Source organism: Coturnix japonica, chromosome 3 (genome assembly GCF_054131305.1).
Source record: "Coturnix japonica strain WE chromosome 3, WE-NBRP24, whole genome shotgun sequence".
NCBI classification, from domain to species: Eukaryota; Metazoa; Chordata; class Aves; order Galliformes; family Phasianidae; genus Coturnix; species Coturnix japonica.
Genome location: NC_140665.1, coordinates 64,189,831 through 64,299,556, shown reverse-complemented (window position 1 = coordinate 64,299,556; position 109,726 = coordinate 64,189,831). Strand labels below are relative to the sequence as shown.

Genomic DNA, 109,726 nt, shown 5'->3' with positions numbered 1-109,726 from the left:
TTTTGTTTGCTCTGTTTTTAAATCAGGGCCAATGGGGCAGCGCTCACAGATCCCAAGAATCAAGTGGAATGAAGCTGGAAGCCTATACAAATCTCAGTTGTACATCCGCCGACAGGATAAATGGGGAAAAGAGTGATTAAATACAATCAAGACAAGACCTTCCAGCAGCCTGTCTGCTCTGTTGGGCTGTTTAAAACATTGAGTGTGACTCTTTGCCATCCCCATCGCTTCCCATGTGGTTGCAGCTCATCACACCCGTTGCTGGCACATGTTACAAACACAACATCAAAAACACAAACTCTGTCTCCCTTCTTTGCTGTGTCCTACATCCCCTCACACTCTGTTTGTTTTGGGGCAGAGCCTGGAGGTGGATGGAGCTTTCAGGGTGCCCTGTGAGGGGCAAGGGCAGACAGGAGCTGCTGGGTCAGTAGTCTCACACCAAACCTCCATACCAGGCAGCAAAAGCGCCACTGACACTGATATTCTCCCACAGAACACCATTTCACTTTGTGAATCACCCTGTAATTTATATGATTTGATTGTTTAAACGATTACATTCAATTACTTGCAGATTTCTACAAAAGCATTCGGGATAAGAGAGAAAGGAAATTAAATGTCTCCAACCAGCCCATGCACAAGCATCCCACCAGGCACATGGGCACAAGACCAACAGGGCAGGGCCTGGGGTGTAGGAGCTGCTACCGGAGGGCAGGTTTTGTAATTTGCTTGGTTCTTTATTACACTTATTGATTCAAAAATATTTTAGCATCTCGTTTATTGCTGTGTTAAAGAGCTCAGAAAGGCAATAAAGTAACGCGGCATCCTTAGTGATAAAAGCAATAATCCCTCAGAGCTGCAGAAATCGCATCTCCCTCCTCTTCTGAGCTTATTATAGGCAAACCCCAAGACTGGCAGCACCCAAGAAGCAGAGTGCTTGGACCCCCACACCTGAAGCAGGCAAGTGAAATAAGGTACAATAACCACGGCCAGAACTGCAGAACCAGCACAGCTAGCTACAGCTAAGGAGCAGAGTCCCCTTCACACCTCTTGGCTAAGATGCCTGACTCAAATGGTCACTTTCCATGTGTTTATACAGCATGGACTTCCCATAGACCGTGTCTGTCAGCCCAGTACTAGCAGTGATGCTCAAACCCTGATGCACCTCCAGGAGCAGCACAAGGTCATGCGTCTATCTGCTGCCTTGCTGATGCTACCCACGTGCTGAGGTTTCCAAATCTTTACCCACTGGAATGGATGTATGTTGCCCAGCACTGAGCCCAGAAGATGCTGGTCAGAGCATCTTGCTCCAGAAACACCAAGGTGATGGCACAATTGCTGCATTGCGCTCTGTGTGGAGATCAAGAAAGAGACAGGATTATTTTTTTGCATGACTTTCCATTGCTAATTACATTAGCTGTGCCTGACAAGGATAAGGCAGTGAAAGGCTGAATTACAAACTCTTCGCCGCTTATGCACCAGAATTGTTGTCTGTGAGGCAATGCACCAAAACATCAGCTTCTTATTGTGAGAGCTGCAGTAATGGGACCACTCATGGCTGCAGCAGGCCGCAGGCAGAGGGCCGAGGCCGCCATCTTGTGAAGAACTTGTGGCCTACCAGCACTGAACAGCTTCTTATCAGTACATCTAAGGCCAGCAGGATGGATTTTTCACCTTGGCCATAAAAGCAGTAAAGACACATGCCTTCATATATGTTTGCATACTCACTTTCCTTAATTCAATGGGAAAAAAGATCAGTAACTATCCAAATTCACTGAAATTATCTCTTTTTTTTTCTCTTGGCAAGTTCTATTTTCAGTCTATGTTGCATGCGTAGTTATCCTATAGTCTAGCTATTTTTTAAATTACATATGGCAGCTTAGTTTATAGATTTTAATTAGCCAGGGAGTTGGACAGCCACCATCAGCCGGGAGCTGCGTGGTGTTTGCACACAAACTCAGCTGAGGAACTCCCCACGCAGCATCTGCTGGTGCTTCCAGGGACCGGGGGAGCTCCAGTCCCAGCTTCTGTGCTTTGGGAAGTATAGAAGAGAAGGAAGCATAGTTTAGACCCAAGCATCTCGAATCTGCCATACAGGCTCCGCTGTCCTTCTCCCATGTGCAGCTCTGCAGAGAGCTGTCAGATCCAGTCACAGGGAAGCAATTACGTGACCTAGCAAAGAAGGTTCAGGCTTTGCAAGCGGCCTCTGCTCGGTGCCAGAGATGGGATGAATTTTCTTTCCAGCTGTGGAATAGCTGCTAACAGAAAAAGAATTAAAAAGAAAAGCAGAATCAAAGCACCTTTCACAGAAGTTATCTGAGCCAGTCAATTAATTGCTCCAAGTTGAATTTGAGAAATCACACTGTGGCTGTAATAAAACTAATCTAATTTCAGTGATGATGTTTCTGAAATAAAAGGTTTGATTTTAGGGTTTTCCTTCTATTCCCCCTCCTCCGCTGTTTTGACACTTCCATCCTTTTCAGGCTGGCACGATGTGCATACCAACAAGCTCTGCCTGCATCTAACAAGCGGAATTATTTTATCATTGCCTAGCCTACAACCTCACATCTACAGAGACCCGCAGCACAAAGGCTGGTGTCAACCTCCATGTCGGTGCTGTTGTAATATTTAACACTCAGCACTTACATGGAGACTCAAAGCAAGGCGATGATTAATTGCTGTCATTCCTGCAGGTCTCCCAGGCTCACATTTGACCAAGGGGGGCACGCTTCCCTTTCAAGAGATGCTGGGGTTGGAACAACACAGCTCTATTTTTAAGCTTTAATTGGCTTTTAGCAGGGCTTGCTGCACTGGGCAGGTCTCTCTGGGCAGTGCAGGCAGCTCACCTGACTCTTTGCTGCCCTGGTGCCATCTCACAGACGTTGCTGAAGGCATCTCCTGAGGTCTTGCTGCAGGAAGGCAGGGGGGCCCCAGGCCTCTGCAGCCTGTACATTGTGTACAGGACCAAGAGAACAGCCAGCTGTCATGAGCTAGAATTTGTTTGGAAGGCCCTGCACAGCTGGGTGTGTCAAACAGACCAAAACCCTGTGCCAGGCAAAGGCAGCACTACCACATTTCATCACTTCATTTCAAAAGGACACAACTGATTGTCACCTGGGCCTCTGAATCTCACCACTCTGTCATGGACAGCGCCTATTTTACAGCCATTACAGTCTAATCTCATCTAATGTGATTTACGCATGGTAATTAATGGAGCTTCAGCTGTAAAGAAATCGGTCATTCAATTTGAGCTTAATTTACTGCACATGCATACATTAGACAGCACAAATTCCATAGCTGTGATCAAGGCATGGAGAAATGATTGCATGCTGTGAAAGAAAAAATAGAACAGTCAATAAACAACATGCTGTTGGCCTTCCACACCTCTTACTGTCGGGAGAATGGCATCTCAGCACAGATCACAGAATGGCCAGGGTCTGGAGGGGTCCTAAAGACCATGGGCAGGAAAGCTCTCACACCTTTGTGCCATTAAATTTGACATCAGCAATGGAACTTCCCTGTTTAATTATCAGAGCATAGGCGTGGAAGGGTTGTACTCAGGAGCTGAAAGTGCTTCTTGATTCAGTACACATGTGAAATTAAATTCTAAGTAGAGTGTGAGTAACTTGGCTTAAAAAGATTATAATTAGCCTTACAATCTATTATGCTAATTAGATTTATGATGATTTTCATTGCTGTTAACTGTTCCACTTGTTAACTAAGTGACAAAGATGAATGATATCTGCAGGAAATTATTTCTTCCACCTAAATAATGGTTAGATATCCAATGGGAGCAATTTTGATATCACATCTGGATTCAATTCCTAGCTGAAATCACCCAAAGCCATCCCATACACCTTTCTTTGTGCTTGTTCCCCGACTTCCTAAGGCCCCAGTATGAAACAGTAGGTAATACTTAAGCCTCAAGATGGGTCTGTTAATACACTAATTCCTGATACTTAAAGGAAACTGCCTTTCCCATCCCATGGGCTCCATCTTTAAATAACTTTATAGGTATTCCTATCTTAGAATGGATTTTCCTCACTAGTTTTTAAATAATACAGATAAACAGACATAAAAAATACATATAGAGAGGGGAAAACAGGAGTCTTAAACAAGCAACAGTGAAAAACAAAACAAGTAGATTAAATAAACCTTCATCTACGCCTTTCACCTCCAGATAAAAGGGGGGGGGGGGGGGAGAGAAACAAAACCAAAGCCACGAATAAAAACCAGCAAGGCATCCAATGGAACAGTTCCAGTGGTTCCTGAAGAAATTCGTACCCCTGGTTCCCCCTGCTGGAGGAAAAGCTGCAATTACTGAAATTAAGCGATTTTAAATAGAAGTATTGTTTTTTTCTGTACAAATCAGAGTTTCTTCCCTCACAAATATGTTCTGAAAGGGTCTATCACGATTTCACACGACTGTAGCTTTATAGTCATCGTGCAGCAGACCAGAAAGAGGTGCTGTGACATTTCGTTTAGTGTTAATTGACCACTGACAACGTTTGGGGGGCAGGAGGCTTATGTCATTTTATGCAAACAAAAGTCACTTTTATAACTTGTCCCTTTTACTCACATGTATCTACTTCAAACAGAGCCCACCTTTCACCAAGCAGAGTTCATCCACCCTACATCTACTTCCTCGTACTTACATCTGCCAGCTGCAAGTCACCGCTTCCCACACTGATATTTAAGCTGGGCCAGAAGCAAGCGAGGCCAGAGATGCTGCACCACTCACCTGCCTCTTCCAGACCAAGCAGGTGTCCATGGAATTGGCTTCTATAAGCCCTGGAGGCATCAACAGCTCCTCTGCTTGAGTGGCAGGACCTGCTCTGATCTCCAACAGAAGGGAGAGAGTCTACTTACGCTGAAGCGATAGTAGATGCTTCAAAGTTATGCCTAGGAAACTACTGCACTCAACATCTCATAGTAAAATACAGAAACCGGCAGTTGAGAGTGCGCCCCCCTCTTCCCATGCTCTTATTATCATTATTCTCTCCTCTTTCCAACTCTTCACAACAGCACACATACTATGCATTGCTCTGGTAGAACAATGCAAGTTTGGCATTCATTTTGCCTGCTCAATGGTAGCACCCCACACCTATTCTTCATGCATGTCACTCACCAGAGCAATTTCTGGCTTGAAAGACTAGAATGCAACCGGTGCTTTTTATTGTAAATTCTTTACTGTATTTTGCAAATGAAACACAGAGTTAAAAGATGACAAGTGTACGAGTCACTTAAAGTAGACCTAGACTTCACACTTGAGCTTGAACACCTGACACTGACAAAGCCGTACAAGCTTTTCCTGTATGATATTGCACTTCAGAAGTACTTGGAAAGATACCATAACCTCATTTAGAACATTTTCAAATTTTATTTGCAACTATTGCAATTACAAAGAATATATCAATGTAAATTTGCATTTAAAGTGACATCCCTTTTTAATAAACAAGGTCACAAATTAGTGCACAGCTGACCTGGCCTTGGGTGATTTTCATAGGATGGAGTTTTCTCTGCGTGACAACTTATCCCATGTCTCACACCATCACACTGTCATAGTTGAGAAGAGGAAGGATCTGTCTGTTGCTTTCGACAAGTCACTCAATAAACCAACGGTCCCGAATCTCTCTTCCCTGAACTCAATATCTAATCTTCTTTCTAAATGGGTTGGGAAGAATCACTGTCTTATTTACAGACCTGAATGAGACTGAAAACAAAATACCTCCAATTTTATTAGATGCACATTATTACAATTGAAAACAGGCATCCATTTTTCCAGTCTGTTGGATGAGAACTCTAAACTGATACACAACGTGCACTCTTTCCGCATGTTGTACTTTTGGCTTTCCAGCATTTACCTTTCACAAAGGCATTAAATAAAAGCCACCAACTTATGTAGCACATGGTCGCAAAGATGCCTTCAGGCATTTCATTTATCAAAAGATTCAGAGCTTCTGCTGGACTGGTGAAATAAAGGCTTAAAAATGTTTTAAGCCAGAGTCAAAAAAGTTTGATTTCCATGATTATCTTGGGCATAAAAAGACAAGAGTCCTAAAAAAGCAGCCCTCTGGTATATGTGGAATGCGGCAATAGGTATGATGTTAATTTATACTCATCGAGTTAAGTAAAACAGATTTTTTAAAGCAATGAATGATGTGAGCAGGATCACAGCAAAATATTGAAAGAATACCACAAAACCGAGTTTGAAAGTTGAGCAGATGTTGTTTCACTCAACAGAGATGTGAAATGTCAACTATACCAAAATGTCTTCTAAAATAAACTTCTAATGCAGAAAATTGGATTTTCAGTTTCCTCCTAGCTAGTAGTACCTCTTATTTAAATTGGACCCTAAACTCATCAGACAATACATAGCCCACACTTCCAGATATTTATAATAAAAAAGCTTTTATTTTGAATTGAAACAAATGCACCATCCTGCACTTGAAGGCTATAATGAGCCGTAAGCATATTCCAAGGTTGTATCAATGGCAACAGATTTGTTTCACCTCCACTGAGAAGTTACATAATGCACTCTTAATTGGTACAGAAAAATTAAACTCAGCCTTCTCAAAGCTTCTGCACTGTGTTTCTTGTTCACTGTACAGTTCCACAGTCAGACCAAGAGTTTGCAGTGTGTGCAGATATCGTAGTTAATTAATGGTACTGTTTTAATCATCATCTTCCTCCTCTTCCTCTTCTTCCTCAAAGCTGTCTTCAAAGCCCTCGCTGTCTTCCTGGTCCTCATCACCTTCTATTGCTGTATCCCATTGTGGATGATTTTCTGGCACTGGTTTTGCTTCATGAACTTCCAGCTGTAATTGAATTAAGAAAAAGAAAGAAAGAAAAGAGGGGGAAAAAACAGTTATGGAAAATACAAACCATTTTGATAGAATAAAAGCAAAAGTAAGAAGGACATGCTGCATAAAACTGACAGTTAAAAAGATTCTGTTTCTGGTAAAAAGGCATGCTAAATTTTCTCATTAACTGGATGTATGTAAGCAGAGAGAAATTGCATGGCAGAGCTCGAGACACAAGGCCAGAGCAAATTATATTGCAGAAATTCTGCAATGTGAAAGAAAAAAAGTGTTAAAATGCACACACTGGGAAGCATTACAAACCTTAGTTCTATTTAACCCAACATAGTGTTTCCACCACTGGGATCAGGCAGATTAAATAAGACATATTAAAATTAGAACATATTGAATTCCTAAAGATAATGGGGCTTTCTGTTTGGTTTTGGTTGTTTCTTTTTAACAGCCAACACACAATACAATTAAACATCACCTTCAATGGTTTAATCTGGTCCAACCCCATATACGAATCTGATCTTAAATAAACTGTGTACTGATAGTTTCCAGGCTTGCCTGGCGCTGGGAATTTCAGCTCTACCTGCAAAACAGAAATCGCTCCATGAGTTATTACTGCTTTGTAGTGGCACATAAAACAAATAACCAAGTACTGTAATGAACAATATGTACTACTACCGAAAAATACATATATCTTTTAAAAGTTTCTTATGAGCGACACATATCTGAGAATCTCTACACAATAAAATGCCTGCAGAACAGAAACACAATACCCAAGAACAGTAACTCCCATTAAAGACAGATAATGAGTCATTTCCCCCCCCCCCCCAATTTAGACCAAAGTAGCTCTACACTGTTCAGTACATGACATCACTCTGTTGTATGTTTCATAAATCTTCAAAATCCAAAGAGGTTTAAGAATCGGTCTGCTGGAAGCATCAGCTTTAACTCTCCTGTTATTTGAATTGGAACACAAAATCCATTTTGAAAGTACAAAATACACCAAATCTCCAGTTTCAAGAATAAAACCAGAGCACAGCACAAAGTTATGGTCTCAGAAAGGCTCATACGAGCTGCAGCTAATTAATTTGTCACAGCTTCTGTTTTACACAAAAAGGTACTTGGTATTTCTCACACATTCAAATAACTTTCTCTAAAGATGATCGTTTTGTATGAATATTTGTTTTCATCAGCTTTTGATATCACAAAAAGAAATAACGATCTGGAAACAAAGTTAAAAGGCCTCTTAAATTATTTTTTCATTTTTTTCCATTAGCAATTTTCACACTTAAAAGGCTCCTGTCTGCTTCTATCAGAACAGTGACATTTGTTTCCTGGTATGAAGTATGACAATTAAAATTTAAATCAATTAAGTGTATTTGCACACCGTGAGACGCTCCAGTGTGGTTCTGTAGTATTCAAAAAGTAAATTCTTCCAGTACTTACCTCTTCTTTATCTTTTAGTGTACAAACATGATATGGCATACATATTAGCATCTGCTCCTTCCGATCGGCAATATACAGCCACCACCACTCTTGTTTTTCCTTTCACAAAGGAAAGAAAACAGAATAGTAAAAAAGGCAAGTCACAAAAAGACGCTTCTACACTTTACAACTTGTAGTTACGACTCACTGGGTCTCACAATACAAAGGTTTATGTGCATTGGGTGGAGCTGAAAGGAGGGGTTAAAAACTTTTGTATTAAAAAAATTAACAGTATATGCTACATACTAAAAGCAACCAGGTTATCACAAGTAGTTGTTTGACTCTGAAAGCTTCATTCCATATAGTCAGCCTAAGATACTGTGTCAGTCACAGAACCATTCTGAAGAATGGTGTCTTTACTAGGAGAGTGGTGAGGTCCTGGAACAGGCTGCCCAGGGAGGTTGTGGATGCCCCATCCCTGGAGGTGTTCAAGGCCAGGTTGGATGGGGCCCTGGGCAACCTGATCTAGTAAACATGTAAGTCTGGCAGCCCTGCCAGGCAGGGGGGTTGGAGCTTCATGATCCTTGAGGTCCCTTCCAACCCAGGTCATTCTGTGATTCATTCTGTGAACTGTGCCCACAGAGGATTACTGAGCAAATTTCATACTGCAGCAACACCATCCATTCCATATAATAGTACCTTGGGTCTTCTGACAGAAACCCAGCGTGGATGAAAAGCATGCACAGCAAAGCATGCAACATGACAGTTTAATGTACTCTTCCCAGTAAAGAATCATTTTCAGGAAAGCACGTGTTGCCTCAGTTTGTTCCTCCCCCTCCAAAAGATGGGAATCTGCTGAAAGCTGGAATTTGGACAGGGCAGTGTTCCACTTCAAGGAACTGTAGGCAATATTGATATTGGTAAAAGACACTGGACTGTTGTTTATCATACACAGCTTTTCAAAGAACTACAGGTTTCAAGGTACTAAAGCAGAATCCCTAAACAAATTAAAATGAAATGCGTGCCACCCCTCATAAAAGACAGCAAGTTGCCATGAAGAAATAATAGTTTATCCCTCAATTGGAGTCCGATTCTTAAGACTGTGGTGCAGTTCAGCAGCAACCACTCTCAAATGGGAAATGACTGTACAGCTCCTTACCATCACTCCTTTAAGCACCACTCCTTTTTGGCTAACCCTCTAATATCATGTTTTAGAGCAACAAAATCATCGATGTTGATTTAATAAAATAATAAAAGCTTTCTATTGGAAGGCTAGTTTAGTATCACAATGCAAGTTTCAATTATCCCGTTAAATCTTCTCTTCAATAAATAAATAAATAAATAAAAAGAGTAAAGTAAATAGTACAGAGACAGACAGACAAAAATAAAACAGTGAGGATAAGGAGCAGAAGGAGAGAAGTAGCTCGGCAATAGTCACAACAGCATAAACTTACCCTTAAGGAGAAAATGGGGACAAAACACCCTATGCCCTTTAGATGATCCAAATGTTACACTGCTGTGTTATGAGACAATTTCAACACACTCTTGACAGTCTGGTAACTGGGTAGGTATGTAACAGAGTGAAGCCCTAAAGAGGATGTCTTATGATAGCTGTGTAAGTTGAGCTCCAAAGCAGAATTTTTGTGTATTTACAACACCAACCACAGCGTAGGATGTTTCAGTGCTGCAAGAATGCTGCTCTTTTGTTATTTATTTAAATCTAACAATATTGGAAGGACTAACTGGAAGGGTGCGGAGGGCTTTGACAACACTGCTGAGCCTTGTCCAAATTCCACAGGTGGAAACCAAATGCTGCTAACATGTAGAATTAGATGATGATCTTTTTCCCCCCCCTATATAGTCCAAAATTCTGTGGTATTTTTTCCCTTTTCGAACACTTTAGAACCTGGTCTGAAATCTAAATGATAACGGTAGAAAATAATTTATAAAAACCTTGAATAATTTAATTTTTTTCTTTAAAATTAGCTAGTGGCTAATTTCTATGCAAGAAAGGATTACCATCATCTCACTGAAATATTCAACTAGCAAACTATAGATTTATAACAGCACAACATGCACCATCAACCAAAAGCCCCTGATTGGCACCGCTCCATCCCAGAGCAAAGGAATATAAAATTAACTCAATATGTTAATGTCCATTCTACAATGTATAAAAGTAAAAGCAACTGTATCTCAGCAAAGCAACTTCGTTACTTAGTGTGTTTACAACAGCAGGCCCAGAACAGGATACAAAACTATTTGGTCACTACTGGGGACCAGAATTAGTTACAAGCAGCTTTTGTTTCAACTATTCTCAGCGATTTTACTTGTAACTGTCCCATATGATTACAAGTCATAAATTATTTTAACCGTAAATTTCAGCAATAAATACATTGTCCATTTCCTTAGCAGTCCTAGTGAAGAAGTAGAGATGTTTACTTCCTAGCCAAGAAGGCTCTAAGAACAGAAAGCCAACCAGTGTAAGTTGTGTATATGTAAGTTAAATAAGTGATGCACAGTGCAACTGCTCACCACACACTGATGCCTACAAGTACCCCCACAAGTTAACTCCCCCCACTTTTATTGTTCAGCATAATGTCACATGGTATGGGATTATCCCCCTGGCCACTCTGGGTTTGCTGTTCTGCTTCTGACCCCTCCCAGCTACTTTTCGGCAGGGCAACACGAGAGGCTGAAACGTCCTTGACTCTGTGTCATCATTGCTCAGTAAAAGCTAAAACACTGGTGGTGTTATCAGCATTATTAGCATCCTAAACCCAAAACACAGCAACATACCAGCTACTAGGAAGAAACTATCCCTGCTGACATCAGGTTATAGATCAAAAAGACATTAATTAATGTAACATGCAAAGGATTCTACGGAGTAAACTCTTTGGAAGTAGAGCTCTTGAACACAAAGTAATTTTTTACAGAAAGGACAACTGTGCAAGAGTGTCATTTTCTGCTCTCTCATTGGGTAGAATTTCAAGTTTATGCCTGTGAAAATCTGGCAAGCTAACAGGCAAATGGGCAAAATGCCCTTTAACAGATGGGTGCAAGGTTTGGCATGCTAGTGAACCAATATGTTCATGAAATTGGAATACTAGGACCAGTTTCTACCTAAAAATGTCAAAACTACAATCTGTGCACTTTCTGGATTTATGGATGTGGAAGCAGAAGATAATTATTTAGGAACCTGCATAGATTAAAGATTCATCACTGGCAAAGTAATCAACTGCCTAAAAACTTAGATGATGGTGTTAGGAATGCCACCTGAGGACCATTGTATGAGGCTCAGCTACACTCAGACATCCATAAACCTTGGAAATACAGGGACTGATACAACACTTCATCCTTAACACCTCTGAACTGGCAGTGACCACTATATAAGTAACAGTATAAATCACAGAGGGGGAAAAAGAATTACCCAAAGTGTTTTGTTCTTCAGATTTTACAAGTTTGAATATGCTCCAATTACAGTACTAAGTACAGCTGCACTTAACTTTCAGGAAATCAGTGAAGACTGGAAAACTTCTAACTGCGATACCATGGGATAACACATGTATCTTTCAAGTTCAAACATTCAGTTCAGTCCTATATATATATATTTTTTTTAGCCACAGTACTGCGTTTTGTTTTTAATCACAAAATCCATCAGCAGCTGTGTGTAACACAGCTGAGGTTTAGGCAGCTTATTACTTAAGAGCAAGTAAAAGCAAAGTCTCTGATTGAAGCCTGGAAACCTTGATGCAATAAAAGAGAGAAATACTAATTGTCAGCACCCCTCTGGCCCTGGGCTTAGCACTTACTCACTGAGCATTAAGATTAGCTGTTACAAAATTGGACATCATGAGGCAGCACAACTCTCACCTAAGGTCTTTAAGATGACAGTTTCTTTGGTATAGTTGTACATATTGCCTGGCTCCTTAGAAACAATTAAGAAGCAATCACATAAGAAAATAAAGGCTAATTGGTCAAATCCCTGATCTTACAATTACACCCCTCACCTCTGCTGAGGTCCAGAAGACTCATTTTTCCCACACTTTGCTTCCTAACATTTGCAGATCTGGTGAAAAGCAACAGGAATAATAGGAACTCAAGCACAGGGACAAAAAGGTGTGTGCTGCACATGCAACAGGCATGTGCTAAGAGTCTTGGGGAGTGAAGAAGAAAAATAAATATACAACACTCTTCACCCATGTTTTCCTGTTCTTCCTCATCCCAGTCAACTCCTTTAAACCAGAAAAGGAAGCACAAGCTTTTCATACCCTCCAGTTACCAAAGCCAGCACAATGCAGAAGAAATCCTAGGTTAGCTCCCTAAGTCAATCAACAGGGAAGCAAAGGGAACCATTTGAACTACTGGCCCAGAGAAAAAGCAAGCCCAAACACTCCAGTCCTGAAAGCACTATTCTTAAATACATCTCCATCTCCTTTCTCTGACACCTCCTTAAACCTGCCCTTGTGTTTTTAAGCTCAACAGACAAGACTGATCTGTGACTGGCTTGACCCAATTCCAGAATACACCCTTGTACAGGGGCAGCTTTGCTAACCCTCTCCAACTTCCATGACTTCCTCTCCAGCTTCACCCTTGTGTTGCTACCACGCTGTTGCAATAAGACTAGAAGTCAAGCAGCAAGCCAGAACTACCAGTGCTCTAATCAACTTCTGCTGTCACTACTGTTCACAGGACAGGTCAGGAACTCCCCTCTCTCAGATCCTACCACTTTGCTATAGAGCAAGTATTGTTATACCTTAATTCTGTATTAGAGCTGCTGCTGTGCTTTCATGCTCCATAGCACAAAAGGAAGAAAAGTACTATAAATTAGAACCCTGTAGGAGAAAAAATTAATTCTGATTTTATCCTTATGCAATAAATCAGCAGAAAAAAAACCTTAGCTTTGTTGCTGTCAGAAAGAACTTTTAATTATATACAACTTTGCAAGTCTCTGGGGAGAAAGAATAACGCATCAGTAGATTTTATGAAAGTATCTGAGGGAAGTTAAGAGGATTTTAGAAATTAAGACTTTTTAAATTGAAGGTTAGCAACTTTTTCAAGTATTAAAAAAGACTCTTTAAAAAGCCTCGAATTTTCTGAACAAATATATGGAGAACAATTAATTATATAAATTCTCATGACTCACAACCATAAAAGTTTTCTATTACTGACCTCAGGAAAAAAGAGACTGTAAACAGGATGTGTTATCTTTGACTTGGTTTCAAGAAGGGCTCGTTCTTTTCTCTGTATACTTTGCTGTAATTCTTGCCATTCCTGTCAAACAGAAATTTAAAGAGTTACTATGCACTAGCCATCTCGTGGCAATAATACATAAAACAATATATAAAAATATGTTTATCCATGAAAAAGCTGTCACTGACAAGTTCTTACACTATGCTACATTATATATATTATGAAAGGGAGTAGCATAAAGATTAAGTTATAAAGTACAGTTTAAAAAAAAAAAAAACAAAAAACCAACAAGCAATGGAGAAACAGTAAAACTTTAGATCACTCATAAGTATTTAAAAAAAAAAAACACCACAAAAACAAATCCCAGATCTGCAGGGCTTGGGCGCAGTCTTTAGAATCCTCCTCTGCATCACTACCTATAAGCACTTGACTATCTAAGCTGTAAGTGTCCTGATGATTTTATTTTTTCAAATCAGGAGCTTGTTTTTATCCTCTATGAGGCCTCCAGCTGCCTATCGAGTCTTCTACTGCAAGACCTGCAGTGCAGAAGCCATCTACACCCATAATGCCTCATTCTCAATTGTAAGCTCTTCAGCCACAGTTTCAAATGACTAAGCCAATAATTAACAGTAAAGTTTTCATATCAAGCATGTGCAACTTCCTTCAACTACTGGATACTTGCAACAGTATGCAACAATAACTGTATATAAAAAATGAAGTTCAAAGGAGAGGTTTTATTTCACAATCTGTAGCAGTTAATAATCAAATTAAGCTGAAAGAAAGATTGTTATGTTTCTTATTGTTGTGAAGTTATTTTCTCATGTCATTTTTAAGCTTTCTGTCCATGCTTCAAAGACATTTCACTGCTCTCTCTAAAACAGACAAAGCTTTTCTGCCAGAATGAGGACTGAAAACCTCTAGAGTACCAACATTATTCCTTCATTCTAGTGTTGCCTAGCCTGAGGGGATGCTAGAGGATTAAAAAGCATTTTCTCTGAGCCCCAGTGGCAACATTACCCCTTAAAAGAAAAGAAAAAGAAAAAAAGAAAAAAAAGACTTACAGCTTCATCGTCTTTGTTTTGTTTCTCATCTTGTTCTCTGTCAGATTCCCTGTCACTTCCATCATCTTTCTCACTTTGAGAGTCCCTGTTTGTTTCTTCTTCTTCAGACTCACTTCCTTTATCAGAGATCTCTTCTTCTTCTTCTTTTGCAACTACTTCCTAGTGGGGAAAATAACAACAAAAAAACAACTCTTAGTTTGTCTGTATTATCTTAGTATGTGGCATTAACAGCACTTGTTCCAAGGTCATGGCCATCACTTCCTACTTGGACACTCCTCCTATGTCACAGAGAATGTGTACAGTGAAGATTATTTTTTGTCCACAAGTCTTAGGGGCAACAGGGAAGCAGTGTTTCTTCTCTGTGTGATATCCACAACATAAATAGAAGAAAACTGAGTTTGATTCTGAGGTGGCACTTCAAAGAAATTATATAAAAACCAGAGTGAATGCAAGAAAAATACATACAGCACAACCTGAGAGATGAAGAAAACACCATGCAGAGCAAATATAAAGGTACTAAATCTATTTAATTTACTGGAGGAAAGCCCCATCCTCCTTTTTGTCCAAAAATGAAAAGCAAAAGGTATAGAACTGTTCATCTCCCAGATGGCAGCATAAGAAAACTAATAAAAAGCAAAGAAGAAGACAACCTTCTAAACTAGATAGGCACAACTTCCAGTGGGCCACAAGAAATACTACTAGGGTTATTACCTAAAATTTTACCACTAATTTTTAAATTTCAGAAAAGAAAGTATTTCAGACAACATACTTTAGAGAAGAATAGAATTAAGAGACAAAGAAACTGTCAGTTTAGGAACGATAAACTGAACATAAAATTAAAATATCAATGAATTTATGAGCTACCCCATTAGCTTGCTTTTGCTTCTGCTGTTTTGGTGGCTGCAACGAAGGTGGCACAGGTTTCTTTTTCACTGGCTTCTTTTTCTTTGATTTTGCAGCTTTCTTGGTTCCTTTATTCTTTTGTTGCCATCCTTTGCTCTTAATTTTGTTGCTGTCTCCTTGCTGCAAGAAAGCAGTATTTAAAGTATTTTTTTCTGTTCATCAACATTTCAGGCATTCACTATACTTCAAGCATTTTAGCTGAGAACCAAAGTTAGAAAGCAGAGTTCAAGAGACACCTAGTAGGCGTCTCTGAAAAAGATACTTGAGAAATGCAAGATGAGCAACTCAAGAGAGTTTCTTTAAGTTAGGCAAGAGGAACATTTGTTCTTAACTTACTCCATCTTCTGCTGGTTGCTCTTCTGCCGAACATATAGACTGCTCCTTTTCAAACACTTCCTGACAGAGAGATGTGAAAAGCGTTAGTGGAACTCTGTACCAAAAGAGTGAATAACGAAAGAGCTGAACACATAGTTGAACTTAAGCTAAATACAGTGAAATCAGGTCTGAAGAGGACAACACTGCAGGGGATTAACACACCAAAATTAAACACTATTTCAAACATTTGGTCTGGGATTTTTCCATCACTAACATTAAAAAGAAATTTAGCAAAAAAAAAAAAAAAAAAAGAAAGAAAAAAGTGTCATCTTGTTCCAGAGAACTTGATTGTCTTATAAAACAGAAATTCTGCATCACAAAATCAAGCAGTAATAAAATGCAAATTCTGCTCCAATTGCCAGAGCATTAAAAACTAACAGCTGCACTGCTACTCAGGGACACAGGACAACAATTAAACTAGAAATATGAAACATTAAGACAAAACACAATTGGTATTACTATGCTGCAGACTGGCATATCGCTATATAAAAAGAACATTTTCATGTACATCTTACTTCAAAACATAAAAACATTAAAAAAAAAATCCAAAAATTTAAGGATGCGTCTCATAGAATGATGGCGAATATGAGACACCACTCAAGTTCTTGTGCACGTTCATGTGGAACTTCCTATGCTCCAGTTTCTGGCTGTTTCCCCTTATCCTGTCTCCACACACTGCTGAAAAGAGCGTGGCCTTGCCACTTTACCCTCCACACCTCAGATATTTATAGACCTGGATCAGGTCCCCTCTCAGCCTTCTTTTCTCAAGGCTAAACAGACCCAGTTCACTTAGCCTCTCTTCACATGACCCTTCGCCATCTTTGTGGCCCTCCCTGGGACTCTTTCCAAGAGATCCCTGTCTTTTTTCTACTGGGGAGCCCACAACTGGACACAGTACTCCAGATGAGGCTTTACCAGGGCAGAGTAGAGAGGGAGGATCACCTCCCTCGACCTCCTGGCCGTGCTCTTTTTAATGAACCCCAGAATGCCGTTGGCCTTTTAGGCCACAAGGCCAAAATTATGTACTCACAATGTTCAGCTTTCTTCAGCAGAGTGACATGGTGCATCAACTTTCTACTTACAGTATCTTCAGTTATATCTAAATGCTACATTCTGAAATTCCACAAAATGAACACAGTGTTGTAGCATATATAGACTACTTTCTGTTAAGCTTCAATGTGCAGCCTAGTCCCCAGCAGTTATGCTCATGCTTTTATGCCCTATCTTACAGGCTTAACACAGACTTTCCACTTACTAAAACAATTATCTGAATATTGCGGATGTAAAAATTTATACTATAGGCTATGTTGAGTAAAAATTGGTCATTTCTAAGTTCTTTGTTCAAAGAACATCATTACTACATTTTAAGATAAGTAAGCACAAGTTTAATTATTAGGATGAATTATCATTTCGGTCAAATCACATTTCTGTTTCCTAATTTCTTCATATGACAGAAGCATATCTGCTTTATATTGTTGTATATATGCCACCCTTCACTGGACTGAGTTTCATAAATGTCCAAAAATCAATGGATTTCTAGCATTATGAATCCACATAAAGGAAAATCAATCTCAAACGTTTTCCTAAGTATTAGAGCAAGCACTTCTATGCTAGCTCAGGAACTGAGTTTCTGGATGTTTTTTTTTCCTGCTGTTTAAAAATCACAGGGTCGTATTATCTGCCATATTCTTTTACTGTTTCCTAGTCAGCTGCAATGGGTCTGGCTGGACTTTAACCCCAGGACAGCTGTCTCATTCAGAAGCAGAAATATAAGTGAGGGTTAAGAGCACAAGTCCTCAGATTCAAATTGTAATTTCACAGTGACATTTGCAAAACAACATATTAGTTCCCCAATAAATAATAAAAAAAAAAAAGCTTGTGTATTAGCACAAGTTGCAGTTAGCTTATCAAACAAGTAATCTTAATACTTACTGCCATGGTCTGCCTCGTTAGTGTGACCAGAACAGTGACAAGAGAACCTACTGTTATATTGTTGCTGTCTTCATCATCCAAAACTAGCATGAAAAGAAAAGCAAGAAAACTATTAAACTTATTAAATACTATTTTCTGTCTGAAAAAAAAAAAACCCACGACTTTGTTATGTCTAAATGTAAGCATAAAATCTCAGAATATTTTTAATAAGTATCTTACAACATCAAATGCACTATCAGGATGAGGGCTAATAATCCAGCAAACTATAAAACAGCAACATTGAGTCTGAAATTTTAATTGCAGACAAGTTAGAAAATAAATCAAAGTTAAGACTGTTGTGGGAACCATAATTCAATTATATTGTGCGTTATATATATTAAAGCGTAACATTTCAGGAACATGAAATACCACACGCGACCAAAAGGACCTTGTTATATTAGTTCCGGGAATTGTAACTTTGATTTTCCTAACTTGCAAATGATTAACAACTCAATTTCAATGCCACATTAACAATCATGCATTTAATTCTTTTTTAAGTAGAAGGCAAAGGAAAGTAAAAGAACAGCAGTGATTATTTTAACTAAAATATCAAACACAAAACCCACAGGAAAGCCTCTGAGAACTTTATCTCTGCAGTCTATGAACTTGAGAATGCCTCAGGGAAGAATATAATTATAACCTAGGGTAGAAATTTTATTTACTTTCCTCCCCAGGAAAGTGTCTTTATTAGTTTTTCATCTATGTATTTTATAAAATATTAATACAGAACTAAACAGAAAAGTACGTGCATTATTCACTCCTCTTTAACGCACTGAGTAACAAACCATAGACAGAAAACGTTTGTTTGTCAAAATACAGGAAATAAATATTCCACACTGGAATTTTAAGCATTATTAAGAGCATTATATACTCTTTGAAACGTAGCTAAGCACAGCATGGAAAAGTTCCACCATATACAAAAGCCATGCAAAGATGATCACAAAGAAACTCATGTCGTCAAAGTCTCTAATTCAAAGATCTCTTAACTGACTCTCCATACAGGAATAAACTGAACATAAATTCTGGAATAAGGATAATTTTTAAAGATAGCTAATAAAAGTGCAATTTCAACCAGAATTCCACATTGCTCATGAAATATTAAATGAATAGATGAAACATCAGATAAGCTCCTGCAGGAGAAACTATAGGTAGCTTGGGAATCTGTTAAATGTTGTAACGTATTTTTATCTTGTTAGACTATAAATCTCATGTACAAGAGCCTGTCACTCATGAAAGTATGCCATTTTCAAGGCACATAAATAACTATGAGTTGTGTCTCAGAAGCCTCCAGAAGATTACTGCCAATAGACTACCAAAATGTCAGAAGGGTGATGAATACAGGAAAGACCTGCTACTCACCCTGTGGTTTTATATCCATAGTGACATATGGAAAGCTACCAAGGACAGCCATAACTTCATCATATTTCTTATCCTCCAGGAAATGCAGCAAGTTGCGACGATCAGAACCCTTCAAACTCACTAAATCCTGAATGCTTTTGATTTTATACTGCATTAAGAGAAGGAAAAAAAGAAATCACATAATAGTAGAGAACACAAAAAACTCATAATGACATGATGTGATTCAAGTAATTCATGTCCCCACACAGCTAATACATACACACCTAGTATGTTCTTGTTGAGGAAATTGCTATTTAGAAAACCAGTAAGTCTGTTTTGAGAAGTAATGAAGCAAAGAGTTTCTATTCAAACCTAATAAACAGAACTGCTTTAAATATTGGCAAGTTCTATAGGATGCCATCCCTAAGAAAATGGAATAAATTTATTACAAAACCATTACTTCAGCCAGCTTTTTCAGAAAGCTGAGCCAAGAAACCTCACTAATTGAGTTCTTTATTTAACTAGAATATCTTAGTACTTTGTGGTTTACATTTGTAGGAACAACTAAGTTCAAGTTACTTAGCTTTTTACATTGAATTGCAGATAAATTCTAATTTTATTTTTATTTTTTAAGATCTGCAGAGCAGAGTAGCAAAGACAAAATAAACAGAAAATTGTTTGAAAACTTGGTTACTTTGGAAAAGTATGTATTTTGTTAAATACAAGCTCATGCTTCCAGGCAGGCTTATCATGCCTGCATCCAGGGAGCTATGATGTTTAAAAAAATGAATTGCATGGGAAAAAAACCCTAATATATTGCTATTGTGTTTCTTCTGTTTTTGAGGTCAACATACCTCTTTCAGACTTAGATCTTCAGTCTTAATTCCTACCTCCTAACAGAGATGGACATCAAAAGAATAACAAACACACAGATCTAGGAGGCACTGGGCTCAATTCCTGAGAACACACACAGATACACGCACACCTAGATATAAATGAATGCAAGTATTTTCTTTTTCCTTAGTTAATTTATGACCTTGCTTCCTTATAGAGAAATAGGCTGAAGAAGAAAACACTTCAATACATTAACAAGCATCATTCATAGTTTTATACCTTTTTATGATTAGAGACCCGTCTAAGATTGTCCTCTTCAATGTGAGGCAGTTGCAAAAGGGGAGATTTGAACTGCTGAAGTCCTTGGACAGTCATCTGGGAAAGCTTCATGCAATTTTCCAAAGATCCCAAAGATGGAGCACGGAACTCCCTTTCTTGGGGAGAAAGGAAAACAATACATCATTTTTTCCCCCCTCTTAACACATTCACAATGTATACTTGAGTTATTGACTGCAGACCATCTTGTTTTTAATAAACCAAGCAGAAGACAGACTTATTTTTCCATGTCCAGCATGATTAATCAGGCAGCATTCTTACTCTCATTACTGTCACATAGTTCAGCAACCATTTCCTTCCCTTACACTGTCATAGCTGAACACTACGAAACTGTGTGTCTCAGCTACCAATTACAGAAAAAAAAATCTACCACTTGAAATTTCCAGGAAAAAAAAAAAAAAAAGCAGCAAGAAAAGCTTGTTTTACATTCATATAATATATGTGTACATATTTAACACATTCATCAGTACTTTGTATCATAAAATATGGTCTATCATTAATATTTTCCAAGATTATTTTCAAGATTTAAAAAGGTTCCAAGACCATGTTGAGAGATGAAAATGAAAGTAGGAGCCAATCCAAGGAAAAAAAAAGTATATACAACTGAAGCTAAGCAGAGCATATTATGTAGGTATAATTCAAGATGCCTGTCAGTTTACCTATAAACCACTGTATGCATTTTTCTAAACTTTTCCCAGAAGACATCAACCATTAATTACCTTGGCTGTTACTGCTATATTCAGTATATGTAAGTATAAATACAAATATTTGTGTGCCCACATACACATGTACACATGTCTATACAAATATGAATGTTTGGCATAGGTGGATTTGACTATTACATCTTTGTTTGAGATACTACAACAGGCACACAGGCATCTTTCAATAAATAGATAGATGGCCAGATGGAATATATCCACCTTGCTAGGGCTGCGTGATCAAACAACACAGCATCAGAGCGATTTTAAGTGTGAATAAATGCATTTTTACTTGCATCTGACAAATAGGCCATAACCTGCACATTCCCCCCTTCCCCAAAAGAAAAAATAGAGCAAAAACTTCTTCAGCATGTTTTCTCCTTCATTTATACCACTACCTTGCTGCACATTTATAAATTATATTTATATGCACCTACTATGGATTGTTAAATGCATGTGAAAGATCACTGCATCATCACCTCTGTTCCTGCCACCCTTCTCCTCTCACATGGCCCATTTCCTCACGAATTACACCAAGCTATAATCAGCTGTCAGACCAAATTACACAACAGGACTTTTTATTTTAAACACAAGGTATAATCTTCACGGTGTTTATTAATATGCAAAGCAGACAGAAAAATAACACCAGATGATTATGAAGGGAACCATATGGCTAGAAAGTCTATCAAACAAAGATAGAACTCGTACCTTCAAAAAAAAAAAACAGTATTGGATAGACTGACATACCAACTAAACAGCACAAAATGTACCTTTCATCTTACCTATCTACCACATTCCCTAATAATTCTTTTTATTTTTTTGGTATGCTGCTAAGGAAAGTCATATTGCAAACTCAGTTAATAAAAGAGTCCAAAACATTCTCTATCGCGCTGGCTTTCACAGGGAATTTACCTACTTTGAGTCCACACAGCTGAAATTCATTTTCCTTCAAGCATTAATTCATCTGCATAACAGTAGAAAATACTTTAAAGTTGAAAAAAAATTTTTTTTAGTTCCCTAAAACTAATGCAGGAAGGTATATCCCTTTAGAGTGGGCAAGACAGTCAAGCTTTTAACAACACCCAACTGCCCTCACCGTAATAAGAATGCCATTACTGAACACTTTGACAGCCTCTGCTTGTCAAAAGCACGCAAAATAAGATGACCTTAAATCTATGAAGCACAAAGTCATTCAAAACATATGACAGGAAAGAAGTCAGTAGCTAGTTTTAATGGAAATAATAGCTACTTGTGAGAGAGTGGGTCAAACCACAACTTCCACATTCAGCTCCCAATCTGAATTATGAAATTTACCTTCTGCAGACAACTGAGATGATTTTCAGTCTCTCTACAGTTACCAGAGCACATCATATTTTTGATAACAAACACCTCGCTCCTCACTTGACAGGGCAACTTTCTACCTAAAGAATGATCTCAAGGAAGGCAACAAGATAGTTTAGGCCTCTATGATCTACCAGTTATCAACACAAAATAATACAAGCAAGGGATGCCACAGGGCATCCCCTTCAGGCAGTAGAATGTATAAAAAAGTCTCACAGGCTGTACAGAAATTCAGCAAGGATGTACAATTTATCAGAAGGTGGCTCACAACTGCCACATTTTCCACAAGGATGAAAAAGTCATAGCAGTAAATAAAACACTGACCAGACTGGAATGATTGCAGGTACATGTAAGTTGTCCTACAAGCAGAGTTGCTTGTACCTCCTTTAAGAACAGCTGACACAGGACCAATAGTTAAATGCTATATGGACATTCTAAAAATTAACTAGGGAACCAAGCATCAAGATTGTGAAGCTTCATTGTGAAGGTGTTTCTCTTCAAAAGATTACTACAAAGAAGTATACATAAATGCTTACAGATACTTCCAAATGCATAGATTTTACTACTGCTAATATCACTTAATATTTTCAAGACAAACTAATGCAGTAGATAATGAGACTTCTCATCCAACTATCAATTAAGCTTTCACAAGTTATGATTTATCCACAGAATATTTCTTCAGATAATATTAACTCATGCCTTCACCTTTGTATTTTTAAAGGCCAGTACTGCTGGACAGTTATTGCTAATTACAGCACATGATAATTAATTTGAAGTACCTTGTCACTGACTTGAAAATTAGAACTGAAATCAGGAACTTCTGCATTTTATATTTTATGATAATTAAAATCACATGAAGATAATGAAAAAATGGCCTTCAAAAATTACAATATGGAGCTTGGATATCATTCATATCTTAAGAAAATAAACAACTTTTCAATTTCCCATTTGTTCCCAATGAGAGAATCAGCAGGGAGTAAAACCCTCTCTGCATCTACTGTCATTAGAAATAGAGCCAACAGTTTAGATATACTAAGCAACAAATTAGCAAAGATGGTGGTTTTCCATTGGATCAAGACCCAACATTCTTAAGTGGTTCACTTTTAAGTCCTAAAATTCATCATCATTGGCCTGAACAACTACTCGGTACCACATTACCCAAAGGACATCAAGTTTAATATTTCGCAGTTAGAATATTCTCATGAAAGGTTTGGCAGATTCAATTTCTAAATATTTACACTTTAAAGCTGTGGAAATATTTTTGAGAAAAAAACACTAAAGTAATACTAAGCCCAACAGTGATATACTTCTACTTTGTTTTTCCATATCTATGGAAGCAACTTCTACCATATAGAATGACAGCTGTTTATTCTCATCCATCTTCACAGAACCGTTGGGGCTGGTAGGAACCTCTATAATCCTTAGATACATTATTAGTACAGGTTATTAATGACTGATTGATTAAAAGAGAAACCAACAACAACAGAACCCCAATCTATTTTTACTTCATTACCAAAAAAAACTTTCATTTCACATGAAAATTACTTTACACGATTGTCTTCCAAAATGCTGTTTGATTTTTATTTTTAAATGTAAGATATAAGATAAATTTTCTGGAACTTCTGAGCAGTTTATTAAATACACTGCATCTATAAATATTCATTACTTCACCAAATAAAAGAAGAACCTTTACGTAAACATAGATCTAAAGAAGAAGAATACTGCTACTTGGAGGTCAAATTGCAGAGTGTATCATGTACGGTGGTATCTTATCTCAGCTTTTACAAGAGATATAAGCATTCTTCATTTGTCAAAGACATTCAGTTGACTGCAGTAAAAAAAATACGTTTCTGGTAGTATTATTTTGCACAAGTGGAAAAAAAAATAGCTAGTTTACAAATATACATAAGACATCTTAAAAGACATTTCCAGAACTTTGATGGCTTATTTTTTGTGTAAAAATAAATGCTTGTATTTGGCATATACAAGAGATAAGGAAGGGGGGAAAAAAAAGATGTTTCCATACAAGTGCTTTTTATAATTCAAATACATAGACTCAGCTTGGCTGAGATAGCAAAACCTAAACAAACAAACAGAACAACACACACTTCCAAAACAGCTACTTTGCTGTTTATGAAATTATTTACTAAGCTATTAAACAAATAGTTTGAAAGCATTGGTTTCATATAACCACAGAATATCCCAAGTTGACTCACAGGGATTATCGACTCCAACCCCTTGGCTCCACAAAGGACTGTCCAAAATTCAAACCCTATGTCTGACAGCATTCTCCAAATGCTCCTTGAACTCCAGCACTTGGGGCTGTGTCCACTGCCCTGGGCAGTCTGTTCCATGCCCACTGCACGCTGGTGAAGAACCACTTCCTAACCCTCCCCTAACGCTGGCCCTGTCACTGTCACACAGAGCAGAACTCAGCACTGCCCCTCCACTCCCTGTGAGGAGCTGTAGCTGCCAGGAAGGCTTCTCGTAGTTCCTCTGCTTATGTTCAGCTTGCCATCAACCAGAACCCCCAAATCCCTTTCCACAGAGCACCTCTGCAGTCTCTCATCCCCTAGTCTGTACATATATCCAGGGTTACCTTGTCCCTTTGTTCTTCATGCAGTTGTTTTTCCAGTGTTAAACCCACACTGGAGGCACTAATGCAGAATTGTTATGGTGCTTGCCCAGAGAAGCTTCACAAAAAACATATCCACTATATATGAACATCTAATACTCATTAGTAAATAAAATGATACAATAAATTACACAATGAAAAATATAGCTACCATTTCTTTCTAGGTTTCAAGTTTGGTCTCCAGCAGTCTCAGAGACTGTTAATATAAATTCACTTATACTTCTTTTTTAATGTAGTAAAACAGCGATTCACTGTTCACATCCTCTCATTTTATTGGATTATGGAACACCATTTTCAGCAGTGCTTGCAACAGCGCTGGGGAAGATCTTCCCTCAAACCCTTCTTGTTAGGAGGCTGTTAACATTTGTTAAGTGAGATTTGGTCCAGAAAAGACCAGTTAATTAGTACTGTTTGATAGACACAACATAGCAGCCATGGATTCAGCATTAAAAATGCCCTGCTCACATTTGTTGAGCAACACAAAAACCAAGAAATGACAACTAACAAACGAGTCAAAAAACAACTGATGCACATTATAAGAGAGAAAGAACTATAAAGGAATGCAATTTAAAGATTGATTAATACAATACATTTTATACTAAGCGCTTTGATACTAAAAATGATACTAAAAGTGGACCTGATCTTCAAGAAAAGGGTTTTTTAAAGCATTCAAGGGGAAGCTTTTGCAAAAACTGTAAAAAAAACTAAAAGCAGAACTCAGATATCCAAGATTTCAGAGCAGGACTTGGCAGAAACAGAAGCATTTCAGCCTTCAAAGTAGAGAGCTCTTTCATTACAGTGGGGAAAAAAAGTGCATTTAGGCATTTCTAAATATCACAGATTAAGTTTTCCACAAAAACCACAGACTCTTTTTGAAGTTCCGCAATGAAGAATGATATTTACTGTTTTTAATTATACAGCTTCTTTCCCTACCTTCACGGCTTCGGGCCATTACTATTAGTTGGCAAATCACATTAATCATTTCTTGAAGTAGCGCAGGACTCTTTTTCAGGATAAACTGCTGATCTGCAAAACAAAACTTGCTGCAATTACATTGTACTTCTATTATGAAAAAAAGTGAATAGTTTACATGAAATGGGCATTCAATTGTGCAGCCTTCACATGCATTCATTCTTGTATTTCTGAAAAAATACCACTTTATTCTCACAGCTGTACCTATAACTTTCCTTAGCAAAACAGGAAAGAACAACTGCTAAGAAGGAACAAAAATTTTATAGACAAGGCAAACAGCTTCCACACAAAGTACTTATTAGATTAAAAAAAAAGCAACGGGATGTCACAGACAATTCATCCTTTAGGTAATCTTGTATTTTTAAATGCTGGATTTTTAAGTGAAGCACCAATTTGGGGATAAACCAGCATGATTTGTAAATTACTATCTGGTTGTAAATAAAGATCAGTGAGGTTTTAAGAACAACCAATAACTCAATAGCAAGGAGGGGAAGGCATTTTTTTTTTCCAAAAAAGCAAATGAACAAAAAAAACCCTTAATTGTTTGTTTTAATTTTGAATTAAAATATAGAATATTTCAAGTTTACTTGTCAGCCTTAGAAACCACTGGTGTCATGGCTGAAAGGAAAGAAATTCATTTAGAAATGTTTCAGTCTGAATATTTACAAGCATGAAGAACTGCAAAATACAAAACTGAAGCTCACATGTAATTGATATTTTAAAGTTTTACTTTCATCTCCTGTACTTTATATAGTGGGAGGGAGTTAAAAAAAAAAAACACACAAAAGACATGAATGGAAACGATAGAGAGCAATACTGAGCTGGTTCTTAATTTCTTTCCTCTGAGAAAGAAATATATTTTATATGTCAAATCTCTTTTTGTCTATTACAAAGAAAAATAACCATTTTTAATGAAGTCACTTTTGCAGCCAAGAAGCTTTATCGACCAGAATACTAGTATTACAGGACTATCAAGAGAATGATAAAATGCTAAGTAAATGTTTTAAAGGATAATTCAAATTGAAAAACAAAGTGTTCTATGTATAGATTATTGAGCGGAAATCCATGCAACTTTTAAATGGATAAAAACTACATTTATGAGCATTGTAGCAAGCAATTTGTTGTTCCAACAGTGTCTGATTAGAGAGGGACATCATTACCTTCTTCGAGGGTGTCAGGAACTTTCATCCTGGCAAGATGAGTCAACAATAGAACCCTGGCTTTCAGGCTGTAAGGGCAGGTAAGCGGAGGCTCATTCTTCTTTAAATTTATGCCACCAATTTCTCTGATTAGCTAAAATAAAATAATTAAACAAATGGCTATTTCAGTGCAAAAGAAAATGAAATGTGAGGAGGTTATTTTACAAGGAGAAAAAAATGTTACATTCACACATGCAAGCTTTTCAAGTAATTTTTCCCTGAAATGATCTGTATAGATGAACATTAGCCATTTTTATTTATAATACAGCTCCAAAAAGTCAAGTTATTTTTCATTGTCATGTTTCAGTTGTGAAGGGAGGTGGAGAAGAGATCTGCATGCAAAAAAACTTGCCTTCAGTGAGCACTGAGTAAATTTATATTGCTTTCTCAGTATTTTAAGAATCTGATATTATTGCCAAGAGTTACTAGACTTAGCCATATTGCTAGTTGTCTATACTACACTTGTTATGCACCAGTAACAGCGTCACCTTGAGACTCTTCACTCATCTAAGATTCAGCCAGATTCCTCAGAAATACTTTCAAGTATCACAGAAAGAAGGTTCATAAGCCTAAATTCTCTGAAGGCTGAAGATCAAGTACTTTAACTTAATTACAAACAGCACCAACTTGAAAAAGGCTTGGTGTTCTTTATTCAGGATGACCTAACTTGATCCTGACCAGCCCAAGATGCACAGTTCAAACAGGTCTCTCACCTGAGTTTGTTGAAGACCCTGGAGAGAGAGGCTGCAAAGCTGAGTAACTGAAGTTCATAGTTATAAGAATCAAGACAACCCAGAAGCTTCACTTTTTAGGTCAACAAGTCACCTGAGGAGAGATTGAGGTTCCAAAATCTCTGTCCACAAAGGGAAGTTAAGATATCAACAGGCAGGCTACACTGACTAGACTTTCCCTGCACTTGTAAAAAAGGATCTTTTAACAAGAAGTTCCTTATAAACACATTCTGGTGTAACACACCAGTCCAAGAGAGTAAAACTTTGATAAGAAATGTTTTACAAAAAGTGTCAATATTGGGTTTATGAAAAAAAGGTGAAATAAAAATGGGAACAATGACAGTGGCCCAAAAAGCAGGATGTACTATCAAAAATGATTAGCAGTATCTTTCTGCATTGATACTTCAGAGACTCGTATTGGCATATACTAAGAAATAAAGAACACAGATGACACTGATGACTGGAGCTTTAGAAACCAAACAAAATCCAGGAGTGTAAAACGTAAGGCTGACAACTGCACAGTAACAAGAATTAAGGCTTGAAGATTACTTTAATCCACCCATGTGAAACAGTTGCAGAGAACAGTATGCTTAAAGTTATTCCCCACAGAAATGCAGGGAATGCCAATAAGGCACTGCTGAAACTTAACATGGAGTACTGTGGGAAGTTCAGATCAGCCAAAGTGAAAAGTAATGTAAACTTTAAAAATACATCAGTGAACAGTACCCCATTCAGCACATAGCAGGATGAGGGAAACGAAGAGCCCTTTAGGAAAGAGTGTATTGAAAGACAGCAGCTGTCTTAGTACAACCAAAATGAAGGCAAAAAGAAAACAAATGGCTTATTGTTTCTGTCTATAAATGCATTTAGGATACACACAGCAAGAATAACTTAAACTCAAGAACAATGATGACAAAAACTACAGTTATAAATTGGTCACAAACTGGATTGCTAACCACTAGAACAGCAAGTTCGGGAACAGGAGGCTTGACTGTCTTTTAAATGAAAAATGACCAAATGTAAAGGGCTTGCACAGTGCCAGTGTTTGCAACAGTACAGGAGAAGACCTGATGATCAGGATGATCTTCCCAAGCCACATGATCTCAAGTAAAATGCTGGCTGAAAAAAACAAAAAAGAAAGCCACCTAATCGTAATTCCAGCTCCTTCTCACAGTCTACAAGAGAAGATGAAGAATTCGAAAGAGGTGAGGACAGTTAAGTAAGGAGATACCTTAGTGTATTTTATTTATCTATGATCTTCTATGATCTATGATTTGTGTTTAGAGCATGAAAACATGTTTACGACTTGAAAATCTCACTGTGTGCAAGCAAAGTTTAAATCAGCAGGACTACACTCCCTCATTTTGCAAACCCAAACTATTTTTAAGTGAAGCATTTTATGTACTGTGCTTTAAACCAAAGTGCCAATATTTCCTAATCTTTGCAAGCAATCATTATTTACCACAGTATGTATTACAGTAACTTTGCTGGGAAGACAGAATGGAAATGAAAAAAGGTGACCAGAAGGGAATTGATATTCATGGGTGAATCTTCATAATATTTCAAGATATTATTACCTCAGACAAGATCATAATTTTATTTCAATATTTCATATTTAACCAAATCTGTGCTACTGATTAAATTGGTTTTAGTTCTAAATACTAACTATAAAACAGCAGCCACGTCTTTATACGGATACACAACGTGTATGAGGACTTACACTTAAATTCATTATTTAGTCCACTGCTCCTCCAAAAAGCAGTCCAGTAGGTTGTATACTAAATCGATTCTACCAGTATTAAGCTTTACAATCAGTTAATGTTATTTTTTTTTTTTTCCTAATTCTAAATCCAGTCTAGCTTCTAATTCATATTTCTGAAAAGGTACAGTTGCAGTCTCAACAAAGGTAATGCCTTGAGAACTTGAATTCCGTCAGATGGTCAAACAAGTGAGCCATTTCTCTCCTCCTTAAAGGGGTCATTTAGTTATAAAACCTCTCAGTGTAACTAACCTGTGGTATCTGAACATTGTCTGCCGGTCTGCTCGTAGCATCTTTATTGTACTGAGGATCAAATTCGGATGCTCCTGCTAAAACCATGATGAGCCCTGCAAAGATAATGGAAGGTATGAAGAAAAAAAAAAAAAAAAGAAAATCAGCAATATCCTGAGTAATTTGTTCAGAAATCTCAGCCACAAAAGTTAATTCTACTCTTTCCCCAAAAACTATGAATATTCATGTTCTCTATTTAATGGATCCATTTATACTGTTACAGAGCAAAGCTGGCATGAGCAAATACCTGGCACAAAGTAACTGAGGTAACTCAAGACTCCATTTTGCATAGCATCAAACAATAAATGCCTTCAAAAAACCATAGCTAGGTTTCATTAGGACTGGCAGACATCACTGCACTGCAGTCTGATCATTAATACACGCTTTCAGAATCACTTGCCTCAGCAATATATATGTTTGAGGCTGTACCACAATGTAGATACTGGGAGCAAAATAAGAGGAAAAATGTTAACTCCCTTTTCTGTTCAAGTGACACTGAGAATTCACCATTCTTTGTCCTTTTAATGATTAGAGGAGCTGTTCAATAAATACCCCTGCAAGCAAATCCCATGAAGATAATGCATTGGTCATTTTCTCGCAGAAAATATGATTAGGAAAAATCCATAGTACCTCAAAATATCCTTCTTTATCTAATTAAGATTAAAAATCAGCCAAATTGGATATTTCAGACAGCTTTCTGCTCGTAATTGTATCAGATACCTCAGCCATAGCAAACAAGAGAAAATCCAAGTTGTCATTTGCTCCCATTACTGTAACTTTTTCAGCTACAGTTATTCAAGCCTCATTCTTAAATTCTGAGCAAGTTCTTTCCTGAGCAAGTCAAAGTTACTTTGCCAACTGCAGTGCTCAGTGAATTCCACCTACTAACAAGTAAAGAAGATCTCTGAGCATTAGCTGTCATTTTTGTTCCAAATGTTATTTACTTCCTGAGCAGAGTGTAACAAAAAGCTTTAGACAAATCTAAATGCTTCTCTACTATTTGAGCTCCATCATTGTAGATCTTTCAGAAAACAAGTCTTATAAACTCATTTGTCTTGAAACCTGAAAAAAATACCTAAAACAAACCAACTCATGCAGATTTGTCTCACTGCTTCCCTAGCCCAGTTTGATTGGTCCAGCTTAAGTCTTGAGTTTTGGCACTGATACCTCACCAGCATGAAGTTCATAACCAAGCAAAAGCAAAGCAAATTCACTATGTGATTTAAGTCATCTCTCTAAAAAATTTTCTTCACCTGCAAAAAACGAAGCTTTAAGAAACACTCTGAAAGAACCAGAAACAGCACTTTAATGTAACAAAAGCTTACAAAGCAAAAGGATTTTAACACCAACTGACATTTCCAGATGAACACACAAGGATGTCAAGATGCCTTTCACTTACGTTTCATATCCATGTTCCGTGTTTTATAGACAAAGTATGTATATATTTGAGTTGTCCGAATGAGAATCTGATCTCCACTATATCGTATTGATCGGTACCACCAGGAACCCTGAAACATTTTGCATGAATAACATGGCGTCAGCCACAATGGAGTATCAAAAGAGTTACACAAGATCATCTCATATGTGTTCACAGGTTCCCATACCTCACCAAAAAGAGAAAGACTAAGTCTACACAATTTTTCTTACATTAAGGTCAAATGAAGTTCAGAAAGAAGGAAGAAAAAATCCTCCCCGACACAAACTTTAAACATGCATCAATGTATTCATCTGAGAGATTCTAAAGTTAAAAATTCTGGGACAATTTTTAGCCTAGAGATTCCCCCTAGCACATGCATGTACACAAACATATACACGGTTTTGTTAACCTATGGTGTTATTTTAGTGAATCCACTGGATACCAGTTCCACAGAAAGTAGTATTGTGCAACAGCATTCAAATCAAACTCAATTTAGGCTGAAAACGGCCTAAACCAAAACCAAAAAGGGAACTTTCATTCTGATTTTATTATTATTATTATTTTTAATTTACTTGAAATGACCCAATTAGAATATTTTTCAGAAGGGGAATTCAGAATTATTTAAATTCCACCCTCCTTGGCATGGGCAGGCACATCTTCTGCTAGAGGAATTTGGAGGTAACCCAGCACCAGCCTAAGCTATACCCCCTTTGAGATGACCAAAGATTTTTCCCAAACACTCCAGTAAGTCCCTCATTATCAGTACACCAGTGACTTCAAATTATAAAATTCACTGAACAGTGTCTGTACTCCATAATTTGAAGAAAAGTGGCATGGAAGAGTATAAGATGCAAAGTGTTATTAAGATTCTCTCTGTAAACGAAGCTCACTAACATGAGAAAAACATCCAAGATAAATCTCCATCTGTTGTAAATTTTATTACAAGTGAAAAGCAGCAAGCAATGAAGTAGCAATCAATGGTTACTACTATTAATTTATTAGGCAATAGTGTTAACTCCCATAGCACAGTGAGGACTCTGCAATTTACTTAATCCTCCTCATAAAAAAATATGTATGTTTGCTGGTTTTGAATAAATGAACCTTCACACAGAAGAATACAGAACTTCTAAAAAGTTCTTCTACAGAATAATTTGTATTATCATCCCAAGAGTCTCCATGTCTTTTGTCAAATTAAGTACAGGTACAGGAAGCAAAACATTAAAAATAGACAATTAAAATCTACATGACTGAGATTGTCTTAAAAGTCCTATCTACATTTTGCAGAAGCGAATTATCTCACTTCACATATGGATGCAGGACGTTCTTTAAACACTTTGGTAAACATAAGTCTATAAAGAACTGCATATCTGTATTTTCCCTTTATACATCTGGATTTAAAGGGATGGAACTAGTCTTGTTTTATTTTAGATGCCTATCTCAGATATGAAATGACTACACTGTAGTTAACTTCGGCTTCTTTATTGATTCATAAAAGAGAAACAGCCCTATTAAAGGCATGAATCATCTTCTATGTCTACTTTAGAATTAAATGATAAAATAGCTTGCTCCATAAAAATGTCTGTTCCTCTTCACTGACTATAAAAGAAATTTACAACAACATGTTTGAATACAGAAGTCTACATCTGGTACAGAGACAAGAGGAGGTAGACTGGTTTTTGATCCTGCTCAGGGTATTTTTTTTCACAACAACAGAACGGATGTTTACTTTGACTTGAGCTACGATAAACCTGGTATAAATCATTAAAAGTACGAGTGTACAAAAAAGCATCAACGTGTGCCAAGTGAAACCTAAAAAGAAGAGAAAGATGCGTAGGCAGACTTCTTACACTGCATTTTATACTTCTTACTCAACTCCTCATCAAAAACAACGCATCTGAAATTTATTAGACTAGATCCTCAATGATGCAGAAACACTCCCTAAGACCAGGGAAAATGCCAGGCTGATGCCCTGTACACAAAGACACGAGCAGTTCTCAACAGACCAGAAGAATTTTTCAAATGAAAATCTTCTTCCAAAGAGCAAGAAGGTTTATGAATTTCTGTTTTCTGAGTCTAAGAGTCATTTTCTGAGGATAAGGGACAATGGTCAGAAGCAATACCAGAGCCCTGAATTACAACTCATCTTGCAATAGATTCCTCACACAAAGAAATCTCAAGAGCAAACACTTCAGAGTGTACAGAAGATAAACAACAATTAAAACTATGAAAATAAAGGCAGTCAGGAGAAACTGAAAAGACAACTTGTTCCACAAGTAGAACTCATTCCCATACCAAAAGCTAAAAACACCTTTGTTTTGGCTCTACTGTAGCACTACTGAATAAACTCTCCTGTTCATCAAATGGTATTAATTATCTTGCGACACATGACAGAAAGGACAAGACAAACTACCTAACCCAATCTCTAACTCTTGTAATTACCTACTGCTTTCCTAAGTCAGTCCTTTTCAATCACAGCATTGCATTATTATTTAAGTAAACTCTACATAATTTTTTTTTCCCATAAAAAAGAGAACACCCACTTTAAAAAACTGAAGTTCTCTGTCACCATGAAAAGAAAGAATGAGCAAGTCCACTAATGTCTGAGAAAGCTTTGTTTAAAGAAGGTAGAATATTAATCTGATAATAACGCTTACCACAACAACTGGAAGAATAACCATAAACGCTAGTCCGTATACAAGCAAAACCTAGGAAGAAATCACATTAGGAACTTCAGTTTCTTAATACCACTCTTGTTTATTTCAAAATAAGATCAAGCAGCATTACCACAAATCTACTACAAGTTAAAATAATCTTATCGCATAGCAGTTAATTCTGAAGAACAACTTAAAAGTAATATAATCTGATGGGTAGAGCTTAAATAAGGGGTATTTGTTTAGCTAAGTAATCATTTAAGACATCCATTTAAGTCTTTGGTGGGTTTATTTAATTATTACAGAGCTGGTAACTAAATTGTGATGCAGTGGACAGAGATGATAAATGTATAAGGAGCAAGCAGGCAAGCTGAGTATGCTGCAGGAACAAACGTAATGGAAAGAACAAGCATATAGACACTAAGATTACAGCATCTACAGCAAACCAAATGGAACTACAGAAATCCATCAAGCAGAAATAATTGCATATGTGTTTCCTCGCCACAGCAAACACATGCTTCGCAGCAGGGGTAACCACAGCATCACTTAATTATCACTGCAATTAAATCCTTCAAAGCACATTAATGGTCTGCTCTCAAAGGTTAAATTTAAGCTACTCTATTATTTTTGACTCATGGAACTTGCTTCAGAGACACATTTGGCCCAGAATGTCAGCACTGACATCCTACATGCTTTGAATCAGACATAGTATTAAGCACAGGCATATGTTTTAAGGTGAACACTTGAAAAGCCTTCTTAAAATACCAACCTAAGTTAAGCTAACTCACCAAAATTGAATTTTTCTGATCCACAATCCAAGCAGGCAAAGCTATACCAAAGCTTGTAGCTGTAGGATGGAAGAAAAGAAATTCACTCTATAATACTGAGGAATGATTTTTGAATCATGTTAAGCCTACTAAAAATAAATCACTCATGTTTATCATAAAGCAAAATTCTAACAAATTTCACAAAACAAAAAAGAACAAATTAGTAATATATTCAAGTATGTGATGAAATTGTGAGTGCAACATCTGAAATTCCAATGATTTTATCTTAGCATTTCACAATGAAACAGACATGCAAGATTTATTAACATAATCAAAACGGAGAAAAAGATTTTGCAGGTAGAAAGGCTTATAAAGCTCAGCCTTACAGGGCTGTCCACAGCTTAAACACAGATCAGTAAACATATAAATTGAAAAAAGACAAAAAAAAAACCAACAACAAAACCCCACAGCTTTAATGACTTCCAAGGCCTACATTAAACCCCCCATCTATTGTTTAAAAATAGGTTTTTTTAAAATCATTTCCTCACTACTAGCAGTGAGCAATGAGTTACACCACCTTGAATTAAGACAGACTAGGATCTTCTAAGTACTTAGAAATTACTGATACTGTTTCCAATAGGTTCTGACAGCCATTAATTCAGATAACCAGTTATTATGTACAAGTCTAACATAACTTTTAAGTAGTCCTTAGGATGGAAACTACTATTTATTAAAAAATCAAACTCAACATCTGCCCAGCACATATCTCTAGCTTAAGAGTTCAGTGTAATAACACTGAGTGAATTCACTGCTGTATGTTACGGGAAATGCCCTGGTTGGTAAATAGAATCTGATGGTACTTTCCTAACTGTAATGGTTATTCCTTTTTGGAAGATATCTACTGAAAATATAATGTGTCTTTTACTGGTGTTAATGTGAGACACTAAACTTTATACTTTTGATTGTTAAGATTGTAGCTCCAAATTGTTCTAGGAATACTGCATTTCAATACAAAAGCTCTTCTTCTGGTTGGAGAACCTCCTTGCCTCCTATCATGCTCACCAACATGAAGCACTGAGGGAATCAATTTACATCTGACATTCCTAAAGCATATATTTTTATTCTCCAGGTTTATTTATCTGCTTCTAAATACTCTGCGAATTATTCTGTACATTCAGTATTTTACTTAAAGGAGCAAATCGTATTGAAGATGTGATAAACTTGTTGGCCTGTCTCTAACCTTCTTTCCAATTCATTTGGACAGGGAATAGAATAGTTTGTCCTTCTCTTGTGCTAGGCACAGAGGATGGGATGTACCTCAACTAACTTTAGGCATGTAAGACAGGCTTCACCTCATTCCAGAATATACCTGTATAAGGATCTGTCTCCCTTCTGTGACTAGACAGAATTAAAAAGCAGAGTATGTAACCCAGCTTCATTTCTTTACATTAGAGTGCAAATGAAGAGATTAATTTAATTAAATGAGAAAGAAAGCTCCTCACATTGCAGTGTGGAACCAGGTTACATAAGATAGGAAAAGGAGAATTTCAGACTTCTTCCAACCCTTCAGATCAAGCAATAATGCAAGATCTAGTAGCAGAGAGCTTTCATTCCACTGCAGTTTGAGTTAAGGTTTCAGTAGAACAGAAGGCCTAGAAGTTAACAGTGTGAACTCCTGTCCTGTGAAAGAATCACTTCTCTTTGCCATTCAAGAATCACGAGTTCCTTAAGTTCGTGAAAGCTCCCTCTGAGCAAACCAAGGATCTTCTCACCTTCAAAATCTCATCTGCTTGTGGACAAGTCTTATTTTAAAGTCACAGCTTCAGGTCCCTTCAAGTACTCTGACATACGGACTAACTCATATTCCTGTGCTTTGGCAAAAATAGATTAATAGCTTCTGGATACATAAAAATCAATAAAGTTCTTAAGAAAGCTTTACTATAATATTAATAGTGCCATTTTGCTGATGGTGACAGCATTTCTGAAGCAAGATCTTACTTGCATTTTGCAGCAAGAGGGACAGTCCTCCCAATTGCTTTGCAAGTAAACAAACAGAAGTTAAAAATTAAAATAAATGGCCTATGTAGTACAATACAGCTTTTATACTCACCTACCACCTAAGGCCACTAGAAACACCTTTTGTCAGTGTATGATTCAGTTGTATTTCTTGAAGGGAAAGACTGTATATTTGAAACACGTTCAGGGGCTGTTTTGTTTTTTTCCTTCTAAAGCTAATTTCCCATGTTGATGGACATAATATGAGAGAAGATTTTCCAACACCTCTTTCCCTCATGCTTTATCCTATAAACTCATTTACTATTTTCAAGCTGGCCATAACTCATTCTATGCAGATATGCAGTATGACTTACTCTCTCAAACTGCATAGCACCAACAGCCAGACCTCCAATCTAGGAGATCTGTCTAATTAAATTGAAGGTTTCCTTTTTACTTGCAATAAGTATTAGAAGCAGCTAGAAATAAGTAATACTCTTCTACTAGTTACAAGGATATTACACAGGTGACTTACGGAATTGTAAATAGAAGAGGAAAATCTATCTTTTAATCTTACACTGATTTAGTTTGGTTCACCTAATCCACAGTTTTAATAGACCATCATTGGGATAATTCCCATGAAGCTACCTACCCAGGAACAGTATGTCATCATAGGGATAGTCATCATCCAAAAGATGACAGTGGCATAGAGGCACACTCAAACAGTACAACTTCCAGCAAATGGGAGGCAGATGTATGTACAGTATTTATCTCAGTACACACACATCCTCACATATATCCCTTTGAATCATGTCTGTTGTCTTACAGCTAGCAATTTATTTTTACATACATTGATAGTATGTGATTATAAATACAAAAAATAAAAATAATATTTAAAATGACAAGGACTAATGGACTGCTTTCTGCTTATAACTCCTTTTAACATTGGCAATTCACTATAATTACTTAATGGAAATGGCTTATCAATAATGAAAAAAAAAACAACACATTCTTTTTTCTAATAAAAAGTTAAAGAAATTTGAAAGTAAACTCTATCCTGACTTCTCACTCCTCCCACCACCACACTGGTACCAGTTTTGCATGCAAAGTATTGATCAGCCGTATCTTTAAATCTAAGGAAAAAAAAATATTTCATATATACTAAGATTGAAGTGCTCCTCAAATGAACAGGTATTAGACATCTTAATAAATTCAAAACTTAATGAACAGAAATGAAACTTTTATCATCCATAGTTGTTACCTTGTGGTCCATCTGGATTCCCAAATTCTTCCCAATTTTTTCGTGATTCTTCATCAGTCAAGCTAGTTTCAAGAAGAAATACTATGTTAATACAGAAGTTAAGAAATTTCTTTAAGTGATTAGCATACAGAAACTTTAAAATGAGGCATTTTACCTTCTTTCAGAGATGCTTTGATAAACTAGAACACTTCTATTGATTATATAAAATCTGAAAAACAATGTTGCTGTATTCCGTGTATTACGTGTATTTCCGTGTATTTCTGTGTATTACGATACACAGGCAATTTTTTTTTCCTTAGCGCTCTAACAGTAAAAGAAATCAGACATAAAAGGGTGCAGCCTCTCACAGTAAAAGAGAATGATCACATCTCACTTTAATGAGACTGACTGCTCACTCTCAAGGAAAAACACCATTTAGTGCCAAGCTATAGTACAAGCTTCAAAAGACAACGAAGGTTGGAGAAGCTATCCTTTGGAGGCAAGAAGGTAAATAGTCAAGATGAATTGACAACATAGAAGTTGTTTGTAGGGGCTTTTATTCTCTTACTCTTACTTAGGGACTTTATTTAGGGCTTTTATTCTCTTACTCTTACTTACTTCTCTTACTTAGGGACTTTTAGCCCCTGATATGTTTGGTTATCTGTTGCTGTATCTTTCCCTTCTGGAAGTACCTTGCTTCATATCAGTGAAGGCAGATCTCACAGTTCTATGCCTATTCTATATTGACATTTTTTTGGCATCAGATTATCTCACGAAGAATTCCTGTTACTACAAGTTTCTGCTTTAGGAAAAACAACTGCACATTTGCTATACCGAAGACTTTGCCAGAAAAGAAATCCAGTGAGTCAGAAATCTCCTACTCATCTTTAAGTTTCATCCTTATTAACAAGCATAACTATTGAGCATGTATTCTTTCCAGACAACAGCGCCAAGGAATTCTGGTGTCATTTTTCTTTAAAATATGCCTCTGCCACCACTGTTGCATATGCATAAAACTGTATTCACCAATCATTTATTGCTAGTTTGCATAATATAAAGGTGAGATTTTTCAGGAGTTCAGGAAGCAATATGATTGTCTTCTATTGAAGAGATTCCATAGTGATGCAGTTATTTAAAAGCAGAAAGAATAAATTCAAAACTACTCAAAGTGAGTGTGGTATTGGCTTTCTGTCTCAGTAAGATCAACCAGATAAACAACTGACTTAAAACTAACTTGCTAGGTCCTTGGATGACAGTTACATTAAGATTCAGTGTAAAAATGGCATTATAAGAATCAAACCAAGATTTTCATTTTGGATAACCTGATTTTTCTAAAGGGCTTTGTTTACACTGAATTCTAATATTACATATCTACACCTGGATTTTAAAAAAGGAAAAAGAAATGCACAAACAGAAGTTTGACCAAGAAAATACTATGGAGAAAAAGAAGTTTCAAGGAGTCAGGTTTCAAGAACTGTACAGATAATATGAAACAGTCAGTCAAGAAAACAGGTCTGCAAGCCAGGTACAAAGGAAAAGGGATGTTACAGAGCTCAGAGAAAACAATCAGAACCAGAATGAAGTACCACTGCTAGATGGGAACAGGATTAGAATACTGCTTCTTATTGTGGCTTTACTATCAGATGAAATGAACAGTACATTTATTGTCTAAGCGATGATTTAGAGTGGCCACAACAGGGTTTGTTGCTTAAACACTGCAACACTTTTTTTTGTTCTATGTCATTTTTAAGATTTAGCCTGTGTTACAGTGGAAGCTGACATGAAAATACAAGGAATTAATACATTATTGTTACAGTTGCTAAACAAATTACTCTTTCTAGCTTGTACACATAACAGGCATGCACGGAATCTGGTCACATTTTGACTTATTTTGTTCTGATCATCAATATGTACAAAAACATATTCTCTGGCTGCTTAGGTCACTCTTGTTACAACCTTACAGGTGTAATCCTTCTAGTGTTTTTGCAGGCAGAAAACAAACTTACGCTGCATATGCCTTAGCAATCCTCATGAACATAACTTCATCTCCTCCTTTATCTGGATGGTATTTTAGTGACAATGCACGGTACTGCTTCTTGATTTCTGATATACTTGCTCCCTTAAAAAAGAAAATTTTATGTTACTAATAAATATTGCAAATCAAATTCATTATATCTATATTCTAAAGCATACCATGCAGTATTCTTCCCAATCACTCATGTTTAAAGAATTATGTTTTAATACGATATGATCATGAAACGACATGTGAATCTCATAAAAACACTATTACAGTATTTTGCTAATAACATTTCTATAACCAATTTATTTTTAAACCAAGTTAGAAGCCACAGGCTAACAAAAAGATATTCAGATAATTGGATATTCATTTGCTTTTTTTCTGTGTGACTTGCTTATCCATTTATATAAAAAAGTAAGGCTTTTATATCAGTTTAACAATTCTCATCTTTTCCTGAATGTACTGAAGAACACAAAGAATTCTTAATTTGCTTAAATTCTACTTAACCAAAGAATTCATAAATCAAGTATGAAGGCCCACTTGCAGCTTGCAAGTCTTGTCTATCACAAGAATGGTATATAGCCCTGCTACTTAAGAATGCCTTGTACTAGAAATATCCTATCCACAAATTATTTCAAACTTCTTGAATAAAGGGAATACATTACTTATACTTGAGGTAAAGATCAATCTTTATTCTATCACAGCACACTGCTGGATGCCACCAGCACAATCCCACATACGCTAACTTTCAGGTTGGATGGGGAAATTCATTAGTCAAGTAAACTCACACACTTTTAAAGCAAGTGCAGATAAAGTTTTTTCCACTAAGTTCGTTAAAGTTTCACAGAACCATCCCCTAGAGCTCTTCAACAGGATGGTCTATCAGGTTGAAGCATATAATAAGCATACAAGACATCACTTTAAAGTGATTATACTATTTCAACGAATTTAAGCCAGAAATTAACCTACCCTAAGGCTTCATTTGCTATGTTGCTTCATGTCTTTTTATACAATGTACCAATCATTTTCCACTGCTATTTTAACAGCATGCCTGCCTCATTTGAGGCACGGGATGAATTTAATTTGCAATAAATCAGACTGAGTAAAAACAGTCATTTCAAGACTATACAAAAAGTGTCAGATGGGTAGCACAAGCTGGAAAGTGCAAAAATACAAACAGTGGATGTGAGTGCAAAGAAGACAATTATTGAACACCAGTTTCCAAGCGCTAGCATCTTCAACTCTTTCATCAACTTTTAGGAAACAAAGCTCATTTTCTTGTTGCTGTTGTTGGCTTATGTTTTGTTTCTTTTCATTTTTTTTTAACCACACCAGCATTTCCATTATGTAACCACAACTTCAACAACCATCATACATCAGTAGGGCTGATGACTAACGGTTCTACTTGGATAGAAGAAGGTAGCTGTAAGCTTTCACACAGGCTGAATTAGGAAGTTTTTCCAAAGGGATGTAACAGACATTCTCTGAAAGCATAAAACATCTCTAGTTTTAATTCAACTTTCCTTATGCTCTACCTATGTACAGAGAGCATTCCAATATTGGCTTCTTCATCTGAATACAATGTAATCGTCTTGATTATGCTCATAAATTTTCTTTAACAAACATCAAGTTAGATTTCAGTGCATACACAACCTTTTCCCCCTCAGCGTTGTACAAATTTGCTAAAGAACACAAAAGAAAACCCACTAATGACCTACTCCCTGGTCAGATTTGTTTAACCAAAGTTAACCCAGAAATTTAAACTGCACAGCTCCAACAGATACCGTTCAGTAGTAAAAAATGTATCTTGCGCTTGTGTGTCAGCAGAAAAGCTGAGTCAGCAGTCAGTCAATTCACAGAGGAACTGAGCAGAAATTGAATTTAATTTGCCTTCACACTTGACAGACGAGCCTTGTTCTACCACAGTAGCTAGAAACAGGCTGAAGCTTACGTATCTGCTGTAATGACTTCCATAGTACAGAAAAGCAGTACCAGTGATGTCTACCCCTATGTTGACAAGCTATGTCATTAATGGCAAGAGATGGATTTATGAATGTTCATATTCATATTAAGATTTTCCCACACTAACAATACACATCAAGTTTAATCAGATGGATATACATTCAAAGTTCTTCCTTATTCTTGTGTTAAGCTGTATTCAGAATGCATTTCCATAACTGGACAATATAACATGTTAAATTTCAGAACTGAACAGATGACTTCCTTAATACTCAAAGGAGTAGGAAATAATTACCATAAGTAGAGAATTTGCTCGAGGTACTGCAGTTAAGAGGAAAAAGAGTTTAACAAGACTTGCAGTCTAACAGATGCCCAGAGGTCTCGATTTAGACTAGATATTAGCAAGAAATTCTTTATTGTGACAGTGGCAAAACACTGGAACAGGTTGTCCAGAGAGATTGTGGATTCCACTTCCCTGGAAGCATTCAAGGCCAGGCTGGATGGGGCTGTAAGCAACCTGGTCTAAAGGGAGGCATCCCTGCCTATAGCAGGGGGGTTGGAAATGGATGATCTTCAAGGTCCATTCCAACTCAAACAATTCTATGATTCTATGAACAATAGCAACATTCAGATGTCACAGAAGAACAATCTCATGAGATATGTTCACCAAAGTTGCTTTATTCAAAAAACCTAATCTTAAATTCAGCATCTAGACACAAAACACTAGACAAAGCATAGAATTACAGTAGTACGCACTACTGAAAAATACTGTTACTTACAGGATCCAAATGTAGAACCTCATAAGGGTTATATTCTTGATACTCTCGGTCCGTTTTGGAAACCTTGTATGCAAGAAACAAAAATAATGCCCATCCAGCAAGGAGGATTATTTTCCTGTTTGGAAGAAAGAATTTTCAACAGGTACAAATCCATTAGGTCTAGTGTAACTCTTGAAATAACATGTAAAGCCATCTGTTATCAGTCTACAAGGCACAATATTAAAATAGCAAGAAATATTACAGAAATTTTAAAGCATGTATGAGTATTTCAGTGATAACAGCACCTTTGGCACAGATGAGACACTTGATTTAAAAAGCAAATAAAAAAAAAAACCAGGCAAGCCACTGTCAACAAAGCAGCTTTCCATTCGTTAGCTGTCTGTTTTCAGCAGGTATACAATAGCATTTTGTACTTCCAAAGGATGATTTTAATCTCATAATAACATAGACAAATGTTATTTAAAAAAAAAAAAAAAAAAAAAAAAAAAAGGTGAAAAAGATACATAACAGAAGATAAAATATTGAGAGTAAGAGTAAAAAACTAAGAACTGAAGGATACAAAGACTTTAGCTTTGTATATACCTGTTTTTTTTGCCACTGTATATTCAAATACATATGTTTACACATCAAATATTTAAATTAAAATATGTTGCTAGCAGCACTAGTTTCTGTGAGGGAGGAACTTCATTTTAAGAAACAATAAATGCACTGTCTACATATTTATTAGCGCTGAGGCTTATAGTTTCATTTAACAGGTATTTTATAAAGGACAAAGTATTCAACATCATTTCAAGCACTACTAGATAATGATTAAGTGTTATTCAAACACAGGAAAATGCAAACATCCACAATGCAATTAATTCCAGACGTATTTTTGCAATAGTAAGATACAGGAACTGCTCTAGTGGAAAGTCATGCAAATGAAACATACTTACTTTACTGTAGGAATTATGTTTTGTTGTGGCTTTAAAAGTCGCAAGCGATACCACAAGCACCTTCCATATACATTTCTTATATTCTTTAATCGAATTTGCTCTATGGAAAATAATGAAAAGGATTCTGATTAATCAATCTGACAAAAAGGAGAACCGCAAGCATAGAACCATTAGAGGGACCCACAAAGATCACTGAGTTCATCTTTCGGCTCCACAAAGATCAACCTAAGTGTTAGGTCACCCATCTACAAGCATTGTTCAAACGTTCAACACTGACAGGTTTGGGACCATGTGCACTTCCCCCATGCTCACTTCATCCTTCAGAAGGCAGTGGAAGGTCATTTTAAAGACTAACAGAAAACCCAGCAACAGTGGAAGAAATAATGCTTTTGAGCCAGATAAATGATTCCCCACCTTCAGTAACCACAACAAGTTACTCCAGATTATGCCCATGACCTCAAAGGAATTCATAATATTTTTCAGTTGCCATGAAGCAACCATCACTTGTGAATCCAGCCTTTGTTTGCCTATTGTGCACCTGCAATTTCTTCTTCCATTTTATAGTCAACTCCAATGAGTCTCCCATTTCAGTATACCATCTACTGCATATGAAAAAAAGGACCAGAACTGTTTTTATGCAACCAAAGAAAAAGGCTAGATGAACAGCTAATTCTTCAGTTCAAATTATGATGCATTTCCCATTCTCTTTGCAATGCTTGCCTTTTATAAGCTGCTTTCATTTAGGCTTTTCCTACTGGGACAGGGGAGGAAAGAGAAGTTAATACTTATTTGCAAACCATGTAGCTCAGTACAAACACATGCATTAAAAACAAGCCAGCCCACAAGATTTCCCCATCCTGTCCTGAAAGGAGGTTGAAGCTTCGGAAGAAATTGTACTCAGATTGTCATAATCACCATGACAAAACATGGAAGCTATTTCCATTAACACAATTTAATTGTATTTCAGCATTCATCAAGACCAGGTTATATTTGGTCAAAGAACTCTTTCACAGGAAAAAATAATAATAAAATAAATTGGTGAAAAGCAATTTCTGTAAGCACTGAAATTATATATTTTGAAGTGACTTTAGTAGTTTAAGTAGTTTACCCATCTAGAGGCCGTGCAGTCTGACCTACAATGCTTCTTAAGTACAGGCAGAAGACACTGTACCGGACCAGCAAAAGAATAAGACCACTCAAAGGAGAAAGAATTAAGAGAGAAATCTTCCTCCTCAAGTCTCAACATCTTAGTGATGAATATAAAGTAATTAAATTAACTATTTTGAGTTTGTGAATTATGTAAATGCTCACTGTGAAACTCTGAACCACAATGCAATGCTTTTACTGAAGACACCTATATCGCCTTCCTAATAGAAGTGTTCATATTGCAAATCTTTCATTCCAAATATTGTCTATAATCCTGTTTGTGCAGTGCTGAAGCAGATGAAGCCAACTGTTCAATACAATCCTACTGACTGAGATCAGCTAAGTGACCCAATTCACAGCACATTCCTGCAGGCATTTCTGCAGCACAACTGAGAGATGCTGCTGCTTGGTAACTGTCTCAGCTGACCATGTTGCTTGGAGAAATACGTAGAACTAATGTGAAAATGGATTGTAATTGCACTTGGAGAAATAGAAAGTGATGAAGAGAACTTGGAGAGGGCCTAGAGGTAACAAAGCTCACTTTACTTAATCCTTTAAAATTAAGCCTAACAGGATGTGACTTCTAACGTTTTTGCTAGGGTGCTTTCAACAAGATGCTCTGCCTTGCCTTGAAAAATCTATGCTGTACAGTGACACAGTGCCCCAGATCTCATATCTGCCCGCTGTCCAGCCCTGACAAGTGCCAGACAATCCTCTCTTCTTTGCCTCCATCCACTCTCCCTGAAAGAACTGCCAATACCATTCATCTTACTGAGCCAAAAAGCTTCCAAAATGCCCACAGGGGAAAACAGGATCACAGAATCACAGAATTATCAAGGTTGGAAAAGACCTAGAAGATCAGCTAGAGCAACCATTACCAATACTTCCCATCTAAATCATATTCCTCAACACAACATCCAAATGTTTCTTGAACACTCCCATGGTCGGTGACTCCACCAACCCCCTGGGCAGTGCATTCCAATGCCTGACTACCCTTTCTGAGAAGTAATACTTCCTAATGTCCAGCCTGAATCTCCCCTGGTGCAGCTCAGAACCATTCCCTCTAGTTCTATCACCGATTACACGAGAGAAGAGGCCAACCCAGCTCACTACAACCTCCCTTCATGAAGTTAAAGAGAGCAATAACGTCTGCCCTGAGCCTCCTCTTCTCCAGGCTGAACAATCCCAGCTCTCTCAGCCGCTCCTCATAAGGCCTGTGCTCCAGACCCCTCACCAGCTTCGTAGCACCACAGAAGGGGAAAAAAATGAAATTAAATACATACACAGTAATTAAGTAAGGTAAATTAGAGTTGGCCCTAGGTCAAATAAAAACTGACCATAGGATAAATAAGGCTAGAAACTAAAGGTGCTTTGTAGTAACCAGAGAACTGAGGTTTTGGAATGCCCTTCTAGTAATGGCCACAGGAACAATATTTTGTAAACAGTTTGAAAACAGCATCAAGAAAAACAAGGCAATTGGAAGAGCAAAAATTAAGCCCTTCGAAGGATAAACATGGTGCCTAAGGCAGTTAGAGTGTCTCTGGCAATGATGTCTTGGAAAAGCAATGCTGCACAGAGGGACTCCTTCAGATTAATACAAAATTAAGACATGATGCTAAGAAGCCACTGCATTTTACACAAGCATATGAACAACTCTGGATCAAATCTAATTACAATTGATTAAACCCTATCAGAGCAAAAATACATCCCTAACTTCTTTCCAATCTTAGGATTGCAACGGTCTCATTTGATTAACAACACACAAGGCTACAGGGCATTAAAGAGATGAATGATCGTTTATAGTTATCTGTCTGGAACATAAAGAGAGAAGGAAATCTTTCCCAAGCTGAAGCAAGTCTAGACCATGCAAATTATTTCCTGCTATCCCTAGGCACTCCTGATAAAATTAATCAGAAACACACATTAACTTCTGGAATTCAAAAGCAGGCAAATGCTTGAGATAAGAAAAGAAGAGGAAAGACAGCAAGTGCCCCAGTTTAGGCAAAGCTACTGGCAAAACATCATCACGAGTAGCAAATACATTACATTACTGTTGTAACTAGGAAAAGTAGAATTCCTATTTATTCAGAGACATCCTGTGTGATTGCACCAAAGAAAATACTTATCCAGATAGGAAAAAATAGGTTGCAGAAGAAAAAAGTCTAGCCAGAGTCTGAATACCAGGTAAGCACTTTCTTAGCAAAAAACAGCAACTTATCCTAACAAGCAAGCTGCTGGGGATAAATCAGGTTTTTTGAGTTCGGTTGCTTTGCCTTCCTCTTCCAAGGACCTCTCTTTCACTCCAGTGGAATTGCCATTGCACAGAACTGGCGTGCTGCCGCAGCAATATCCTACAGACCCAAAGCATTCAGGATTAAGTATATTTTGCAGCAAAGCTTTACCCTGAGCAGCATGCAGTAGGAATTGTACTTTATTTTGTTTTCAGCTGTGGAATCCTTACTGTCAGAGAAAAAAAATAAAATAAAATAAAATAAAATAAAAAAATCAGAGCCAGTCAAAAAGGTCTGTTTCCTCTTGATCCAGAATGTGGCTCTCCACCAAAGCATAAGAGCACTTCACACACTGTGCTTTGACATGGGATTACACAGAGTTGCGGGGGGACTGCTTTTTCTCTGGTCAAAATAAACTCTCATTTGATGAGTAAAGTCATTAACAATAGAGAATCTCTCCTAAAACAGTAATAGAGAGCTTTCAAAAGCAAAGACATAATGCATCTGTGAGTTTCTGAATTAATCTCACTAACAATAATCTGTGTATCAAGGTATTGCTAAAGCACCTCTTTTAGACGAGGATAAAGAACGCCACTTCATTTCTGCAAGTGATCCAGTGAAGCATCCCACTGTTCCTCTATTTCCTCCCAAATAGTTTCAGATGCATTTAAAGCTCCTGAGATTTGTGTGCAATTTTTTGTCAGCACAACTTCTCCTTTCACTGGCTTTTCAGAAGTGCCCATTATAGTATCTTATTGTGTACGGACATCCAGCTAAACCTGCATCTTAATACACTCCTTAGGTTTTTAAGAAATTAAAGAATTCCTGGGACAAAGAGCAATCCAAGGGCCACCTATTTCATGTAGTCAGAAACAGTTAATCACATCTCCAGCAATACTAATTGGTATTTTAATCAACTAGCTCCACATGGTCTATAATTCTTATATTAGTGAAAACAGAATCAGACCCCAGCACAGTTTGGCTATTGGTAACTAAATGAAAAAGGAAAAAAAGCACAGTTTATTTGTACATCGATCTGGTTACTATACCTTGGAGGAAGATAATCGGAAAATATTTTTAGACTTTTCCTTCCTTAAGGATAGATGTCCATTTGGCTACATACCTTAATGAGATAATGGCAAGACATCATTGGTCAATGGACTCAAGTGCACTGTATCTTGAAACCAAACAGGCATGCAACACCTGAACAAGCTCAAAGCCATTATTTTAAAAGAGAGAAAAAGAGCCAAAAAAGACTGTTTGATCTTTGGTCTTTATTTCTTTCATTTGATGACAGAGCTTCTCTTTTGTACATTCCAGATAACAATCCAGACATCGGCAGAGTATTTTTTACTAAAGAATTAACCCTGTCCTGTTTTGTCAGAACTTAGGTATTCTTCTTGAATATCCAAGTCTTCAGAAGAAGTGATTTCAGAATAAGCAAAGTAGATCTGTCCAAGTTTTCTGGGTGGGTAACCAAGACTACATTGTTCTTGAGTATCACAGAAGCACCGCGTACATAAGGCTCAAACAGACCTTGAGGTCACTGCTCACAGCAGGGTCAAGAGAAGCAGGTTGCTCAGGATCTTGGCTGCAGGCCTTGTAATATTTTCAAGTACAGATATCCCCCTGGACAACCTGTTCCAGTGTTTGATCATCTCACACTGGAAAAACAAATAAAAACAAAAAAAAACACCAACCTCTCTCATGTCTGTCTCAGTTTCTACCTATTCCGCCATCACAGGCAGGGTGAGGAACACAGGGCAAAGAAACACAAAGAAGCCAATCACAGGCTGGATTTGCTGTTTCCATAGCTTATACACAGTCTGTGGCCTACAACTCAGCCAAGTCTGACTTAGTCATACATTTCTGATGCTCACACCCCCACACCCATACCTTGCTTTCCAGCACATACCTCCCATCCCACTGTATTATAAAATTGCAAAGTCTTTGACTTCCCACACAAATATCATCTTCAAAATCCAAGGTTTGTTGTTTTACCACAGTATGACCAGTGCCTCAGTGCTGATGACTGACAGTGCAGACATGCTCCTGCCAATAGAATACAGAGAACACCAGGTATGTGGACACTTGCTGGGCAGCTAAGGAACAGAAGCATTTCTGTTGACAAAAAGATTTGACATGAATGTTGGTATAAATTCATGAATCATGTTAATAGCAGTCCTACATTAAGGATGTACTACTACTGTGGGCAATGACAACATCACCCAGTAACTTAGTTATGCTAAGACATAAAAAGAAAGATTTAGGATTCAAGTTGGCTTTGAGTAAACACCATAAAGTAAAACAATTATATCAGGACTGCAAGAGGTTTGTTACATTATGAATGACCAGACAACCTAAACTATCCATCACTTTAGAAACGCTTTCTGTCTTACTCCACTCTGACAACAGAACAGAAATGGTCATCGCTGTTCTACTATTTGAAGTGCTTGATAAGTTTTATTTACTTAGTTTTGAAGATTCAGGAAGCTCTATATTATCTTTCAGAATGCTTGGCAAATTATGCATTTTTAGACCTAATCTTTAAGATTCCAAGGGCTCCAACAGGTGACTCAAATGAAAACGTAAGACAGATTTCTCTCATTTTTTTTCAGCCTCTTGAAGAATGAGACATAACACATTTATTGGAGATGTGTAAGTCTGGAAAAGAGGGATGAGAAGGATGTACACGTGGAATTGTACAGAAAAGTTTTAATCATCAGAATCTTGTTTTAGCTGCAACATGTTTGCTTTAAGGAAAAAAAGATACAAGTAACGTATGTAGCATAAGTGTCTCAATAAAAGTTACAAGGTTGCGACCCAAGTGCATAGAGCTCCTAAGAGGTAAATTGGTCCCACTAAGTCAGAGTAACAGGGCTCACCATAAACACTCCTCTTGAGAGCTTTTGAGTTTGCTGTTGAAGTGTTATCATTCTCTACATGGTTCAGGAGAAGGTTACCATTTTGTTCAACAGCTAGTCACCAGCCCTTAAGGCATGCTACATACACAGACACATACACAAAGGCTGAAGTCTTAAGAGTTTTTCCTACCTTCCCTGGCACCAAGGTCAGGCTAACAGGCCTGTAGTTTCCCAGATCCTCCTTCCTGTAGATGGGAGTTACATTGTCAAGCTTCCAGTCTTCCCAGACCTCAACATTCAACAAGGAGCACTGACAGATAGACTACCTTGAGATTATCCATAAGATTATGTCCAAGCTCACCTCCCAAATGTTTACTGAATAATCTGACCCTAGTTGTCTTCCAAGAGATTTTTTCTGTCTAATAAATATACATGGAAGTAATAAAAAATACCAGAAGTGTTTGAGTAATATGTTCTTGGCTTCTGGAACTCCAAGCAGTTCCCTCCAAGAAAGAAGATCCTTTTAAAGCCTTAGTAGCAAGCTGTATCTTCTAGAACAAGTTTTGCAGCAACTAGATTAAGGGATAAAACAGCCTAATATTAACTTCATATACTGTTACACGTATATTTGTTGACCAAAAGACAGTATTTGTTACTAACTACTTTGTTGAATAGCATCATGAGACGATTCAACATCTTAAAAGTTAACTTAGGATATAGATTTGTCTTGGATTTTTTGCTTGTGGTTAGCCTTACTGGAGCACAGTGCCACATTACAACTATGCATAGTCACGTCCCTATTAGTTTACCATCCCATTTGGGCTGACAAAACTTTTAATGGGACACCTGCGCTAATCTTTGAAATGACATCACCCAATTCATCACGTTTATAGTGGGGGTCATACCCACAATAGAGTGAGAAAAACAATAAGCTATGAAAATAAGCATAACCCTACAGGTCCCCATCTAAGCTCACCTTGTTCCCCTTTCAGATTCCCGTCCCTACTGAAAGAAGGTTCTGCTAGGTTCTAGGTTCAGCCTAGAGAAGAGAAGGTTGCGGGGTGACCTCATTGCAGCCTTTCAATACCTGAAGGGAACTTACACCCAGGAGGGGAGTAAACTCTTCGAAAGGGCTGACAATAGCAGGACTAGGGGAAACGGTTTTAAGTTAAAAGAGGGAAGATTTAGGTTGGATGTTAGGGGGAAGTTCTTCACTAGGAGAGTGGTTAGGCCCTGGAACAGGCTGCCCAGGGAGGTTGTGGATGCCCCGTCCTTGGAGGTGTTCAGGACCAGGTTGGACGGGGCCCTGGGCAACCTGATCTAGTAAAGGTGTATGTTTGGTGGCCCTGCCAGGCAGGGGGGTTGGAACTACATGATCCTTGAGGTCCCTTCCAACCCGGGTCATTCTGTGATTCTGTGCTGCTCATGAAGCCATAACTGAACTATCATACTTTAGTCTTGAATTGGGTAAAATAACATAAGTTTGAATTCTCTAGTAGTTCAGCAGGGTCCACATAGTAGCCAGTGAATCCCTGCAGAAAGTAGGGCATTAACAGAGAGGCACATAAAATGACTTGTACAATACTGTTTTCATAAGCTTCCATAACAATGATTTAATTAAGAAAAAATAGAAATAGCTTTATTTTCACGTCCATGTAACAAGAGATAAAGTTCATGTAATAGCTTGCTCTTTGTCTTACAACAAAGAGCTTTTCAGAATTAAGAGCTCTGGACAGTGTTGAAGCTACTCAATCTGTAACCCAGAGTTATTAATTTGATTTTACTGCTACCATGCTCATAATAAGATTACAATACTTCAAAAAACTTCCCATTAAAAGGCACATCTTTTTTCCCCAAATAAAAGGGCAGTTGAGATAACCGTCCAAAAGCTCTGTGTTGAAATGTATTTTTAGAGATAACTGCAAGGCGCTACTAAAGACCTCTCATGATGTTTGCCCTTTCTTCTAATGTTTTTAAAAATAATAATAACACTGCTTCAAAGCAGCATTATAATAAAAAATATTTTTAAAATGGTGTTAAATATTGCCATTATATTCTGTTCTCCCCCTTCAAAGAGTCACCTAACAAGCTGTATTTCCCTGAACTTGGAATGGCTTAAGTTAACCACAGTGCGCTCAATCTGTCAACGCTGGGAAAAAAATAATAATAATAATGGAAAAAAAATCAATTTGTATCTAATAACTGTTCTTAAATGCATAACTGAGTTTTACTGCTCCACTTCCACTTCCCGACACTATGCCCTCAGTGTATATTAACAGGAAATTATATACATGTACACAAGGGCAGAAATTGCTTAAATTCACAGATAACAAGTTTTCACACCCTTGCCCATCCATCACTGATAGCAAGCATGATATCCTGCATATTTATCCTGCATCTTACCGGCATCCTGTACTATCAAACACTAAAAACACTGTGAAATACTTCTGAAGTTAATGAGATTCCAACAAGCTGCGAGGCAAGGATGGAGGTCACAGTCAACGCACTTCAACCAACTTTATCTTTCAGGTGGATGAGAAACAGCACAGAATTCTGCTCTGGAGTTGGAAGCAGCACATCTAGTACTTCTGAGATCCCCTACTCCCACAGCTGTCATTAGGTACAAGAGCTCATTACCCCATTACAAATACAACAACAGTAGAAACGCTGTCTGCATCCTCTACATTGGCTTGAGTCACCTCCAAGTTGCAGACTCACTGTTTGTCTTTAAAGAGCCAAAAACTTTTAGAGTCTTAGCTCCTTGACTTCCATCTTCAAGTAGCAGAATAATATAGATCTCTGAAGAGAGCCTTCAGATCTACAGAGTTCACAAAAAATAGTCACAGAGAAACCTATACTACTACACAGGGATATCCAGCATGCTGGAAAGGCATGCGGAGAGGTATGGTTCCTAACATAGAAAGATGATATAGAAGGACATTATTTGAGGTTTTGAGTGTGCATACCAAGCGCTGCTACTTATATATAGATATATGTACACATCCATTTGTGCATGTCGTCCAGCCTCAATGCAAAAAGGCTGGACTAGAAGAGCATTTCCCAAACTGCCTATGCTACTTCCTAGAGACATGGCATTTCCAAACAACAACTGGGAACAGCCTCCTGTAACCTGATTTTGTAAGCACTTCTTTGTATTAGCCAACTGTTTCTCAAAAAAATCAGCATCATCTCAGGCACCAAAATGTTTGAGAAGGGAAGGCACAGGGGAAGAAGGTGAGCACAAGTACAGTACATGGCTCTTGAGAGGGACAGGATTAAAAACCACACGCATTATAAAGCTTTTTTAATCACAATTAAACTGCTTTTCTCCATTTTGTGTCAGTATTTTTGTTCCTAGATAAGAAAAATGTAGCAGCTTGTCCTTCCCCTCCCCTTCATTCCACAGTAGGTCTTTCTGTTCTTTCTCTGCTGGAAGAAGACCTACATTGCAAGCAGAACAGCTTTGCCTTTTCTCTTTCTATCATGGGAGAGACAGAGAGAAGTTAACATTAATCTCAGCACTCATGCAGCTGTTATTCTTCAGGGGTTTTGAACTGTTTTAAACAGCTTGTTCTGGTCAAGTGAATGTAAAAGGCTTAGGATAGAGTCTTTTATACTTTCCAGCAGGTTTTAAACTTCTTATGAACAACCAGCGCCCTAAAACAAGGTAATTTGTTTAATATTTGCCTAACTCCACTCACAAATTGGGCTGAGTGACAAAGTATACAGACTTCACTACAAAACACACCACAACTGACAGCTACCTGTTTCAGGACAGTTTTATAACTGCACGTCTCTATTCTGCAGCTCAGGTATACATGAAAAGTGCACAAAGTTCAGCAGACGCATCAGCATTGTGCAACAGCCGACAACTCAGCTGGATCCATTCACCTCTTCCTCTCCATTTCCTTGCTGGATGCTGACGTTTATTCTGAGCAGCCAGGGATGGATAAGCACTTGACTAAGAACCTACTCACTGTTGGACTTGCTTCCAATTGCTTTCAGTATAAATACATGTGGATTAAACTTCTTTTTCTGTAACTTTTAAGATTAAACTGCTGGGGGGAAAAAAAAAGGCTGAAAATTAGTTATAGCTCTGCTCTTTCTTTCAGTCCACCACAACAGTTAGCTGTCCTAACTGGCACACAGCAAGAGGGAGAAATACAAAACTACTTCTGTTAGAGCCTGTTACCTTGAAGCAGTTATGAAACTACCGCCCAGGACACAAGGCTGAACAATTAACCTTTACAACAGCCTTATTAGCCTGACAATGAACACTGAGGAGACAAAGTCTCTGGGACAAATCTGTTTAACAAAGTCAATTACCTGCTTGTTTGGTTTATCAAAGCCGAGGTAATGAAATGATAGGATAGCTCGTTCTGTGACTACTAAAGGACAGCAAGCCCCCTCCTCCAAATACAAACACCAATCCCTACACTTCAGGCTGCAGCAACTTTCATATGGACTTCTCGATGCCCTGAAAAACAAGCTCAGAAACACAGGAAACCAATACAGGTCAAGCTTTACTCAGTATTAGAGAGAGACAAGAATTTGAGTCATGGGCTTCTTCAAGACAGGAGGGCTGAAACAGTCTTTCAAAAATTTATGCTAAAAAGAATAAAGATCAAAACCTGAACAGCTTGCCAAAAAGTTCTCCTACTATAAACTAGACATTAGGTAACACAGCTTGAGATCTCTCAAGGTAATAAATCAATACAGATATAATCCTACTTCCCAAACTACACTGGGGCAGAAACAAACATTGACTTTTTTTTCCCCCTTTCATTTACTCTACAGGCATAGAACTAACAGTAAGATGTTAGCAAATATCAGCTACACCGAGGTCTGCAGTGCTATCATGGGAAAGCAGCTGGGAATCACATACCAGTAATCCAAAGCACAGCATTCAAACAATGAAACAGTGGGCACTGAAGGCTCAACCTCCACATTATTATCTCTTCGAAAGGGCTGATAATAGCAGGACACAGGGAAATGGTTTTAAGTTAAAAGAGGGAAGATTTAGATTGGATGTTAAGGGGAAGTTCTTCACTAGGAGAGTGGTTAGGCCCTGGAACAGGCTGCCCAGGGAGGTTGTGGATGCCCCGTCCTTGGAGGTGTTCAAGACCAGGTTGGACGGGGCCCTGGGCAACCTGATCTAGTAAAGGTGTATGTTTGGTGGCCCTGCCAGGCAGGGGGGTTGGAACTACATGATCCTTGAGGTCCCTTCTAACCCAGGTCATTCTGTGATTCTGTGATTATAAGCATTTCTCACTTCTTCCAGAGTACCTCTAGTCTGCTCTCAAATCAAACCCCCACCAGTGGCTGAAGAATATCTTACAATCTATTTTTTAACCCCCCAAAAATCCACAACATGTTTAAGGTGCCTTAGTTCACACTGCAGAAGGGTCTTGAAGTGAGGCCAGCTGTGCATTTTGCTTCAGAAGTTCACTCCAGTCCCACCTCCTCACTCCCAGACAGGCTGAGCCGGGGCTGAAACAGCCATATCCAGCTGCACCCAACCTGCTGCCCAGCACCGTAAAAGCATTAAGGGTGCTAGAGGATCTAGCATGGCTATGGTGAAATACAGTTCCTGAACAAAAAACGTTAGCTAGTTCTACACAGAGAGGTACTTACTCAGTCTGGCCCTTCTGAAGATAAAGACTTCCTCTTAGCTTCCTATCTACATGTGTTTTGATTTTGTGGTCTTTAAACTCATGAATTATTCTCGAAACAAGAAGCCATGGCTAAAACCTATTTAGCATCATCACAGGTTTAAATTTATTCCTTATATGCGGTTCACGTCGTAGAATGGCTATAGCTTAATACAAAGTTGCGTGAAGGCACTTGAACAACTAGACCAACCTGATGAAGCAAGAGAGGATTTCAGAAGCTCTACGTGTGATCTTATGCAACACCTCGACTTTCTACATAATAAGAGCCACACATAACAGAAAACAGCACCTGCTGAGAGACTGTGGACATGCAATTCAATCGTACACTGAAAACTAGGCTATATACTCACATTTTAAAGTCCATTAAGACAATTATGAGGCAGAAATCATTCTTTTTATTTCCAGTCGTTGCAAAGCTTGGTGGTTTTCACTTAGTTTTACTCTTTCTGTACCAACACCATGATAAAATTTACACTGTGTTTCAATAAGTAGGCTCTCCATGCACACACAAGACAAGGCTAGCTAGGGGGGGAGAAATAAGCAAAGCTTGGTGGGAAGACCTACCTGGAAACTACGTAGGATCTATACAGTCATATTGCAAACTTACATTGCTACTTCATAGCATTCTGTAAGAATAATCTCACATACGAAGATCAAACATAATGCTTCGGAAGTGTTCCCAAAGCTGACAAGATCGCTATGGATCCTGGTGCTGCTATCAGACCCTGGAACAGTGAAGCTGACAGCAGTGTCACTGCTGCACAGTATCTCAACCAAGCCAAATAAGCTGCTAAAAACTATGGAGCAAGCATGCTACCATATCAGAGGAAGACTCCTTTCCTCATTCACTGCCTCTTCCCACCCTTCACAGAACTGCTATAGAATTAAATAATAAAGTTGCATTTGGAGGAACAGTTACAAATACAGTTACCTTCTGTCTCCGATCCCCTGCTCCTGAAAAAGCAACAAAGTATCACACAGATCCAGTCAGGAATCAGTTTGGCAAGGCCTTTCTGCCCAACACAAAGCACCAAATCCTACACAACAGGTCGCAGCAAAGGGCAGGAGCAGCCCTCCATTGGCCAGGGCCCTGGCAGAAGCCCCAGCAGTGACAATCAGTAAACAGCTGTGATTTAGCACTAAAACGACATTTGTTCTCTTGGTTCCTTTTCAACACGTTCCTACATGGAAGCTTAACACGCACAAGTACTCAGCAATGACACCTGAGTCAAAGCACGTGCAAATGGGACACAAAACCACATCTGTGCCATGAGATACCGAAACGTGAAAGAACCCAAAAGTGTTGGGAGCTAAAGGGACTTTTCTCAGACCACGACCTGCAAGCACCCCTAACACTCCAATAGCTTCCAATAGCGGCAACCAGCACGGGGCAGCTCGGTTGCATAGGGCATTTAAGTGCCTTTAAAGAGGGATAGTTTTGGGGTTGTTTGTTTGGAAGTGCGGTTGGAAACGTGCCACGATGCTCCATCCCCGTCTATGAAAAATAAAGACAAAAAAAAGGGGGGGGGGAAACGACCGCGAAAAAGGGAAATTTTCAAATATCCAGAGAAACTTTCGTGCCACAGAGCGACATCCCAGAGGGCAGAGCACACAGCACCCCTAACAGCGACTTACAATAGGGAAACAATAGACCTGAGCGAGGGGAGAAGCGCGCTGCCCCTCCGCCCCGGCCGTGACCTCGTGCCCCCCGCTGTCGGACCGCAGCTCCCCCTCGGGCCCAGCCCCGCCGGCCCGCAGCCCGCAGCCGGGGCCGCCCGCCCCGCACACAATGGCCGCCCCGCAGCGCAGCGCCACGCAGCCCCGCGCCGGCCGCCTTCCCACACCCCACCTCCCCGCCGCCCCTCGCGGTCCCGGGGCCCGCTCCTCCGCCGGGCTCACCGGCGTGCTGATCCCGGGGCCACAGGTAGTATGTGGCGGGGATGACGATGAGCCCCACGAAGCTGGTGAGGAAGTAGAAGAAGGTATTGCCGCTGTCGTCGTACTGGAACTGCTGCCCCGCCATGGCCGCGATACCGCCGCCCCCGCCGCACGGCGGCCCCGCTGTGGCCCTGCCGGCTCGAGAGGGGCCGAGGCAGGAGCCGCGCGATCCCGCGAGAACGGCCGCGCCCCCGCCCCCGGGAGACGTGTCACTGTGCAGCCACCATCGCCGCTGTGGCGTCACACACAGCGCGCAGCCGCAGCCAACCACGGCTCCGCCCCGCGCCTTCAGCCGGGATCCTCCTGACCGCCAGGGGGCGCTGGAGCATCCCCGGTGTGAGGGAAGGCTAAGGGATGCGGGGAGATGGTTTTAAGTTGAAAGAGGGAAGATTTAGGTTGGATGTTAGGGGGAAGTTCTTCACTAGGAGAGTGGTTAGGCCCTGGAACAGGCTGCCCAGGGAGGTTGTGGATGCCCCGTCCTTGGAGGTGTTCAAGACCAGGTTGGACGGGGCCCTGGGCAACCTGATCTAGTAAAGGTGTATGTTTGGTGGCCCTGCCAGGCAGGGGGGTTGGAACTACATGATCCTTGAGGTCCCTTCCAACCCGGGTCATTCTGTGATTCATTCTGTGATGCGGGGCTGGAGGGCTACAGGCTTCATCCTGTCTCTGCTTCTCCCATCAGCCTGTTCCAGGTGTGAAATTGTTCTGCTCTGATGGTGAAAGGCTCCCCAGGTGGAGGTGTGTCACAGATATGCCTACAGCTGTGGGTACTTGTAACCTTCCTGAACAACTGTGCGATGAAATGCAATGAAATCCAAGGAGCAGAACTGCCAGAGGCAGGGTACGGCCGGCAGATGGCGATCCGACACTGCTCTGGGGCTCCCTCCAGCTTACACCGCTGCTAAACCCATCTGATAAGAGGGTGATGTATTTCAAACCATTTGCCAGTTCTGTGGGTATGCTGGTTTCCAATAAAACGCAGATTGACGTTATATAAGTCCACCATATCTGGGGCATTAAACCAAGAAGGGAAGAACGCGCTTAGTGTGATTAGGAGAGAAGGAGATAACAGATTTGTGTGACATACTTCATTGAAATGGGCGCTGCTGACAGAATAGCTCTTTGTAAGAGCTTCAGAAGCACAGTTGTATAGAGATGAATGGAAGCCAAGAGAGGTAATTAAATTAACAATGTTATGCCGCTGTATTAAACACAGCCTAAAAATGATGCAGTAGCATTTCCCTTAGAAGTGGGAGATGATACTATATATAAATATACTATATATAAATGATACTTATTTCTTTGCGTTTGGAGTTGTTCAAACAGTATCTGTTTTGATAGTTGACCTCGTAAAGTGGGAAGACAGAAGTAAGTCACAAAGGTCCTGTGGGCTAAACTATTTTCCAAGCTGATTATAAAGCTTAGCGCTCAAGTGGCCTTTGCACTCACAAAATACCTTCTCTTTGTAAAGGGTTATCATCACCTAATTCATTTTACCTGTGATTTTGCATTAGAGGTATTGTTTACTCCTGCACTGCTCAGAAAATGCTCAGTGTGATATTAGTCTGGCCTTGAGCACCTCCAGGGATGGGAGGGGGCATCACAGCTTCTATGAGCAGCCTGTGCAAGTGAATGGCTGTTGGCATGAGCACCTGGTGAGGAAAGTGAAGAAAGAAGAGGCACGTGGAAGGGCAACTAAAGGACCGAGATCATCTTATGATCACCTCACAAGGAGAGACTGGGCAGTAAAAGGCCCTGCACAGGGAACGGTGGGAAGGAACATGTTCAAGGTTTACAAGGCTTTGGAAACTACACGTAAGCAGAAGCACCACACACAAATATCAGGTCACGTCAGCTAGTTCATAAACTAGTTTGGTGGACATCAGGTCCAAGGATGGGTGCTACAAAGACTAGGCCCTGGATATCTCCAGTGCAGCAGAGAAAGGAGGCAATGAGCCACTGAGGATGCACACACAGAGTACTATGAGTAAGATGGCCCTTGGTGTCAGACTGCAATCCTCAGTTTTTACACTGAGTGAATAATGCAGTTCTGTAGAACTCTTACGATTGCTCCTCACCCAAACGCTGCACTCTGTGACACAAATCTCCAACCACAACCATCCAAAGCACAGGCTGCTAAAGGGCTCTCGCTTGGATGAGGTAAGCACACGAGATTGATTCTTCAGCCTTCACACTGTGCTCAACACTTCGCATTATGCTTTCAGATGCACAGTGCTCTGTGTTTTCCTACAGCGAAGGGAAAACGTACCAACATCTGTTTCTTCCAGTGTGTGAAGCACCTGTGTGCTTCCAAAGGTGTACTTAAGATTGACTGAACAGGTTTTTAAGGGAGGACCTCCAGTGCTTTTCCCAACCCTGTCAAAGCACCGAGGGAGGCCACCGCAAGGCTCGAGTCCATACCACGTTATACTGAGGTACACACAATTCCGAGCACCAGGGTTTACACTGCGAATGCTACAGCTTCTCATGGCTGCAACTTAGAGGGCAACGCTATGATTTTAATAAAGCTGTCAGATTAAGTGACTGCGTGGTTACACCGTGATATTAATACACGTTCTTAACTGTCAATTAGTTAACTGGCTAATAAAAAGAGCCCAGCTTATAGGATTTTACTAATGAATATAATGCTTTGTTTCTGGGCAAAACATATGCTTTGGATATATAATTAGAAAAGCACCCCCTCCACCCCCCATCGAGAGAGCATGTGCAGCCGAATAAAGGAGCTCATTATACCTGTGAGGGGTCAAAGTCTGTGGATCTGTAGCTTATGGTATTATGACAGATTACAAAATCACTCCATTATGTTAGTCAATCTGTTTCCAAGCACAAACTAGCAGGGAGCAGGGCACTAGAAACTCCCAAGCAAGGCGCCCGGTGGCTTTTCCCAAAGGTCTTATGATAGGTCAGCTGCCAGTGGCATCACCTCTGACAGCTCACATGTCAGACCTCTGCCGTATGACTTCTGTCTTTGTTATTGCAGAGGCTCTTCAGCAGCAATCAATGCCTGCTTCAGGTTGCAAAGAGCTCCCGGTAAGAGCTGAAACAAATTTGAAATCCATGGGTAGCCATCATTTGTGCTAATGAAAGAAAAAAGCAGAGCACTTATGCTCCATCTGACCTCCCTCAGGCTCCCTGATAAAGAAAAAGAAGAAGAAAAAAGAAGAAAACAAGTTTTTAAGTAGAGAGGAGAGAGAACAGCTGAGCAGCAACAGCTGGGAGGGAAAGCATCGTGTTCAGCATCAGTGCGTTTCGGGGTTTGAAAAGAAGAAAAAGAGTAATTCACATTCAGGATAAAGAGATTTCAGACATGGTAGACACCCTAAGAAATATTTGACTTTCCTGATCTTTCAGGGAAATTATTCTGCTGGAAGGTCTTATTCAGTCAGTTCAGCACAAAACTCCCTGGTACCAAGAAGAAAGAAAATCCTCTTGCCTTGGAGAAACATGGGACTTGCCAGCAGTGCTTTGGGCTGCAGCTCTGTGAGGCACCATAGAGGAGGGCTGATCCCACCTGGGCTCTCCCAGGCTGGACACCCAACTCTGGGCACTCCGTGTGCTCCCATCTTTGTTGCTCTGTGGATCCTTGGTGGTTCCCAGCCCACTGCCTCATTTCTTTGCAGACTGCACAGCTCATAGAAGCTCTTCCCTATCCCCAGAGACAGGACCCAGACATGGTGCAAGTCACCCCACAGCCCCTGAGATCAGCAGAGTGACATTGTCTTATGCTGGGCGATGGCCCAGGCCATGCACTCAGATGTGTTTGGCTTGCGGCCTGGGAGTTCTCGACTTTTATAAGTTTCAACAAAAGGAGTCGAGAAGAGCTTTTGATATGGTTATTTGATCAGAGATCAAACATTTCCCCTTTGCATTCATCCTTTTCATGTTTCCAGTACATAAGTTACATTTAAAAAGAAAAACCACCCACCCTGCAGGTGTTTGGACACGTGCTTTGAGAAATCTCTCTTCTGGGCAACCGCGGAAGAGAAATAGCAAAGGGTTAAGAAATACCAACCAGGGACTGGTGCCGGCCTCGCATGGTGCCTCCACTGGGTGAATTTGAAGCTGCCCTCCTGATGTGCCACCCAACACCTTACCCTGCACCCAGCAGGCCCAGGTGCTTGCAGCCATGAGCATGGCCGTTGTCTATGGGACATCCATACCTTGCACTGCTCTCAAACCACCTGCAGAACGTGATTTCCTTCCAAGAAATAACATAGCCCAAGCAGGCAGGCAAACTCGCTCATCTTCACTGGGTTTTCATTTTTCTTTAAATGTTTTCCCATAAAGCCATGTCTATTTTTAACCTATTGATGCCGTTTCATTAGTCATTTTTCACGAGAGGGACATCTGACTGCAATTCATGCTCTTTTCATACCCTTTTAGCAGCATATACATTTATTTTCCTACCAGCGAGTAAAATGGAACCTCTTAGTCTCAGATCTAACGACCTCTAATGGTTATTTCCTTTTCCCTTTCCATTCACCTCAGATCCTGGAAGTCAGTAGCTCAGTCACTGCACTTTATGGCTCGTCTGACTCACAGCACAGCAGCTGACTAATGTGCTCTGAAGTCAAGAGGCATTTAGCAGAAAAATAAACACGTGCATTTAGAAATCTATTTTTTCAGTCACCTACATACCTGTCCCCGGTGAGCACTGCTGGGGGACACTGCAGGGGTGGCTGGACACGTGCTGGGCTGCCTTTTGCAAAGTACAGCTGGTTAAGTGTCATATAAACAAACAGGCAAGGTTGTGTTGGCCATGCCAACCAACAGGCAAGCTAAAAGCCAAGGAAATTGTTCCAGGAAAAAAGAAAGAAAAGCTTAATCTTAGTAAAAATATAGTCCCTGAACACTGGCAGGGTCAGGGTCAGATTGGGTTACGTGTTGTATAAGTCCCTGTTACACAAGCCAAGGCAGGCAGAGGCTTTCCCAGGGCCATTCTACCGTTTTCTCTTACACAGTTTGGTGTTTCTCTCTCATTCCTTTTCCCCCCCTCACTGTCCCTTCTCCTGCTTGGGCATCAAACAGATCAGTCCACATGTTTTCATCACTGTGATTTGGGAGTTCCTACCGATCACTTTGACTTTAAATAAAATAGATGTGGGAGCTTATGGGCAGATCTACAGTAACTAATATGAGTGGCTGCAATAAGGTGTAAAAATACATTTTCATATATACATATGTATATATACACATACACATGCACACTTATACATGTATGCATGCCTTATGCATACAGATATTGTTTGTCTGTGTAACAGACGAAAAAACATATCCATAGAATCACAGCATGGCTTGGGTTGGAAGGGACTTTAAAGATCATCCAGTTCTGACCCCTGAGGTAATGTTCATTCCGCACTAGTGAAACAGCCTGCTCCAAAACAAAGCAGTTAGAACACAGGGAGCAGAGGCAACCATCATTTATACCTGTGCAGTCTGGGCAAAATAACTAATGGCACTGGGGAGGCTTCTAATTACTACAGAAATAAATGTACCACCACATTTCATATAAATAGCATGACTGATATTACTCATCCCACGGCCAGCTTCACTGCAACTAATCTGAAAGATACTTTCCCTTCCAAATATGTGTTTTCCCCTCAGAGCACCCCTTCCTATTCAACTTGAGGTTCTGTTTTTTCCAGGAAAATCAGCATCTTGGCCAGTACTCACCAGCCTTCTCTTTACATGCCCGCACCCATCATCAAGACATACACCCTGAAAGCGTCTTCAGGATATTTTGTCAGTGGAGCTGTGCGAATTAAGACTGCTCTTCCAAACAGGCTTTCAGAGCGCGTCTCCACCTCCAGAAAAAGCCACCTTGAATCTCTTGACTCTTCCTTTGTCAGATCAGTTTTGATTTCCCAGTTCACCAGGGACACACGCGTTCCAGTCAGAAACACAACCGGAGCTCGATAACCTACTCCAGCAAACCACAAACACTCTACTTTTGATATTTTTCTCATTCCTGTGTTTGACTAATGGCTCTCCATTCAGCGCACTTCTTTACAATACTTGACACCAAGACCCAGAAAAGCTGCTGAAGTATACACGTGCAACTCATCTGTCTTGCAAAGAAAAAGAATGATAACTTCATACTGCAAACAGCATCCCTGGAAAATTCCTAACCATTTTTCTTAACTACGGAGAACATACAAATGACATAACAACTACAACCTGCTTCTTAACCAACAAGAAGGGGGCTGTCTAATGCAGCCTTTCCATGACAGAGGGAATGAACGAAACTGTAGGCCCTGCTAGGCAGGGGGGTTGGAACTACATGATCCTTGAGGTCCCTTCCAAACCGGGTCATTCTGTGATTCTGTACCTGAAACACACTGACTTCAGTTTGACATAAGTCATTTATTTCATGGTTAACCCTGGAAAAGTCCTGCAGGGAATATATGCATTAATCCCGCTCATCAGTTTGGTTCCAACTTGGGTTGGATGAAGGAGCTGCTGCAACCCAAACTCAAATTTATTGCTCCAAATACTGTAAAAAAGCAACACTCCAGAGCCCCTTGTGATCCTCACACAAACTATTTCAGAGGGAAGAAAGAGACAATGCTGTAAAGCGCTGAGCATTACAACGAAACATAAAGCAGCATTAAAGTTGCTCTGTGCCTAATGCTGCGGTTTAAGCTAATCTTGTTTTGGTTGAATGGCATGTTCATTGCAGCAAATAAATCAGCAATGTGTGGGATTATTGAAGAGGAAAGATATATTAAACCAGTTTAGGGCATCATATCGATTTACTTTTTTTTAAAGTGTCCGATTTAGCTTGGCGTTTTTCAACAGTCAGTTCTAATAAATGCTTGTAGAGCACAGATTAAGCAGGTGGGAATGCTGCCCAGAAAGAGTATTATGAATAACTTAAGGCACTGGTTTAATTGCAGCAATCCATGATACTGCGCTGGCACCAGAGTGGAATTTTCAGTATTAAAACTTCAACCCAACTACTAGCAAGTCTCTCTCTTTACTAAAATATTTGAAATAGCTTTCCAACACTTTCACATTAGACAGGAGTAGGGAAAGATTTTCAGGGGTCGTTTAACTGTTTAACTTCTAGCATAACTCATTGAGTAATTTAAAATACATAATTAGCAGTTGTTAACTTGACACTACTTGCATCCGGCTGCAAAGCACTGCAGCAGCATCCCTGCCCTCCCTGTCATTCCTTTTTGGGGGATACAAAGAAGCAAAATAGCACAAACACAGCTCAAACTCCTATCAAAGCTATGCCATGCTGTAGAGCATTCCTATGTGCTTGAACCACAGCAGACAGGCCAGGAGGCTGCTGAGGCTGCAGGGCAAACCAGTTTTCTCCTATTTATTTCTCCAGTTATCCAGCACCTGTGTGCTGGGGATCAGGGAGCAACACCTCGCTCAGAGCAGACCCAGGAACGCCCAAAAGTGGGGAATCAAACACAGCTGTGTGTCCCGTGCAGCTGTATCCAACTCTGGAGATAGTCCTGCAGGAAGATGGATTAGGTGACCTCCAGCAGCCTTGAAGCAGAGCTGACAAGAGGGAAAGAAACACATTTAAGACTTTGGTAAAAGAGCAAAACATTTTGCAATACCAAACGGCCTCACCACTGCATGAGCACTCTGGCATAAATCAGAAGCGTTCTAGGCAACTCCTTAGACCTTGAAGCAGATGCTGGGGGAAAATAATTTGGACCGGCATCATCTTTCAAGTAGATAGTTGCTGCATTTCAACTCTTGGCACAACAGGAGGCTGCTAGCTGCACCTACATCATCCTGGCTGACTCCAGCAGGTTACGAGAGACACTAATTGCAGTACTGGGAGACATAATGCTTCAGAGAAGTTGCAGAATTGATTGACTCTTCTGTTCCAATGTGTAGCTTCCCACCCTGGCATAAACACAGAAGGTGCATCCTGTACGGTTAAGCTTAACAACAGCCAGGTTAAAAATGTTTACCCTAATCCCAGAAGGAAAACCTCACACAAAAACATGAAGCAAAAGCAGTAAGTTACACATACACTCTGATTAGGGAAGCGGTAATTTTACTGATCACGTAGTTTATAATTCCAGAGAAGCTCTATACTCAGGGCACAAAATCTAACGTATAAATTAGCAGAACTGCAAGATTTGATGGCAATTGATTAACTGGACAAGGAGAACCAGAAGCAAAACATTCAGAAGCTGAGCCATTTTGTGATTCTAACAGACATGTCATAAAGATGGGAGAAAAAGCAACCATTACACAAAAAACCAAGGCTTTTTCATTTGTTTTAAAGGAAAACCAAGTCAGTTATTCACTACTAAGCAGTAACCCACACTAGGTTTGAAATAAAAAATGAGCTCTGTTGTAAACCTTTGAATGAAGATTCCTTCAACACTACCTGCAGCATCACACAAAGTACCATCCCAGGAGAATGCAGCTGCTTTTACACAACTCACAAGTGCCTGCTGTCATCCTACCACTCATTCCTTCCTGTTCCTGGCCTACATGTGCCATCACAGACAAGTGGGGAAACAGGCTGAGCTCCTCCATCTCCCTGTTGCCAGTCCACCACCTCACCTGTACCTAGGAGCCTGAGCCTCCTCTTTCTAGCTCAGCTGCAGCCAAGCCCCTCCCGTACCCTCCTCTCTCAGGCTGTCTCAGCCACCTGTGAATTTTCAGCAGCTTCTCCTCCCAAAATGCTTTGCTTTTAGCGTGATTCCAGGCACACATTTCCACCCTCAATTCCTCCTTTTTACTCCCTGGGTTCATTCTCCACCCTTCCTGCTTATCAGTTTCTTATACTTTCACCCTCTTGGCACCCTCTCCCAAGAACACACGCAAGCTGAACAGTACCGAGCTTCCCAGCTGAAGCTGCCCCTTACATGCTGACATGAATACTCGCCCAGCCTTTCTGGAAGTCCCTTAGCATGCAACCCACTGAGATTATATTTACCTCAGTGCTATCATCAGCTGAGATGCCCAAGTCTCTCCACCGTGATTCACCGCATTGTCATTTTAAAGAAAAATCAGTTTCAACAGAAATTCAAAGCTGGAACTGTTGGAGCCGAAAAAGCAGCCAATGCAGCAAGCGAAAGCCTCCCACAAAGACACCAAGTTATCCTCACCGCCAGTATGCCAATGCAAGAAACTCCACTGCTACTAACAGCAGTCCTTCCATATGCTTCAGCAGGTTTGAACTGAGCTCAAACTCCACCCTTTCTCAGCAGTTGCAGTTCATTTGTTCCGTAATTCAGCGCAGCGCTGCTTTGAAAGTGTCTTTCTGATCCTGTTTCCCTGCAAATGGCATAATGAGGAATAATAAGCAGGTGCCTCTAAACACAAACCCAGAACAGCGGGAGCATAAGACTGCTGCAAATGGAGCAATTAAGTAACCACACTGCTCACTATTTATTGACAATCTTTATTAAGGCTGTTAAGAAGTTTCCTAATAGGTATAAATACAAACCAAAGTGCTACCCCCACTGTTAGAAATCTTTATTTGCACAAAAAGATACAAACAACCAGCATTGCCAAAGTTTGCTGTTTTGTACATATAATACCAAAGAGAAACAAAATGAACCGAAGAGAAAGATTAGCAGCAAAAAGAATTCTAGGCCTCCTTCATACACACAAACTGCATGCTCCTGCATTTCTCTAAGTAAGAGTACAAAGAGAATTCAGCCAATTCCTTCTTATAAGCAACACCCTACCAAAAATATAACACTGTAAAGCAAGGCAGCAGGGCAAAGTTTGGAGAAAAAGGAGAAACAGTAGATAGAAGATGAAAAATCTCAAGTGTAAACATCACCGCTGCCTTAAAACAACAACCAACAAAAGTCACATGAGCGTTTCCATTTGGCTTAGAAGCCAGGAAAACAAGAAAAGCTGGGGTTTTTGGTTGTTGGTTTTTTTTTAAGTGCTTAATCACCACATCCAAAGTAATGACTTTGAGACCTACTTAGCACGAATGTGCTCAAAAAGCCACTGCTTACAGTATAAAAGCTGTCATTCTGAAATGCCGCGCATACAAACTGGCTTTATCTGCGTGAATGAAAGATTGCTTTCAGCAGCTCTCAATCATATGATGTCCCAAATCGAAGTAATGCTATTAGAACAGGCAGCTGAGTAAGTCCCAGAAAGTGCAAGTTTGAGAACTAGAGATACAAAAAAGATCAAGATACAAAAACATATTCATCTTTTTTTCCTCTTGGAAGGCAGTGTGCCTTTCCCAGTTGCAGAATAACCAAGTAATAAGCAGAAGTAACAACAGTTTTCTATTACTGTTATACACTACCTAGAGCAAACTGACTGTCGACCTAGAAATTCACATGTAACAAAGGCAGATGAGTACAAATACTATTATTTTGTTATAAAATGCCAAAAACACGCCACCCAATCGTGTGGACATAACCAGTCAGTAACGTGGCATTGCACTTTGTGTTAAACACACGCTGTCAACTTGACTTTAAAATGGACAGCGTGTCCTGACCCAAAAAATAAAATAGCAAAAAGAAACCGACCAAAACCAAAGAACCACAACAACTCAAAATGCTTTAGGATTGCTTCATTAAATTGCTACATATTTATTTGAGCCTTTGTGCAAAGGAAAAGTGAAACATATCAGGCCCTAAAGCAAGACAAATACATAAGACTTCACAGGAGTTTTGACAGAAGTCAGACACACAGGTTTCAAGATCTTTTTTTGCCAAGACGGCCGTTCATTATGATCTCATGGTTATAAAAACACATTTCAAAAGGGGAGCAAAGACATTCACTAATCTCAGGTATAGCTATAAACCACTTTAACCCCGCTGCTCTCCCAAGTTAGCACTACCATCAGCCAAACTGAACCTCTGGTATTGCTGCAGCTGCTACCTGTAAAACCATACCTACCGCCTATCAGCAGCACTGTCCATCCCTGAAGTTATTATACCACTTTTTGGCTTTTTAACCTGCTTTGGAATCCTACAACCTTATATTAATTATTCATCTGTTCCAACGGCTATTTTTTAAAACTATTTATTGAAAGTCATCAATTCCCAACATATTATCTTTACTGTCCTGCAGGACTTGAATCCCCTGGCTCATGTACCGATACAATACACGTTGTATAGAAAAGGACTGTGTTTTTCCCCACTACATTCCTGTAAACACCTCTGTATTAAGCCACAGCAAGCTCTAGGCTAGGAAATTCCTCCAGTGACTTGACTTAACCTCACTTCTCCACCCAAAAAAACCCAACTCCACAAAAAAAAAACCCACCCTTATAATTAAAAGGAAAAAAGGAAACAACACAATAAATAGAAAAAAAGTGATGCACTCAATTATCCAGGCACACACCTAGAATAACTCTCTGAAAATATAACATCTAAAGAGCAATTATTTTACTTAGTGGTTCAAGTGTGCAAATGAGTAAATACGCTGCCTGTTTCAGAAATAGCTCAATACTGTAGTCATTAATGATTGCTACTCACGTCCTGCGTTGGCAGTTCTGTTGCTTTTGTTGCTGGCTTTGGACATTATATATTACCACTTCAATTGCAGATCTCATGTTTTTCCACAGAGACCATTACAACCCACTCAGCAGCAGTATGTTTCAAGGAAGAGGTATCAGAAGGGAGTTTTTATTTTTCCAAAGTTTTCTGTCAATCCCAAGGCCATCTATTGTGTGGAAATAATGTTTCACACAGGAATATCAAATACTAATTCAAGTCTTTCCTGTCTATGAAAATCCTCTTAAAAAGATTCAGAATCTCAGACAGGTTTCTGTGAAGTTAATACAATAAATTAAAGAGGAAAAAAAAATGTGCCAAGAAAGTATTCTAGTGGTGAGAAATAGAAAGGCTTAGAGACAGAAAAACACCAGCTTCAGCCTGAGGCTGGAAAATACACAGATTTTTCAAAGCTGGAGTCCATACAGTGTCACACAGCCCTGCCTTGTCATGTTTGTTAATATCCTCGCTTAGAAGTCAGACAGCATTTTGTTTAACTTGTGTTGCTCTGTATCATTACACTAAACCATAATTAACTCCTCTTTTGTGCCGGCCTCATTCCAACACAATTGTACCCACTGTATACCAGCAGCAGTTCTCAGGTTTTGTTTTGCAGCTCAGCTGTATTTTTCTTGGATGTTCACAAGACTGGCATTTGACTGGATACGTTTGGCTAGAAAGGGAAAAATTATATGAAAATTAAACACAAAGAATTCCACAAAACTAGTCTCTCCACTCCCTCTATTTATTCAGCACAGACTCGCAAACAGCTTTCTGCTCACGTCCAAAAACTTTAATGAAAAGATATGGCTGAAGCTCTTTACTACCCTTCTTCAGGGGACAGCAGCAGACTAATAGTCGCTATTAGCGCCGTCAGCACAGCTGCAGGCAGAGCCGGCTGGGCCCCCGCTCCCACCAGAGCCAAGAGAGTCCCTGGCAACACCCAGCTAATAGCACTCTAATAGCAAAACGAGCAACATGACTTACGCAAAATGAGTATCCGCTTCTTCTGCTTTGAGTGAAGGAAGCTACTGAGATAAAAAACAATAGGTAGGAAGAGGATAAAGGATGAAACGGCAATCACTGGAACTGTATCACTGCAGGGAACAGAGCAGTTGAAAGTCCTGCTCCAAAGCTTCCGAGTGATGTTCATCTAAAAGAAAGACATAAGCAAGCAGTGAAAGAGAGTGTACACGTTCTTGCTGTGCAGATGCCCAGGTCTCAAGATATTCAAGTGTTCAAACATGACCCGAGGAAACAACTTTTCACAGATCTCCCATTAAAAATAAGCAAATCCCTGGAAGTGTCAAAACAGACCATTTACAGAGAGCCAAGCTAATAATAAGACAGTATGCACATATACTGCATACATTGCCATATGCTTGTCCCACAGAACTCACTGACAGCCTGTGGGGATGGGGCTAATCTCACACTTTCAACAACACTCCTTTTGTCCAATCACTTGAAAACCCACAATATAACAAAGCTTTATCCAAACATACGCTGCAAATCCTGTAGACCCCTAGACACAGTTGCCATAATAAGGAATCAATATTACACTGTCTAGAAAAACAGCAGCAAACTCTGCATTAAAAGCCAGGAGATTAAGAGGTGTTCTTTTGTTTTTTTGTTTTCTTTAAATCTGTCCCCTTTCACAGTAACAAGAAATTAAAGTGCAGCTACTCCAACAGGAATGTGCCCAGGCAATCAGGAGCTTCAGTCATGCCCCCACTGCACCAACTGAGGATAGGAGCTAACCTCCCTCCTGCAGGATATCCACACTACTGCCAGTCCCTAATTAAAAGGGAAAAGGCAATCCCTAGCAAAGCAAGCACAAATGGCTCAGATTAACTAGGACTTTTATAAGATCTCCATGCTGAATATTCACAAATACTTACTGCATCTTCCACATCGATACACAAGTGTGCAGGGTGCCCGGACTCATCACCATGTCTGTTCAGCCTTTGCAACTTGTTATAGAGGTCATTCAAATTTTTGTAGGTTCCATTGCAGTTCCTACACACTTCTGTGTAGTTATTTGGTGATAGATCCATGGCTTGTCCCTAAGGTTATAAAATAGCAACATTCACAAAGAGATTTAAGGCATTATAAAAATCTTAAAATACAGAGTCAGGCTTCAACCAAAATCCAGACTAGCAACAAACCACAATTCAAAAAGGCCCAGACAAACATGAGTACGCAGGAAGGAAGAGGACCAATTCTAATTCATTAGGCTGTTCTAGTAACAAAATGAGGTAAAGACAGGCATGTCCAACCTGCAGCCCAGCATGGCTTGAAACGTGGCTGCCCCCTGCCCTGCAGCATCATGGAGACAGCCGGTCTGCACCCATTGCTCAGCAACAACCAAACATCAGTGAGCTATTAACCCATATGGGCTGAAACCACAACAAGTAGAGGGCACAGTGCAGCACTAGCTCAAGTTATGGCAAATAATTTTTTATATTTTGATATATCGGCTAAACACGGCCCAGTAAACAGCAAAAAATAGGCAGCTGTGCTTCCCATTGTGATAAAAGAATTTGAGAACAAGCCTCAAGATTGCAAAAAAATTATCAACTTTTCAGTGTATTTGTGACTCCATTTTCAGTCAGCATAAATAGACAACCTGCACGTTTTCAAATGGAATGCACAGAGTTGCAATTAGACATTCAGCTCAAAAATCTGATCATGTCTCTTTACGATGCCTTTCGTGAGCCCTAACTTAACAGAGAGAAATATCTCACTCTTCACCATCATGTCTTGTTCATGTCGTCACTTTTTGGCAGTACATACACTTGTGAACAACTGTTTTCAAGGATGAAGCACAGGAAAATATCATTAAAAATCTCTGACAAACGTCTTGAGACCTCACAAAGAATTGCAGCCACTGCCACTGATGCAATAGTTTCACAAAAACAAGGTCAAATATCCCACATTATGGTTTTGTGGCCCTCTTTTTTTTTAATCTTTTAATAAAATATATTTAAAAATAAAATATTTCATTACTTATAGACATTAACTCAAAAGTAATGCCTCCTATTTCATCCTACTGTTCCACGATATCAGATGCAGTTATTGGTGGTACAGCAGTAGAGGTTGAACCTTCTCACCAATTTCCCATTACATTTTGTTGCTGTCTGACAGATGGCAGCAGAGGGGCAGTCAGACACAATGGCATCTGACATGGATGTGTGTACGTAGCAAAGGTGCATCACTGAATTCCTCCATGCAGAAAAACAAATGACATCCAATGACATACATCAACACTTGCTGAATGTTTATGGAGAGCAAATGAGATGTGAGCACAGTGGGTGGTACATTTTGGATGTGGCAACAGTGACTGTGGGACACCTCTGCTGGTTCAGACTTTCACATGCATGGCATATACACTCCTGTTCATAGCTGACAAAAATGCAGAGCTAATAGTGGTGATCATGTTAAAAAGATGTTGTTTTGTAACTTAGAATTTGCTCTATCAAACAGTACTATTGTGCTCATTTTACCTGTTGCCAGGGAAATAAGTAGGAAGCATTACTTTTGGAGCAGCCTGCAGAACTGCAACCCAAGACAATTCGTCTTCATTCAATGCAGCCCAGAAAAGCCAGAAGTTGGACACACACAGGTTAAGATCTAATTTAGTTTTCTGACCGACGAACCAGACTGTGTGGCTCCCAACCAATGCTTACTGCAGCTCGCTTTTTACATATTATCAATAATAAAAAACAATTTCCTCTGCGATTGTACCATACTCGTTATTTCCCATTTTTATCACTGACTGATCACACAGAATGTGGCTAGTTACTGACTGAAACAGAACATGAGCTGTTTCTTGGGTAATTTACGGCATTTCCTTTGAGGAAAATTACTACGTTTATTTCATAAACTGCATTACATTACCTTTGTAGTATGGACTGCTAATTATTTTACAAGTTGAAACAACTGTAACAATCATTTAAGGCAGCTGGTCCTTCTGAACTAGTCTATATTATTAAAAGGTTATTTAAAGATTGAATTGTTCAGTCAGAAGACAACAATTCCACAAACAGGGAGAAAAGGAAATTCACAGCATGCAGAAATTATTGTACTTGCTTTGTAATTATCAACTGTGGTGAATTCAGAAATTCCGATGTGAAGCAGCATCACAATTACATACAAAATGAAATCAAGGTGAATATCAATTAGAATTCATTTTAGTCTCGCCATCTCTAAACATCAGCATTTCTGTAGATCACAGCTTTATCTGTGTAAACTGCCAGCAAGTTTGTAAATCTTGCCTGGTTTACATCTGCATTATATTCAGCATTAATTAGAAATTTTCTAGCAATTAGAGAATTTAGTGCTTCTCTTAAATACACAGCATAAATACCTGAAGGTTATGTTCAAAACATGTCAGAGATTTATTGAATAAATCCATGAATTCTTGAGTAGAATTTGATAATCCCTCACTGTTGTTCTTCATACAATCTGTCAAAGAGAAAGAAAAACATGAGGATATTCTAACATTTCCAGAGCTGACAAACCCCAGACACTTCACTCTTGCAAAAAGAGCTCTCGACTACAGAGGATGGATCTAGTCAGCCCTGCATTTTCTGCCTGCCACTGATGTCCCAGACCTGCTGACCTAACTCTTCATCGAGAATATGTTTCAGAATTAATTGGCCTTGATTAAGTGAAAGATGAAGACTATCATCAAGAGGTTTCTGAAGAGGGGGTCTGAATTATCTTTGGACTTTAAGATAAAACAAGGCATTACTTTTTATTTTCTACCCTGCAAATCTGGCTTTGCTCAGCAACAGCAATAGTTATCAGGGGAACGTAGAAGCAAAAGAAATGGAGTTTAAATGGACAGCACCCAAGAAAAGGCCAGACCACAAACACAGTGGTAGAAATCAGAGCGTAGTTATTATTGTTTAATACAAGAGCTGACCATTTCACCAGTTCAGCCCCAACACATTACCACTTTCAGTCAACCATCCTACTTTAGATGCTCTAACCCTTAGAAATGCCAAGGTCTGGGAATTTTAAATGTTCAGCAAAGGAACTATGAGAGCAAGCCAACATCCCAGAAACTCTTCCCGAGAGAAGGAACTGACATTAGTATGGAGAAAAGACATTCAGCTGGACACTAGAAGGGAACACAAGTCATAACCTGGCAGGACAGCACAGACCACATTGCTCCTTCTGCATTGTCTTTCCAGCCTTCACAGACCCCAGACACGTAAATGAAAACTAACACTTCAGGCTCTCATCTGTAACATGTAGCTTCACAGAGATATTCCCCATTTTCTAGTGCACATTTAAGCTTAGAGTCCTTGTTTTCATACCAGGGGAACAGCAAAAAGCCACACTATCTATCAGCACAGCACAGCACCATCAGCATAGGGACACTGAGGCACAATGGTGGACCTGGATAGTCTCCACCCATTAAGTGAATTCAAAAGCAGAGATGTGAAGGCAAATACTATTCAACCTGAAAGCATTCCAGCTGTTGTCGTTTTATTAATAAAGAAGTCCTCACTGGAGTTATTCTAGTTTAGGATCTTTACATACACATTGTGTACAGCATAAACAAATACAGACAATTCCAATCTGTGCAAATTTTAGATGCAGCATTGAGGTAAGTCATAACAGTAGCACAACAGCTACAGAACAAGTCACTCACTTGCACAGTTGGCTGCTTCCCAGGTGTCATTAAAGAACGCTGAAAGGGTCACAACTACCTGCAGCCTGTCTGAGGTCAGGATACTTTTGGCACAATTGTGGCTCTCCGTGGAATTCTAGAACAATAATGAAATAAAAATAATTTTAAAAAGAGCAATCAAATGTTAAAAATACAAAAAGAAAGTTTTTGGATGGTATTTTAGGCAAACACAGCTAAACATTGCATCTCATCACACTGACATTTCTAGACTAAGCAAAGCAGAATCAAAAGAAGAAAAAGTCTTTTGATTCTCCAAATCTTGCTACCAGCAACACAGCTTGCTGTGCGTTGCCTTTGAAGAGCTACTAGGACTGAACACGCATCAGTTAAAAGTACATGACCACAAGAAGAAGAAAGCACTAGATGATCTTTAAGATCCCTTCCAACCCAAGCCATTCTACAATGCCATGACTCTATAACAGACCTCTGTCAGACAGTTCTTGTTCCCCTGGTTCTGGACAGCTGTCCCTGGAGCCAGCTCCAGGCCCACACAGCCAGAGAGAGGGATGTGGTCATTCTCAAGAGACCACAGAATTACCTGAAGGAGCTGATTCAGTGGAATGGACTCCAAGCAAACAAAACCCAAACAACAGAAAACAACATCCAGAAATGCTGCACCAATATAAATGTATCAGCAACAAGCTGCTTCCACATACAGCTACACAAGAACAAAGTCCTCCACAAAGCAATGCAGCAGTAATGCCCACAAGCCTACTATTAAGCCAGGTTCTCTTCTTCACTGGATGTGGGTACCAAGCTGATCTTATCTGAGAGCATCATCCAACATACCCAATCCTCAAAGGGGACACATCAGGAGAACACTTGGAACAACTTGTTCTCTGGATGAAACTAATAAAAAAAGAATGACTATAAAAGCAACTACGGAATAAACAGGAAATGAAATATCCCTATCAGAATTTAGAGTGTTTTTCTCCTCCAAAGCTTTATTTTCCCCCTCAAATCCCCAAGAAAAACCATGATCTGCAGTCAGCTGACTCCTGCGCTCTAGATCCTGGTTTCTAGCTGCTAAATTGCCTTAAGCACTTCCTCGAACTGCCACAGCTGCCAAATGCCTCTTTGATAAGCAACATGGGACATGCATGAAAAAGAATCTCTTCAATAAGAAACATGTTGCTCATACAGCTTTATGAGACATCCATTTTTCACCCTTAAGATATATATATGTATATATATATATATTTTTTTTAATAAGAAAGTTTCCCTTTGAGACTGAACTGCATAAGTCTAATATTGCCACTTCTGGTAACTCCCACAGTTTCAGTTCTAGTAAGTATCATACAGACATGCAATCAAGTTGCACATGCAGGAAACTCCCCGGTTGCTTCACAGGGTGCAGTTAAAACTGAAACTTCCTCACCACAAACTCATGAGTGGGGAACAAGTATTTTACATCCCATACTGGGTCTGGTCAAACTATATCACTCCTTGAAAATGCTTTCCTAACTTAGTTAATAAGCCTAGTGAGAAGGATTTTACTTTTCAGGGATGTCCAAAATTTAACTTGGCTGTTTCTTTCCTACTGCAGCGTAACTACTGCAGGATGGGAATGACTGAAAACATCAAACACCTGATCAATGATCGTGGATCCAGGTCAAAGGAGCTCATCTTCTGTATTTATTTGGTTAGGTCGTCCATGCACAGAAGGAAAGTCAAATGCTCTTCGATACGAATTTCAGGTGAAATACTGAACCAGCCCTCCAGAACAACAGTCATAATGAATTCTTACACATTGCAAGCACTGGGGCTTGTTTGGCAACCTGCTCCTACTCAGAAGTATCCCAAAGGTGACCTGCACCCACAAGTGCAAGGTATTTCAGCAGAGTTCTGTACCTATCTTTAAGATGTCATACAAACGTAAGAATTGCAGGTTCACTCCCTCGCCTTCGCATGGCCTAATATGAGATGGCAAAGAACAGTTTCCAGACAAGAAACAAACAATACAGGCGTCTACATTCAAACAGCAGACTACAGGCTAGTTAATTGTCCTTGAGAGGGCAAATATCAAATGAATGTCCATTTGCTTTTCCAATACCACAACAAAGGTGAGGGAGGACAGGCAGACAACAAATCAAAAGTAGGCAAGAAGCGACACTTCTTAACGTGACAGCTAAATGAATGTGAAATCATTTGCAACGTGATGCTGTAGTAACAGAAGTCTACACAGGTTTAGTCTATCAGTAGTGATTCCAAATACAGATTAAGTACTCTCTAAACTGGAAGTCTTGGTGACAGACTGCTACAAACTTGCTCTCTCCCTGTACTCTTTATGAGGACAACCACTTCCAGCCACCATCAGAGAACAGACAAAGCCCTTCAGTCTCATCCACCACTGTTGTCTTCACACCATGTTATGGACTAACTTCTAAAAACAGACAAGTTGGATGGGTTAAAGAACAGATACAAATACATAGCACTAGTCATCAACCACATCCAGTAGGAAGAAATGAAAATAAGGGGATGGAGATGCAGGAAGATGGCAGCAGGGGATGTATCGTCAGTCAGGGTTTCCTACTGCTGAAGCTCAGAGGCATCAGTTAGTGCCCAGAGCTCCCATGCTGCTGACACAAGCTCCTACCAGCCTTGGAGCCACGCACTTTGGGATCAGCATTACTCACTGATGACACAGAATCACTGAATATTCCAAACTGGAAGGACACACAGGGATCACTAAGTCCAACCCCTGGCTCCAAACAGGACCACTCAAAGTTCAAATCTTATGCCTGAGGACACACAGAATCACAGAATGACGCGGGTTGGAAGGGACCTCAAGGATCATGTAGTTCCAACCCCCCTGCCTGGCAGGGCCACCAAACATACACCTTTACTAGATCAGGTTGCCCAGGGCCCCGTCCAACCTGGTCTTGAACACCTCCAAGGACGGGGCACTGGTTGTTCAGCAACCACCTCCCACGCCGAGACCCGTCCCAAAGCACCGCTTCCCCTTTCATAGGGCCATAAAGGGCCGGGACCCCCGACCCCCCCACAGCCGGACGCACCCCGACGGCGCTGGCGATGTCCCCGTACAGCGTCAGGAGGCTCCGGTAGAGGCCGCCGCAGGCCTGGCACAGCCGCACCGGGCGGGCCCGGCGGGCCAAGCACCCCGACAGCGTCGCGCTGCCCTCAGCGAAGGCGGTGAGGAGGAGACGGCACTCGGGCTCCAGCTCGGGCAGGTCTCCGGGCAGCCCCACGGCTCGTAGCTCCTCCACCATCCCCGCCGCCAGCTCCTCCGCCTCCAGCCCGGCGGCGGGGCCCAGGGCCAGAGCCAAGGCGGGCAGCAGCAACAGCTGGCTGCACAGCGGCGCCATGGCGGCCGCGCCAAGGAACCGGAAGCGCCGCGCCGCCCAACGACCCGCCTCCACCCCCGGGAAACGGCCGCTGATTGGTGGAGACGAAGAAAGGGGCGGGGCCTAAGGCAGGGCGGGCTCGTGGGAGGGGGGAGGCGGGGATGGGGCTGAGTAATGGCGGCTGTTCACAGATACACTGTGCGCTGTGTGGCACTGGGACGTGTCTGGATCTGAGTACATCTAAGAGTTTTGTTCTCTTAGATATTCATGACGTGCGAGTACAGCTTCTGTCACGTATTTCAGTTAGGTTTAGCTAGTCAGTTTCCATCCAAAAGTAGTGCTTGAAAGCACCTGTTGTGTGGGAACGTGCTTTGAAACGTGCAAGAAAAACAACAAACAAACAAACAGCAATAATTAGAAATTATTTTAATTAGGATTTGTAAGACTGGAAAAAGGAATCTGGAAAACTAGGACTGCTGGATAGGATGGGTGTAGGGAGGCAGCCTCAGGGCCAGGGCATTGCCTTGCTGTCGTTTAGTTTAATATCAACTAGACCATAAGGTGTAGGGTGAATGCTGAGAAACACTGTCCATGGGCTGGAGTCCCAGGGAGGTGGTGGAGTCTCCTTCTCTGGAGATATTCAAGACCCGCCTGGACGCCTACCTGTGTGACGTGGTGTAGGGAGCCTGCTTTGGCAGGGGGTTGGACTCGGTGATCTCTAGAGGTCCCTTCCAACCCCTACAATTCTGTGATTCTGTATGTTTAGTGGGTGCAGCACGGCTGGCAAAGCCTGAGCGGTGCAGGAACCCTTGGCTCTCAAACCCTTGAGCACGACAAAGGTGTGTACCTTGGGCTCCTCGCCCCGGTGTGTCTTGTCTGGCCACATCTACCCGGGAGAGGGCAGCAGCAATCGGGAGCCTCGCACTCTCGCTTTGCCCCAATCCCTGTGTTTCCTGCAGAAAATCTGTACTCACAGGATCAGCAGACATACGTGCCTCCCACATCCCCAGAGAAGACTTCATCACCCGGGCTCTCCCTCCTGCTGACATACACCGTCACCAGGAAGGTCCCGCTACGCTGTGGCGAGCAGCAGCTTCATTTCCACAGGTTACAAGGATGTTCTTTCCCCCTTTGCGTGGATTCTGAATGATCTCCCTTGTGAGAATGTATTCTTTCCATGGGTGGAAAACTGGTCAGGGGGAAAGAAAAAAAAATTCAGGTAAAATCTTGGAGGTTTAAACAGAATAAAAGCATTTCTGATATTAATAAATGTGTTGCTGCAGACCTGTACGAAAGGTAGCTAGTCATTAAGTACTTCTCATTTTTATCAAAGGTAACACTGATATTACAAAGCAAAATCAGGTGTTGTTCGAAAACAGGGCCTGAAGAAGACATGAGTCAGATCTCTTCTTTGAGTAATAAGTAAGTGTTGTTCTTGGGCAGAAATCAGTGCTCACCTTGTCAATCATTAGACAAACTTGATTTGTTTTCTTATAAAAACGGTATTGTTTTCTTTCTTCTCAAGGGGCTGCACTCATCACTAAAGCAAGCAAGATTGGTACATATAATAACATGAAGAATATCAGAAGTCCTGCTTTGTTATTTAGTTTCAGGTATATGGTTCCAGAAACAGAAAATATGACAGTGCCTGCCCTGACTACTAGAAGAGGTGTGTATAATTACAAGAGCCAGCAAAGAAGCAGGTGGCAGCAAGTGAATGCTGGTTTCCTATACCATCTTGGTAGGTTTGTGGAGACACCAGTCTGAACCAGAGAAAAACACATTTGGAGCTGCAAAGCAGCTGGCTCTCATTATGTCTGCATGGTGTCTCCTTGTTGCCTTCAGTGATCTTCCTCCTGATTTATAGCAGTGCAAGCTAACTGAAGAACTGAAACCCTGACCCAGAACTACTGCCCTCATCCAAAACGGAGTCAAATGAGAGCAGAGATGTACCAGTGTTGTCTGTGGAGAGGTATCTCTGAAGTGGGACAAATGGGAATCTTTTAATTAATCTTAACTAATTTCATTATGAAGACAGCATGGCTAAACATGAGCAAAGAACCAGCGTATTATATCTTCTTGCAGAGCCATATTCCATTTATGGAAGGCTTTTCTTCCCTGTCTCCCTCACAGCCCTGCCTGCTTCTGATCACTCACAAGGCCAACGTTGGCTCCTTCATATGGTGGTTATAGCAGATGTCAAGGCTCAGCAGTGCTCACCCAATTCAATGACTTTTTTCCAAGCTCCACAGAACATCAGAAGGCGTATAACTAATTAAGGGTATGAACACATCTCCATTGCACACAAGAAAATGAGCTGGTGAGGAAATAAATATGTTAAACAACCTATTGGCTTGCAGATACATTTTTCATTGGTTGCAAGTGAAAATCATCCCAGCAATACAGCATAATTGTCTGAGCAATTTCTTATTTTCAAAAGATTATGTGAGCTTTTGTTTAAAAATGATTGACAAAGCCTTGTCTAGCTGCAATATTTCTGGCCAGCCTGAGACATCGTGCCTGTTAGCACAGTCCTACTGGAGTACTATTATTATTATTATTACATGCATAGCAAAGAATATTAAAGCCTTTTCCCTCAGTGCAAGAAGACAGTCACATCTGCTCTAAATCCTGAAGATTGAGCAGAAGATGCAGTTAGAAGAAAAGCAGTTCAGTGATACTGACACTGATGGTTTAAAATAATTTCAGTCTTCTGAAGAACCCCCCAAATTACCAGTGGATTTGCAAATTAGATGACAAATCTTGTCCTTCATTCCCTTGTGCTCTGGAGCAATAAAGCTGCTTTGGCTGAATGGAAATCAGGGAAGGTCAGACACTTGAATTGTAAACACACGCTCACAGACAGCATTCTCTCTATGAGAAAATGCTATTCCCAAGCAAACTTCAGACATTTTAAGCCTGCAGGAAAGAAGCGGCAATGCCTCACTTCTTTTTAGGAACCCTCTAGAATCTCAAGGTTGACTCCTTGAACTCACTGAATGAGACAAGGAAGAACAAACAACACCGAGTGGATCAAAGGTTCCTCTACTGACCATCACAATCCACAGAGACCTGGCCATCATTCCTCTACACTTTCCACAGTCACCTGCTTCTGAACCCATGGTCTTCAGTAGATACTCTGGCCTCCTTCAGCCAAGAGTCAAGTGGAGTCAATGGACACAACCCTGTCCTTGGGCCTGTAATGTCAGAAGGAACTGAAGAGACCTGACATATGGAGCTGGATGGTTCATTTTCCTATTTCTGGACAAAGATACAGAGAACACAGAGACAGGACATCTGTCATCCAACCCTCTTCCTTCTTCAACATCATCGCACTTCTAAAGAGGGAAAACAACCCCACATCTTGTTTTGACAGCTTTCATTTTCTGTAAGCATGTAACGGTGTCACAGCTTGGGGAATCATAGATAGTGCTGTACGATCTTTGCTTAAACTTTAAAGGTTTGCATATAACACTCTGTGAATCCAGTGTGCACAGAGGTGTCATTTCCATGCACCTGTCAGGGGAAAGAAATTGCATTATCTTCTTAGAATTACAACTAGAAAACAATTGTCAGTAGGCAATCATATCATTCTGAAAAGATCCAGCTTGAAATAAGCTTGTGGGTTTAGGATTTTTTTCTTTTTCTCTTCTTATTTTATTTTATTATCTTTTTTTCAGGAGAGTGCTGTACTTGAGCAATTAAATGCTATTACATTTAAGGTCCTGGGTGGCATGCCATTTCCTTATTCATATGCTTCTAATTAAGTCTTAATTATGCCATTCGTTATGAAATGAAAGAAGAGCTGTTAGCCTGGATATCTTTCGCAGCAGTAAAACAGGATGATACAGATAAAATAGCAAATGTATAGAAAGAAAATGAAGGTATGCACAGGGGGGAAAAATGTCTTTTGAAGATAATGATGTTTAAAACACAGCAGAAACATCGGAGCCAGCATTATAGTGCAATTACCACAAAAAATTTCCTGATCAATGTAAACAGTATAAAAGGTACATTCCTTTCGTAGCCTGTTGGAGTGTGGATGACTGCCCATGCCCAGACATACCCAAGAGAGCCCAGATCTGCATTGCCATACCCTGGTGTTGTGTGGAGTGATCCCAGCCTGCTCCCCAGAAGGAGCCCACCCAAGTCCATTGCTCTGTTCTGAGTCATGCCCTGACCCTCATAATCTCCTGCTGAAATTTCACCAGGTTCCCAAAGCACAGGCCTGAAGCAAGGAGAAAATCCACACCGCATCCCACAGGCCTATGGGTCAGTCAGTCTGTCTTCATGTTGTATCAGCGTGGAGCTGCCAGCTGTTTTCTGCAGGTTTTCTGCTTCACTTTTTGTGGCAGTTCTCTCCAGGCATGGGAAAAGCTCTCCCCATGGAGTAGTATAGTTTCTTGGTGAAGCTGTACTACAGATCGGTATCAGTGCTTGAAGGGAACTTATAAGCAGGAGGGGAATCAACTTTACACATAGGCAGATGGTGGTAGGAGAAAGGGGAAGGGTTTTAAAATATAAGTGGGGAGCTTTAGAATAGATGTTAGGAGGTTCATAATTTTTCAGAGGTTGGTGAGGTGCTGGCACAGATGCCCAGTGAAGCTGTGGGTGCTCCATCCCTGGAGGTGCTCAAGGCCAAGCTGCACGGGGCCTTGGGCAGCTGAGCTGTGGGATGGCAGCCCAGACATGGCAGGATTTGGAGCTGGGTGGGCTTTGAAGTCCTTTCCAACCCAAGTCACTCTACAATTCTATGATTCTGTGATTTTTTTCTGTTTCTCTCTGAATCACAAAACAAACCAAGGCAGAAGAGTGCCCCTAACAGCACCAGACTAGTTCAGCAAAGTTCTCAGAATTTAAGGACTGATTACCCTACACTGCTGGCATCTTACTTGAAGTACCACATGCATGTTGACTGGGAGGGGGAAGGAAATTAAAAAAGAGTGGGGTTCAGACTCTACAGCAGCATTTCAGGTTATCACACCAGCCAGCTCCCACTGCCAGAAATGCTCTGTGGCTGCACAAGGGGGACAGCCCAGTGCCAGGAGCAAGGCATCTCCCACCCTGCCTGGGCAGCATGGAGTGAGCACTGGGAGCCCTGGCTCTGGCTGTGCTCTGAACTGCCGCTGGGAACACGGTGTGACTGCCCAGGCTGTGCAGGAAATCCTACCAGGGCCAAACATTTCCATCTGCAAATGTGCAAGTCTGCTAGCACAGCTCGTTGGGGTTGTGCACGGGCAGAAAAGGCAGCACGCTCTGGTCAAGAGGGTGTAAACACAACACTGAATGCCAGATGTCTCTCCTGATGCCAACAGTCAGATCCAAAAGGCTCCAGGCGGTTGGGGGCTCCTGAGGATGTTTTGCAAACAGTGGCTGTGACACCTCGCGGTGCTAATTGCAGAGCTCAGACCTGGCAGCCATCTCCCACGGTCCTACAGGACTTAGTGACAAATGGTATCTCGGGTGCACGTACCAAATGCAGTGAGTGCATTTTATGCTGCTGGGATAAGATGTATGGGCATCCGGTTTCTTTCTCATTCTATTTGATTTTTATCACGGAGGGTTTTTCACTAAAAATGGAATTTTATCCTACGTTTTGGAAAAAGAAAAAGAAAAAAAAAAAAAAAAAACAAGAAAGAAAGAAAAAAATACCAGAAATATACCAACTCCAAGCCCCACAACCATTAAATCATACAATGGATGTAGGACCGTTCCCGACATTTCCCCGCAGAGCCATTGCAGGTGACATCGCCTCCCTGGCCCAAGCGGCCCCGAGCAGGATGTGGCCACTGACCCCCTCCAGCACGGGGACACAGGTGGGAAACTTCAAGTACCCGATGGATGGGGCAGGTGGCACCGGGAAGGGCAGCAGCGATTAAAAGGAGGTGGCAGCGACCTGTTGGCAGAGCTTCTGCAACAACAACCTCCTAGGGAGTGAGGGTTTGCCCTCCCCCCAACAAACAAATTCCACTTTCTCTTTGGTAGGGCCTCAGAGCTCGGGAACCCAGCCGAAGAGCTGATCTGCTCCCGGGGTGGGGAGGGGGTCCTCGCAGCCCCCCAGGAGTGGAGCCAGTCCAAAGGAACCCGTTTTTCTCGCGGGAGGGGTGTTCTTTAGGAGGAGCGGCGGCTTTTGCTGCTTGGAAGCTCTTTTTTGCTGCCTTTGGGAGCGAGGCCGCTCCCCTCCCCTACCCCCCCGACCCACCCCCGACCCATCCCCGCCACCGAGGGGTCGGCTCCCCTGCCCGGGGCCGCGCCGGGACTCGGCTTTTTGTTATTTTCCCGGAGCAGATATTAATTAAAAGCAATACATGATTAAAAAGTAATGAGTTGAATAAAAATTATCTCCGCTCATTTTCTGATTATGTTAATTGTTAAAAACCCTTCAATCACGCCGTTGCAGTCAATGGGTTTTAATGTGAAATTAGTGGGCTCTTGATAACTTACAGTCCAGAATAATCCCGGAGGTTTTTGTCATCACTCCTAATAATAACGAGCGGGGACCAGGAGCGGCGGTCGCCGTCGTTCCGCTCCTCGCAGCCCTTCCCCCAGGAGGGAACCTGTGTTTTTGTGGCACACGACTTTGGTTCCACGCGTGGTACACGCGGTGGGCTCACCCCGTGCGCTACCAGTGGGTCTGGGTGTGTGCAAAAAGCGTGCCCGGCAACGGGACGATCAGACACTTCGTTTTCTAGTTTGCTTTATTGTATTTTTCTCCCCGGCTCATCCAGAACCTCGCAACCGTTTCTCCTCTGTTTTGTTATCTCCGTAAGGAATGAGCCCCGCACTAAGCGCAGAAAGTACTGGGGGCAGTGAAGCAGCTCGGTACAAAATACTGCGGGTGGGACCCTGCGCGCTCCCCCGATGGGAGAAGGCAAAGGGCTGTAGACCACCTCGGCCCCAGCCCGCTGTTACGCCGTACCGCGCTTCTCTCCCACAAATTCGTTTGGGAGAGCCTTCATTTCCATACAGGCAACCAAATGGATCCTCCCCTACCCGAGAGCCGCGGCAATGTGCACGTACAGGGCGCCGCTCGCACCCCGTCCCCATCTCGCTCAGCCCGCGGCCGCCCGCACCGGCACCGGCACCGGAACCGGCACCAGCTCCGACCCGCACAGCGCTGCGGGGCCGCGGGGGCAGCTCGGCTGGGTTCCTCCGTACTGTCTGCAGCGGGAAACGCGCGGCCCCGCTCCTTGGCGTTACAATTCAAGCTTACAACCCCCCCTCCACCCCAACCCGCACCCCGTCTCCGGCTCTCGCGGTGCCCCCTCCCCGGCTGTCCGGACCCGTCGTGAAGGGAGAGGAGCTCTTCGATTTGTTTCACGTTGTTATTACGGTTGCACTGTTATTATTTGTAAGTCTCTCCCCAAAAGAGCCGCGCGTCCCCGCAGCCCCCAGCGTTGCTCCGCGCCGGGCCCACTCCCCATTTGCATCTCCGTCTGCTGAAGATCATTTTAATAAATAGCGATGAGAGGGGAGCGCGCCTGGAGGGCCGCCGGCAGCATTCAGAAGCCAATAGAGTTTGTAATTCTACTTGATCATCCCTTATTGATTAGAGTAATCAAGACGAGGAGCTGCCCGGGCTCCGAGCGTTCCGAGGCATATCATTAGCGATAAGAGTCAGTTAATTCTGCCGCCGGGTAATGGTGCCGCGATGAAGAGTTCATTTGCATGAGCTGCTGAGCCCCGTAACGAGAGGACAAAAATCACTAATTAGGAGCGCGGAGTGGCTCGAGTTCTTCAAGCACCCTTTGGAGATGAGGGGTGATACAAAGACACCGCGCTGCCGTGTAAATCCGGGACACGGGCACCGCGGTGGCGGGGCGCTCCCGGTTGCACCGGAGCTGCTGGGACGCGGCCCGGGACGGCGGGGACAGAGCAGCGGCGCTGCGGGCAACGGGGAGCGGGCGGGACGGGAATGTCGGAGCCCTCTGCTAGGAGGCTGATTTTATTTTAATAGAGAAAAATAGAATGGGAAATTCACCGATGGGAAATTAAAAAAGACTAATAAAAATACCGAGGGAGCCGGCAGTGCGAGGGCAGCGGGGAACCGCTAAGAAATTCGGGCAGAGTTTGGGGGGCAGCCTCCAGCCCGCATCTCCTCGCCGCTGGGAGCATCCCCCCCCCCGCCCCAGCACAGGGACCGCCCCCGCTGCCCCGCGATGCCGCCTCCCCGCCACCCCTTAGCACAGCGGGCCTCGGGGCGCTCCCCTAAAGCCGGGCCGTGCTGCTGGGATCCCTTCGAAGGAGCCGTTTCCCTGTCCCAGAGCCACCCCCGCGGCGAGGCTGGCAGCTGCCCGCTTAGCGCTAACTTCGCCCCTTCGCTTGGCTGCAGAGTAAAGGCTTCCCGGCCTCGTTGCGGTTAATCGTAGGTGGCAGCGTGGAAAGCGCCGGTGCCCGCCGCCTCTCCCAAGTGTCCCCGTGTCCCCCGGCTCCCGACCCCGCTGCTCCCCGCCGCCCCCCGCCCGCTCCCGCAGCCCCGTCCCGCTCCCCCCGGCTCCCCCCGGCCCGGCCCTTTTGGGGACTTTTGTCTGCGATGTGGCTGAGGGCTCCTTTCCCCTTGTTCTTCCCATAGAGAATAAAGTCAGTCTGTATTTAATGGTTATGGCGGATGTGAGGAGGATTTGGCAAATGAAGAGGCCTTTCGCTCTAAAATATTGTTCCTTACGTCGTGTGAGTCTACCAACCCACCACGACCCCATATTCTTCTCCGGGTGTCTGACTCGAATGACAAACGAGCTGATTTTTTCAGTACATCGCTGGGAAATGTAGTGAGTGATAATAGAGATTTCTCTTTCATTTTTTACGCTTGACTTGGTTATTGTTGCTTTTCTTTTCCCGTGATTCCTTCTGAGGATTAGCTCTGACTTCCCCACTATTGGCGGTCAAAGTGGCCCAAACTCTGGATGACAATTGATGGGGATCAGGGGATTGCCCATTCTGTGCCTGTAAGAACTGATTTGCGCCAGAGAAACTCATCAAGTAGAGGCGAAGAATAAAAAGCGTTTGGGGGTAAATGTATTCATTGAGAAGGGTTCTTCCAAATTGTTTCCAAGTTTTCTTAATGAAAAGTAACGCTTGCAGCAATCAACGGCTTTCTGACGGATTACAAACCTGGACGGGACCGTGGGGCTGCATTTAAAGCGTCCCGGGCTCGGCTCCCAAAGTGTCGGAACGGGGTCAGCCCGGGGAGCGCGGGGCCGCGGCTCGGGGCGGGGAGAGGCGCTGGAAGGTGGGTGCGACGATGCCGCAACGCGGTGCTGCGCCCAGGGAAAGAGAAAGGTCGGAGCAGAGTAAAGGGGAATCACTAACTCTGTACCCCGGGGACCCACCCAAAGATCCATTTACATCAGAATGGTCATTGTGCCGGTGGGGAGAGCGAAAATCCCGCGGCTGCAACAACGGTCCGCCAAGAGGTGCGAGACGGGAGAAAGGGAGGAGAAATGGAGAAGGGGAAAAGGACGGGAAAAGAAAGAGAAAAGAAGGGGGAGAAAGGAAGGAGAAAAGAAGGGGAAAAGGGAGAAAGGGAAGAGAAAAGGAGGAGAAAAGAGGAAGAAAAAGAGGTAGAAGGAGAAAAGGGGGAAAGGAGAAGGAAAAGAGAAGGGGAAAAAATGGAGAAGAAGGGAAAGAGGGAGAAGAAGAAAAGAAGAGGACAGAGGGAGAAGGAAAAGGAAAGAACGTGAAAAGCAGAAAAGAAGGAGAAAAAGGGAAAAGGAGGAAAGAAGGAAAAAGAAGGAGAAAAGGAGAAAAGAAAAAGAAGGGTAGGAAGAAAGGAGAAGGACTTGGATGGAGAAGGAGGATACTCCCGAGACCCTCCTCTCCAGGGCTGCAAGGCTGAGCAGGATCTGGCCCAGTCTCCGTCCCCCTCACTTTTCTCTCCCCCCCCCCCCCCCCCCCCGAAGTGAAGCTTCGGACGTTTTAACTTTGATTTTGTTAATTAGTCGAATCATTAAGGGCCGGGCAGAGCGGGCCGGGGGAGGCGGCATGCAGCGGGAGGGAAGGCTTCATGCCCTGGCAGGGTGAGCTCCGCTGGCCCAACCGTGCTGCAGCCCGCTTTTCAACTCGTTTGTTTTTATTTTTTCTTTCCTTCTTTCTTTCCTTTTTCCTTTTTTTTCCCTTCCCACCCCCCTTCCAATTTTTTTTCTTTTTGCTTTTATTTTCTTCTATTTTTTTTTTTTTTAAATTTCTCCTTTCCCCTTTCATATTTTTCCTTGAGCACCCGATAGACACAATGAGAATGCCCCCGACATGAAAAGGGTTACACCAGGAAGGGGAGCAAGGAAGGATTTCCAGTCCTTCCCCCTCCCTCCCCTGAAGCCCCAAGGGCCAGAATATTAACTTTTTTCCCCCTGCATCTTGTCAATGCTATCATGGCTTTGATGGGAGGGTCTTCAAGGTGGCACATTTCTGAACTTAACCCCTTTTCAAGCTAACTCTCTACCTCCCTTGTTAGTGCCCAGCTCTGAACTTCTGAAGAGTATTTTTGTGTGAGTCAGGGTTCATTCACTCGGGGGCTTTTGTAGGACTTTCTTCCTTTCAGCCCTCAGTGTGTTACACCAATTAAAGGACGACGTGCTGTAAATGTAATGGGCCGAGCAGTGATTGTTTTTGACAAGCAACAAAACACATAGATCCACCCCTTAGATTAGGCCGTTGAAGGGAGGTTCATGCCGGTCAGTTTACTGAATAGTTCATGAACTGTAATTCTGAGGGCTTGTGTGAAAGAAAATGTCTCTCTCTCTCTCCCCCTCTCTCTCTTTTTCCCTCTAAAAAGAAGAAACACCAAGTACCCAGAGGGAAGGGGAGATGGGGAGGATGGGGGGGGGGGTGAAGGAGCAAGGGGGGCTGGAGGGGAGCAGAGGTGGCTTTGTCTTGTCATTTAAAGAGGGGGAAAAAAAGAAGCTAACAGTCAAGCCACTTTGTGTCACTGCCCACGTCAGCTCCCTTCACACTGCTCCTCTCGCACATCCCTGCGGCAGCCCCCAGCCAACCACCTTCATGCTTCGTGTCTGGCCCAGGAAGACCTCAGGAGGGCCCAGAGCCTTCATGGTTCTGATTTCGTTCTAATGGGGGAAGAAATCATGAATTAGGGGAGAAAGCACCAGAAGTATTGCAGTGTTGTGTCACAGGCCTGATCCTGGTCTGCTTGAACTCAATATGAAAAGGAAAATCATTCCATGACATGAGCAGGAGTGGAGTAAAAGGGTAGTGGAAAACGATCCTTCCCAAAATGCCCCATAGCTAACTGGGTGCAGAGTATGCAGGTTGTGTAAGGGTAGCAACAACCCCCAGAGCAGGGATGGCTCAGGAAATGCAGGCACAGCGCTACAGAGAGCATGGATAGAAAGAGGCGGATTGTTCTCATCCTGACTCAAGTTCTGCCCCTAACTCAAGTTCAAAGACAAGGCAAGGAGGGACATCCCCTGATGGGTGGTCCCAGAAGGTGCAAAGTGATGTCTCAGGGAGAAGCCGCCTCAGGTTTTCTATGTAGAAGACCTGGCACGGTCTGGCAGCTCCTGCTGGGGTGTCATTTCAGTGCTGGGCTGACAAGCTCAGTCAGTCATCATTCTTGCTTTCAGACTCAATGCTCTTATCAGATTTTCTTGGGGACTATCAGGCTTTGCTAAATTCTTATTAATTCCCTGTGGGCCTCAGCAGCACCTGTGGAAGTAGTGGGCTGCCTCTCCCAGGCACATCCATAACACCATGGATTAACAGCCCCGCTGCAGCCATCCCAGCCCAAGGCAGCACCTCACAGCAGATTCCTTCGACTCCCTTTCCCTTCAATACAATGGGACCTAATTCCTGCAACACTTCTTTCTGGGAGGGATGCAGCAAGTTGTTTACTTGAGTAATAAGCACACTGTATGCATTGTAAAAATGCGTTCTTGTTATTGCAGCAGATTAATGAATATGTGAATCACAGCTGAGGAGTGCTGCTCTCACTGACTTCATTATGCAGAAGGTAGCAGGAAACAAAAAGACACATGTGCTATCTCACAGGCAGAAGTGCAACACCAGTTCCATGCTGCAGGCCGTGCTCTGGCTGACTTTATATCTGCTCCTCAAAAAGGGCCAAGGTCAACACAGATCATGGGCATCTGAGGCTGTGAAGAGATGGGGATGCTGCATGCACCAGAAGTGGATGTGGAAAAGGAGTTTGGGGATTTGACATCCTCCACACAGGGCAGGTGCAGGGCTGCAAGGACCAAGAGATGCTGCGTGCCCTCACCAAGGGGAGAATCAGTGTCCTATCTGCATTTGCTCAATGATATGCAAAATGTAAAAGAGCCCAGTTCCATATTCCCCATCCTACTCAGCGGGACAGTGGGAGAAAGCTGCGCTCAGCGAAAGGGTATGGAGGCACTTCTGCAGATGGAGAATTTCTTCCCTGTTACCTGAATCCTCTCAGAAGACTTAGCCCATGAGGAAGTTTTTTTTCAGTCACAAGAGGATAACAGCCAAGTGAACCAGGTTCTGTGTCTGTAAGCATTCCTGCAGCGTGGCTGCATGGCAGCGCTCTGCTCCTTGGGTGCACAGCACACTCTGGGGTGCCACAGTGAGTGGCGGGGCCATCCCAAACCCGTGCCAAGCACCTTCCTGCTGTGCCAAACCATCACAGCTTCTGTGTAAATTTATTACACCAAGCACACAGCAGCTGTTTAATTGCAGAGAATTTAGGACAGGAAGTGAAGAATAAATCTGCATCCAATTGAATGTGCAGTGTGCAATTATCTGGAGCACAAATGGATAAATAACTAAAACTAATGTGTCTAGGAAAATAAAAGCACACGTAGAGACACATGGCTGTGTGTGGAACGGCAGTGCTTCATTCAGGGATACAGCCCATGCTCTGTGTTCCCCGTCCTGCCCCAAGTGCCTGCGTGGCTGTTGGCAGCCACAGAGCGTGGCCTCTTCTCCCAGGTGCTGCAGAGCGTTCACAGCATCATGGGGCTGGGACAGCAGGCAGAGACACTGTAATGATTTCACTTGTGGATGCAATGTCCAGAAAGAGTGCTAATCCCCTCCCCGCATCTTATGTTTTCTTGTCCGCATACTTTTCAGTGGCTTCTATAATTGCTGAACACTCACATTAACCCTGCAGACCCATTCCCAAGGCTGTGAGCTGCTCTTGCAGTGCCCTGAGCTCCCAGGGCTTGTTTCACAAACAACTCACATCAGGGGAAGAACTGCTGCACTAACCCTATGTATCCCTCATATTGGCAGAGTTTAGTGAAGATATATACATAAGTGTATATATATGTGTGTGTGTGTACATATATATTTTAATGAGAAGTAGATGGAGAGGATCAAAGCCCTTTCTCATTACTGGGTGGCTGAATGATGTTAGTGAGACCCAAGGAGATTGACTGTTTTGTGGGGAGATTAGCAGAATTCACATTGCCACTGAATGAAAGGTGGAGGCGGCAGAAACCCTAAACAAGTGAATTCAATTACCTCTGAAAGGAATAGGGTAAATGAGGAGTCTCTCCTTGGGTTTGCTCCAGGAAATATTTCTGAGAAGTTTGTTGAAGGAATACCAGTAAGCCAAAGCCTAATTTTGCTATTATGTAAAAGTTCCCCACTCCCTGGCAGCTCATGGTTTTGGGAGTGCTCCCCTTGTTGTGTGCATGCTGTAGACACATCAACTATTTAATTTCTGCTTCAAATTGTACCACCCAGAGCATCTCGTTTGCACGCAGGGCTATAGTCTCACAAGGAATGCAAGACCAGCCTGAAGCCCACAGGCATCCCAGAGTGGGTGATTCTCAGCTCATCCTGGCCCCTTCTCCCTTCCCACTGAGGCAGAAGGCTTCGCATCTCCTTCACTATGAGAAACACTTCAGTTGTGCAGTCTGGAGAGACAGATGGAGAACTGGGTTAGTCACAAGACAGGTAACTTTGAAGCTTCATTGCATCAAAGCTCTTTTGCAGCTCTTTTAATAAATTTGAACAAAACTTCCCTCTTCCTGAAACTAAGTGTAAGGCTTCACAAGAGTGCTGGAAGTCTGGTTGCCTCCTGAAGCAAGAGGATTGTGTAACTGAGCATGCTGCACTAATCTCGAGTTCAGGAGATGGTGCCAAAGGGCAGCTTTGCAAAGGGACAGCCTTCCAGCTGCTCAGAAGTCCACCAGAGAAAGATACATCTCTATTTTTCTCCCAGCTCCCACAGCAAAAACTAAATCCAGAAAACAAAGTTGCTAGGAAAAAACAGCTCCCTTTGCAGAGCGCAAGGGTGCAGAGAAGCCGAATCCGCAGCTGGGGGGAACTGGTGGTGTTCCATGAAAGTAAATGAAGCTGTGCTGATTTTTCCCAGCTGATGACGTGACCTACGGTCCTTTGCTGCATAATGTGTGCTGTGTGCAAGCTGTGTGCAGCCATGTGGCAGGCTCTGCCTTATCTGGAGTGTTCCTGATTGGAGGAGTTCAGGAGACTGAAAAACTTGGGCTTCCTTTTCTCCATTCCTGCTCCAATAAACCCTTACCCAGCTTTTCTTCTCTCCTCTGTGTTTAGCCTATCTCAAAAGTTTTATTATTGCTAATTGCTTATTTCTTGCAGAATTTCCTCTTTATGTTGTTTTTGTTTTTCCTGATGCTTTACTCAGAAATATCCTGATGGTTTGCCTAATATTTCTCTGTTTGCCAAGTATCTGTCAGTTAGCATGCTTGTTTGGCTCCAAACTGAGCAACAAGGTATTGAGGTATCAGCTTGTACCAAAACCATCACGGGGTAGGTAACTTTTAGCACATGTACACCGTTTTCCCCTTGATCTCTGTGATGCAATGACAGTTCTGCTGCAGTCACAGATAAGTACAATTGTCAGTAGATTTTCTAGTCACTCAATGTGCTACACTCAAAGCATGGTCTTTGGGAAATATGTTTCTCCGGCATTCCTAATCCTATCTCTAGTGGCTTTTGGTGCATGCTCCAGAAGCCTACACACCTGAACACCCTGTGAAAGCAGAGGTACAATCTTTCCTTCCAAAACACCTCTCCTGAAAAGCCTGATTCAAGGAGGGTAAGATGTCTGCAGCATCTTCAGTACTGCAAGACACGGGGGTGACTATAGATCCTCAGTTTCTCCCATTTCCAGACCAGCTTCCTCTTCACAAAATCTCTACATTATTTAGACCTTCACTGGTATTAAATCTTTGCCTTCATTTTTCTTCTTGTTAGAGAAGTCTCCCTCCCGCGGAGCTGGGTGTCCAGGAGAAGGCACCTCTTTTCAGAGCACTGCTCCTTTCAGGAAGCGCAGGCTCAGTGGCAGCCTTGATCTGATCCCAGGCTGGTTGTAAATGCCGTCTTTCTTAGCAGCAGCCCCGAGCGTGCCCAGAGCCATCTCAGAACAGCAGACAGGCTGAGAGGGACCTATTTTGCAGTGACCGCTTCCAAGATCACTCGGTGTCAGCCAGAAGCCGGCGCTTTCAAGTGCTGCCTACTGACGCAGTAGCAATGCCGTCTCCTGCCCTTCACCCTGCTCTTTGCTTCCACTGCTGCTTGCCAATTCTCCTTAAAGCCCCGTATGGAAACCAGGATGAACTGCCACAATATCCAAGGTGTTGCCTGCTCAGGGCAATGGTTTTGCATACTGTGGCACTACTTTTTTTCAGCATATTCTGCTCTGTACTGTGTCGTGCATTATCCTTGCCCTTGCTTACACTTGTGGCTGACGCTGAAGTTGAAAGCACTGCTTGAAAGCATCATTAGGTCCCCTCAAATACTTTAACTAGAAGCATTAAGAGACATTTTGAAACACTACTTAACTTTTGTCTATTTGCTGCAACAACTTCTCTAGTCCTTTGAGGATATTCAGTGGGTATCTGAGTCTCACAAGTCAGGTTCTTCTGCAGGAGATGAGCTCATAAGTACTGCAGCCCAGGAACTGTCAATGCTAAGGTTTCCCACACCTCAGCTCTCTCTTACTGGTAGTAAACAGACTGTGTAACAACACCTTCTTCTCTAATAAGTAAGGTCACTTATTCTCTAGATATCAAATGCCTTCAGCTCACCTGCCTCATCCACACAACACCTTGGAGGCCACTAGTTCTCTCCTGTTGGAGCTAGGCCATGGTTCAGACTGGCCATCCACCACAGGCAGCGGAGCAGGCAGCAAAGTGCCCGTCATAGCCTTTCTTGTCAGCCCATACCCACTCGTAGCCTTACGATCAGCTGGTGGCCGTGCTTCCCCAAGGCTGGTAACTCCTCATGCATTTGACCACAGCCAACCCAAGTGCTTTCACTAGGTACCACTAGTTGCTCATTTTTGACCACACTTTCTTCTGCCCTGAATGCAGTATTCCCCTACCTGCTCCCTGAGCAGTTAGCAGGGCTGCTTCCCTTAGCAACCATTTCCCTTGTTTTACAAACAGGTTGTAACTTTGCTTCAGAACACTTCAAACCATCTGCAGCAGGATTCCCAGCCCACCTACCAGACTCTTTCTCACACTCAGTGTGTCCTGCAGCAACGTCTCCTTTCACTGCATAGTTCCACCCAAGCCCCGTGGCAAATTCCAGCACTTCTCAGGATGGCTCTCACCTCCTTTCACTGATCTCTGCAGGCTGGGCCAAGCCCAGCTGAGTCCCTCTATACTGGTGCATTGCCAAAGCATCTTGGCAGCTCCTGCTGGAGGAGTGCCATGAGGGATGGCTCCTCAGGTTCCCCCACAGCTGAAGCAGGTTCTTCCCCTCCCTTCATGCCAAGCCCTAGCATACATGACTAATTTGTGACTTCAAGCTGTATGTCACGACTTGAGATGATGCAAATAATCCACACTTTTTTGGCAGAAGTAAGGCTTCAGGATGGCTTGATTCCTAAGAAACACTACTGATGCCCATTTTCTCTGCCATTGATTTGTGCTGTGTATTAAATGCTGGCATAAGGGGTTCCAGGCTTTTCTCCTCACGTTGCTCACTGCAATTTTTTTTTTTTTAAATGTTTCTTATAGATTGGAATGGTTTGTCTGACTCCTTCCCTTCCTGCTTCTGCAGTTCTAACTGTGAGACTGGGCAACAGAAGCCTTCCCACAGCCTTAAATCCACATCAGGTTTCTGACTTTTCCAACTTTCTAATTTCCCTGTGCTGTTGGTATTTTTAGCTTTTTAAATCCTCACTACAGCCCTGCTTGGTTGGTAACCTCCAGGCTTGCCAAAGATTCCTTGGCCTCTCCTGTCCCCGGAAAAGCTTCTGGTCCTCAGCCATCTGGTTACTGGTTCTTTATTCATCTATTTTGAACCTCTTCCAGTTTCTGCTGCCCCCAAAAATTCTACCTCCAGTCTCAGGCCATCTCTCAAGCCTTTCAGTAAATCCTTCAGATGTGGCTTTAATCCCTTCAGCAAAGTCTCATGCTCTATTCTTGGGCCTTTAGACCTTGTTTTAGCCATTTGTAATATCCTTGATTTCTGCAGGTTTTGTTCACAGAATTTCACAGGAAGTCTCAGTGTGCAGGAGAGCACAGTATTCCTGCTTTTCTTTCTCTGCTGGAAACAGATCACTTGATATAACCTAGAACTGCATTTGCCTGCTTGGCAACCGTATATCTGGATTCTCATGGTCAGAGTGTGGTCAATAACAGCACAAGATCTTTTTTCCCCTCACTGTATTTCTGAGCACTGAACTTCTGGTTCCTAGTTGAATGTTCCTGTCCTTCTCTGAATAGGTGATGGTTTTGTTTCACAGGCAGAGGTTCATTAAAATATCAGTTGGACGTTCATAAGAAAGTCCAAGAATGTTTTTGCCTTTTCCTCCTGTTTCGCTCCTGACTTTCTACATGCAGTTACAGTGAAATCCAGACATCCCAGGCTCCCTTTACAAAAAAAATACTTCTGTTCCAACTACAGTACCCAGTTTCAAGATTGAGCCTAACTCAGATGGAACTGTCCAGATCCCCTTTGCACTCCAAGGAGGGGAATAGGTATGTCTATGGCACAACTTATCTCATCTTGATGTGGGAGACTGTAGCAGGTAAAAAAAACCAAAAAAACAACAAAAAACCCCACATGTTTTCCAAGTATTCCTTTGTCCCCCTTGGGCATAAAAGGACACCCAGGTCACTGAAACAAGAGTAGGTACTATAACAAGATGGGATTTTTGGCCCACAAATATCACAGAATCGTAGGGGTTGGAAGGGACCTCCAGAGATCATCAAGTCCAACCCCCCTGCCAAAGCAGGCTCCCTACACCAGGTTGCACAGGTAGGCATCCAGGCAGATCTTGAACATCTGCAGAGAAGGAGACTCTACAACCCCCCCGGGCAGCCCATTCCAGTGCTCCATCACCCTCACTGTAAAGAAGTTCTTGCACACATTTGTGCAGAACTTCCTATGCTCCAGTTTTTGGCCATTTCCCCTCATCCTGTCTCTACACACTGCTGAAAAGAGTCTGGCCTCACCATTTTGCCCCCCACACCTCAGATATTTATAGACCCGGATCAGGTCCCCTCTCAGTCTTCTTCTAAACAGACCCAGTTCACTCAGCCTTTCTTCATAGGGGAGATGCTCCAGGCCCTTCACCACCTTTGTGACCCTCCACTGGACTCTTTCCAAGAGATCCCTGTCTTTTTTGTACTGGGGAGCCCAGAACCAGACACAGTACTCCAGATGAGGCCTCACCAGGGCAGAGTAGAGGGGGAGGATCACCTCCTTTGACCTGCTGGCCACGCTCTTTTTAGTGCACCCCAGAATGTCATTGGCCTTTTTGGCCATGAGGTCACACTGTTGGCTCATGGCCAAGCAGATCTACCACCTAAAATTTAGGAACCCTTCTCTAAGCAGAGGCTGAAACTCTCAAAACCACAGGACTGCTACTAGATGACAAAAGGCAACAGGAAAACATAAAAATCCACAATAACTCTTGAAAAGCTACTGCTGCTCTGTAATAAAAGAATAATAGTGTGTGGCACTCTTATAGCACTTTATCTGGAGACCTCAGCAACTACACAATGGGTGAGTTAGTTTGTTTCTTAGCCTAAAAGAAAAATACGACCAAAACAGAGCTGTGGGAACACATCGTCTTTCCAAGTCAATTCCCAGTTCTCTTTGAGCTGTTCAAAGCATAGGGAAAGCTTGCTCATGGAGAAGCCTTGCTTTAACATGGGAAGAAGGACACAGTCAAGTTGAGTGATTGTGTGGAGCATGCAAGAAGAAGCTTGGCATTTCTCAGCCGTTGCTTCTGTGCTCATACTTGCTTTCAATGGAGTATGTTAAAATAAGGTACTAAGTAAAGGATGAAATATCTTTGAGGGGGGAATCTTGAATTATAGCTTATATAAAAATAAAACAATATCCACTGCAATACACAGAAAGATGTAGGCAGTGAGGCTGAAGCATGCCCTGTGCATTTCAGGTTAGCAGTTTTAAAATGTACTCATATTTTCTTGGTATTTGACATCTGAGTACTTTGCAATGGAGAGATTCATGTTAACAAGCAGAAGCTTTTAATCAGAATATGAAATGCAAGAATAAGCGCAGGATTTTTTAGTAACTTCCTAGTGTCTAACAGCCTGAAACTATGTGTGATTTCTCCTTAAGACCAGACAGTTAAAGTACTATTAGTCCTTTTTTCTTTCCCCCTTATAATTCTAGCACATTTTGTACCTTATGGTACGTAGGATATAGACCTCCAGACATCTCAACATTTCAATTCCACATTTGTTAAAATCCTTAAAGCAGCTCCCCCAGCCCTTAAACTTCAGGACATCAGAGCAGGGACAACATGGCTTTAACACAACCATCCTGGGCTGTGGTTGATCTTGTCCATGCCTTCCTCCACTTGAAGGTAATAGCTTCTCACCTTCCAATGGAGGTCTACTCTCCATGCTACATCCCTTTCTCAGTTAAAGCAGTGGACGACATGCTGGCTGTAGTTACTGTCCATGGCAGAGCTTGTTCAGTATGAAGGGAAAAGGAAGCTGGTAAGGAACCCCACACAGCCAATTCTCCCAGTAGGTTAAAAAATACATATGTTAAAGGCTGCAATTATCCAACCCTGTACTTGGAATTCTCCATAGCAACACCACTTTAGTACTATAGTGGAAAACAACAACAACAAAAAACCCAACCAGAGTATAAAAAAATCTTAGGTCTTCAAAAAAGACCCTTCAACTTTGAAGGTATTGGTGGAGAAATGAACGGGCTGTTGTGCAGACGGTTGTTTGCTCCGGTTGCTAGAAGCCGCCAGTCATGGTGCTAAGAGGGAAAGGAGTCAGATAGCGTATTACCATGCCAAAGCACCAACCCTGCCTATGATGACTGCAATATTAACTCCCAGAGCTTCCTGCGGCTGAGAGGCAGTGAGTTTCACTTGCCCCCTGCCCCCCACCCCCAAGCTTCCAGGTTCAATAAAGATTACATCATGGACAAAGTATGCCATGTAAGCCTGAGAATCAAAGCCGTCACAATCGGCGGCTGTTTAACTGTAATGTCGCTGAAACACACACTCCCCCTACATGCACACACACTTTCCCCCCTCTGCGCCCTCCCGTCCCGCCCCAAGCCCTCCGCTGCTCCTACCATTAAGGGTAGTATTACTGGGGAGAGGAAAATCTGATCAAAACTGTCGACCGCCAACTCCCGATTTTCTATGGATTCAATAAAGGCCACCTTAACGATTTCCCTAATTAATGGATGACATCTTTGGCTGGAGGAGAGGCGCAGTATTCTACTCTGCCTTAGTCTTTGTTAACCTTCTAATTAACTTTCGTAGGTCACCCAGGTCTCCCAAACCTAAAAGTGAAGAGAGCCATTGTGCTAGAAGCAGTAAACTTACTTTTTCTGCCTGGGTACTTAAAAGGGAGAACAATTATAGGCAGGGAAAAATAACTGCGTTTAAACTCTTTGTGACTGCTGAGAATGCATAGGTCCCTGCCTTAGAAAGTAATTGAAACACCTTTTATACCAATATTTGCATGCATAATAAACCAAATTAGCAAATATGCATCTAAATTCAGCTGCAGTTTCAAATTGGTTTAGGGATTTGGAGGGGGGTTGGCCTTCCTTTTTTTTCCCCTTTTTTTGGAATGTGAACTTCAGTGGGTCAACAAAAGGAATTGGATTTCTTGAGCAAATTGCAACTGCAACAGCTATCAGCTTTTAGCCGGCGCGATCTCAAGCAAAGAGTCTGGGTTAACAGTACACAAACTCGTAGCCTAATGCTATAAAATTGGGCCAGATTAATCCCTGTGGTAAGACCATTGAAGTCAATGGAATTGTATCAGAGATGAATTTGGTTCACTGGCTTTTGTGGAATCTAATATGAATTGACCATTGAGCTGGAGGCATCAAAGATGATAAATGCAGCCCTCTTTCAAGCAGTCTGATGCAACCCAAAAAAGGGCAGGCAGAAGGCATTTAGGTTGGGTGGCCTTTTCTTCTGTCTACAGCTTTCTCAGGGAAATTCTGCCCTCATTCACGCCCATTGACTGAAGTCAATTAAATTATTTTAATAAATTGTAATTAAAATTCACAGCATACAATGAAAGATTGAAACTTCATAGCACAACTTGACTAATAAACCTGAAGTTAATTGCTTCTTGAAAGTAAAGATTGAGAGTGCTTCTTTGGCTTATGGGAGATACATGAAATTAATTGTTTGTAGTTTTCTCTGCTCAGCATAGAACAACAGAGCGGGATAGAAGAGAGTAATAATTGCTCTCCACAACAAACCTACGGATGTGCATCCCTGCACAAATATCTGACTGTACAACCCGTGTTCATGGACAGAATGTACTGAGCTTATAATTTACATCACAAAAAAAAAAAAAATCTAGGACAAAATAGCCTGGATATTTTTTGATTAAATGAGGAGAAAGCGTGGTGATTAGAGAAGACCCAAAATCAAGCTGCCTCCTGTCTTATCCATCTCTGCCATTTGCTAACAGTAGAAAATGGTCACTTCGATTCTATTTCTCCACTTTTACAAGGAGTATTTTTTCATTAAAGTAACATTTAAAAAAATAAAAAGGTCTTGAGCTATCAGATTTGAAAGCTGCAGGCATGTAACATTCAGCATGCTAAGACAAAGGCTGAGTTTCCTAATAGCCCAATTCATTTTTTTTTGATGGTTTGATTCTGCCACCACGTGTACATTTTCAAAGAGAGTAATTGGCAGGTAAGATGGTGCCTACTGCTTCTTCGCACTGTTCTCCAGTGTAGTGGTGCAAAGTATATTAATCATCCTCCCAGGTGTCCCTTCTGCATCTCAGGAAGAGCCTGGCCATGGTTACATATCTCAGAGCAAATTTGAACTCTGTCACATTTCAGAAAGTATCTTCAGTTATATGTATATATCCTACAGGTCTGCCTGTGAAGTCCCAGAAGAGGTTTGGCATCGTTAGGGTTTGGTTGTTGGGAAAAAAATGATCAAATGGCACACATAGAGTGAGGATGGGGGAAAGCCAAAGCCCATCTTCCCTCCTCCTAGGCAGACAAAGGACAAATGGAGGCCTGGTGCTCAACCTTGCTGTGACTGAGCACCATAACTGGGTGGTGTTCCACCCGGCTGTGCAGAGGACAGGCATTCTGGGAGACAAACCACCCCTCAGCAATGTCTTGGTATTGTGAGGTTGGTGACTCAATATGGGAAGCACTCAAGGTCCCCAATATCAGGCTCTGCCTTGGGAGGAGTATTTGTCCTAAGGCAAGAGGCCTTCCTAGACAACTGTCATTGTCAGTATTCTAAGGAAAATGGGATTAACTCTCAGGCACCAGCACAAACCTTCTGTGTGGCATAGAGCCAGAGATTCATTTCACCTGACTCTTAATTTCCACGTGGAGATATATGCACACGAACCTTGAGAGATACGATACTTCAAGAGTTAGCAGAAGGGAAGCAATTAGGCACTTCTGGGTTAGCAGTGCTATGTTTTGGATGTCCAACAAAGACAGATGCACTGTGTGTTTTCCTTTCTGTAGTCAGCCGAATCTCTATTCCCCCCCCCCCAATCAGTATCTTTGCATTTCTTCTACCTGTTTTATGAGATCATAGAATATAGAATCATAAAGGTTGGGAAGACCATGGAGATGACCTAGTCCAACCATCAGTCCACCCACACTGTGCCCACTAACCATGTCCCTCAGTGCCACATCTCCTTATTACTTGAATATCTCCAGGGACAGGGACTTCACCACCTCCTTGGGCAGCCTATGCCACTGCCTCATCACTCTTCCTGGGAAGAAATTCTTTTCTGTATCTCCATATTCAGGCTGGGTAATGGTATTTTCTTTCTTCTATCCTTTGACCCCTTTTTTGCCATCTAAAACAGTGAAGTTCTTAAAGACCATCACCAGGATTCACTTGGCAAGAATTAGACATCTATATTTATGACATCTATGGAATAGGTGATTTAGATCTTAGGAATAAATCATAAAAATGCCTTTTTCTCACCATAGACAGAGATGGAAGTAATCAATCCTGTGATTCAGGTTTCAAAAATGAGACAAAATTAACTCCTCTGTTTATACAATACCAAGCACAACCGAAGGCTTGGTTTATATGACTTGTAATACTGCTTTAACTGCTTTTGCATCTTAAATAATCTAGTAGGCAATTAATTTGGAAAACCTAATTGACAATCAATAGACGAACATGTAAGTCTTTTTCCCTAGTAATGAACCTATCAGACATTTTAGATCTTCATCCTGAAGCAAAATAAATGATCCAGAGAAGTATTTCACAGCAACCAAGGCACTAATTGTCTCTCTTCTCAGCACAACACACAGGATTTCTGAGCACCCCGAAATGGTCTCAACTTTCTGATTCTCTGACCTTAAGTTGTATTTCACAGTCTGTGAAAGAGGCAGTAGTTAGATGCTGCTGCCTCCCTCCAGCTCAGCCTGGTCCTTTCTGGAGGACCAAATAGCCTTGCAGAACTCACTACTGCACAGCTAAATTAAATTACTTTCAGCTTTTTATCCAGAAACAACACCACTTTCATACAAATGACCATGAAGAAACGTTACTTGCAGAAAATATAAACTATGGCTTCTCACATTCCTTTAATCACCACAAAAATGAACATTCTGAGATGAAATTGGTTGTGAGATCCTCAGCGCATGGCTCTTTTTGTCCAGCTGCCTTCATGGGGTTGAAGCCAGACCTGAGGTCCTGCCAGTGTCCCAGCATCTGGATAGGAATGGCACCTGGCCCCTTCCCAGCCCTGAGGCACTGGATGAGCTGGCTTTGCAGTCCAAGGGGCTCACATGGGTATTCTCCACACACTGAACTTTTCTCAGTGGGGAAGCTCGTGGACACATCAGAACCAGGGATGTCAGCCCCAGCCCTTCACAAGTTTAGCATGAGCTCGTTATCAAAAGAGGCTGCATGTAAAGCAGAGCAAGCTGCACATTTGTTGCCTCTTTGTGGTTTCTGTACTAAACATGCTTAATTTACAAGAAAAACGATAATGCCTCTCCCTACCTGGCAACGTGTCCTCAGAAGAAGGAAGCTTGACCACCTCTGATCCATTTGACACCACCACCACCAACAGTCAACTGATGCTGGGTATTCGGGTTGTTCAGATACTCTCCCCCCTGCTGGGCTATCAGCCACACACCTGTGTTCCCTGCAGGGCAGCTGATCCCTGGCTCCTCATTACCCCAAAGTAATGCAGTCTGATACACCTGTGCCTTTCACAGTTAGTTGTGAGGGAAATGTATCTCCTTGGGATGTCAGCTCTTACAGGGATACAAGGAACTCAGATTTAAAGCTTCCAAAGGAAGTATTTTCAACATTTCTCTGGATATCAAGAGCCAGATCTGTTCATTAAACTGGTGGCCATTTATACCAGACACTAGCCAGAACATGGAGCTTATGAGCTGTAATTTAAGCCTCTTTCTGCATGGGGGCAATGAGGAGAACAACACTGCTGCTGTTTTATTTGAAAAATGTCCTTTCTGCTTGGAAGTACACAGGCAAAGGTGGGACAGCTGCTTGTGGAAACCCTTGTTGTCATATCTGAGACCAGATGAATGCATCAGAATCCCTGTCAAAATCCAGCATTGCTGTTCACTTTGCCTCACTGTTAACTCCACTCTGTCCTCCAGCTGTGATGCTGATCTCTTTCTCCCCCTTTTTCTTAGTAACTGCTCTATAGAGTGTTCCTGGCAACCCTTTCTCTTCCTCCTCTTTTTTTACCAACTGTGTTTCTCTTGCTGCTTGAGTCCTATTTGCTAGCAATAAAATGGTCACTTCCATAAAATGACCTTCCTGCGTGGCTGTTTCTGCCTCTTGCACTGCATGGACATTCCAGTTACTTTTGACTACAACTCTGAATTCTTTGTCTTGCTTTGTTCTCCCTTTAGCCCATCAACCTGATTATAGGCACCCATAACTCTCCTCTCAGATTCCCTTGCTCTCCCACACACACAGACTACTAACTGCCAGCTCCCTTGCAGAGGTTCTGGTGAACATCTTCAAATCCTTGCATTCACTCTGTGCATCTTTGCTTTTCTCCTTGGGAAAAACAAAACCAAACAAAAACCTCCTTTCTTCATCCACTCCCTGCCAGAGTCCCTTCAACCTCTTCCCATCCCTTCTCATTCTTTGCTTAACACATTTCTCCTCCAGACTCACCAGCGTGCTCTTTCTATGGAACCCCTCTTCCTCTGTTTTCAGATAAGCCTCTGAAGTCCCTGCAAAAACAACCCTCCCCTACATACCATTATGCCTTTCTCATCTCCTTTACCTCTTATGCTTTCAAATGACTGGTTTACTCCCATTCTCCTGAACTCACCTCTCTGACACTCAGCAGTCTGGTTTTCAGCCACTTCACTCTGCAGGAATTGCTCTCTCTAAAATCTCTAATGATGTCCTTCTAGTCAATTCTAACTGCCTCTTCTCCAGCCTCTTTCCCTTTGATTTTCCCAACACCTTTGACATTTCAAATCATTCCTTCCCTTGGAGATCCCTACAACTCAGCTGCTGTACTGAAAATTGCCATCTTTAGTTTTAGCCGAGGGTGGTAGCTGATGGCCAGAAGTGTAAGAAAGAGGGCACAATGAAAAGGATAATTCTTTGTATTGTCTTCTGAACACTAATGAAGTTTCTCTCAGGAAACCATGTTGGGCAAACCCAATGGTAAGGAAAATTGGAGATGGATTTATTTCAAACTGTATATGGGTACTCAATACAGACAGAAGAAGAATAAGGCTGGGAAAATAACAGAGGCTTTCCAGTGTCTGGTTAGCTGAAAGTCAAAGAACATCATGCAGAGCAAAAGCAAATACTGTGGCATAGTGAAGGTCAAAGTCAAAGATTAAAGATGTTTTTTAATTTAAATCCTATAGCTCGGCAATGAAGCCAGGAGCTCTTTTCAAGCTAGACTACATTTGCAAAGTTACACGGGTAACACAAGGAGATGTTCCCACTGTTTTGCTCTCACTGTACGCCTTTACACAAAATTTGTTCACTTTAAAAGCAGGTGGAATAAAATCCACAACCAGTTCATGCACACCTTAAAATCAGAAGTTCATTCTCACAGCACAGAGACTCATAATGCAGGAGAGTTAGCATGAACTTCACATCAAACTAGGAGATAACAATTGCTGCACTCTGTCCCCTGCTACCCTGGTTTCATGCTCTGTTTGCCTACTGTACAGTGTGCAGCACAGCAGTGGATAGTAAAATGCCCTCTTTCCTGATGAGGTTAGAATAGGTTGCAAAAAATGATGTTTAAAAAAGGTGGAATTAACTTTAACTCTTAGTTGCTCTACTCCTTCAGCGGTGTGTCAAAGCAATTAGTGAGTGTCAGATCAAAGGGTTTGCTCAGCAGACAGAGGAAAAATAGAATCCGGTGTAAGATGTCCCTCTGCAAGAACAAAATATATGCAAGCAAATTGCAGGTAATTAGGAGACCTGATACTATACCACCGCCAGCAGGAGAGGGTCAGTAGTTACATCTGATAATAGCCTCTTTCTTGTATTTAGGGATCACTTTTTTTCCACGAGAAGAGCTAAATATTGATTAAGTGATATCACAAATACCACACGATTATCAAAGCAATTACAGGGATTAGCTTCTTAAAATGTTCCAGCGTAACCTCAGCTACAGAAAGCGTGCCAACATGGTAATGACTATTAACATCCGTATGAACAAAAGTAATCCCCTGGGTTCGCTTGGTTTGGTTTGTTGTTTTGTTGTTCTTGGTGGTGGTGGTTTGGTTTTGTCTCAGATTCTGATCGCTCCTATATATGGGGTATTTTTTATGAGCACATATAGGGTATAGTGCTGAGGAGGCTCATTCTGCTTGCCTAGAGGCACCTGCTTTATGTTGGGAGAAGTCCAAGGCCATGTAAGGTGAGCACAAGACATCTAGTTGTGTTGCTCCCTTCCACATGAGATCACCAGCAGCACTAGAGTGGAGAAGGTGGCCCTGCCATTCACAGTATGCCATGCGGATATACTGACCTGAATCATACCCACAGCCTCATTTACTGACAGTGTGATCTACCCAAGGACTGAATGTGCTGCAGTCACCTTAGAGAAGCTTATCTCCACCAAGTAAGTGTTTAGGCTGAGGCCCAGCACACAGAGTCCAGGCTTCTGGGCATCTCCCCACCCCCAGAGCCCACACTTGGGTTTGTGTTGATGGGGATGGTTCACTTCTGCTTCCATTTTCCCCTCCTCACTCTTCTCGTAGGGGTAGAAGAAACTTTAAAGCATGGGAGAGACAGACAGAGAGAGCATGACGCCCTATAATCCAACAAGTCAACTTCCCGAGCTCAAACATGAACTGATTTTTTTTTTCTTCCCTCGCCTTATAAAAAAGAAATTGACTTTTGTTTGGAGTTTGTGAAAAGTGGGACTCGGGGCCCAGTCAATGGGGCTCCCCGCGGCGCGGGCTGAGTGGAGCCATCTCGAACCAGTCAGCCGCGGCACCAATTAATCCGCTCTTTGTCACAGCCCCGGCCTCAGCAGCAGCGGCAGCAGTAGCAGCAACACATTTGGCCATTGTTCAGACCTTCATGCAACGGGATTTACCCTTTCAAAGAGGCAGTTTTGTCCCAAAGAGTTCGAGCGGAAGTTTCTCACTGACAATTTGCCCCAAATAGATAGATTTGTCAGCAGCAACCTTTAAAAGCAAAAAGCCATGGAGGGAAAAGGGGAGAAAAAGAAGCGTGGGGAAAGAGCAAGTGCATCCTTGTCCATCTGTCTGTCTGTCTGTCTGGGAGTCTGTTGTGAGCAGGTGGGATGGTACCAGGCCTGAGGTACAGCAGGGCACAGTGCTGTTGGTGGGCTCAGTTTCATGGCAAGGCAGATGCAGTAAGGAGCTAACAAGCTCCTGGGCAGCTGTATAGCTGCTCTGACTTCTGAAAGTCTTTCAGGGAGCTCCTTCTATGTGGCTTTGTCATATCTCCTACATAGCACCATGCCAGGCTGGAAGGGGTTCCCAGCCTTGAAGAGCTGCTGGCAGGACAGCTCTGGGAGCAGCAGGCCTGGATCCAGACCTGTTACCAGCACCTACATTCATACCTACATGAGCAACTTTTTGCCAGCAGAATGGTGCAGCATTTCTTGCAAAAAAGTGCCCTGGAGCCCATATCCCAGGCAGAAAAGACTGAAACAATCCCTTGGATGTTTTCTGGCACTATAGCACTGCTGCTGTGGTCCTTAAGGACAATCTCTGCTGTGTGCTGCAGGGACTATTTGCATAAGCTGAGGGTCCTGGGAGCACTGGAAGCTCTCTCCCCACCCAGTCACCAGCAGACCCTCTTCTGGCAGCAGGAGGTAGCCCTGCCTCCTGACAGGCTGGCATCTCTTAGTGGCACAAATTTGGTTAACATCCTCATCACACCTGTGACTCCACATTCCCATCCTGTTACACCCATTAGTGAGACCAGCAGGTTTCTGGAAGCTCCACGGAGCTGAAAACTTGCGCTCTGCCCTGGGAAAGCCCAATACAGAGGCTGTCTTCTGCCTAGAGCACCTAGACCATGAGCATAAGCTGTCCTGCCCCAGAGGCAGCAAAGAAGCCAAATTCTTGGGAGAATGAGTAGTTCTTCTGCAGCGATGCTGTTTACTTCTGGTATTCAGGCAGTTTGAATTTACAAACAAAGATGAGGAATCCCAGTTCACTGAAGTAGGGCTGTTGCAGTTCTTTTGACTGGAAGGAGTGGCATGAGAGATGGACGCATGGCAGCTTTACAGCCCCAGAACTTTGTGGTGAGCCCAGGAAACTCCATTGCCTGGTGACAGGCAATGCAGCTCTTCTGTCAGACTACTTTGTCTCGCTGTGTCTTAAATGGGTTTGATCTACATTTCTCAAAGAACCTCATTGTTTGAGTGCTGCCCTGCCCACTGGTGTTTACTTGATGGCCTTCCCAAGGCATTTCCTGAGAGACACGAGAAAAATGAAGGCCAAGTTCAAACTGACAACTAAAATGTCATCAGCCTGCTTTGTATCCACCCGGTCCCCCTAAGCCTGCCTACACCTGCGCTTTGAATGGGAAGAGGGTAGAAGTGGCTGTAACCTAATTACAAATCAGCCAGAAGGAGGGGTTCTTTGAAATTAGGTTAGGGCAGTTCCAAGCAAATAAGCTTACAGCAAAACTGGGAGACACTGAGACAGAAATGAGACACTGAGGTCCATGCTTGAGGACACCACAGAGCATCTCCTGTTCTGGGTGGCCTTCAGCACAGGGGACAAAGTTCAATAGACTGTTGCAGTGTTCTCAGCTGCAGCAGGCAAATGGATGCCCTCAGACCTTCCCCATCTGCCGAGAAGGTTTAAGTGGCTACAAGGGTAAGCAACAGACACAACTTAGAATGCTGCAAAGCTCCAAGACAGGCTAGAAGTCAAGCAGTGTAATTGCAAATATGTTCTAAGATAGTTTTCTCCAGAAAGTCCAGGCCCATATGGCATCTCTCCTGTAGAGACCTCATTCGTTTGACTCTTAGGAATGCAGAAGTAACTTAACACCCATGTTCTTCCCTGGCATGGGAAGAACACTAGTACCAGAGACAATGACATTCCCTAGGAAGCTTAGTTGTCCCACCCTTAATCCCTTCTCATGTCTGGCCCTCAGCATCAATCAGATCAACAGGGTTCCCACGGACAAAGCCCTCCTTCTTCCTCAAGTAGTGATTTTCCTCATGATATTTTTGGTCATATCCAGAAGAAAAATCCAGATTCTGGATGTATCAAAAAATATCCTGAGCTACACCATGTTTACCAAATGCCCAAGTGAACAGAAGAAAACAGGTCCTCTGTTTATCTGTCAGCCTCGTGACAGCAAAAGGACTAGGTAGACTTTAGCAGCATCAGCCAACACTGGCTGCAAGGACAATACATAGAAAATGCCAACAATTATCAAACAAATGCTCCTGACAACACAAAATTGGTTAATTAACCATACAGTGGATTTTAAAGTAATTTCTCATGTGCATTTGCAGCCAAATTGTAGTATTTGGATTACTCTCAGGGTTTCCTGAACATGATGATTTAATATACAGTATAGTCTTTGCACTTGTAATTGGAGTAAAAGCACTGCTGAGAAACTGTCTGTGCATTGGACTTCTGCTGCTTGTAACCAAGTTACCTACCAGAGCTACACAACTTTGCTTTGCCAGCGTTAGCACTGCCACAGAGCTGAGTCACTGCAAGAAGCAGTTAATGCAAACACGACTGCTTGTTGCTACTCTACACACACTGCTCCATGCTGAACTGACACCTGTTCTCATCTTCTGAATCTTGGAGTAAATATTCCAGTTCTTTTTACACTATGTTGTACCATAAAGACTGAAGCCACAAGGTAAAGCTTTGTCCAGTAACTCCCAACATGTGTTCCCCTGATATATCTTTATTTATACAAGCCAGTCCTCAGGAATAAGAGAGACGTGATTATTCTGATCACATCTCACCAAAGAGACACCTTCTCTCCTACCCACCCACTTGGAATCCACCGATGCTTCCAGTGCTGCAGTGTTGTTGTAACAACTGCAGTACAGTTTCATCTGGCAGAATCACATGGGGAAACTGCTGAAAACGTATGAAGTCTTTTTGAATCACTTGGAGCTTGGGATCCCTGGGTCAATAGTACACAACCAGGGCAGAAAGCAGTGAGAACCACCAAAACACACTGCAAGTTGAAGTACATTACATTTGAGCAGGTGACCTGCGGCTCTGATTGCTCGTGACAGATTTTGCAGGTGTACGTGAGCAATCCTGCTGAAGCACACGGAACCTGTGTCATATGGGAGACTGCAGGATCAGAATCTGTCTCTCAGGGATATGTTTTCATTTGACTGTGTTATTTGTTCATGTAGAACAAGTGGAAAGAGCTGCAGGAGTGATTATTTTACAGGGGATTACGGCAGAACTCTGCTTTCTTCTTTTCCTAGAGCTTAAAGTGCTGGGGTTTGCTATGCAAACTCAACTCACTCACCTAAGAAGACGCCCTGTCCTCAACAATTTCCAATATTTCAAATGGCAGAAAATCCCAACTAACCTCACCATAAATCTAGTTAGTTTCAGAGTGATGCATGCTGTGATCTTCTCTGTTTGGACTTGCAAGTAATTGCTCTACCCACAAAGATATTCTGTGACCTATATTTTACGAGGCAGGAGATAAAGCAAGCATGCCTATAAATGTCATAGACAGTCATACAACTATTCATCTTTTCGTAAAATCTCTCTGCTCCAACTGACTCAGTACATTCAGGCTGTGCTGAATGCTATATGCTGACTCAATGCTGCATCTGGAAATATTTATTTTTGTTGGTTCTAAATTCATTTCCCTAAATAGATACCACAGATCTGGTCTCCAGCCAA

At 41.6% G+C, this 109,726-nt stretch overlaps 2 protein-coding genes across 3 annotated transcripts; both read right to left on the bottom strand.

Annotated features, from left to right (window-relative positions):
* Positions 1–6,391: 6,391 nt before the first annotated feature.
* On the bottom strand, positions 6,392–57,624 carry SEC63 (SEC63 protein translocation regulator). Of its 2 annotated transcripts, none has more exons than XM_085541851.1 (21): positions 57,438–57,624; positions 43,626–43,725; positions 42,691–42,805; positions 39,942–40,054; positions 37,957–38,018; positions 34,725–34,783; positions 33,940–33,990; positions 31,268–31,376; positions 29,830–29,924; positions 27,049–27,181; positions 25,850–25,942; positions 20,186–20,340; positions 19,094–19,241; positions 17,696–17,778; positions 15,725–15,784; positions 15,350–15,508; positions 14,486–14,644; positions 13,404–13,505; positions 8,256–8,354; positions 7,288–7,392; positions 6,392–6,815 (listed from the first exon to the last, which is right to left on the bottom strand). In XM_085541851.1, the coding sequence occupies exons 1-21, from the start codon at positions 57,559–57,561 to the stop codon at positions 6,672–6,674; spliced, it is 2,268 nt and encodes a 755-aa protein (XP_085397977.1). In that variant the 5' UTR covers positions 57,562–57,624; the 3' UTR covers positions 6,392–6,671. The 2 variants fall into 2 exon arrangements, with proteins under 2 accessions (XP_085397977.1, XP_085397978.1); XM_085541852.1 differs by lacking the exon at positions 57,438–57,624 and adding an exon at positions 54,193–56,643.
* A 9,244-nt stretch (positions 57,625–66,868) lies between these two features.
* On the bottom strand, positions 66,869–77,998 carry OSTM1 (osteoclastogenesis associated transmembrane protein 1). Its single transcript, XM_015858764.2, has 6 exons — positions 77,678–77,998; positions 74,622–74,736; positions 73,326–73,423; positions 70,858–71,022; positions 69,947–70,112; positions 66,869–69,632 (listed from the first exon to the last, which is right to left on the bottom strand). Exons 1-6 carry the CDS (start codon positions 77,984–77,986, stop codon positions 69,577–69,579), a joined length of 909 nt encoding a protein of 302 aa, XP_015714250.2. The 5' UTR covers positions 77,987–77,998; the 3' UTR covers positions 66,869–69,576.
* Positions 77,999–109,726: the final 31,728 nt, after the last annotated feature.

Excerpts from the sequence above, each read along its gene's own strand:
- SEC63 (XM_085541851.1), bottom strand. The coding sequence starts at position 57,561 with ATGGCGGGGCAGCAGTTCCAGTACGACGACAGCGGCAATACCTTCTTC. Across the intron at positions 40,055-42,690 it reads AGGTTCTACATTTGGATCCT|GGAGCAAGTATATCAGAAAT; the intron begins GTAAGTAACAGT and ends TTCTTTTTTAAG. Across the intron at positions 15,509-15,724 it reads AGCAACCAGCAGAAGATGGA|CAAGGAGACAGCAACAAAAT; the intron begins GTAAGTTAAGAA and ends GCTTTCTTGCAG.
- OSTM1 (XM_015858764.2), bottom strand. The coding sequence starts at position 77,986 with ATGGCGCCGCTGTGCAGCCAGCTGTTGCTGCTGCCCGCCTTGGCTCTG. Across the intron at positions 74,737-77,677 it reads ACATCGCCAGCGCCGTCGGG|AATTCCACGGAGAGCCACAA; the intron begins GTGCGTCCGGCT and ends TTATTGTTCTAG. Across the intron at positions 69,633-69,946 it reads GAAGCGGATACTCATTTTGC|CCAAACGTATCCAGTCAAAT; the intron begins GTAAGTCATGTT and ends TTCCCTTTCTAG.